The 123,440-nt window shown below is 31.6% G+C and overlaps 14 protein-coding genes across 23 annotated transcripts; 9 read left to right on the top strand and 5 right to left on the bottom strand.

The window, feature by feature from the left end:
- Window positions 1-10,662: 10,662 nt before the first annotated feature.
- Window positions 10,663-11,871, top strand: LOC126664698 (putative clathrin assembly protein At4g40080). Its single transcript, XM_050357208.2, has one exon. It carries the CDS (start codon window positions 10,708-10,710, stop codon window positions 11,683-11,685), a length of 978 nt encoding a protein of 325 aa, XP_050213165.1. The 5' UTR covers window positions 10,663-10,707; the 3' UTR covers window positions 11,686-11,871.
- Window positions 11,872-19,410: 7,539 nt separating this feature from the next.
- LOC126675252 (protein DETOXIFICATION 27-like) lies at window positions 19,411-26,243 on the bottom strand. Its single transcript, XM_056104277.1, has 8 exons — window positions 25,770-26,243; window positions 25,093-25,631; window positions 24,918-25,004; window positions 24,724-24,780; window positions 21,230-21,468; window positions 20,264-20,382; window positions 19,652-19,741; window positions 19,411-19,532 (listed from the first exon to the last, which is right to left on the bottom strand). Exons 1-8 carry the CDS (start codon window positions 26,055-26,057, stop codon window positions 19,497-19,499), a joined length of 1,455 nt encoding a protein of 484 aa, XP_055960252.1. The 5' UTR covers window positions 26,058-26,243; the 3' UTR covers window positions 19,411-19,496.
- A 14,724-nt stretch (window positions 26,244-40,967) lies between these two features.
- LOC126666322 (protein DETOXIFICATION 27-like) lies at window positions 40,968-44,275 on the bottom strand. The gene is made up of 8 exons (XM_050359340.2): window positions 43,826-44,275; window positions 43,193-43,734; window positions 43,018-43,104; window positions 42,848-42,904; window positions 41,862-42,100; window positions 41,655-41,773; window positions 41,455-41,541; window positions 40,968-41,359 (listed from the first exon to the last, which is right to left on the bottom strand). The coding sequence occupies exons 1-8, from the start codon at window positions 44,108-44,110 to the stop codon at window positions 41,327-41,329; spliced, it is 1,449 nt and encodes a 482-aa protein (XP_050215297.1). The 5' UTR covers window positions 44,111-44,275; the 3' UTR covers window positions 40,968-41,326.
- A 3,647-nt stretch (window positions 44,276-47,922) lies between these two features.
- LOC126680789 (extensin-like) lies at window positions 47,923-48,909 on the top strand. The gene has a single exon (XM_056104892.1). It carries the CDS (start codon window positions 47,923-47,925, stop codon window positions 48,907-48,909), a length of 987 nt encoding a protein of 328 aa, XP_055960867.1.
- Window positions 48,910-58,660: 9,751 nt separating this feature from the next.
- LOC126675006 (purine permease 3-like) lies at window positions 58,661-61,266 on the top strand. Of its 2 annotated transcripts, XM_050369676.2 has the most exons (3): window positions 58,661-58,930; window positions 59,314-60,782; window positions 60,846-61,266. In XM_050369676.2, exons 2-3 carry the CDS (start codon window positions 60,042-60,044, stop codon window positions 61,197-61,199), a joined length of 1,095 nt encoding a protein of 364 aa, XP_050225633.1. In that variant the 5' UTR covers window positions 58,661-58,930; window positions 59,314-60,041; the 3' UTR covers window positions 61,200-61,266. The 2 variants fall into 2 exon arrangements, with proteins under 2 accessions (XP_050225633.1, XP_050225560.1); XM_050369603.2 differs by lacking the exon at window positions 58,661-58,930 and having other exon boundaries at window positions 58,956-60,782.
- A 12,894-nt stretch (window positions 61,267-74,160) lies between these two features.
- On the top strand, window positions 74,161-79,173 carry LOC126664378 (purine permease 3-like). The gene is made up of 2 exons (XM_050356747.2): window positions 74,161-74,968; window positions 78,564-79,173. Exons 1-2 carry the CDS (start codon window positions 74,243-74,245, stop codon window positions 78,915-78,917), a joined length of 1,080 nt encoding a protein of 359 aa, XP_050212704.1. The 5' UTR covers window positions 74,161-74,242; the 3' UTR covers window positions 78,918-79,173.
- LOC126664375 (chaperone protein dnaJ 1, mitochondrial-like) lies at window positions 78,945-86,972 on the bottom strand. 6 transcript variants are annotated; one of them, XM_050356739.1, is made up of 20 exons: window positions 86,843-86,971; window positions 86,640-86,730; window positions 86,441-86,536; window positions 86,261-86,352; window positions 86,017-86,100; window positions 85,801-85,842; window positions 85,459-85,638; window positions 85,327-85,365; window positions 85,148-85,235; window positions 84,524-84,588; window positions 84,332-84,394; window positions 84,183-84,255; window positions 83,432-83,523; window positions 82,514-82,585; window positions 81,939-81,995; window positions 81,354-81,402; window positions 81,212-81,281; window positions 80,416-80,505; window positions 79,471-79,672; window positions 78,945-79,274 (listed from the first exon to the last, which is right to left on the bottom strand). In XM_050356739.1, the coding sequence occupies exons 1-19, from the start codon at window positions 86,870-86,872 to the stop codon at window positions 79,573-79,575; spliced, it is 1,473 nt and encodes a 490-aa protein (XP_050212696.1). In that variant the 5' UTR covers window positions 86,873-86,971; the 3' UTR covers window positions 78,945-79,274; window positions 79,471-79,572. The 6 variants fall into 6 exon arrangements, with proteins under 6 accessions (XP_050212696.1, XP_050212699.1, XP_050212700.1 ...); XM_050356741.2 differs by lacking the exon at window positions 78,945-79,274 and adding an exon at window positions 80,063-80,136 and having other exon boundaries at window positions 79,602-79,672; XM_050356740.2 differs by lacking the exon at window positions 78,945-79,274 and having other exon boundaries at window positions 79,480-79,708.
- Window positions 86,973-87,050: 78 nt separating this feature from the next.
- Window positions 87,051-89,869, top strand: LOC126664374 (pentatricopeptide repeat-containing protein At5g27460). 2 transcript variants are annotated; one of them, XR_007637401.2, is made up of 3 exons: window positions 87,051-87,497; window positions 87,589-89,359; window positions 89,461-89,869. XR_007637401.2 is itself a non-coding variant. In XM_050356737.2 (2 exons), exons 1-2 carry the CDS (start codon window positions 87,165-87,167, stop codon window positions 88,831-88,833), a joined length of 1,578 nt encoding a protein of 525 aa, XP_050212694.1. In that variant the 5' UTR covers window positions 87,051-87,164; the 3' UTR covers window positions 88,834-89,869. The 2 variants fall into 2 exon arrangements, 1 of the variants encoding a protein (XP_050212694.1); XM_050356737.2 differs by having other exon boundaries at window positions 87,589-89,869.
- Window positions 89,870-90,310: 441 nt separating this feature from the next.
- LOC126664377 (phosphoribosylaminoimidazole-succinocarboxamide synthase, chloroplastic) lies at window positions 90,311-93,766 on the bottom strand. The gene is made up of 12 exons (XM_050356746.2): window positions 93,380-93,766; window positions 93,203-93,304; window positions 92,978-93,107; window positions 92,383-92,475; window positions 92,205-92,293; window positions 91,975-92,055; window positions 91,591-91,680; window positions 91,372-91,461; window positions 91,130-91,180; window positions 90,990-91,036; window positions 90,728-90,785; window positions 90,311-90,621 (listed from the first exon to the last, which is right to left on the bottom strand). The coding sequence occupies exons 1-12, from the start codon at window positions 93,701-93,703 to the stop codon at window positions 90,562-90,564; spliced, it is 1,215 nt and encodes a 404-aa protein (XP_050212703.1). The 5' UTR covers window positions 93,704-93,766; the 3' UTR covers window positions 90,311-90,561.
- Window positions 93,767-94,630: 864 nt separating this feature from the next.
- Window positions 94,631-97,815, top strand: LOC126664376 (serine/threonine-protein kinase PEPKR2). The gene is made up of 4 exons (XM_050356745.1): window positions 94,631-94,920; window positions 95,109-95,952; window positions 96,742-97,038; window positions 97,332-97,815. Exons 2-4 carry the CDS (start codon window positions 95,193-95,195, stop codon window positions 97,691-97,693), a joined length of 1,419 nt encoding a protein of 472 aa, XP_050212702.1. The 5' UTR covers window positions 94,631-94,920; window positions 95,109-95,192; the 3' UTR covers window positions 97,694-97,815.
- Window positions 97,816-99,632: 1,817 nt separating this feature from the next.
- LOC126666079 (uncharacterized) lies at window positions 99,633-101,490 on the top strand. The gene is made up of 2 exons (XM_050359039.2): window positions 99,633-100,685; window positions 100,954-101,490. Exons 1-2 carry the CDS (start codon window positions 99,663-99,665, stop codon window positions 101,353-101,355), a joined length of 1,425 nt encoding a protein of 474 aa, XP_050214996.1. The 5' UTR covers window positions 99,633-99,662; the 3' UTR covers window positions 101,356-101,490.
- LOC126666080 (bet1-like protein At4g14600) lies at window positions 101,454-103,576 on the bottom strand. Its single transcript, XM_050359040.2, has 4 exons — window positions 103,396-103,576; window positions 103,174-103,297; window positions 102,612-102,668; window positions 101,454-101,755 (listed from the first exon to the last, which is right to left on the bottom strand). The coding sequence occupies exons 1-4, from the start codon at window positions 103,455-103,457 to the stop codon at window positions 101,594-101,596; spliced, it is 405 nt and encodes a 134-aa protein (XP_050214997.1). The 5' UTR covers window positions 103,458-103,576; the 3' UTR covers window positions 101,454-101,593.
- A 2,762-nt stretch (window positions 103,577-106,338) lies between these two features.
- Window positions 106,339-109,556, top strand: LOC126666385 (uncharacterized). Its single transcript, XM_050359392.2, has 6 exons — window positions 106,339-106,653; window positions 106,735-106,833; window positions 106,929-106,970; window positions 107,090-107,219; window positions 108,822-108,923; window positions 109,325-109,556. The coding sequence occupies exons 1-6, from the start codon at window positions 106,429-106,431 to the stop codon at window positions 109,402-109,404; spliced, it is 678 nt and encodes a 225-aa protein (XP_050215349.1). The 5' UTR covers window positions 106,339-106,428; the 3' UTR covers window positions 109,405-109,556.
- Window positions 109,557-113,834: 4,278 nt separating this feature from the next.
- Window positions 113,835-119,766, top strand: LOC126656535 (pyridoxine/pyridoxamine 5'-phosphate oxidase 1, chloroplastic). 3 transcript variants are annotated; one of them, XM_050351140.2, is made up of 15 exons: window positions 113,835-114,030; window positions 114,115-114,300; window positions 114,390-114,428; window positions 114,584-114,751; window positions 114,879-114,984; window positions 115,316-115,482; window positions 115,638-115,880; window positions 116,025-116,113; window positions 116,725-116,775; window positions 116,880-116,970; window positions 117,649-117,753; window positions 117,845-117,915; window positions 118,113-118,208; window positions 119,092-119,200; window positions 119,322-119,766. In XM_050351140.2, the coding sequence occupies exons 1-14, from the start codon at window positions 113,869-113,871 to the stop codon at window positions 119,156-119,158; spliced, it is 1,641 nt and encodes a 546-aa protein (XP_050207097.1). In that variant the 5' UTR covers window positions 113,835-113,868; the 3' UTR covers window positions 119,159-119,200; window positions 119,322-119,766. The 3 variants fall into 3 exon arrangements, with proteins under 3 accessions (XP_050207097.1, XP_050207085.1, XP_050207092.1); XM_050351135.2 differs by having other exon boundaries at window positions 113,836-114,030; window positions 119,300-119,766; XM_050351128.2 differs by having other exon boundaries at window positions 119,092-119,766.
- The last annotated feature ends 3,674 nt before the right edge of the window (window positions 119,767-123,440 follow it).

Here is a 123,440-nt window from a genome sequence, read left to right as displayed (position 1 = left end):
CCCACCGAGGCGGACCTTGGGACTCGCTAAAAAATGATAAATCAGAAAACCAAATTCAAATTAAGGAAGACTGAATCCTACGAAACTCATCCACTTAAAAAAAATCCATATGAATTCGCTTAAAACAAGTAAGAGATGTCAGAATCACTGTGTATGTTTTAGAGAATAAGAAAGAATTGGAGGAATTGAATCGTTATTGAATTGAAACAACTGATGTGGCTATATAGCCTTACAATAACTGAATATAGAAAATAATGCACACGTCCTAATAACATGGCAACAAACAAATATCTAATCCTACAAAGTAGGGATTATTAATATCTAAAACTGATTAACTAAACAAAAGGTTAAAGACTTGATCAACTAACAGCTAATACTTCAACATCCTCCCTTAAACTGAATATCATTTGATTCAGTTTAAACTTGAACCTGAACATATTCCCAGCATATCTCTAAGCTTCATAAACATATCATGCTTCAAGGGTTTAGTCATTATATCTGCAACCTGATCTTCAGTACGACAGTGTGCCAATTTTATAACTCCATCTTGAGTGAGCTCGCGCAGAAAATGAAACCTCACATCTATATGCTTGCTTCGACCGTGTAGCACATGATTTTTTGAAAGCTCAATTGTTGAGCTATTGTCACAAAAAAATGGCTGTACAATTATCTTGAACATGACTAAGAACTTTCAGAATCCTCCTCAGCCAAATTGCTTGACATGAACATGAGGCTGCTGCAACAAACTCAGCTTCGGTAGTAGATAGAGTGACTATCGGTTGTTTCTTCGCCGACCAAGAAACCGCTCCTGAACTTAATAAGAAAACATAGCCGGAGGTACTTCTTCTGTCATTCAAGTCTCCTGCGTAATCACTGTCCGTATAAGCAACCAGCTTCTCATCTTCTCCTCTTTTATAAAATATTCCATAATCTGACGTCCCTTTCAGATATCGCAGCACTCTCTTGGCAGCCTGGAGATGAAGCTCTGTAGGACGCTCCATGTACCTGCTCAAAAGACTCACAGAAAACGTAATATCGGGTCGAGTAGCTGTCAAATACATTAGACTGCCAATTACTTGCTTGTATCGACTGTTATCCACTCTTACACCATCCTCATCTTTAATCAGCTTGCAACCCGGAACAATTGGATTATGAACTGAATTTGACTTGTCCATATCAAACCTTTCCAACACCTCCAGTGCATATTTTCTTTGACCAATAAATATGCCTTCTTCACCTTGCAATACTTTTATGCCCAGAAAATACCTCATTCTTCCAAGGTCTGTCATGTCAAACTCATGCATCATAGAACTCTTAAATTTCATAAACATATGCTCATCATTACCCGTAAAAATCAAATCATCAACATAGAGACAAACAATTAAAATTTTACCATTTTCTGTTTTGGTAAACAGCGTATGCTCATAAGGGCAGCGATTAAAACCTTCTTTAGTAAAATATGACTCAATTCGACTATACCAGGTTCGCGGCGCTTGCTTTAATCCGTATAATGCCTTCTTTAACTTATAAACTTTCTGTTCAGCGTCTTTTCTCAAATAACCAGGAGGCTGCTCTACAAAGACCTCTTCACTAAGTTCTCCATGAAGAAAAGCAGACTTTACGTCTAGCTGAAATACTGTCCACCTTTTCTGAGCTGCAAGAGAAATTACTAACCGAATCGTTTCCAAACGTGCTACAGGTGCAAAAACTTCAGTGTAATCCACACCATATTTTTGGGTGTAGCCTTTTGCAACCAAACGCGCCTTGTATTTCTCCACCTCGCCATTTTCATTGAGCTTTGTTTTGTACACCCATTTCACTCCAACCTTTTTCACTCCTATCGGCAAATTCGTCAATTCCCACGTGTCATTTTTTTCAATAGCTTCAATCTCTGCATCCATTGCTGTTCTCCACTTTTCATCTTTTAGCGCTTCTTCAAATACCATTGGATCATTGGCTGCAAACATGACTAGATTTGCTATCCCTTCTTCTTCAGACAGACCCTCTCCACTTTCGTAGTCATTCATCCAAATTGGTTGTCTTCTTGGTCTTTGCTCTAAAGATTCAATTGGTGAATCTTCACATGAGCTGGATGAATTTTCTTCAGCTGAGCTATTTGTTTCTCCTTCCTCTATATTGCTAGTTTCATCAACTCCGTCTCCAGTTTCAACATCTCCATTTGATTCACGATCTTCCTCCCAACTCAAATCAGCTAAGACAACTTCCTTGTGCCTTTGATTCCAATTCCAACTGCTATCTTCTTCGAACACAACATCTCTGCTTATCAAAATCTTTTCCGAAATCGGATCGTATAGCCTGTATGCCTTTGATTCATCACTAACTCCAAGAAAAACACACTTCAGACTCTTGTCATCAAGTTTTACTCTTTTGCAATCAGGAATATGAACATAAGATACACACCCGAACACCCTGAAATATGCCACTGATGGCTTGAATCCGCTCCACGCTTCTTCTGGAGTTCTATTCTTTACTGCAAGAGTTGGACTTCGATTTAAAAGATGGACTGTACAATTTACAGCTTCAGGCCAGAATGTTTTGGGAAGCTTCTTACCTGAAAGCATGCTTCGAACCATGTTCATGATTGTTTGATTTTTCCGCTCCGCCACGCCATTTTGTTGAGGAGTGTAAGCAGTTGTCAATTGTCGTCGAATACCATGCTCACTGCAAAAATTAGCGAATTCAAGTGATGTGAACTCACCCCCACGGTCAGTACGAAGACCCTTTATAGCCAAACCAGACTCTTTCTCAACTCGGTTCTTGTATATTTTGAAAAAATTAAAAGCTTCTGATTTCTCAGCCAAAAAATACACCCAAACTTTACGACTAAAGTCATCAATAAAACTGATCATGTACCTTTTCTGGCTGTTTGATACAGGGCTGATCGGCCCGCATATATCGGCATGTATTAACTCAAGAATTTGAGACGCTCTCCATGTGCTTTGCTGAGGGAATGGATCTCTCCGTAGTTTTCCCACCAAGCAATCTCCACATATTTTTGATGAAATTTCAAGTGATGGCAGCCCTCTCACCATTCCCTTTTGTTGGAGAGTTTTCATACCATTGAAGCTTAAATGCCCATATCTATGGTGCCAAAGTCGAGTTGGATCTTCCATGAAAGAGTTGAAACATGTTTCCACCTTCGGTTGTATTACAGCAAACAACTTAAACATTCGATTTGACGACATTGTGATATCCATGATAAGCCCTCTATCAGGATGATAGATTTTGCAAGCTCCTTTTTGGATAAGGATTGCAAGTCCCTTCTCAACTAATTGGCCAATGCTCAATAAGCTGTTTTTGAGTCCTGGAACATAAAAAACACCAGTAATTGTTTGCAAAAAACCATTTACAGCCATTCGCACGTTACCTTTTCCCATCACGTCCATACTCGAGTTATCTCCCAGTTTCACTTTTTCTCTGAAAGTGTTGTCAAAATCAGAAAATAATTCTCGCTTGCCGCACATATGATTGCTGCATCTAGAATATAAGAACCACAACTCTTCTTTCTCAACTTCTTCATCATTCACATATGCCATCAACAACATTTCTTCATTACTTTCTACATAATTTGCCTTTTCGTCATACCCCTTTGTACATTCGTTTGCAAAATGCCCAAGTTTATGGCAGCGGTAACATTCGATGATAGATCTATCAAATGTACGCCTGCCACCACCTCTTCCTCGTCCTCGAAATCCACCCCAACCTCGTCCTCTTCCTGCCGAAGTAATCTTCAATGCTTGCTCCTCTAGAGCATGACCCTTCATACGTTGTTCATGTACTAGAAGACTGTTTTGTAACTCGTCAATAGTGAGAGTATCTAAATCGTTTGACTCCTCAATAGAACACACCACATAATCAAACTTAGATGTCATGGATCTAAGTACCTTCTCAATGACAGCTATATCGTCCACCTTCCCTTTGTTGGCTCGTAACTTGTTAACTACAGCAAGAGTACGAGCAAAATACGCATCCACCGACTCTCCCACCTTCATATTCAGCATCTCAAACTCCTTTTGAAGAGCTTGTCGTTGTGATCGTTGTACTCTAGCTGTCCCTTGATACTTTTGTTTCAAGGAATCCCAAATGCTTTTGGATGTCTCCTTGTTCAAGATGGTTTCCAGAATTTATCTATCTATAGCTTGGAATAGATAATTCTTCGCCTTCATATCCTTCAACTTTGCATCATCAATTGCCTTCTTCTGCCCTTCACTGAGTTGTGCTCCTTCCGCTGCTACTGGAATCCCCTCTTCGATTATGTTCCAATATTCTTTGGATCTCATAAAGTTCTCCATGAGCATACACCAATGATTGTAATGCCCATCAAATTTCGGAATTGCTGGTTGCACAAAACCACTCTCAGTTGCCATCTTTTTGTCACTCAAACAACTAAAGAAGACTGCTGCTTCTTAGTTGCAATCAGGCCCTTATGATAGGCTCTGATTCCACTTGTCAGAATCACTGTGTATGTTTTAGAGAATAAGAAAGAATTGGAGGAATTGAATCGTTATTGAATTGAAACAACTGATGTGGCTATATGGCCTTACAATAACTGAATATAGAAAATAATGCACACGTCTTAATAACATGGCAACAAACAAATATCTAATCCTACAAAGTAGGGATTATTAATATCTAAAACTGATTAACTAAACAAAAGGTTAAAGACTTGATCAACTAACAGTTAATACTTCAACAAGAGACCGGATCCTATAAAATTCGGTAATCAGGTCCGAATGCTTATATTCAAAGATATAGAATCTCAATATAATTCAACTATAATATGTTAGGAATTTAGGAGGACTAAATTGAAACAAACTATTTTTATTTGTACTAAATTGTAATTAGTACACACACTTGCTACTAATTAGCCTACTAATTAGCCTACTAATTAGTCACACTCTTACACACCCACTAATATCTATTTCGCATATAATAACATGCCCATCAACCTATATTTATAGTCAGCATATGTCGGTTATGGCCCAATATTCTAGACATTTCTTACATTCTTATACTTAATTCTAGAATTATGAAAATACTAGGTAATTCTAGAAAATTAGAGAAAGTTGAGGAGTAGTTGGTGACTTCTAACAGTCCCCCTCAACAACTACTCTCGATGTTTTGGAATTCCACGTCCGTCTTGATCGACGTAACTTTTACTCCGAATTTCGATTTTGTTCTGAGCCATCAATTCTTCCGAATTCTCATATTCTTTTTGTGATTTATCTCTAAAATGTTGTTTTTTACGATCTCCACTAGTTTCCATCTTGATACACTTGCTTTTATAGCTTGATGTTGCAGCTTGATCTTTATATTTTTCATTAATTGAATATCCCAAAAATTCTTCTTTAATTTTGACGGACTCACCTTCATCTTTTATCTGCTCCCCCGTACACTGTAATATTTTCTCCTTTTTTTTCTCCTTTTCTTCTTTCAATTTTATTCTTCTTCTTTTGCATAAAAATCTAGTGTAGAAGAATATTCTTCACTTTCATATGATTTTTCGAGATACTCCAACATCTCGAATATTGCTGGTGAATTCTTCAGATTTTCATTATCACATGGCTTTGCAAACATATCGTATTTTATTGATTCCTCAATTGCACATGAAGCTTGAACTTCAAAGTCCCATCCTTCTTCGTTTTCCACCAGTGGCTGTGTAGATGCCACGTTTCCTTCAATTTTCTTGTACCAACAATCGCGAGCATAATGACCTCGTTTGCCACAAACGAAGCATTGATTACTTTTACCTTGACTCTTCTCGCCTTGATCATTGTTGGTTTGTTTTTGTGATTCCCTTTGTTGCCAGCTCCTTCTTTGTTGTTTACGCCAATTTTCTTGCATTGGCGTTCTTCCTCCGTTGTTGGATCTCACCCTTTGTGGATCCTTACCGTTCTTACTACTGAAGAGGGCTCTCTCCTCTTCTTTGATTGAGGTTTTAGACATTTTCTTGTCTAATTTCTCTTGATTTGCCAACACATTTTCTAACTCATTCAAAGTTGGTTCCTTTGACCATCCACGGGTTGCGGTCACAAGAGCATTGAACTCTGGACGTAGCCCGTGAGTGATTATTCTTCGCATTCGTGTCTCCGTAATTTTATTTTCCGGATCCAACTTTGAAATTTCTTGACATAAAAATTTAATTTTAGCAAAGTATTGACTCACCGTTAAATCTTTTTGTGATACGGATAGCAACTCGTTCTCGAGTTGTTGGAGTTTGGCATCGTTCTTCCGTGTGTATACTCCAGCAAGAGTGTCCCACGCCTCTTTCGGCGTTTTGGCGTCCTTGACATGTTGCAGCAAGTCGTCCTCCACTGATATCGATAAAGCATATAATGCTTTACCGGCCCTGACCTTCCACTTTCTAAGGTCATCTTCATTTGTCGGGGGTGTCGTTTCACTCCCTCCGACGATCTCCCAGAGATCTTGACCGAGCAAATAAAATTGCATACGAGTACTCCATGTGCTATAATTATTAGCATTGAGTTTTTTAAGGGTACTCACCGACGTTGAAAAATCCGCCATTTATTTGGTTATTTCTCCAATTAATCAAATCACTTGGTCTCTAACCAATACTCTGCACGGTCCCTGCCTGCGTGCTAGTGGCGTTTCAACATACACGATCCCGGATCGCCTTGCTCGGCTTTTGCTTGAACGGATCCCTGACCGTCCTGCTTTAATACCACTTGTTAGGAATTTAGGAGGACTAAATTGAAACAAACTATTTTTATTTGTACTAAATTATAATTAGTACACACACTTGCTACTAATTAGCCTACTAATTAGTCACACTCTTACACACCCACTAATATCTATTTCGCATATAATAACATGCCCATCAACCTATATTTATAGTCAGCATATGTCGGTTATGGCCCAATATTCTAGACATTTCTTACATTCTTATACTTAATTCTAGAATTATGAAAATACCAGGTAATTCTAGAAAATTAGAGAAAGTTGAGGAGTAGTTGGTGACTTCTAACATAATAAAGAAGATTATAGAAGACCTACATCTTATAAAAGAACAAGAGACTTTTCTATTCGAAATCACATTTATTTTTGTATCATAATATTTAGGACACTCACAAATAAATTCACATGTCAAATAGAAATCATTATTCCATTTGAATTCATATACTAAATATGAAACAAGTCAGTAGCTCAAAACTGAAACTGGTACAATATCGTGAAGTGGCCGTCTTTGTTCAATTTGGCTCAGATCTTGGTACTGTGATTTAGGCATTACTCAATAGAGGTGCAAGACTTACAGAAGTATCGAAACAACCACAATATGTACGACTTTCAATTGAAAAACAATTTTTTGTCATTTATGCAGGAGGATCAATAAGAAAAGGAATGGAACTGGCTTAAAGTCTGAACTCAAATAGCTTAGGTCCTTTACCTTTAGCGTATCCCTCTTATTCATAGCTTGCTTGCTTGAAAGACTGCTGATTTTGCTAAAAAAAAGAATTAGCCTGCCCGAGCTTGCCTTGCATACTGATTTCCGTTGGTTCTTAATTTTGGTAAGGTTTTTCTCTCTTTAGTCGAACATATTTAAACCTCCTATTTGAATTGCACGAAGTATTTTTTTTATAATCACTATAAAAACACTTGATATATGCTTAAATACAACATTATTACAATTACTCTGACTTTTACTATTACAGTGCTCATCGGGCAACCAACGTCCCATTAGCAGTCTAACCTCTGTTTTGCAGGTTAACCTGTCGAGAAGCTCAGATTCATCAACTATTGTTAATATAAATCAGACGATACTTAAAATTAATTAAAAGAGTAATTATAAAGTAAATCATGAATTTTAGAATATTTTCATATAAAATTTTAGTTATAACAATTTAAAATACAAACAATTTTTTTTTATTCAATTCATAATCTGAACAGTTTTCTAATAAAAGAATGCATATATGGACAATATAACACTATATATTTTATTATTCACATAAAGATTAGTATTATTTAGAAAATTTCTGGATATTTTCAATTATAACATTATCAATAGTCCATATTTTGAATTGTCACAATTAAAAATTTATAAAAATTACAAAAGGGAGTTAAAATTGATAGTTTAGTAATCAATGCTAAATAACTGGGTGCATAAGTAATTCTTATCCAGCAGCCGTTTCTGTTTTGTCTTCGAACTTAAGTTCTTTTGTTACTTTTCAAACTTCAGATCGGACATAGGTAACCAATTTTGAACATCTCGAACTCAAACTTTAGCCACAGTCAACTCAATTCGGATTGAGATTTCCTCAAATTTATTTTGAATTTGAGGAGTTTATGTTTACGATTTACACCGTTTATTGTAAAATAAACAATATAGATTAAAAAAGTATAATTTTAATTAAATTAGATGAACGGTGTACATTGTGAATATGAGCTTTCAAGTTTAAATAAACTTAAGAGAATTTCAACCCATTTACTTCACATATAAAAAAATATCTCCCCCCACTCTAAGAAAGATGAGAGGTCTGTTGTCACTTAGAAGCATATATATGCCCACATGGCCGTATCTATCAAGGGGTTTAATGTGAAAAGTATGTCTCTTCACGAGCCTAAACGTCATAACCATAGACTTTTAAATTTTCTTTTGGTTTTTTCAAGTAGACTTTAATTATTTTGTTTTAAATACATCCCTATCACCAAAAACATAGACACCTATAATTCAAGATTGGCATAATTGATTAATATCGAATTTTGAGTCTTTACAATATAGAGTGACTAAATTTGGTTAAATTTATCCTCTAAAAAAATGGTTAAATTTATTAAGTACCATTAATTTTTATAAATAATTTAATTAGTCGAACCTGTTCGGTTAATAAAAAATTTAATTCAATTACGGTCAAGATTTTAAATTTTAGGCAATTGAATTAATTAATCAAACATAATTTATTTTATATATTGTTTTTCACAATTTTATCAGTTTAACCGTATTAACCAACTAATTCAATTTACTCAATTTGATTTTATAATTTTATAATTTTGGTTAATTGTGATGGTTTTTAAACCAAACCGATCATTCATTCATCTTCATACAGTGGCGGAGTCCATTGACTCCATTTTTTTTCTAAAACAATTTGTTTTTATATGTGCGTATAAATGCAATGGAAAAATAAAATAAAACAAAATTATAATTAATCCAAAGTTGAAGCATCTATATGTTCAAAACTAAAATTACAAATTTAACAATAAAAATATGGTTAATCATTCAAAAATATCTAATTTTTCCGAATTTTTGTTAATAGTCTAAATTATTAAAATTATTAATTTTTGTCACTTTCTCAATTTCCAATTTTAATTATAGACATTTTTTGAAATTAGAATGGAAAATTCAAATATTATTTTTTATTTTTTTATATAGTTTCAATTTTCTGTTTTATCATAAAAATACAAAATATGAAGGGATATTTGAATATTTTTACTCCAATTTAAATAAATTATTATAATTGAAATTTAAAATTAAAAAAGGAGCAAAATTAATGATTTTAAAAATGTAATGGACAAAAAAAGTTAAAAAGAAGGCAACTTTCAATGATTAAGATAAAAAAAATATAATAATGAAAAAATATTACTCCCTCCGTTCCAAAACAATAGTCCACTTTCATCTTTTCACACAGTTTAAGAAATACAATTAATGTTCTATAACTTTTCACAAATTTACCTTCATTTTTTCTATCCATTCCCTTATTAAATGTTAGTATTATAGGCTAATAGCAATAAATGATACACTTTAAATAAGAAAAATATGGACAATAAACACTTTAAATTGTGATTTACAAAAAAAGAGAATTACTATTTTGGGACAAAAAAAATAAAGAAAGTGGACTATTATTTTGGGACAGAGGGAGTATCATTTTATATTTCACTTTGAAAACATACAAACTAAAATTCTAATCAATTACATTGAATTTTTTGTAAGTTACTTATATTGTTTATTTAATGATGCCTATTAAATTTTTAAAAATTATATTTATCCAAGTATTTATTTAAAATTTATTTAAAATTTATAATTTAATTTACATATATATTTTTTATTCGGTAAATTAAGTTGAAATATAATAAAAAAAAAACAAGATTCTTCAATAGTTAAATTTAATCAATTTCTTAGTTTTCTAATTATCCGACTCGACACATGATAATTATATAAAAAATAATTTTTGTTAATTTTGTTTAGCTAAAATTTATATATTTTATAATTTAAATTTGTAATATATATATATATATATATATATATATATATATATATATATATATATATATAACACCCTGCTGAAGTCTTGAATCCGGTAGGAGGTTCACACCATCAAATTTATCTATTTAGATAAAAACTTATCACTTTTATAATTATAAGACTATAAGAGATAATACCTAGTGGGCGTGTAATGAATAAGAAAAGAAAGACATGTATAGAGACACATAAGGCAAACAATGAGTTTCCAACAAATTTGCATAACATTTGACAAAATCATTGTCAAAGCAAGAAATGGTAAAATCAAGCGTGGCAAATCCGTGGAAGCAACCATGTTAATTGTATCAAACAACCAAATGAATACTTCTCCGTGTCTAATAAATTAATCAACCCAATTGATCCTCAATAATTATATAAGAAACTTTCAATTTTCTCTCTTATTCATTTATTCTCTTCTTTTCACTACAAATCATCAGATGGGCCAAACAAAGAAACTAAAAATTCTCATATCATTTCTCAAAGACAAAACTTCCATTATCAAAACTGCTCTATCAGCAAAACGACACACAAAAATACACATATCGATCCTCCGTGCCACCACACATGACGCCTCCTCGCCACCATCAGACCACCGCATCGCCGCTGTGCTCTCTAGGAGCCATCTCTCTAGCCATGACGCGGCTTCGACATGCACTTATGCTCTTATGAACAGACTACATAGCACAAAAAATGCTTCTGTTGCCCTAAAATGCCTATTCATCATGCATGTTATTATAACAAAAGGCTCTTTTATTCTCAAAGATCATATATCTATTAATCACCCTTCGTTTATAGGTAAAAATGTTCTTAATCTTTCGAAGTTTCGAGATGGATCAAATTCTGAATTGTCTTCTTGGGTAAAATGGTATGCAACCATTATAGAACAAAACATGAGTGTTTCAAGATTTCTTGGTCATTACTTGATAAACAAGAAAGACAAAGAAATTCAAGATTTACCAGTTTTGAGTAAAGATTTGATATCAGAAATCGATGTACTAGTCGATTTTGTGGAAGTAATAAGTCAAGTTCCTGAATCTTTAGATCTGCAAAGAAACAATTTGATTTATGAGATAGTTAGATTGGTTTCAGATGATTACAGATTGGTTCAACGTGAAATATTCATCCGAATTTTGGAACTCGGGGAAAAAATTACGAGTTTGAGTTACAGTGAGTTGACTCAGTTTCTTGGTAACTTGAAACAAATTGAGAATTGTAGAGAAAGATTGCGTTTGCTGCTTGTTAACAGGAATAGGAACGATTCATTATGGGAATCGTTGAGTGAGATAAAGATTAAGAGTGAAGAAATGATTGTGGAAAAAGGAAAAATTAAGTTGTTGAAAATGGAGAGTACAAAATATTCAAGTCAATTGAATTCTGGTGTGGATGATTGGTGGAATTGGACCAGGTTTTCTTAGGCTGTTCTACAATTTATTTATTTTTGACCTTTTGTAATTTGTTTTCAATTAAATTTTTGTATAGTATATATTTCTAGTAGGTATGAATTATTCTAACTTAAATTTTATGTTATGGTGTAAATTGTGCATATACATGCGAAGTAATGGATTTGAATATTACATAAATAAATAAATGTTTCAATTGAATTGATCAACTTGTATTTTATTTTTTTATTGAAAAATTGCATAAATAAATAAATGTTTCAATTGAATTGAATGAGCACATTGCAGGTTATTAGGTAAAATGGTATCCAATCTTTAAGACTTGTATTAAAACGGTACCCAACTTTTAATTTATATCTTTTTTGTACTATAGCTTTTATTATTTGTTTCATGTCGGTTTTTTTTTTTATAAATCCAGCCATTTTTAATGATGTGGCATCCGGAATAAAAAATTGTCATTGGTGTAAATTGTACATATATATGCGAAGTAATGTATTTGAATATTACATAAATAAATAAATGTTTCAATTGAATTGATCAACTTGTATTATATTTTTTATTGAAAAATTGCATAAATAAATAAATGTTTCAATTGAATTAATCAAGTTGGGGATATTGATATAGGAGCACATTGCTCATCAACTTGGAAGTTTTTATTAACCTATCTCACTTTATCTTAATCAATTTTTAGAAAAATAAGATAAAGCAAAGTTTTGACAAATCATTAGTTTATATTATGAGACACAATTGGATACAATAATTTATTACTCCTTCCGTTCTTTTTTAGTTGTTCATTTAACAAATTTTATTTGTCTATAAATAGTTGTCCATTTAGAAATCCCATGTGATATTAGCTACTTATTTTCCAAGTTTACCCATGCCTAATAAATGACTCTATGTTTTAATTTAATAAGCATTTATTAACTAACAGGGCTATATTAGTATTTTTCTTTATAAATGAGAGGAATTGACGCCCTACACATAGCTTTTTCATTTCTTTGTAAAAGTACTCCCTTATGTTTAACATTGGCAAGCGTGCGCCTTTTTAATGTTCAATTTGCACAAATACGCCATTTTCATGACAACACTAACATAATACTCATTTCACAAGTAATTGTCATTATTATCATATCATATTAGTTTTTGATAATACATGTTAATGTTTATAAATTTAAATTATTAAAAATTTGATTAATTTTTTTAAATTTGAATGCAAATTTATTTATATTAAAATATTTACTATTTATCGCTATATATTTATCTCTAATGAAAAATGTTATCATTTTAATTTATTTTTTTATATTAATCTATTTTTTAAAAATATATAGACATCTGTCATTTATTTTAAACACTTTTCTAATACTATTGAATTTGTTATTTGCCTTTAAACACTTATCTTTTATAATGAATATTTTTCCTTTAATGCTCTTTTTTGTAAATATTTTTTTTATTTTATCTTTTATTATTATTTTATTTATAAAAATCTCCATATTTTATTATTTATCTTTAATATATAAACAAGCGACATCTAAAGTTAGACACTTGTGTTCTATATGTATTTTTATTTGTTAATAATTATTTTTAATCTTTTTTATTTTGATCTCTATTTCTTATTTTTATTTTATAAAGTTATTTTTTTATTATTATTTTATTAACATGATAATTATATAAAAAAATCACTCTTGATAATGTCAAATTAACTAAATTGTTAAATGATCAATATTAATAAATTAAAAAAAATTATTGTTAATGTTTTGACATTTTATTCACACAATTATTTCATCACTTGAAGTTTTAACACTTTTAGTATTTTTTTGGTTATTTTTCATTTGCTCTTTACTAGCTTTTCAATTACTCATACTTTATATTTATTTTTGGTTACTATTTAAAATGTAGAATATTTTATGTAATTTGGATATTATTTTTGGTTATATATGGATAATAACATTGCATTATCTTTATTTTTTAAAAACATATATTTATTTCTCATTTAATGTTTAATTTTCATACTCTTTGATTATTTTTAGTTTTAAGTTGTTGTGTTTGATAATTTTTTCAATGACACTTGAGTTGCTCTTTAGTTGCTTTTTGGTGACTTTTCAGTTGATCTTTGATTACTTTTAAATTGCTCACATAATATTTTACTAAACAATTTAAAATTTAGTGTATGTTATATATAAAAAGTATTTTGTGCATTTTGGATATATTTTCTAGTTTTTCATAGATAATGAAGTTATATTTATTTAGTATTAAAAAGTGCATAATTAATTTCTATTTAATAACTTTTTAAGCAAACTAAAGGAAAAATATATAATATATTACTAAAATAATAATTCATATTGCTTTTTAATTGCTTCTTGGTTGCTTGTCGGTTATTTTTTAGTTGTTCGTCGGTTGTTCATTAATTGCTCATTACTCCCTCCGTTCTTTTTTAACTGTCCATTTATCCAATATTGCACATACCAATATAGTGCTCTTTTATCTTAATTTATAAAGAGAAATATTGATATAGGCCTATTAGTTAATAAATATTTTTTAAATGAAAACATGGAGTCATTTATTAGGGATGGATAAATTTTTAAGATAATAGCTAAAATTACATCGAAATTCTAAATAGACAACTAATTAAAGATAAATATATTTTGCTAAATGGACAACTAAAAAAGAACGGAGGGCGTACATTAAAATTAATATATTCTATCTCATGATATCACTCACTGAAATTATTATAATTTACACATACTATTATATTTTTTATATTTGAATTACAAAAAAAAAATAAAGATAAAATATAATATTATAATTAAATTAGATAAAAATCATTTCAATATTAAATGTTTAATTATTATTTTTCATTTTATAACTTATTTATTGATAAAAAAACAACTGAGCCAACATAACTTATTAAACAATTGAATGATGGAGCACTATATACAAGGGTAGCTGTCAAGTTTTCAAATTATTTAGCAACAAAAATAGATAAAACAATTAGAGCCACTGCTATAGAAAATTATTATCTATAAACAAAATTCAACTTAATAACTGGCGTTAATGAGAAGAACATGAAGAATAGGATTGTGGCTATATACTTCATAGAGTAAACTATAATAGTAATTGATTAAAAAAAACGAGATAAAAAGGGAGATTATTATAATAATAATATTTTGTTAGAATTAGAGGATAAGTAATATCAAATCTAATAAATTAAGATCCACTAGCTGTACTCAGCCTAATATGTGGAAGAGAATTTTTCGTGCATCTGTGATTTTGTTATTAGATAGAAGGTACATTTGCTATCTTTCAATTAAAAAAGGAGTAATTGTGCTAACTTTTTAATAGGAGAGTGTTTTTGAAAAGAACAAGTCCAAATCAAGCATTTATGTACAAAGCCCTATAAATTAAGGGCAGAAGGTACAAAAAAACCATCGAATTTTTTCAGTTGGTACAAATAGCCCATTGTACTAAAAAAAGTACATATAACCACCTGAACTCGATTTTTTGGTACAAATAACCCACTGCCGTTAACAAAATCTTAACTCCGTTAAGTTTATAAATACGAGGTACAAAAAAACCATCATACTTTTTAAAACGGACAAATATAACCCTATAAAACATTAAACCTTATATTTAATTTTTTAGACAATTATATTATTACCTTAATAAAGGTATATATTCATTATAATTTTAGAAAATATCATGTAAATATATATAGTATTTGAAAAATAAAAATATTTTTCATTCACTAATGGCTTATATATGTTGTTAATTTTTACACATTCTTAAAATATCTATTTATATACTAATATATTATAAATGTATAATAATATTAAATTCTAAGAATAATATATATATATTATTTTATATTAGTATTTTAAAAAATATGTAAAATTTATAATTTATATTTAACATTGATTGAAAAATATTTTTATGCACACACGCGCGCGCGCACACATGAAAGTATAAGTACTAAAGTTTAAAAATTATAATATCAGATGTTTATTAAAAAAAAACTAATCATATGTAAATTTTAAAATATATTTATATTTGTACTAAAATATTTCTAAATTTAAATTTAAATATAATTATCATAATATATATTAATATAACTAGTATATGTAAATAATATTATATAATATATTTCTTTATAATTGAGGGAGGAGGAGCGTTTGTGAGAAGAATTGAATCCACGATCTTAACAGTTTTGTTGTCCAATACTTATACCATTTGAGCAACAACTCTTTGGTTATTATATAATATTTTTATTAAAATAGTTGTAGTTTATTATTATTATTATTATTATTATTATTATTATTCTTAGTAATGATAATATTATTATATATTTATAATATTTCAGCATATACATAGATACTTTAAAGAATGTATAAGAATTAATAATTTATATATGTTATTATTGATGGAAGAATAATTTTATGTTTCAAATACTATATATATAATTTACATGGTATTTTCTGAAATTATAATGAATATATACCTTTATTAAGGTAATAATATAATTGTCTAAAAAATAAATATAAAGTTAAATGTTTTATAGGGTTATATTTGTCCGTTTTAAAAAGTATGATGGTTTTTTTGTACCTTGTATTTATAAACTTAACGGAGTTAAGATTTTGTTAACGGCAGTGGGTTATTTGTACCAAAAAATCGAGTTCAGGTGGTTATATGTACTTTTTTTAGTACAATGGGCGATTTGTACCAACTGAAAAAATTCGATGGTTTTTGTACCTTTTGCCTAAATTAAGACAAAAGAAGCACTATATTGGTATGTGCAATATTGGCTAAATGAACAATTAAAAAAGAACGGAGGGAGTATAAAAATATATAATTAGTAATACAACAGTGGCACCCAATTAAAGAAATAAAAAACAAACCCTGCAATTCTGTTGTCAAAAAGCAAAACATTAACACTGATCATATGATCATGTGGGTTGTGGTTTCACCATTTAGTTTAAACGGGCACGAGCTTTATCAGCCTAGAAATTCGCCAACATTAAATGGTATGATATCAAATTGGTCCTTTACACATAAGAAAATTAATACTACAAATGAAAAAAAACTCAGTATATGATATTGATCCAACCTGTTTTTCCCAGTCAGTGTTGATGGTTATGTAGGCTAATATTAGAGTCTGAATAGCAGTTCCACCAAAAATCATTCCACCCTCCCATACACCCTGCGCAACCAGTTCATAATAGCATAGGATTTTGCCCATTACCAAAATGAAAAGGCATGTTATAAATTGATCAACTCATTTCTATAGTTTCTGTACATTTAAATTGTTTAACTTTTTTCATTTATAATTCAAACATTAATTAAAACTGTTAATTTTGGCTTAATTTCGATAAATACATTTCACTGTAGGCAACTATTCAATTTTTTTAAATAAAGACGATATTTTTAAATTTTTTCATTTAAAACCAAACTTTTTAATTTCGTCAATTATAGCTTAATATTTTTTTTTTGATTATTTTTTATGATTGAAAAAATATATTAGTTTTGGTCATAATTGAAGAAAATTAAAAAGATATCTTTTTTTAAAAAAAATATGTCTAACTTGCTACAATTAAGACATCTTTATTAAAATCAAACTATGATTGATATTTTTAAAAGTTTAATTATAAATAAAAAAATGTCAAAAAAAAAGTTGGGTTTTATTGAGTTATTAGGTTATTTATTTATATAAGTATAAATTTACAAAAACTGGATAATTATTTTGTAAGGCAAAATAAATTTATAATTTGTTAATAGTAACTGAATTGGCATAAATAGTGATATATTCCTATTAAAAATAATATTGACAGTCTGATTCATTAATTTTAAAAATCATGATAATTATATCCAAGAAGTAAATAAGAAAAAAGAAGAGTCTGATTAATAAAAACAAAATATAATTTAATATTTTAAGTTATTTTAAATAACAATATAGTGATAATGATATATAATTTTTGGGACTATTCCCCAAAGCATCACGGCAAAGGAAGTTCCTCTTGGTGGTTTGTTGTCCTATTCACAAAGTGGGTCGAAGTGGAACAAGTACCAACCATAACTGAAACAAAGATAGAAGATTTCTTCTAGAGATAAATCGTGTGTCTTTTTGGTTTACCCCGAGTTCTGATAACGGACAATGGAAAGCATTTCGATTACCGAGCTTTCAGTTTTGCACGGATCTTCACATTGATTTACGATTCACGTCGGTCACACATCCCTAGAGTAATAACATGGCAGAAGTAACTAATAGACCGATCCTTAAAGGGTTTAAACCCCGTTTGGATGAGGCAAAAAGGAGATGGGTAGACGAACTGCATAGTGTGTTATGAAATTATTGAACCACTCCACGAATAGGAACAAGAGAAACACCTTTTTCACTTACTTGCGGCTAAGGCGATGGTCACGACCGAGATTGGAATGCCTGCTTTATGAGTGCATTTCTTTGACGAGTAAAAGAATGAGGAAAATCATCGATTGTGCCTCAATTTATTGCAAGAAAGAAGAGAGCGGACTGCTGTTCGTATTCAGGCATACAAGCAGAGAATGACAAAATATCACAACAACCGAGTTTATAAAATAAAATTTAAAATTTTGGCCATAATTGCAAAGAAAGTTTTCAAATTGTACATAACTGTAAAAATTAAAAGATTTGGTCTTAATTGATAAAAACAACGCAAATGTTAGAATTTAAAAAATAGTTAGGCCATTTAAAGTTATAAAAAGTTAATATAATTAAAAAACATATATTATTTAATGTGTGTAACAGACTTGTTTAGATCTCTTTAAACTATTAAAGAGCTATAGTCCAAATATTGTAAGCGTCAGCAGCAATTCTAATAGATTGTAGGTTCTATTCCTCTCATAAGCATATTTTTTCAATTAAAAACAAAACAGTTTAGACTCCTGAGTTATATGTATATGATGGTCGAGCTCAGAAATTTAAGTAACTAGAACTTTTTGAACCGATTTTAAAATTAACTCACAAGTAGACTAATTCTTTTACCGTCCTAATGCATCAAAGCATGTCAAGCTTTTCCAATATGAAATATCTTTACAAACATTTAATGACAAGAACTGTTAGTGTTTTTGTCCTCTAACAATGGAATTCACTGTTATAGGTGAGAGGCCTCCCGATCGTGAGAGGGGTTACGAGAAGCAATTTGAAGAACGGAGAAGGAAGCAGTTATTAATAACTGTACCCGAAGAGCTTGTGCAATCTATAACTTAATATTAAGTAGTATATCGTTATTTTTTATGAATATTTTCCATTTGTGATGTAATGGATGAATATTTTCCAATTTTGAATTTTATGAAATTTTCCGTTTTCTAATTTTGATGAATATTTTATGTTATCCTATTTTAGTGAATGTTTTCCGTTTCTAAATTTAGCGAATAATTTTAATTTATGCTTTTAATTCTTGTTCTTTAAGTATAAACTGTTGCGTATTCTATATGAACCGTTATTTAAAGTTTTAGCCAAACCATTGCATTAGTATATATAAGTGTTGCCTAAAGTACTATATAAATCGTTGCCTTATAAAAATAAATGTTGCCTAAAGTACTATATAAATCGTTGCCTTAAAAAAATAAATGTTGCCTAAAATTCATTAGGAAACTGTTACAATAGATGTTTGAAACCGTTGCTTTTGTTATAAATTGCAACGCTTTTATTTGTATTACAATAGTATAAAAAAACTGTTGCAATAGCTATCAAAACCTATTGCAGCGGCCGCAAATGTAGCCGATTGAAAAGCGTTGCAGTAGACCTAAGACAACAGTTTTTGTACATACAGCAACACTTGTCCGGTGTTGCTGAAAGTGACTTATGTTGTAGTGACGCTAGCACGAGCCTTTTCAGCCTATAAAATTGATCAATTTGGTTATGAAGCCCGTAAAATATAAAAAAATAAAATTAATAAGTAATACATTAAATAAATTATATTAATATTAATATTAATTTTATTCAGTCTAGACTTACCTCCTTTTCCCAATCTGAATTTAAAGTTATGATGCCTAGAATAACAGTCTGAACAAAAGTTCCACCAAATATCATTCCACCCCAGATGCCCTAAAAAGCCAAAAAATTATCCACCAATTATCTTATTTGTGAATTGTGAGACTATGCATGGGGGGTTCATTTCTTACATGTCTATTTGGGACAAAAGTATAAGTTAAGAAACAATAACTCGCATTAAATTCAATTGGAAGTTATTGTTGAAAAGCTAGCTAGCTAGGTATAATATAATAATTCCTAATATACATTTTAAATCCTTGTATTTCAACTTGATTGTTAACTTGATAACTTTTTATTTAAAAGTAGCTTCTAACCTTGTTAAAAATGATAACCTACTCTATCCTTGATAACTAATTTTATTTTGTTGTTGCTCATACTAACATGAACAACACTAAACATGTGATATTAATGGATGGTCTAATTTTAAAAAAAGAATCATCACATTAAAATTTTAAATAATAATATATTTAAATTGAATAAAATATTCATATATATATATATATATATATATATATATTATTCACGTCAATAAAAAATAATAGTAAAACAAAATGTATTATTGTCGATAATGCTTACTTTGACACCAAGCTTAAAGACGGACTCCATCAGATATCCAAGCGGCAGGCCAATAAAATAGTAGCACCCAAGATTGATATATGCAACATATGCTTGCCATCCTGATCCTACTGCCACTCCTGCCGTTATCACCAAAATGGATCTTCATAAAAATTCTTTAGTAATTTTTCAACTATTCATAGGATTATTTGAATATATATATTACCGATGGATACACCATCAGAATAGTAAACAAGACCGCACAGATGGCGTTGATCACTGACTCAGAGACAAGCCCGAAGTCACTGACTCAGAGACAAGTTCGAAGTCACTGACTCAGTACGCAGTGTTATCAGAAGACCAGATAACACTCTTATCCCGTGAAATCAGGGATAAAGACGGATTTTACCTAATCTTAACAAGAAGATGAACTCAAATCAGTAACAAAACTCATACTACAACGCAATGACTATCTATTATATATTAATGGACCTAATTCAGGTAAAGGACACCTTTTATTACTCATATTCACTCTAAACTCTTATCGATTCAGTCTATCTGTGGCATCGGAGGGTGTTCGAGCCAACACCGGCTCGAATCCTTCTAACCTATCTTTTCTGTGTAGTTTTCAATTTTGATAAAACTAAATAGATAATATCTCATATTTTTTTAAAGACGGACTAATTTATCATAAAAATAAATTAAAAAAATTATAAACATATTTTATTTTTACTAATGAAATCTGTCATGATTTTTATTTGTTGCTGGATATAATTAATAAAAATTATAAAATTAATGGACCAAACTACTGAATATTTTATTTGGAACATATTCAATAAAGTATAAAAATTCACTTGTCGTAAGAACTCCGCTAACCCTTAATTATGGATCGATTATACATTATATTTAGGTAAGAATTAAAATTTCCAAATTCTTTTGTTTATTTCTGCAAATAGGCATCCTAAACTTATCTTACTGATCACTCACCTGATAAAACTGGTTGAATACTGTTGAGGAGAATCGTAACTGCTAGAAGGACATAGAGGTTATCTACCTGTTGAAGAACATCGGGACTAGATGTGAATAGTAGTGCAACTTTGTCGCGTAATAAGACGATACTTATGCAAATGAGTAGCCCAATTATAGTTGATTGCACCACTGAGTTTATTGTTGCAAATTTTGCTGCATTCCCATTTCCAGCTCCTAATTCATTGGCCACCCTCACCCTGTAAGTTTTATGACAATTAAGCCCTTCACCATCAGTCTATAACTGTTAAGTTTAACAATTCTAAGAAGTAAGACGTACAATAAAAAATCAAAAATAAATTGTTCTTTTAGAAGTAAAAATAAATTTTAGATTATGAAGAGGGGAAAACTATTTCCCAATTACTTTAAATGCCTAATAAATTAAGGAAAATCTCATTAGTGTGTATGAATACTTGGCAAGTTAATTTAGGAGGAAAATTTGTTTAAATTCAAATTTAATGTGTATTCGACCATCTACCTAACTAATTAGGTATTCTAAAAAAGCAAAAAAATTAATTAGGTATTCAATAAAGATTCATTTTTATCCTTATAATTTGGCACCAAAGATTAACAAGTTCACATATGTAGTGTTTGACAAACAAATCCATAATTTTTCAATTTTGGATGAGTTTACATTCTAATTTGATATTAAGTAAATTGACATAAAAGATTAAAATTAATAACTTAGAGGTGCTTTTGTTTGAAATTATGAATTTGGACTTTTTTATATTTTTATGCTAAATTAGAGGGACGAAATATATTTGAGTTAATTACTATGACACCCCTCACGTTTGAAATAATCTACAGTTTAGTCCCTGTTATTTGAAAATTGAATTATATAGCCCCTCACTTTTGTTTTTGTCAACGATTTAGTCCTTCCGTCCTTTTGGATGTTAGTCAACGAAGTCAATGAAAGTATGTGCCCACTTTTGTTTTTCTCAACGATTTCATCCCTCACTTTTGTTTTTGTCAACGATTTCGTCCCTCAGATTTGATAATTAATTTACCCATAAGTTTTTTGACTTCGTTGACTAACACTAAAAATGTATGGAGGGACTAAAATGACGGAAGCGAAAATGAGGGGCCTCATAGTTTAGTTTTCAAATAAGAGTGACTAAAGTGTGAATTATGTCAAATTTGAGGAGTTTCATATAATTTGCTCAAAATATTTTTGTTGAATTATGCATCAGATTATAGAATGAACTCTTGATCTTGAAGAGGCAATATTGTTTCCCAATTATTTTAAGCTACCTAATAAGTTGAATTCGTAATAATCAGAATATTTGACAAAATAATTAGGAAGAAAACGTCACCAAATTCAAAGAGACTGATGTGCTAGTAGTTATAATCGACACACAGTATGCTATTCTAGTTTAAAATATCTTATAATAGAAATTCTTCCTCGACTTTTTATTTAAGTGAAAACCAATCAAGAAACAGTATTGCTAAATGTCAAGAATAATTCCTCAATTTTTCTTATCATTTTGTTGAGGTGTATCCATTTAAATGTACTTGAGGCGAATTGAGAGGATTTTGGACTTGAAAAGAACCCACTCTCAAATTAAATAGTAGGATACCAATAATTTTAGATTGTATATATATTTATTATTAGGATATATATATTGTATATATATTTAAGTTTGTATATATATTTATTATTAGGATATATATATTGTATATATATTTATTATTAGGATACCAATAATTTTCAATTTTTGTGATAAAAAAAAATAATTTGAGTGTTACGTTTTATTTTGTAGATATAGAAGAGGACATTTAGCCCGGACTGGGAAAAATTTCTGGTAGTGCCACCGATTGTGCCCATGTAGCAATTGAATGTTTTTTTTAAAAGTATTTAAAAGAAAAAGAGTTTCAATTGGGATGCCATAATTTGGATAAAATAAATTTTAGAAAATATCAATTTTGAAAAATTGCATAGATTTTTAATAAATTGACCAAGTTAGTATAAATTTACAATTTTTTAAAAAATTGAATACATTTCTAAAAAGTGAAAAAAGTTTGTTGTTTAGCATATTTAGGCCTAAAAACTAAGCAAAATAAATTTATATATACTATGAAACAAATTTAACATAAATTATTTTTCAACAATAAACTTGACAATTTGATCTGTCAAGTTTACAAATTATCACAATTATACCTAAAAGGCAGACAGAAAGTTTAACTAATGAAAATAAAGTTTAGATTGACACTTAAAATTAAGAATCTTTTTATAATAATATAAATTTTAAAAAATTAGATAGATAGTTTCTTAAAATTTTAAGTTTTTTTCTTTAACTATGAATTTTCATAAAAATAAATTTAAAGGCTAAAAAATATTTTATTTTATTAATTAAATTCATCATCTAATTTATTTATTATTTAATTTTAGTTTTTTTAAAAAGTTGACAAATTTGACGAATCACCTGTCATATATCAATTTAGTTATTTTTACAGATATATAAAATTGTTTTACCTAAAAACTGAACAATAGATATTGTATAGCTCATGAAGCCATTGATTGTTAAAATAATTACCCCATAAAAGTGTTTTAATATGTAAGTCAAATGTATATACATCATTATGCAGATAATACAATAGATTAAACAAACTTTATATATACATAATTGAGATGATTAAAAAAATATTTTCCTCAATTCTAATTTAGATAAAACATTTATTTAGTTTTCATAAGTTGTTATTAATAATATTTTTCACTAATTTTGTAATTTGAATAAAACACTAATTATACCTAATTAGTATTTTTATGAGTTTCAATGTAATTAACCAATTACTATAAACTCATGTCCTTACTAATGACAAAAATAAAACTCGTATTCTAAAATTATTATGAAGTTCATAATATAAGAATTATTTTAATGTTGTCATTTAAACCATAGGCTGTAAAATTTTATCAGATTAATTTTTGTATTTTTGCCTCTTAAGTAGTTTATAATTACTATAAGCTAATATTTTAACATTTTAAGCTTGTTATTGGTACTATTAATAAATTCATCATAATTCACTATGAATGACGTATAGTTGAAATGATTTTTAAGTAAGTTATTTTAAAATAGTTAACATACTATGACTATTGCAGTAATTTTTACTTTATACGAATGAGTTTCATTGTTCTAATAAGTTATCAATTTATATAAATTAAATTTTTAATTTAATCATTAAAATTAATTTAAATTGGAATTAAGTAAAAATTATGCCTACCATAACATTTTTAAGTTAAAAATAATATAACATTTCATAATTAAAAAATTTTAAAAATAATATTAAACTAATTCGCACAATTGCATGGGCATAAAACTATAGTTATTTAAAACTATAAGGGGATTACCAGAAAATAACATTTAGCTGGCCAGTCCCCCGTTTTTCCAAGAAAGAGAGAATGAATAAAACAGTAAGTACAGTAGTAGTTGAAAGATGAGTGAAGAAACTATACGTACCCTGTAGCTGCAAAGAAAGACAGGGGAATCATCATCTCCCATCCATTTATAGACATGCTGCAAAATCATATCACACCAACACGGTCCATGAACAAATAAAATTAGCTAAAATGTATATTAATCATTTTGGATTAATTTTCTATTAGTAAAAAGTGTGTCTAGTTCAAAAGAATTTAACCCTAAGTATATCTTACCAGACTGACAAGGCATCTGTAGCAAGTGTTGCATTTGGCAGAAATCCAGTCATCAACATCAGTATTCTGTAATACCAATTCTCCAAGCTACACCCACAATTAAGCCTAACTTCTTAATTTCATTTATCAATAAAATGACATTAAACTATAATTAAAAAAATTAAAAAAACAGTACCAGAGCATGACACCAGAAGCAGCAGAAAGTTGAACAAATTCCCATAACCCTGAAATGGCTTTTATAGAGAAACCAGTCCAGGTTAAAGGACATCTAAACAAAACATAAACAAACAGCGCCAATACCATAACCCAATACGACATATCCAAAGCAATGGCAGCACCAACCACACCAAAATCCAGACTATAAACAAAAAGCCAGCTCGTGAACACGTTGATCATCAACGCACCCAACGAAACCCAAGCTATCACCTGGTTTTCTAGCTGGCACTGCAGGAATCTTTGCAATGGGAACAAAAATGCGAAGCTGAAATGTAACGGTAGCAGCCAGATGGCGACTAACTCTGACTGTTCAGCTACGTCGTCAGGCTGTCCCATCCATTTCAAGATGGGAGAAGCAAATAGATATAACGGCAGCAGCAAGAAACAGCACATGAATAATACAATCCATGATCTTTGCATGTAAATTCCAAGCATATCGTATCTTTTTGCTCCAAATGCTTGTCCACAAAGCGTTTCTAATGCGCTCGCCATTCCTAGCTATGACACAAGAAATTCCATGTTTCAGCGTTCATTTTCATTTTCATAAAAAAAATTGCGGTTGAATGATTATTAATTTGTAATATGCCAGATTCAACTGACTAGGAAGAAATCCGAATTTAACAAAAAAAGAATTACCAAGAGACCAAAAGTAAAACCGACTATGACAGTGTTAGCCATGGAAATAGAAGCGAGTTGAACATCTCCGAGGTGGCCAGCGAAGGCCTGGGAGACAATGTTCATAGAGTAGGAAGCAATCCTTCCGAAAATAGCCGGGCCAGCGATTTGCCATAGTTTCTTGGTCTCAATCCAGAGTCTTCTTGTAAGGTCCTTGCTGTCTTGATCGTCGTTATAAATTATAAGCTCGTCATCTTCTGCAGTGAACAATGCTTCACCCAGGTCACCATTTCTATGGCTACTCCCCATGAAGAGTCTAAATCTTTTCTGAAATGTTTATTTTTAGTTCGTTTCTTCTGGAGGAGAATGACACGAGGATTAAAAGTCGGGTGCGTTTATAATTAATGGTTCTTGAAATTGAGTACTCTTATTATATGAGTCTTGAATTTTAAGTTAAACTACATTTTATCACTTATTAACAGAAGTTGTTTAAGTCTAAACTAGTAGTATTAAACAATTAATGGTAAAACCGGAATAAATGGAAAAAGTAGCTTATAAAGAAATGTGTGGAAAATGAGGATATATAAAGAAAGTAAAGTTAGTGGCTGCAAAATCTTATAAGGAAATTGTAATCTGTCTCTTCTGTAATTAGTCGTTTCTTTCTTGGCCAAGTAGGTGAGGTCTCAGTTACGAATTAAACGTGAATTCATATTGATTTCTTATCAAACAAAATTCAATATTTTTTATTGTTGGAAGCAATTAATTAAAGATTGTGATTCCCTCAAGTTTAAAATGAACTTGAGGGGGTCATGTTCACGATCTAAACCGTTTATTACAAAATGAACGGTGTAGATCAAAAAAGCACAATTTTAATCAAATTAATCTACACCGTTCATTAATGAACGGTGTAGATCGTGAACATGACCCCCTCAAGTTCAATGAACTTGAGGAAATCCCAATCCATTAATTAATTATAAGTTTATTTTTTAAAAAATATCCACTTTTTGAGCTTTTTTTTATTTATAATTCAAACTTTCAATTTTTTTAATTTTAGTATATATCCCAATGTTCAGTTTAAATTATAACATTTGGTTAAATTAAAGCGGAATAAGGTTGTCCTTCATATTTCGAATTTTTTATGATAAAAGAACAAATTGAAACAATATAAAATAATATAAAATACATATTTGAGCTTTTTTCCACTCTAATTTTAGCAAATAGATACAATTGAAACAAAAAATGAAAAATCTACTGTAATTGAAGATTTTAAAAGATTAAGCGATAAATAAAAAATTTACGAAAAAATCATGTATTTCTTTATGATTACATGTAAAATAACATTTATTTCTTATTTCTTCTACATAACTATGTATTATCTTCTATAATTAAAGGTTTTATTTTATATCGAGTTGAATGGTGGATGTTCAGTTTTCATAAATGGTATTGTTGGCTGTGGGTGAAACCACAATTATGACACAAATAGAAATTCAGCTGTACATTACACGATGGAAAAAAAAATTATACTAATTGGTTTTTGCCGATTTAATATAATAACAATGTAATATTTTAACCTCTCTTTATTTAATCATATAAGAAAAAGGATTACGAATCTAAAAAGATTAAACGTTTGCCGAACATTTTTTTTCCTCTTCAAACTTTTAAAACGCTTGATAATGTTTAAAATCGTATTATATCGTTTTAAAAATATTTCAATATGAAAAGTAAAATAGTTTTTTTATTTAAAGAGTATTTATTGTTTAACTAAAAGAAAGTAAAAAATTTAGGTGAACGACAATACCATTTAACTTAAAGCATATGAACCGCAAATAGTTCGGTCAAAAAATTTTGACCCCCCTCGATAAAAAATTCGAGTTACGTACGCTGGTGCCAATATTAATCGTCACATTATGCATAACACAAGCCCTAAACTCAGATTTCTTCAAATCAATTAAAACATTAATTTTACCCAAACGCTTCTCATTCTTAAACCCGCATGTAATTTCGCTCTCGGTGTAGATTTCAAGAATCAAATTTGTAGGTTTTGTTGAAGATGTGATTTTCTTGGTATTGTCAGATTGAAACTTGCTGCTAAAGAATTTGATACACAATTGTTTTCTTGATTTACTAGTATTGGGATTTTTGCCAGGGTAGTACAATTCTTGAGCTTAATCTTGCAAAAACAAAAATTTACACTTGAAAATGAAGATTTTGAACTGTGGGGAAACTTAATCGCCAAGTTACCTATTAGGATCTGAATAAATGGGCATGGATCCATTTTCGTTACAGTGTAAATTTTTTTAACTTAAATGGCAATATGCCCCCTCAACTTGTAAGCAATGAGCAATTAACACATAAATTAATTTGTGGCAAATCAGTACACGAACTTGGTGATTATGGGCAATTTATCCCATTTTGACAATTTCCCCCCTCAATTTGTAAGTTAATCGTCTCCTAAATTTACAATGAGCTTACCCTTAAATATTTAATGTCGTCACTCGAGTTTGGTTATATGTTCTAAATTCTGTCCACGAAAAGATTATGAGAGCAAAAAATAAATAGTTAAAAAATTATTTAAATATAAATTATTTATTAAAAATGAAATTAAATAAAATCTAATAATATTGAGAATTCAGAATAGATTTAGCCTAAATAGAAATAGTAGCTTATAAGGAAATGTGTGGAAAATGAGGATATTAGTGTTGAAAAATCTTTGAAGGAAATTGCAATCTGTCTCTTCGGAAACGAGTGGTCGTTGCTTCCTTGGACAAGTATGTGAAGTTTATGTCCGTTACGAATAAAACATGAATCAAGGTGCATGTGAGTTGGTAAAACGCTCTCTTTTCTTAAATGTGATCGTGAGTTCGAACCGTACTTATATATGCAGCCGTTTAAAATTTGGAGTTATTTATATATACAGCCGTTTAAAATTTAGAGTTAGAGAGTGTTGTCTCCTATAAGGGACCGATCCGGCTCGAGTGAGGATTAGTCTGAACATATAAGGCATAAAAGTACCATCTCATTATTGGATCCGTTTAGGACAGTTTATGGTATTACCAAAAATAAAATAAAATTATAGTACAGTGTGTCCTTTTTACTATTTTTTTTTGCTCAATACATTTTTTAACTTCTAAATTTTACCATCTTATTCCCTATAACCTATAATTTTTTTCCGTTTTTTATTTAACTTCTTATTCAATCTTGTTTTATTTAACCTCTCAATTTTATTTTATTTTACTGATCTGGCCCTTTTTGTCCAGCGTGACAAAATGCATGTATTCAAACATTTTGAAGCGCGTGAACGATAACTAAAACGCATAATTGAAAGTTTAAACTATACTATTTTGTTTTATTAACTCCCGAACTATTTTTTTTCTATTGTACATTTAAACTTTAAAGTTTTACCCATTTAACCTCCTCAAAAATACAATTATTTAATTTCCAATTATATTATGTCTAGTATGAATGCTTAGAAGCATGTAAAATTAATTTATGTACGATGACATATAATTATATAAATATATTTGTTTTAAATTTAAATTATAAATTGTTAACGATGATAGAAATTAGAAAACAAATGGTAGAAGTAAATTAAAATTATTTAAAATTAGTCAAATATTTACATGATATTAGTTTTTATACATGTAAATATTTTTTACATTTCAACAATAATAAAAGGAGTTTTTCTCTTTCTTTTAACGATATTTATAAAATATATAAATTTACTATTCTTTGATGATTTAAATGAAGGATTAATTGTTTAAAAAAATATAAATTTTAGTGTGTTTTGCAAATTTAATATGAACCTCCAATTTTGGATATTTAAGATACCAATTTTTAATTTTTAGAAATTTCAAACTTTTCAAATTAATTCTGAATATTTCAAGTTTGTGTTGAAATAGCAAAATACCCTAAAGTTCATGATTTTTAAAATAATTAAGCTTTAAATAAATTTTTAAATAATATATAAAATACATCGCTCTTTATTTTAATATAAAAAATATATTTATATCTTTTTTAAAATTAATACATTGTGTGGAGGTTAAATGAATAAAAAAATAATACTTGTTTAGATGTCTAATGGGAAAAAATTCAGTTAAGGGGTCAAACAGAATAAAATTCAAATTTGTTTTGTCCACGTCAATGCGTGTGCATTAGCGCATGGTTTGAGGGGTTGAATAGAACAAAATTGAAAGTTCAGAGGCACAATAAAAAATGAAAAAAGTTTATACGCCACAAGAAAAAAAAGTGATAAAATTTAGGGGTTAAAGAATATATTAAGCCTAATTTCTTTTAAAGCAATGTAATACCCAACTGCAATTGGCTTATTACTATAATTTGACTCCTGAACTTGTACCTTTTTACATGTCTAACCTCCAAACTTAATGGTTAACCTATCAAATCTTTGGACTTGTTAAATAATCCCTTTTAACCTCTAAGTTTGATAATTTTGTAAACATTTAACCCCTCCTCGCCCACCTGGCTTTGTCGCTTGTGTTCGAACAAAAATTGGCGCGCCGGGACAGAAAAGAAAAAATTAGATGGACAAAATAAAATGACTTAATACATCGTTTGACCCCTGAACTTGTACTAATTTACCTATTTGACCTATAACTTTTTGTTCAACCCAACATACCTCTAAAGTTGTTAAATTATCCTTCTTAACCATAAATTTGAATGTTTTAAATTTATTTTTCATTTTTAATATATAATTAATTTAATTATTAATTATTAATAAAATAATTTTATATAAAACAATTATTTTTTCCATGCTTTATATACTATTTTTCAATATATATTGTTTTTTTTTATTTATTTTGTATACATTATCAGTTCTAATAAAATTTTAATGAAAAATAGTTATATCTTATTTAATAATTATTCTCATATAATCTAATATTTATTTTATTTTTTTTGTTAATTTTAATTATTATTTTTATATAATATTTATTTATAGTTTATTAAATATTTATTTTATGATCATCATAGTTTCTTTATGTTTGTTATCTGTTCAATTTTATTTTATTTTTTTATTATATAAAAACTATATTTCCAATATATTATAACAGTTTTGCTGGCCATTTAAGCTGCCTATAACCTGATCATTCAGATCTCATCTCTGCTGTAGTTGCAGAATAACTTAAAATAAATATTAAAATAAAATAAAATAATTATTAAATCAATTATTACTATTTTCATTGGAATTTTATTAGAACTGATAATATATACAAAATAAATGGTATCATTTAAACAAATAGCATATAAAATATGGAAAAACAATATTTTATTTAAATTTTTTTACTATTAATTTATTAATTAAACCAAAATATATTAAAAATAAAATGTAAATTAAAATAAATATAAAACTCTCAAGTTTAGGGGTTAAAAATGATAATTTAACAAGTTTAGAGGTGTGATGGGTTAAACAAAAAATTTAGGAGTTAAATATGTAAATTAGTATAAACTCAGAGATCAAACGATGTATTAAGCGTTATATATTTGATGATTTTTCAAATGAGCTGACATCTCAGTCTAAGATTTTTCGCCACGTCACTGTGTTTGAAACTCAATTTCCGTTTCAGAGGTTAAGAAGAGTTATTTAATAAGTTCAGAAGTCCGATAAATTAAACGTTAAATTTAAAAATTAAATAGATAAAAGAATACAAATTCAGAAATCAAATTATATATTAAAATTAGCCGAACCCCACATGAGTTAGGAGATCGTATGTCTTAACTCACACACAAACTATTCGACTATGACTTGTATTCGGCGAACCATGAATTCGATACCTTCATCTTACTACGTACAAATAGTGCATCAATAAAGTTATTATCCTCACAACGTCCTAGAAACATGAAAAAGCTAAAGTCGATCGTTAGCTATTATCAATATTATCATTTGGTTATCAATAATCATAAATCTAATTTCGTTGGAATCTAATTTAATTTTTTTCCATTCAATTTAATTGTACTAGTTTTTTTTACCTAATACAATACCCATTTACTTTTTATCTTCATTTTCAGCTTTAAACTTTTTTTTTTCTTCAACCACTAAAAAATAGAAAACTTAGAATTCACATTAATTCTGATTTATTTTGAAACAGGAGTTAAATTATAATTCTGAAAAATAATTTTTACTAATTAAAGAATTAGTATAGAAATTAAACTGAAAATTGAGATAATTATATTAATTAGAAAAAAATTTAGATAGAATTTCAATGAAATTAGCAAATTGGGATAGATTTGTGATCTTTGAAAGTTTTGAATAGATTATAAAAAAATAAAAATCTTTGATTTTTTGGCACCATTAATCCTTCTGTTTAGAGTATTTTTCAAAAATATTTCGTTTTTTAAAATAGGCTTAATCACTCAAAAGCCCTCACCTTTAAACTTTTTTTCAATTGCACCCTGACGTTGAAAAACTCTCTCAAAACCCTCCCACCTTTAAATTCCATTCCAATTGCACCCTGATGTAGGAAAATCCCCTCAAAACCCCACACCTTTATAATTTTTTTTCAATTGTACCCTAAATTGAAAATTTTTATGGTTTTGATTTAAAAAGTTATTGGATATAATTTTAGGAAGAATGATTTTTTACATTATTAATAATATTAGTATTTAATTAGAATATAGATTAAAAATAAAAAAAATAAAAAATAAAAAAAATTTCATGTGAAAAGAGGGTCAATTTAATACTTCGGGGTACAATTGAAAAAAAATCTAAAGATGGGAGGGGGGGGGTCTGAAAGGATTTTCCAACGTCAGGGTGTAATTAAAAAAAAAGTTTAAAGGTGGAGGGCTTTTGAGTGATTAAGCCTTTAAAATATTAGCAAAAAATATTATGGATTTGAAAATTTATTTTTTACTCTGAAAATTCATAAAATTACTCGGTGTTTTTAAAAACCATTTTAAAACAAATTGTAGATCTGAAAGCGAAGAAGATTAACTTCATATATGGAATTAAAATAGAATAACAATAACAGAAAGACGAATGAAAAATGATAATGGCGACGATGACAATTTTAACGAAAGGACATAAAGATTTCGACGGAGAGACACAGAAAAACGGCAGAGACATAATGGCAGAACGACAAAGAAGGAACATATCTTGAATTTTTTAGAGAGAAATTTTAAGCTGAAGGAGAAAGAATAACAAAGAGAGAGAATATCAAATGAATTTATGAGAATTTTGATTCTTATGTGTGTATTTGTAGGGATGTCTAAATGGAATAATTACATTTGTACTGTTGTTTTACAATTGGAAATTATAGAAAATGTTTTTGAAAACCAAATTATTGTTTTGATTATTTCCATAAAAGGCCCTCTTCTTCTTCTTTTTATATTTTTTACATGTTAATCTTTAATCATTATTGATGATTTGTTCATATATTTTTTAAAAATCGGTAGAGTCACCCTTTTTCATAATAACTATTTAATATATAGTTGTAGATTGTTCCGGTATCATTTTGTAAAATATCGACATTTTTATGGCAATTTTCAAGAAAATTTTGATGGAGTCATCATTTTCTTCATGAATGAGATTTTAACTTAAAAATGTTTTTAAAACATTTTTAAAAATCGTGTAAACGGTTTGAAACTATTCTTCGGAAATTATTTGAAACCGTTTGAAACTATTTATTCAGAAACTATTTCAAACATATTTATTTAGAAACTGTTTTGTAAGTTAATTTACATGAACCCTAAGATCTTTGAACAAACATGATAATCACAAATAGACTAATATAAAGGAGAGATAGAAGAATACCTCCTTCCATAGCGATTACGAATGCTGAATAATAGAATAAACACTATAATGAAGAGTTTCGGTTTCTCTCCTCTTGCCTATATATCTTTTAGTTATGTGTTTGTTGGTGTGATTTTGTGATGGTCCAAAAGCACTATATATAGGAGAAGAGAGGACCGAAATTCCAATTAGGGTTTCCCCTAAAACTTAATCTCAACCGTCCATCAAGGTAGAGTCATAATAGGAAAGGATCTCCTATTTAATAACCAAATCAATTAGGTATATCTTACTTCCTATAGAAAATAAGATTCCTAATTAGACCATATTACGGGAAAGGAAATAGGCTTGAGGGTCAAGTAAGGACCCTTAAGGTATTTTCTTACAGTCTCCCACTTGGTCTTTAGGAATATTCATTAATATTTTCATTAGAAATCATAAGGCGCGCATAAAAAGATAAACCTGTCTTTAGTCGGTTGTCATAAGTGCCTTGATTAATCTAGTAGTTAATGTGAGTCATGGCGGTTACATCATTTTGCAACATGCTTCCTTCCATGTACCACGTCATTAACAACTATCATAATTAGGCCATTATCAGGAGTTTTCATAATGGTCCCATAATGTCTTAAAAGACGAATTCTGTTATCGTTAGTCCAAAAAATAATATGTGTACACAATGGAAAACAGAATGGAAAAGATGTAGAATTCTATTAAGAGCTCAATAATAAATGTCAAATACAGGCATAATAAATGGTCAGAAAAGTAATAACTAGGAGCTATCTTCAAGGCCCATACTTTCAGTGTGTTTCTGAAAAGGCTTTGGAGGTAGTCCTTTCGTAAATATGTCTGCAACCATATCATTCGTGCCTAAGTGATTAATGACAAACTTTCCTCTTCTAACATCTTGTTTCAGTGATAGATATTTAAGGTCCATGTGTTTGGCTCCCTTAGATATCCGATCATGCTTGGAGAATTGGATTGCAGCATTATTGTCACAGTAAATAGTCAAAGGCTTAGAGATGAAGCTCAAAGCCCCGAACTGAGAGACAAAATTTCGCAACCATGCTCCTTGATTTGCAGCCTCAAAACATGCCACATATTCAGCTTCCATAGTAGATGTATAGAGCAACTCAGATTTCTGGCTTTTCCATGATATTGCACCTCCAGATAAGAGGTACACATAGCCAAGAGTGCAGTGTCTAGAATCTAAACATCCACCAAAATCTGAATCAGAAAATCCAACCATCTGTAGATGTGTTGATTTTCTATATGTGAGCATGTAATTTCTTGTTCCTTTTAAATATCTCAACACTTTCTTTGCAGCTTTCCAATGAGCGAGTCCTGGGTTACTCTGAAATCTGCCTAACATGCCAACTGCATGGCTAATGTCAGGTCTCGTGCAAACTTGTGCATACATCAAACTCCCAACAAGTGAAGCATAAGGATAACTTTCCATTTCTTTACGTTCCAATTCATTCTGCGGACATTGATCAAGATCAAGTTTGTCTCCTTTATGCAATGGAACAACACTAGAAGAACATGTCATCATGCCAAATCTTTCAAGAACTTTATCAATATAGGCTTTCTGAGACAGTCCCAAAATTCCAAGTGATCTATTACGGAATATCTCTATTCCAATCACATAGGATGCCTCGCCCATATCTTTCATTTCAAAGTTCTCAAATAAGTAACGCTTAGTCTCATGTAAAAGACCAAGATCACTACTGGCCAATAAGATGTCATCAACATACAGTACCAAAAATATGAACTTACTCCCACTGATCTTGAGGTATATACATGGATCAACAATGTTTTCCTTAAAACCAAAAACAGTAATGGTTTCGTCAAACTTTAGATACCATTGCCTCGAAGCTTGTTTCAGTCCATATATTGATTTCTTAAGTTTGCAGACCATGTCTTCCTGACCTTCGATAATGAAGCCTTCAGGTTGACGCATGTAGACTTCTTCTTGCAAGTCTCCATTAAGAAAGGCGGTTTTCACATCCATTTGATGTAACTCGAGATCATAATGAGCTACTAATGCCAAGATAATTCTAAGAGAGTCTTTCCTGGACACTGGGGAAAAAGTCTCAGTATAATCAATGCCTTCTTTCTGATTAAAACCTTTGGCTACAAGTCTAGCTTTATGTCGTTCAATATTGCCATTGCAGTCGCATTTGGTCTTGAAGACCCATTTACACCCGACTGGCTTATGTCCTGTAGGCAATTGAACAACATCCCAGACTTCATTTTCAGCCATAGATTTTAATTCATCTTTCATGGCATCAATCCATTTATTAGAATTAACATCTTTAAGGGCTTGTTTGTATGAAATCGGATCTTTAATAATCCCAATATCAGATTCTACTTGGTAAAGCAAGTAATCATCGGAAATAGCTGATCTTCTCTCACGAGTAGATCTTCTTAATGCTGGTTCCTCTGGTGCTTCAGCCATATGATCATTATTGGCAATAATCTCATTATGGAGTTGTGGATCATTGTTTGGGTATTCCTCATTGTCAATTTGTTCGACAATTCGGAGATTTCCAACACCTTTCGGAATTAAGGGTAAAGGGATAGGTACCCTTATTTCCTGAATGATCACATCTTGTACTTTATCACTCCCACTGATTTTGCCATTTTCATAGAATCTAGCATTTCCGGTTTCAACAATTCTTGTACTATGGTTGGGACAATAAAACCTATATCCTTTGGACTTCTCAGGGTAACCAATAAAGTAACCACTGATCGTTCTGAAGTCCAATTTCTTTTCATGTGGGTTATAAATTCGAGCCTCAGCTGGGCATCCCCAAATTTGGAGATGTTTTAAACTAGGTTTCCAGCCTTTCCACAGTTCAAAAGGGGTCTTTGGAACTGCTTTGCTAGGAACCCGATTTAAAATGTAAACAGCTGTTCGTAAAGCATCCATCCACAAAGATATTGGTAAATTGGCATGACTCATCATGGATCTAACCATTCCCATATAAGTACGATTTCGCCTTTCAGCTACACCATTCTGCCATGGAGAACCAGGCGTTGTGTATTGGGCAACAATTCCAAGTTTTTGGAGAAGTTTTGCAAAAGGTCCAGGATGTTGTCCTGTTTCATCATACCTTCCATAAAATTCACCACCTCTATCTGATCTTATGATTTTCACTTTTCTATCTAATTGCCTTTCAACTTCAGTTATGAACACTTGTACAGCGTCCACAGACTGAGATTTTTCATGCAATAAATAGAGATAACAATAACGTGAGAAATCGTCGATAAAAGTAATGAAATACTTCTCACCTCCAAACGTTGGAACGTCGAAGGGTCCACAAATATCTGTATGTATGATTTCAAGAAGCTGTGTACTTCTTGTGGCTCCTTTCTTTGTATGTTTAGTTTGCTTTCCTTTAATGCAATCTACACATGCTTTATGATTGGTAAAATCAAGACTTGGAAGAATTTCATCTTTTACCAATCGCTTTATTCTTTCACTGGAAATGTGTCCCAGCCTTTTATGCCACAAGAAATAAGAGTCGTTTTTAGACGACTTATGTTTTGTTTCACCATTAGTATGCAGGGTGAGATGGGTTTCAGAAATTTGACTAGCAAGATTAAATCTATAAAGTCCATCAATTAGAATTCCAGAACCAATACGGCTAGAATTTAAAAATAAATTAAAACAACCATCTCCATGATTAACTTTAAAACCAGCACTATCAAGTTTACTTACTGAAACTAAATTACGAGAAATAGATGGAACATAAAGAGTTTGAAATAAATCTAACTGAAATCCACTATCCAAAATAAGACGATAAGTGCCAATAGCTTCAACTGGCGCTTTGTCTCGGTTTCCCATAAATAAAAAGTTTTCACTTGGGCTTATGGTTTGGGTCGTAAGAAATCCCTGCATGGAATTTGAAACATGAACATTAGCACCAGAATCAATCCACCAAGCATGAGAGGTAACATAAGAAAAGTTTGATTCAAAAAAGCTTACGAAACCCATGGGGTTACCTTTCTTTTCGAACCATTCCTTTCGTTTTTGGCAATCTTTCTGAAAGTGTCCAGGTTTATTGCAAAAATTGCACCTGCCATCTTTCTTTGCCTTCTTCTCTTTTGATTGATTAGAATCATTCATTTTGGGTGGTGCTCTTTTATGGCTTGAGTTATGCCTTTTCCCAACTTTAGATCCAGCTCCTTGGACAAGATGTGCAACCTTAATACCTTGTTGGTTTAGCCTGCCCTCTTCTTGAACCAATTTATTAGCCAACTCATTCACCGTCCATTTATCCTTAATGGCGTTGTAATGAATTTGGAAAGGTCCATACTGAGAAGGCAAAGAATTTAGGATAAACTGAACGAGAAAAGAATCGTCCACCATCATTCCTAAATTCTTTAGCTTTGCCGCAAGGTTCGTCATCTCAATGACATGATCATGCATTGAGAGTGTGCCATCAAACTTCATGGTTGTAAGATCTGCCATAAGTTTTCCCGCAAGGGATTTGTCTGCAGTCTTAAACCGATCTTCTATTACTTGTAAATAATCCTTAGCATTTACCGGTTTAGGTAGGGAAGTTTTGATGTTGCTAGCAATTGTCATACGTAAAAACATAAGGCTCAATCTGTTAGACTTCTCCCAAGCTTTATGGAGAGCTTTTTGTTCATCATTACTTGTTTCTGTAAGAGGAGCTGGCTCTTCAATTTGAAGAGCCAAATCCAGATCAAGTACTCCCAAGGTGAATTCAACTTTTTCTTTCCATTCTGATAAGTTGATTCCCGTGAGAAGTGGGACAGATGAGACAGATGATGACAAATGCGCAGGAAAAGATGCTGCAATTTGTAGAGATACATTAAATTTTAAGGCATTTAAAACATAAACAACACATAAAATTTGAATATATATGACAAGAAAATATAGTGCTCCTGTGGGACGTCACTATAAATTCTAAAAATAATACCATTAAAAGTCATTATATTCATCATGCATAATTAAGTAATATATTTTTCTTTAATTAGATCCATAAGAAATCTGTGGATTTTCTTAGGCTATATATATTACTTCGTTATTATTAATCAAAATATAATTTTTAATTATCTGTGGACAATTAATTTATATATTGACTAATAGATCATAATAATGGTAAAATAATATTTTATGTAATTCATAATCTTTAATTTGAATTTAATAGTATAGTTAATATATTAAATCTTTAAATATGAATATTAAAAAATTAATAATACTTCATTAAAAGCTAAAATTGTGCCGTGATATCTTTATATTAAATCTTTAAGTATATATTAAATAATAATAATACTTCATCAAAAGCTAAAATTGTGCCGTGATATCTTTAGATTACCAAATTCACAGTAATAATCAATCTTTAAAAATAAATCGTATGATGCAGTGGAAATAAGTTAGCAACTTAATTGGTCGCCAAAAGAAATATTATTTGAATTTAATATCAACAGAGGCATGCAATTCAAATAATAATAATGATTATAATACATCCAACTATGTCAGATAATGGAGAAATTTCATAACAAATAAAACAAAAGTATTTGTAATTCTCAAATACAGTGGGATTTTTAATTACGAAAATAATATAAGAAAACTTAAAGAAGTGACTCCTTTTGCACAATAATTGTTAATTTTATGTTTCTTAAAAGAATCGGCAGATTACAATTAATCCAAGAAACAATATATTCACAATATTATAATCAAATTCATTAATAATAATTTAAGTCTATTTAATTTAATGGACAATCATGTGTTCGTTAACCTAAGCTCCGATACCACATGTAAGTTAATTTACATGAACCCTAAGATCTTTGAACAAACATGATAATCACAAATAGACTAATATAAAGGAGAGATAGAAGAATACCTCCTTCCATAGCGATTACGAATGCTGAATAATAGAATAAACACTATAATGAAGAGTTTCGGTTTCTCTCCTCTTGCCTATATATCTTTTAGTTATGTGTTTGTTGGTGTGATTTTGTGATGGTCCAAAAGCACTATATATAGGAGAAGAGAGGACCGAAATTCCAATTAGGGTTTCCCCTAAAACTTAATCTCAACCGTCCATCAAGGTAGAGTCATAATAGGAAAGGATCTCCTATTTAATAACCAAATCAATTAGGTATATCTTACTTCCTATAGAAAATAAGATTCCTAATTAGACCATATTACGGGAAAGGAAATAGGCTTGAGGGTCAAGTAAGGACCCTTAAGGTATTTTCTTACATGTTTCAAACCGTTTGAAATGTTTGAAACTATTTAAAATCATTTGAATTGATTTAGATATTGTTTTTATAAATTATTAAAAAAATATTGTTTAGAAGTTTTTGAAAACTGTTTTTGAATCTATTATTTATAAATGGTAACATATACTGTTTAAACCGTTTGGAACTATTCTTCAAAAACTACTTGCAATTGTATGAAACCGTTTGAAAATATTTTTTGTAGGAACCGTTTGATACTGTTTCAAACAATTTGAAATGTTTGAAACTATGTGAAATCATTTGAAATTATTTGTTTAGCAACTAATTTAGAAACTTTTTTTATAAACAATTGAAAAATATTATTTAGAAATTGTTGGAAATTTTATTTATAAATGTTAAAATATATTTTGAAAACTATTAAAAAATAATTTTACTTTTATTTTTGAAACTGTTTAAAACTATTTTTAGAAAAAAAAGTTACAAATTATGTTTTATAAATGTTTGAAACCGTTTGAAACGCTTTTATAAACTGTGTTTTATAAACTATTGCAGAAGTGTTTTTTAAAAACTGTTTTAAACCATTTTTTAAATAAACTAGAACCATTTTTTTAAATAAACTAGAACTAGATCTGGAGTAAAAATTTAAAGCACAAAAATAAAAATAAAAAATAAACTTCAAACACCCTAGAGTATGAATTTCAAGTTATGGTTTTGAAGTTAAATTTTACAAATATTATTGTTTTTTTAGGTATTTTTGTAAATCTCCTTTTAAAAATTTCTAACTTTGCTTCCAAATTGGACTTATTTTGAAAAATTCTGAATTAAATTACTAAAACATACTTAATTTAATTTATACAAGTTCATCATACAAATTTAAGTAGTGAAATTACCCTTTATTCGTTCAAATTTAGGAGAATTCTATTTTAAAAAAAAACATATATATTTAATGGACACAATTATATTCTTCACATACACTATCACTATCACTATGCATAAATAATCTTGACCGAAGGGGTGTAATTGAGTCGAGCCGAGCTCGAGCTCGAATGTTTTATATAAGTTTAAGTCTCACTTTAAATTTTCACATTCAAGATCTAATTCGAATGAGATTCAAACTATTCAAATTCGACTATAGTAAGCTCCGGTTTATTAAAGAAAAACATACTAGCATATGTTATGCATTTAAATATATTTTTCTACCTTAAAATATGAAAATCAACCAATTGAAATGATATTTACCTAAAATTTTAAATGAAAAGTCAATATAGTAAAAAACAAATCATTATTTTATGTGTATAAGAGATTCATTTAGACTCACGAGTCTCACGAACTTTTAAATTCAAGTAGCTTGAACTCGAGTTATTTTTGAATCGATCTCGCGTAACTCGTGAATAGTCCTAACTCGTTTAATAAAAGTGAAAAAGAATCTAAATTAACAAGGCAAATCAGGTTCATGAGACAAAGAGGCAAGGACCTAATGCCTACTGTATAATGTTTACTACAGCATGTTATGTATGTGTAATTTCAGCAGTAGAACTGGTTTGCTGCAAGCTCGTTCTTCTGTATCATTGCAAAACATTAATGCAATCTTTCTATTGCATAATCAGCTAGAAGCAGCAGCAGCTTAATTAGTAATGCGAACTCGAGCTTTCTCTGCCTGTAATCAGCAATTTTATCATTCACATTCACTTGCATATGAAAAAAAAAAGTAAAAAAACAAACTGATTTGCAGAGAATTTAACCACGATTTACCTCTTTTTCCCAATCACATTTCATGGTCACCATAGTCAGTATCAATGTTTGGACCAGTGTTCCAATTAGCATCCCAGCCCAAATACCCTGCTTTCAATAATATACACTCATGAATGAGGATTTTGATTTTCACAGTTACTCATTCTCAGTTAATTATGCAAATGCATTTAACAGTTTGTAACGATGTAAGTTCACTTAACTGTAAAACCAAAGTGGAGCAGCCATCCTAAGCAGACTCCAAGAGGCACCCCAACTATGTAGTAGCTGCCGATGTTAACAAACGCAACCAACGCTTGCCAGCCAGATCCGACTGCCACGCCTGAAAAATTAGTAGTTTCATTAAGAAAAAGTCACTAGATTATGGTTCGTTATGCTGAACTCTAAATTATTGTTGTATGTTTATTTACCTGAAAGAACTGGTTGAATGCAACTGATTAGAACGGTGAATGCCAGTAAAACTGCTAGTTCATTAACCATTGCAATGACGGAGGCGCTTGAGGTAAAGATCATAGCGAGTTTTTCGGGGAAAGCTATAATGATTAACCAAAACAGCAACCCAGTCGCTAGGGAGGTTAATATTGACATCATGGTTGCAAATTTGGCACCTCTTGCATTACCTGCACCAAGCTCATTTGCGACACGGACCCTGAAGTTGTAGCACAAGTGAAACAAAAAGGGTAAAAGCATTAAAAAAAATTCATATGCATAATCCATGAGAGGATATATCATATGAATATGAATTAATAATATTGGATTGCTCATCACATCAATCTATCTGTTCAAACATTTCAATGCCTCTTTATACAAAAATCAATTGCCAGTCCTATCATATTTGGCACAGATAATATAATTGGACAAGTCATGAAATTCTATATGAAACCAATTATGTGTTTGAACATAACATAAACATAGATGCCATGACAGAAAAACAAAAGTTTCTCGGTACTTAAGACCAAAATCATCAAATCATATGCAAACAAAAACATTCCAGACATAAAGTGATTCTCATATCTGAGGTATAACAAAGTTCTAGTTATAGATTGATTCACACATTTGCAAGTGTAATCTATGACCAGGCTGATTCGAGATATAAGGGTATTTATTTTTCATACAAAAAACAAAATGTATCTAAAGGAGGTGACTAGACATTTTGATTTAGTAAAAAGTGGGTGAATAAAATTCACCATTTGCAAAGGGCATTAAATTTAAATCACCTCTCCTGCAAACAATTCTACCGTCCACAGTTTCTTTTTAAATTTGCTGAACATTTCTCCTTATGCTCATTTTTAATTACAAAGTAGAATGGATCTATTGACTGTATATTATAGAGTTATACTATGTTGCCTCTTGCATAAAAGGCAAAAATTAGGAAGAGAAACGATTAATAACGTACCCCGTTGCAGCTAAAAGTCCAAGTGGAATCATAGATTCCCAAGCAAATATAGCTATGCTGCCAAACAAAAGTAAAATTCATAAAATCTTTGAAGATCAATAATCAATTAGCCTAACAATAAAAAAGATAAATAATCAATTGAAGTAGAAAGAAACAAGATATTAACCAACCAGATGGAAAGGGCATCAACTGCAACCTCAGTGTTGTGCATGTAGCCAGATACAATAATCAACACTCCATAGTAGAAATTCTCCAATCTTGAACATAACAATGTACAATATTCAATCACCTCCCGCTATTAATTGATCGAAAAATTCAAAGAGTCAACAATGTAATTACACATACAAAAGCATAATCCCAGATGCCACAGAGAGTTTAAAGAAGGGCCAAAGTCCAAGAAAAGCTTGTGTAGATAAAGCAGTCCAAGTAAGAGGACAGCCACCACAAAGACAATACAAGAACAATCCCAAAACAGAAACCCACCAAGAGAAATCAAGAGTAATTGCAGTGCCAATAATCCCAACTCTCAACTTATAAACAAAAATCCAACTCACTAACACATGAATCAGAAGAGCACCACCACATATCAAAGCAATAACCCGAGTCTTTAACTGGCTCTGCAAGAACCTTTGCAATGTGAAGTGAAATGGCAAACTAAAATGAAAAGGAATTAACCAAATCGCCACCAAACCTGTCTGCTCAGCCACCGCTTCAGGTTGCCCGATCAGCTTCAAGATTGGGGTCGCAAACAAGAACATGGGCAGTAATAAAATTGAACATATAAATAAAACAATGCATGAACGTTGCATATATATGCCCAGCATGTGGTACCGCCCAGCTCCAAAAGCTTGCCCACATAGCGTTTCTAATGCGCTCGCCATGCCGAGCTGGGACAATCCAAGGCAACAGAATAATGATCAAAAAATAAAAATAGAAATGCGATGCGATATTTCTCCTATATAGTCAGAAATTTCTTACCAAGAAACCGAAACTTATGGAAATAATGACGGTGGTGGCAATGGAGATTGCGGCGAGATTGAGGTCACCAAGGTGGCCGGCGAATGATTGGGTGATAATAGTCATGGAAAACATAGCAAGACGGCTGAAGATAGAAGGACCGGCAATTTGCCATATCTTGTTTGATTCTAACCATGTTTCTCTCACCAAACTACATAATCTGTTAGTTTGACTATATTGTTGTCTATTTTCTTCTCCTCTGACTAAAAGTAACAGTGGCTGCTGCTTTTCTTCTCTGATTCCCATATCTGGAGTTCGTTGGCTGGCCAGATATTTGAAAAGTTGCCTGTACAGCTCCGAGAAACTATAAAATCATGAAATACAATACTCCCTCCGTTCCGGAAAGGATGACGTTTTAGACGTTTCAAAATAATCCTAATTACATGACGTTTTGTGTATTTGGAGCTCCTTTTACCTAAAATAGCCTTTGTGTCCAATAGTTTTCTATGCCCATTATCTCTGATTACTTTTCTTTTGCTCCATGTAATGATGATCTAACGGTGGTACATCATCTTGGAAATTGTAATTAGAGAAAAGGTCCCACCATAGTTCAATAGTGCGTAATAATATAGTCTTCTTTAAGTACATTCATTTTGGGTAGTTTAGGAATTCTTTCATGTATTAATGGCATCATATGAAGCACGGAAACTTCGACAAAGTTGCGTTTCCCGTTTCGGAAACGTTTCGGAAACCGGAAACTTTTGGACACCCGCACGAAACGTTTCGGGCCGTTTCCGTAAATTGTAAAAATTAATAATTTGTAAAAAAATTAAAATTATTGCCCACAAATAAAAAAATCTAACTAGTTACCCATAAATTTTACATTCGCATTGCCCACAATACATCAAATATACTTATTTGTGTTGAATTATATTATATTTTTTTATATATTTATAAAATTTTAAATATTTAGTATATTAGAATGAATTATTTTGTTAATTATCATAAATATTTAGATAATATTTTTATAAATATATCCTTATATTTTTGTTATTTACACGTTTCCCCCACGTTTCGTGTCCTCCATTTTGAAAAACTTTCGTTTCCCCATGTCCGTTTCGTATCGTTTCCGTTTCCCGTTTCCGTTTCCGTGCTACCTAGATGGCATCCTTAATTTGTGTGCATCTATCTAAAACGACATATATAGTGGAATGGAGGGAGTAATATTTTTGGTTTGACTATTAGATGTACTGAATGGATTCCAACTATAAAACAACAGCTTTAAATCTTTCATATTCAGATCAATCCCTGATCGAGCTGGGTAGTTTTTTTACAAAAGATAAAACTCTGACCCCAAATTTACTTAAGTCAGGACCCACTCACTTTCACCTTGGATATACAATTATAACTCTATGCATTAGGGAATCTTTTGGCCCACATATCATGTGAATATGATCCAATTATTAAAAGTAGTTTACAGAACTATCTCATACATCACAAAAGTTTTATATAGATGCCTTGCCGTTGTCTTTAGCCTTTTTATTTTAAAATACTGCACATATGAATATAGTTTAACCTATAACCTTATTTAAATTAGAAAAATAGTCTTAAAACCATGATAATTAACACTACATTAATCACACAAGACGAGAGCTTTTTAATATATTTTCTATTTAAATTAAAACTATGGTAACTGAACAATTTTATTTTCATCTTTTATAATTAAACTAAAAATTAGTTTTTAACATAATCATTGATTTTGTTTTAGAATTATTTTTAATTTATCTAAGATTTATTTTTCTCTATAAAATGTTTATTCTTATTAGATGTTTAAATTATTTAATAATTAAATTTTTAGTTTATATCATACTTATTTTGTTTTATATAATTTACTTAATATTTACATTTTATTTTTAAATTTAAATAATATTTATTTATTTTGTTTATATAATATTTATTTTTGTTTATATTAAATTTGTTAGTAAATAATAATTTTCATTAGATAATGTTATTTTCTACTTTTTCTTGAAAATATTAGTAAAATTTGTAAAATCAAAGAGAAAAAAAAATGACATCTTTTTACTGCATCAAATAAAAATAAAAATTCTGTTAAATAAAAAATAAAAATAAGAACGATTGAGAAGCGGTTTCAAAGCCCTTTCCATTGTATGTTGTGGGCCGCAAAACCTTTTTCATTGTATGTTGTGGGCAGCAAAGTCCTTTGGTGATAAAATTTTATTTTCATTTTATTTTTATTCTATATAATATTTATTTTTAGTCTATTACATAAATTATTTGTACATTTACTTTCTGTACATTATCATTGCCAGAATATTATAATGATAACTAATTTTGTCTTATACAAATAACCTCATTATTTATAATAAATAATTATTAACATTTGGAAAAAGTCGCTTGATTGTAATTTATTTATAATAACATTATCTATATGATTGTAATTTATTTTGTTAAGGGTCAGTAACACTTGGAAAAAGTCGCTACCAAGTTGCAGTTCGTTGTTGTATCATCACTTGTCTAAAAACCAATTAACATAAATATTCAGAAAATGCTTTACATTTAGGTGGTTGAATATAATTTTAGAAGATTAATTAAAGGGAGATAATGAATTATTTTTTAGCTAGTTGGCAGCTAGTTACACAATTGTGAAAGGAGAAAAAAATATAATTGACTCTTAATTTTTAATTTCAAGATAGATAATGCTGATGTTAAATCGAAGTACAACTTAAATAAATCAAATGATATAATGATCCAGAAAACTAAATTCTAAAATCTAACACTTAGATTTTCTTTAAAACAACGTAATAAAAATCTAAATAGTAATTCTGGCGATGGCACAATTTACAACCTTAAATTTCTAATTTTCAAATTGCTTCATTTAATAAACTTACTTCAATTAGACCGCCAAAAATCTCGAATTATCAAAAAACTGAAAATTGTAGCTCGAATAAATAAAAAATCTTGAACAAACTAAAAGTCCACATAGCACACCGAAACAAATTAAAAACACACAAAACTCAAAATCAAAAAAAATTATTAAAAGATATAACTAAAATACAAAAGATTAAAACACACGGACAAAGAGACACGGTAATTCTACAGCTTAAGGGCGTAAATTACCCCTCTCCATCTTCAAAATTACTTATGTGAAGTTTTTTTTCTATGATTAACTTTCTCTTTTTAAGGTGTTGAGCAGAATTGCATGGGTATCTTTTGTTAATACTATAAAAAAGAAAAAAATAAGAGTCAAATTTAATATTTAATTATTTATATATGCACTAGTTTTATATTATTTGCGATGTATATTTCTAATAATTTTATTATAATAAATATTAAAAGATGAAAACAAATTATTTATATATATATATATATATATATATATATATATATATATATATATATATATATATATATATATATATATATATATATATATAATTTTTATAAATAAATGATTATAAAATTTTAATTTAATTAATTAAATATATAGTTATAAATTTAAAAAATTAAATAAATATATATGTTTAATCCTTTATATATTTATGAATGAAAAATAAATAAGGATCATTAAAGAATTAAATTCATTATGTATTTTCAATAAATAAATAAATTATTAAAAAATCTTAATTCAATGAAATAAATAACTAAAAAAGAATATAAAGAAGTAAATGTATCTATCCATATAAATAATGTGTGTACATTTACAAACGTGTTTGACCGTTTCTTGATATATTACATTGGTGTAGTATTTTACTCATTTCTATATCACATGGTTTAATTTTTAATGTGAGAAGAAAACAACAAATTGCACTTCAATAATCAATATGGAACATAATACATGGAAGTTCAGTAGAAATGTATTCTGGTTTTCTTATAATTATTTTAAAGTCAATAAGTTTTGATTTAATTATGTAAATGCTGAGTAGACAACTCAATATACAAAGCTCAATATATATACGTACTAACAATATGTCATTAAGGAAACAATTATAGTATTAGGGTTTGGTTATCTGACCAGTATAAATTACACCAAATTAATTAGCACATCCAAACTAAAAAGATTAGAGCAGATATTAGATTAAAGCTTTCCTTCTTTTAAAATGGGTTATCCATACTATTCCCCTCCACCACCTTCGCTGCGTCCGCCGCCGCCGCCACCAACTTCAAAGCCTCCGCCGCCAACTTACCCACCTTCTTCCCCAACTAGCCCAGCCCAAGAACCTTCTCCCCAAAATCCAAAACCACCATATACTTCTCCACCAAGCAACACTCCTACTGCAGTTCCACCAACTCCTAGTGGGCTCGCACCGGTGCCATCTCCGAGCAAACCAACTCCGCCTAAACCCTCTCCACCAAGCCATACTCCTAGTACAACTCCACCACCGCAACCAACTCCTAATGGACCAGCACTGGTGCCATCTCCGAGCAAACCAACTCCACCTGAACCCTATCCACCAACCCGTACTCCTAGTCCACCTCCACCGCAGCAACCAGCACCTAGTGGACCAACACCGGTGCCCTCTCCGAGCAAACCAACTCCACCCGAACCCTATCCACCAAGCCATACTCCTAGCCCACCTCCACCACAGCAACCAATTACTCCTAGTGGACAAGCACCGGTGCCCTCTCCGAGCAAACCAACTCCACCTGAACCCTATCCACCAAGCCTTACTCCTAGTCCACCTCCACCACCAAATACTTATCCCGTATCACCACCATATGCTTCACGTCCACTACCACCAACATTTCCCGGTTACTCTCCACCTGGTTATGGTTTAACGCCACCAATATATAACTCAGTGCCGCCTTCATCAAATGTAGTGACACCACCACCACCAGGAAACAACCACACGACTATAATCGTTGTGTGTGCCACACTTGGTGGCGCGTTCTTTCTTGCATTCCTTTTAGTTGGTCTTATTTGTTTGGCAAAAAAGAAAAAAAAGCTACTTCTGATTCCGCCTGCAGTTTGTATAGAAGAACACGAAGAGATTCATGAAGCAATCGCAACAGGACCAAGCAGAGAAGAAACTGTTACGGTGTCAATTGAAGATGATGTACAAATTCATCAAGTTGGAGCTCGTTGACAATAAACAAAGGTCCCAATTGTAATATATCTATACTTTATAGTAAAAGAAAGTCAAATGTTTGTCATATGCATATTATCAACATTCCGTTGTACTTTGACCAAAAATAAATTTACTCTTGTAATATATTTAAATTACATGTACATTTTACTTTGTCGGGTCCATTTTCTTAAATATTCCATTTATAAATACACGTATGGGGTTATAACAATTGCCCTTATTACCCTATGCATCTTTTATAAATTGGTTACCAATGTTTTATTTATTATATTTTGATGATCAAATAATCAAATTTTCTAACAATAAATTCAGCTTTATGTGGCCGACGGGCTGCAGAGTATCAAACTTTAACACATAAGCAATCCGTCGTCCACATAGATAATACATAGCCAAAATTGATTGTTTTTCTATATTGTTGGAAAAATGAAAGTTCAATTATCAAAATAATAATAAATAAAATATTGATAATCATTTTGCAAAAAAGGAAAAATAATTAATTAATTGCAAATATAATTTAGTTAAAAATTAAGACTCACTACTTACATGTTATTATGTAAAACAGTATAATAAGTTAATATAAAATATTAAATTAAATAAAGCTACTCATAGGAATAGAAATATTTATTAAATAATAGTTAATTGGTATTAGACTACTATAAAGAGCTGGGGTAAAGGGCGTTAAATATTCTTTGAATAAAATGTAAGGACTTATCAATATTTTTAATCATTATAAATTGTGTATCACTGATGTGTTGTCAGAAAATTAATTATATAAAATGGCAAGAAAACACGATATCAGCGACAGACTATAATGACGGATTCAAAATCCGTCGCTAAAATTTATTTACCGACGAGTTTAGTGACAGATTGACGGGAGGTTGCGAGGCGTTGGAGCGAATCAGAGCGGAGTTGGAAAGCGAAAAGTGTGATTTCAAACTATATATCTACAAGGTTGCACGAACGTGCATTCCTTTAAATTTCAATGTGCACGAACGTGCAAAATTGCCGAAGTGAATTGAAGTTTTGAGTTGAAAAGAAAAGAATTGGCTAAGTAAAGTGTTGCATGAACGTGCACTTCCATGACTAACAAAGTGCACAGTCGTGCATTTTTGCCGAAAGGAATTCTTTTGAAGTGAGGAGGAGCAGATTTGGCCAAAACCGTTCGTGCACCCCCAAGGCAAAAGCTGATGCATGAATGTGCATCACTAGGAAATACAAGGTTGCACGGTCGTGCAATGAGGTGCACGGTCGTGCAAAATTGCGATTCAAAAAGACTAAAATGTTTGTATTCAGCGTCAGACTCCATGAAACTCAAGAGCACTTCTGGATTTTTATCTTAACTCGACCTAAAATCATGTTTGAAGTTGGGAGCCGTATAAATACTTAGTTTAGACATAGAACAAAGGTTCGCGTAGTTTTGTAATAGACATATCCCTAGATTTAGTGTAACTTTGAGTATTATTGTTCTTCGATTGTTATTTTGTGGATTATTCCATCGTTTTATGTTAGATTAAATTCGAACAAGGTGCGATTAATTATATTTTCATCCTTAGTACTTATTTTGATCTTAATATGAATTTTCTACAATTTTCATGGTTTTATCTATCGTTATAAGTGGCTAAACCCATCGTTGGGGATTATTAATCGAATTTACGTTTGATTAATCGAATTGGATTTGTGGGTTATTGTTTCTGCTATGTTTAATTATTGCTAATGCTTAGTCTAATTTGATCACTTAGCCTATGTTTTGTATTATAGTTTTAGCTCGAGAGAGTAAATTGGAACATATCGATATAATTAAGAACGTAGGAGTTAATTGTGCGAGAGTGAATTAGCGAGTACGTGTTCTTAGGGTTAACTTCATACATATTAATTGATTAGTAATTAGGTTAATCATTGTGCGAGAGAGGGTAATTAGCCTATTATCAGTTCGTTGTATGTTTTTGCCTGCAATTGCTCGAGAGACAATGTTAGGTGCTTTTACTAGTCTGAACCTTATTAGAACAATCCAATCAATAACCTGATTTGAATAAATCGCATAATGAAAGTTAATAATCCCTTTTTTTTCATTATTGTTAAAACCTCATTTTAATTACAACTTTAGTTTACTTTAATAACAATTGTTTAATTCTGTCATTTACTTATTTTGCTTCAATCAAAATTAACTTTTTTGCTATTCAGATTGGGTGTCGTAATTGGGTATTTTTAGTTGCTTTCTTTATGGGTACGATATGCAGACTTCACAGTCTATATTACGAGTTGGCATATGTATGCTTGCGTATTTTTACCAACAACGACGAATTCAAAATTTATCGCTAATTATCGACGGATTTGGAATTCGTCTCTAAATATGCAAATTTAGCGACGGATTCTGAAATCCGTCGCTAAAAATTGATTATTAAAAAAAAATCAGAACCCGTCACCAAAAGTCAATTATTAAAAATAATTATTTAAAAAAGACCTAATACCTTAAAAAACCTCAACCTTAAAACCCAATTTTGATCCTACCCTGACGTTGAAAACTTGTCAATTTTAAATTGACGTCTTTTTCATTTGGAAAAAATTCAAAAACGTTCTTCATGTATAGTATATCTTAATTGTACATGCTTAAAATTTATTTAGATTAGTTTTAATTTGATTATGATTTTTAGTTATTTTTTAAAAATAAAGGACTTATTTGTACTTTTTTGAATGGAAATGAATTTAATATTTTATCTTGGCTTAATTGCGTAATAAAACACAAACTTTAGCGTGTTTTGCAAATTTAACATAAACTTTCAATTTTGGCATATTATAATACACAAACTTTTGATTTTTGGCAATTATAGCACCGATCAATTTTTCGTGAAAAAAATGCTGATGTGTACACCGGAATAACCAATATTCCGGCGTCCACATCAGCATTTTTCTCTATTTTTTTGAAGGAAAATTTGATCGGTGCTAAAATTGTAAAAAATCAAAAGTTTGTGTATTAATTTGCCAAAATTGAAAGTTTATGTTAAATTTGCAAAACACGCTAAAGTTTATGATTTTTTACGCCATTAAGCCTTTTATCTTTAAACATGGTTAATTGAATGATTTCATCATTTAAGTAAACAAATTGACAAAAATTGAAAAATTGGGGTACAATTAAAACGATAAACTGCAAAATAGAGTAAAATTGACAAGTTTTCAACGTCAGAGTAAGATCGAAAAGGAGCTATAAGGTCGGGGTTTTTTTAAAACATTAGGCCTTTAAAAATGATTATTTAAAATGCGGGAGCAAAATACGGAAATAATAATTTGCTCTGTTTATTTATAAGTTAAATATAATATACATAGATATATATCAATAATTTGAGTTGGTTAAAATGGAGTTAAGTGTGTAAGAACTTTAGGGTTATAGAGGTTTGGGTGGGAGAAATGGTAGAATGCGTAACCTATTGGGAAGTTTGCAAAAATTACGGGACAATCGATAACCTATTATCATAATTATTATAATGAGACTTTTCTCACTGCGATTGATTTACTTCTTGTTGAGATGAATTATATGTTCTCTAAAACTAGCACTGAGTTAATTAATCCAATGCATTTGATATCTCGATCCAAAAAACGCATTTGCTAGTTTTGATCATCAAAAGCTAATTTGCCTTGCTAAACTCTATTTTAAAGATTCCTCATACATCGACTTGCACATTTCGAATGATCAGCTTCACATGTTCATTTATAATATGAAAAACAGTTCTCATTTTATTAATTGTCACAATCTTACTAGTCTTGCAATCAAGATGGTTCAAAATAATAGATATTTGGCATTTGCATTAGTTTATCTTTGATTGAGTTGGCTTTAATCCTACATGTGGCTGCATCATCTGTTGAAAGATCTTTCCCACTGATGAAGAAGATCATCAAAACAGATTTACGCATTAAAATAGCCGATGAATTGATAAATGGTAATGTTGGTGTGCTGCATTGAGAAGAAGATATTTGCTTGCCATTGAAGACATTTTGCAACATTTTCAGAATAAAAAAACTGACGGATTCAACTTTCACCTATTGGTCTCTCTAATTTTTAGTGTATTTATTGTTTTTATGCAATGTTTTTTATTGTTATGAAACTCGATATATACAATTTTTATATAATATGATTAGAGAATGTATTTTTTACTGGATGTTTCAGCTCCACTTGGCCAAACGTTCTTGCTCTACCCTTGTTAGAAGCCCTCTCAAACATGCTGGATTTTGTTTAATTGATCTCACGTAATTATAACACCTCGCAAAAGAAGCAAAATTACAGGTAAGAATAGCCCTAATGCTAAAAGGTTCTAGTTCAAATGAGCTGATGGTTAAAGGAGCGGCACTGGAAAAAGCGTAGATGGCTTCAAAAAGGGGACTAACTTTAAAATATAAGAGGATCTAAAATTTAAAAAATCACTAAATTACGAGAAATTCTCAGGTAGATCGAGTCTACCGCATCATCCGTAGACTAAACCAATCATAATATAACACCTCATCAAAATGATGGCAAAATCATAATAAATGTGTAGTAAATGTATTCAGATTTGAATGATGATAATGAGGTGTTATAACGTGATTGGTTTAGTCTACGGATGACGTGATAGATTCGGTCTACCTAAGAATCTCTCCTACATTACATGGGTCAAATACGAGTTTTATCTAATAGTTTATGCTTCAACTTCTTCACCCATCTTATCGGCAAGTACTTTAGCTAAGTCCTTGTTCTGTATTACCTCATATTCTGCCTAGCTTCTGGTTTCATCTTATGATTATCAGATAAAAGTTCAACTGGACTATAAACTAAATGTAGCTGACGTGGCCCAATGTTATTTATAGTAAATAGAATAAATTTTATACACGTGCTTGAATAATATTGTGCTATGTCTGCTTTAGACAGATTGTGAGCATATTTGATAAAATTTGAAAAAATTGAAAGACCAAACTAGTAAATTTTTTAAATGTATATTTAACGATAAAAATATAATTGTATATAGATAAATATATGTTATTAATTAATGTAAGTCTTGAATTTTTTTTAGAAGAAAAACTTTACCATGTCGAATCATTTATGCTGAAATTAGTATAAATTCATATGTCAAGGCAAATAAACCATGTTTATTGATAAATCACAAAATGAATCCGGGTTTCGGGATATATGCACACACCGGTAAACAGAAGTCAGAAGAAACTCCGGTGGGCTCAATGGAAGTTCACTCCGATGCTCAAGTAAGAACTTTAGTGGAAGCAAGAAGAAGAAATATTGTGAAAAAAGAGTAATTACCTTAGCGTTTGCACGTAAGGTTGTTTTTATAGTGGAACACGTGTAAAACTTGTTGCGTTGTCCTCTTCTCCTTCTTTTGGTCCCCATTTCCTGTTATGCTTACGTGACATGTTCTTCCTCATTTGGCGCTGTTGTAATATTAATACTGATAGTTGAATCTTTGATACAATTGTCGTAACCAGTTTATGAACCGGATTGGTATGCGCAGCGAAATTGAAACCATTCAATAGGTATTTAATTATGAATTTGATAACAAATAACAATATAGCAAAATAAATAAATAATACAAAAGATTTACGTGATTCGGCTTTATAGCGTACATCCACGGGCGAAAGAATCGAGTCATCCACTAATCATCAAAATGAGTACAAAATTGATGGAAAATCACCAAATAGAGAACATCTCTAGTAAATATGTGCTTAAAAGAAAAACCACAAAGTATTTTAACTCTCTACAAGAAGTAACCTAAAAGGGTTATGATTAACTTATATTTCTCATATCACACACCCTCTTTTTCCCTTATTCACATCAATGTCTACATTGGAGTACTTTAAAAGGTGAATAAGGCAGGGTATACATAGGGAATAAATTTTCTTTATAGCATTAGGAGTATTAATCCTAATTGGATTATATCTTCCTAATTGCCCAATGATAATAAAAATATCCTTCATCCAAATACTCCATTAATAGAGTCCTAATACAAATTAGAATTAGAATTATAGGCATATTCCAACAGCTGCGGTTTGTTAGGTGCGTCTAGCGCGGGGAATATACTTTTTGTACTTGTCAGAGGATCTTTAATGATCCCAAGAATCAGTTGCACGTAAGTGTAATCCGAGATGCAAATTCCTGATGTGCTAGGTGTCTTATCTCTAATCACTGCTTTGCGAATGATACGAGGTTCGACCTAGTGGCGCTAGTTTACCGAGCTGTGATTTCGACCATCGTAGCTTGGGAAGCTCTCGCTTAACGATCTATTTGTCGGATATCTATCCAAGGTCTGATTTTGTTTTCTCTATCTCAATGACCCTACTAGATACTAGGTCGGTAAATTGCTCGATTTAGTAATATTTACTTTTGATGAGGTTGCTTCGCCCTTTCGAAGTGTTATCACTATGTTATCAATTATCGACAAGAAAACTATCAAATTTACAAGCAAATAAAAAATGAGTATATTTTACAGACTATATAATTGCATTAACATTATGCAATTGCAGATGACAACCATCAAATTCACTGTCATTTGCGTCAGTTGTTGCAATAGATGACAAAACATCTTTAATTTTCAACTATTAGATCTAATTTCTCTCACTTCTGGGAACTGTATAAGAGAACTTAATTTTACAATTAGGATTTGGCCGGTCTTTTTGTGTTTATTGGAGAACTCCTATAGAAGTTTTTTTTTTTACAAACAATCACTGTCGGTATATATTTTCATTATTAAGGAAAAGTTAAAAAAACATGTCATCTAATTTAGAGGTTTGACATTTGAGGAAATTAAAAATTTCATTTTAAAATATGAACTTATATTTTAATTTCTAAGAACTTTATTACTAAATTAATTGGTATTTTTTTTTCTTAATAATTGGAGAGAGAAAGCGTTTGTAGAATAAATTAAACATATGACCTAGCAGTTTGCTGTTCAACGTTTATAACATTTGAGTTATTGCTAGCAACGGTTAAATTAATTGGTATATTAATTTTATCTAATATTATACATGAATTAAAAAATGTGATAGATAGAACTATTGTAAATCATAAAAGTATATCTTTTATTATTAATCTATAAATTTTATAAAATAATTATTTAATAAAATATAAGTAATATTTAATTAGACGTTGGTTTGCTTATTAATAATATTATAGTTACGTTTGAATGTTTCATGTTTTATTCATTCAAATTATATGTGAGTTGAATTAATATCAAAACCATACAAGAATGAAATGCGTATATGTATTTTTGTTGCGAAAATTTATTCAGAACTGGACAATATAAGGCAGTCTTTTTATGGAGAGAATCGAATCCTACAACTCTTAATATTCTCAAAATACTTAGTTAATACTAATTGATTAGAACTACGGAAATTTTTTATCTAAACCTGGTCCATGAAAAATTCATGAATCTGTCCAATGAGGTGTTAGAAAATCTAACATTTTTTTTCTCTCTATTTATTATTTTTTTTTCTCATTTTTCTAACACCTCATTGGATAGGTTCGTGAATTTTTCATGGACCGGGTTTAGGTAAGAACTTCCCACCATAACCACATTGGCGTTCTACAGTTTTATCGCTACTAGATATACCAATTAGAATTCAAACAAGTCCGAATCTAAACTAACTTTTAAATATTTGAAAAAAAACAAACAGACAGTGCATTTATATGTTTTTTTTAAGGAAGTGATTTTCTAACATAATTGGATAGGTGCATGGAAAATTAATGGATCAGGTCTAGATAAGAATTTCTCGTGCGTATGATATGTCTGCATCAAAATTGAAAAAAATAAAATTTTCATGGATATTGAATAATTTAAATACTAATATGTAGCAGTGGCCATGGCCGGTTTGGAACCAGAATCGGTCTGGTTAAAGCCGATTTTAAATGGGTCCAAAATAAAACTAGGTCAAAATCGGTTCGATACCGTGGTCAAGACGTTAAGAGTTGTTATAACATTTTTTATTTACAGAAACTTGATATGAATACATACCCAACTTTAAGTTTGTTTCTCTAACTGGACTACATACCCTCATCCATCACATATCACAAACATCTATTAATCTCTACTTTTTCTCCTTTTCTTTTTTTGATTTATTCTTTTTATATATTAAAATTAAAAAATTAAACATAATTTAACTTACTTTTAAAAAATTATTGTTTTTATTTTTAGCTGATCAATCGGCCTATTCTACTTAAATTAGTTGTAGCCATGGCTATTGTTTGGTTCATTTTATATACTTCCTGAGTAGTTAACTTTCCAGAAAATATACTTTCTGAGAAGATAATTTTTCGGAAAGTTTAGAATAAGTTGCTTGTTTCATATTCTATTTCCCAGCAAGTGTTAAATTATTTTTTTAATATTATAAATCAAATTTAAATTAAAAGACATAAATATCCTTTTATTTGTATTAAGCTTTATTTTAAAGTTAATTTTTTGCGTGGCCATTCAAGAACAAGAGCAATATATTGCCTTGTGAAGCTATCAATAATGACATGAAACTAGTTATATATGGTTACTATATTACAAAAAAAATGTTGTTAGATCTGTAACAAATTTGTCCATAATATGTATATAAACGTCTACTAATAAAATCAAAAGTTAAAGCATGCAGTGATAAGCAACTATGGCAGTCTAAACTAAAAAAAATCAGCTGATTTTTATTATTATAAATATCAAATAAAAATAGCAAATAGTCATATAAAATAAAATAAGATACTCAAATTAATTTTTATTATTTAAACGATATATTTTATAATAAAGTTTGGAATTGTTGGACAAAGGTAAATTAGGAAAAGATATATTAAAACACTTAGAAAGTACTATTTACATGAGTTTTTCTAAGGAAGTGGTTTCCCTAGTCGAAGGAGAGTGTGATAGTTGACTTCCCGTAAAATAAAATAAAAATAGCGAAACAAGTAAAACAAAATTGCTACTTCCGGTAAGTTTTACTTTCCTTACACACTTCCCCCAAACTAAGTAAGGCCTAATATGAATTAAAGAAAAGATCAACGCGGCTCTTAAATTTGTATATTAAAATCAAATAAGTCAATTTTAATTTTTTAGGAAAATTTAAGACTTGTATTTTCGGGATCAAATAAGTCACTTGAGTCAATTAGGTCTCCAAATTTATGTTTCGGATCAAATAAGTTTACATATGAGGTAACAATTTTGGGGTTAAATTAAGAGAGTTTTGTGTATAATTGACCCACAATGAAATAGATTTATTTACACTAAAAATGCAAATTTTGAATCTAATTGACCCAAAAAATTAAAATAAACTTATTTGATCTCAAGAGATCAGTTTGAGGGTCGCGTTAACCCCTTATTCAATATGAATTTAATCAAGAGAAAAAATGACAATAAAAATGTTAAAAGAGAAAATTTATGTAAAGTGACATTAAAAATATATATAATTTTTTTAAATGAAACAAATAAAAATGAGAGATGTTATTTTTTTTTAAAGGGACGAAGGAAGCAGTTGGATTCATGAATAAAATATGAATGCCGGGTTAGGGGTATGCAAAAACCGACCGAAACCGAATTTCCGAACCGAACCGAACCGAATTTCGTTATTCGGTTCGGTTTTTTGGTTTTTCGGTTCGGTTCGGTTTTTAAAAATAAAAATTTCGGATTTTTCGGTTCGGTTCGGTTTGAGTGAAAAACCGACCGAAATAACCGAATTTCCGAACTTTCAAAACAACGTTGATTTTAGTGATTTGATTATACCTGGGCTTTGGAGAAGTGGATCTGACATAATTTCCACTAACCCACTAACCCTAATATCTCATTTCATACTTTCTCATTTTCTATTTACTTCACACTGTCGCCGCCTACCTCTAAACCTAACCATATTCATCAATTTTTCCTTTCCCTCTCTAATTCATATAGCTACTACTAATTATAGTATTCATTTTCTATTTCCCCTTCTTGTTCATTTAGTCATAATTCTTTTCTTTTTAAATTTCTCTTAATTTCGTTAGTTCCTAACATAAATAATAACATCAAAATTTGATTCTAACATCATAAAGGTACGATTTTTATTTAAATTTTTTTATTTGGATTCTTAATAGTAAATCTCTCTCATTTTTATGAATTAAATTCAGATTAATATTCATATATTTTAGACTATTTTTTAAACCCAACCTATGTTATTTATATTTCATATTGCAGTTTTGAATTTTGTCATGTTATCAAGGTTAGCCGTAAATCCCTCTTTTGTTTCACATGAATTATTAGGGTTATTTTATGTTTTTAGAATTTTAATTTTAGGGTTATTTGTTGTTGCTGAAATTTAAATTTTTAGGGTTGATAATTTTAAATGACTAAACTGTGAGTACAAATTGTAAACGACTGAACTATGATAATTTTAGGGTTCTTTTATGTTGAAATTTTTCTGTTCTTGTAATGGCAGTTGTGTTTTTGGAATTGCATTTGTACTTTTGAAGATGCAAATGTGAGTAGTTGTTGAACTTGCTTGCTGTTCTGAAGATGCAGAGTTGAGATTTGATCCTGAAATTTAAATTTCTGAATTTGTATTATGGATTGATAATTTTTTATTTTTAGTGATTTATGTATTTGAAGCCTTCCAGATTTATGAATTATTATTTCTGAATATTTATGTTATTGTTTAGTTTGTTTTGCAAAAAGAAGTAGGTTCTATTAGTTAAAATCGAATCTAATACAGCAATATGCTAAAACCGAATTTTTTTTAACCGAACCGAACCGATATTTTCGGTTCGGTTCGGTTCGGTTTTTCATAAATTTCGGTTCGGTTCGGTTTTTGTATAAAAAAATTCGGTTATATTCGGTTTTGGCATATTTCAAACCGAACCGAACCGAACCGACCGACCGATGCACAGCCCTATGCCGGGTGTAGCAATGTATAAAATTTGAAGGACTCGATTAAACCACAAATCTAATTTGTCTCTAAACCCACATAAATAACCAGTAAGAACATTAGATAATAAATTCATAAACGTAAATTTAAACGAAAGTCATCTATTTTAGCTTATATTATAAATTTGTATCCCGCATTAGAAGTTAGTATATCACTATTTTTATATTGCCACTGATACCTGCAACTGAAAACATTTTTGTTTTCTTTTATCTTCACCAAAAACATTTCTATTTTATAATGTGATGGATGTTGAAGAAGTTTCCGCCGTCATGGAAGCGCCTCCGGTGAGTAACGCCGCCACAAAAAGAGCCTTGCTGATTTTGAACGGCATCCTTTTAGTTATAGGCAGCTGTGGTGCTCCTTTATCAATGCGTCTCTACTTCACTCACGGAGGCAAACGCGTGTGGCTCATTTCCTTTCTTCAAACCAGCTGCTGGCCTCTCATTTCATTTATCCTCTTCGTAATCTATCTTCGTCGCCGTTACATTACTAAAACCGCCGCGGCCGCCGCCGTTATAGGGCCACGTCTGCTGATTGGGGCGAGTGTACTGGGTACCGTTACAGGTCTGGAATGTTTTTGCTTCAGTTATGCAGTGTCGCGTCTCCCTGTTTCGACGAGTGCTTTGATATTTTCTACACAGTTGGTTTTCAATGCTGGTTTCGCTTTTGTTTTGGTTAAACAGAAGTTTACTGCTTTCTCTATAAACGCCGTCGTTTTATTGAGCGTTGGTGCTGGTATGTTGGCGTTGCATTCTAGTAGTGACAGACCTGATGGTGAATCGAATGAAGAGTACATTACTGGGTTTGTTCTGTGTGCTTCGGCTGCCGTTTTAGACGGGCTAATATTTCCGTTGGTGGAGTTAAATTACAAGAATTCGAAGCAAGAAATTAGCTATGCTCTGGTTTTGCAGTATCAGATGGTGCTGTGTATCTTTGCTACTCTCTTTTCTGCTGTTGCCTCATTGGTTAACAATGACTTTCAGGTACTCTTTTCTTTTATCTCCGTAAGTTATCAGACACATCTCATAACTATCGTTAAATTGCAGGCGATTTCAAGAGAAGCAAGGGAATTTGAAGTTGGAGAAACAAAATACTATATGACATTGGTGTGCATTTCAGTTATAACTCTGTGTTACTTCATGGGATTCGTAGGGGTCATTTTTTGTTCATCTTCTTTACTCTCAGGAATCATGATAGCCGTTAGTCTTCCACTAACAGAGATGTTGGCAGTAATTTTTTACCATGAGAAATTTCAAGCTGACAAAGGTGTTGCTCTTGCTCTTTCTCTTTGGGGATTTATTTCTTACTTCTATGGTGAGCACAAACACAGCAATATTGTGCAGAATCCTACTCCGGAAACAGAAATTTCTCATTCTTCTACTCCAATATTAAACGTTTGATTTGATTATTGGTCAATTTTACCATATTTCACATTTTATCGTTTCAATTGTACCCTTAAACATTAAATTTACCTTCTTTTATTTGAAAAAAGTTCAAAAAAATACCACATATTTAGCATGTATTTAAAATAGCATTTAATGTTATAAATAACACAAAAAACTATTCTTCCACAAATTCAAATAATAATTCATTAATTAAACATGTATATGTATTAAATTGAGAAAAAATGAAACTTCATGCATACAATTGAAACGTTTTAAAGTTCGTGATTAAATTGAGAAAATATGTATAGTTTATGAATTTTTTTAACATTACCCCTTATATTAAATTAGTGAATTTTTAACTTTCAAAATAAATTATTTTAAAATTAAAAAAATAACCTTTTTTATCCTTTTTAAAGAGAAGAAAAATTATTAAGATACAAAAGAATGAAAAATAAACTAAATAATTAAAAATATATTAAATTTAAATTTCACTTTTAATTTTAATTTTATATATGAAAGAATAAAATTAATTTTAAAAATAAAACCAACTCTAGAAATAAAAATACTTAATTTATAATGCTTAAACTAAAAAATGATGTCATTTTTTTATTTTTTGAATTTGATTTTAATTTTTTTATAATTATAGATATTTTTATTAAAAAATTATAAATTTAATTATTGTGATCTTTTGTATCCTTTCATTTATCTGACTCCTCCATCTTATAATTTAATCATCTAATCCTCATCTTTGAGTTTTAATAATGTGTTAAATCAGTTCGATTAGTATTTTTTACTACGTCAATATGATATATTTCATTCTCTAAAAATTAAATTAATAAAATTTGAAAATCAAAATATCAAAGAGATTAAATTGATATATAAAAAATCAAATGAATGAAAGAGTATAGTTTTAAAAATTAAATTATTCATTAAGGTAAATATATTGCTATCCGGGTATGGGCATCGATTGAGGATATAGTAGTGGTCCATTGAGATAATTTTGGCCAGCAATAGCGCTGGCATGTTCTTGCTTTAACCATCATTCATCAATCACATGTGACCTGATCCGTTCTTTTCTTAATGGTTTATTTTGTGGACTACTATTTACCGCCCAAAATTACTATTCACCGCCCAATTTTTTTACCAAAATACCCCTATGCCATTTTCAGTTTTTCTTTTTAAATTCAATTCTCTCAATTCAATTAAAAATCCAACGAACATCCGAGCGAATTTACAATAAAAATGTCAAAATCGACTAGAAATAGAAGACCGAACCTCTGATAAATAATCGATTTTTATTTATTTAATTTTTTAAATTTTTTAAATTTCTTTTAATGGTCGTCGCCCTCAGATGATGGTCCATAGGGGCTATCGCCTTGATTTGGTGATGGCCCATAAGAGCCATCGCTAAATCAAGAAAATGGCGCCATAGGGCCATCGCCATCTCAAGTAGATGGCCCAAAGGGCCATCTGCTTGAGATGGCGATGGCTCATAGCCCATAAGGTCCATCGCCAAATTAAGGCGATGACTCATTAAAAAAAATTAAAAAAATTTAAAAATAAAAAAGTTAAAAAACCGATTAATTATTAGAGGTTACCGTCCTCTATTTTTAGGTGATTTTAATATTTTTATTATAAATTTGCTCGGTTATTTGTCGGGTTTTTAGTTAAGTTGAGAGGATTGAGTTTTTTTTTAACTGAAAATGGCTTAAGGATATTTTGATAAAAAGTTGGGCGGTGGGTAGTAATTTTGGGCGGCGAATAATAAAACCATTACACAAATATTTTTTAAATAGGGAACTTCTTATGGTTATTTTGTTTTTTATAAAATAAACTTACTTGATTCGTTCATTATCGTTGGATTAAATTTCATTACATTCGTCTAATGGTAAAACGGATAAAATATGTTAAAAATAAAGTAACCGTAGCTTTTTTTCCCTTTGAACAGTTACTATAAATTATTCATAATTTTTGACAAACAGGCACCAAAAAATAGTGGAGCGTAGATTTTAAATCTTATGATGGAACAAAATCTTTTATTTTTGATGATAGCAAACTCTAAAATTTAGTTTATTTAATTGATAGCTACTCTTATATGTTAAATAAATTTTAATACAATAGACTAATTGCTACTAATTTTTAATTTTTATCATGTATATATTTCTTCTAAAAAAATTATGCATATATTTTACTTTTATTTAAATATACTAATATTATGTTTTCAATGTTTTAAATATAAAAATTAGTAAATTTTTAAATCTGTAATATTTTATCACATATACTACTTTTATTTGGCTTAATACATTTTTTGACCCCTAAATTATACCACTTTATTCCTTGCGGCCTCTAAACTAATTTCGTGTTTCATTAGATCTCTTATTTTTTTTTATTTAACTCCTCATTCGAAACGTGCACATAATGCGCGCTGACGTGTGTAAAAATACTGATATGGCTGTGCTGACATGGCGTTAAATATAACAAAAAATAGCTAAGAGCTCCAATGGAACACGAAATTAGTTTAGAGGTCACAGGAAACAAAACGGTAAAGTTTAGGGGTTAAAAAATATATTAAGCCTAAATATGTTTCTTATATTTAAAATAAAAAATGATGTATTTTATATATTGTTTGAAAAAATCATTTAAGACTTAATTACTTTAAATATCATGAATAGCGTGTTTTGCGATTTTAACACAAATTTGAAAAATTCAGAATTGATTTAAAAAGTTTGAAATTGCAAAAAAAATAAAAGCTAGTATCTTAAAAAATTTAAAATTGGAAATTTATATTAAATTTTTTTAAAAAACTAAAAATAATAATTCTTTAAACAATTAAGCCTTCATTTAATATCATCTAGGGAACGGGTTACCACGGTGAAAGCGAACCTTTTCATTCCAAATTAAAGAATTCGGAATGAATCCAATCTCCCCAAGTAGGATGCGAACATACGACTAGTCAGTTAACAGCTGACCGCTCTATCACTAAGATACTAAGGAACAATAGGAGATTAGATTTCGTAGAGTTCAATTCCCGCTCTCAACCCATGACCAATATGAGCTTGAAGTTTCCTTTATAACTCCTGGAACTTCTTCGTAGTTTCTTTGTTCCATGCCTCATTTCATAGGAATCCTCAAAGTGGCTCTATTTGATTATATTCCATCCATATCCCAATTAATTCCATTCAATTAATATCCTATTTCCTTTGGTGTCATTGGCATAATAGATGTTGTTTCTAGTCTATTTCTATATACTATTTCTATATTCTATTTCTATATATAAGTATAATAATTTTAACAAACGAGCTGTAGATCAAATGGTATAAGCGTTCGACATCAAATTGTCAATTAAAAATAGACAAACTCCTTTTATCATTATGAAAATGTAAATAAATATTTACATGTAAAATGTTATATCATGTAATTACTTGACTAAATTTATATATTTTTTATTGTTCTACTATATTTTTTAAAAATTATATGTCACCGTACATAAAGTAATTTATATGCTTCTAAATATTCATGCTAGACATAAAATGGTTGAAAATTAAATAATAGTATTTTCGAGGAGGTTAGATAGGTAAAAATTAAAAATTTGAATGTGTAGTAGGAAAATAAAATAGTTCATGGGTCAAATAGAATAATAAAGTATAGTTCAGGGGTTAAATAGAACAATTTACGCATTTTAATTATTTTTCACACGCTTCAACGCTGGATAAAAAGGGCAGATCGGCAAAAAAGATGAAGTTGAGGGGTTAAATAGAATAAAAAAAATCAAAAAGTCCAACAGAATACGAAATTAGTTTAGAGATCTCAGAGAATAAAAGTGTACAGTTTAAGGGTCAAATAATATATTAAGCCATTTTTATTTTCAATTGTTAGACGATGTAATAAATGTAGTTTTTTTTTTACAATCAAATAATCTTCTATTAATATCAAGCACTTATAAGTGTAAAAATTTAGAAAAGGTATAACCATTTCTAATGACCTGACATGTAACAAGATGTAAAAACTTTAAATCGCAGATCGCATTACAAAATAAAAATAAAAATTACATAACTGCTCTATCATAATAAAAACCAATTCTTCTTTATCTAACAGAAAACTCACCGAACTCACCAATCCTTCATAAAAAAAGACGAACAAACCTTTCATATAGAAATGACAACAATTTTTTTATAAAGAAAGACAATCGTTGTAATAAATATATATATAAAAAAATTAGTATAACTTATAATCGATGTCATCTGTAGTGTATATATACTGAAATTGATGCGCCTCGTCGATAGAGTTAATAATAAAAATAAAAAAGATGAAAAAGAGTCGGTTATTTATTTTATTCTAAAGTAATGAAAAAATGGTCGCCAACTGTAAAAATAAACTATTGACAGTAGTCGAAGTAAAAAAAACTGTTAGCGGTTAGAATTTTTTATTTCAGAGAGAGAGAGGGGGGGGGGGGGGGATTGGCCAAAAAAAATAAATGTAGGTGTCAATTGAACAATAAGCTGTCGTATTCTAAATTTCCAACAAACATTAAACCTTGCATCGTGTGGTCTTAATTTGGGGAGAGCCGGCAAAATCTTTCTTATGGTCTTATATAAACAGTCGCCATCAATATTGTTGCCCCTTTGTCACTTAGCAAGCACACCATTCAATTATTAAACATCTGTTCTTACGCAATAAAATTGCTTAATGATAAAAAAAGTAACAGTAACAATCTTGATTAATGAATCTCCCATTTGATATATTATCTGTTTCAAAAGGAAAGAAACAATAATGTTAATTAATTACTTGGATATGCGATGATCTCACCCTCATTTGACTACTACTCCACAAGTCCCATCCAATTTGAACTTTTCTTTAGTTTCTATAATTAATTAAACCTCAATTCTGCGGTTTATACGGTTTCTGATTTTGAAGCCTTTCATCGCCACCATCCCTAAATTTTATTTTCGATTCAGAAATTTTCTGAGCTTTGATTTGCAAATCACCAGAGTCCCCACCCGTCAGTGGTTGTAAACTGACGATAGAAACGGTGGTGATTTACTTTTCGAAGCGGGATTTCTAGATTTAGAAATGATGGTAAAGTCAGAAACCGTTGATAATTATAAGCACAATTCTACTATTCTTAAGATTCATGAATAAGAGAATTTATAAATTTTAGCTACTATATTGAACATTCTAAAATATTTTTATTTTAGTTTAAATAAATAAATATAAATATTAAATTTATTTTTCATTTATTTCAACTATTTGTATTTATTTATTAATTATTATTGATAATTACTTTATCCGATGAAAATATTACTAATAAACTTATAATTTTTAAGATGCATTCTTAATTTCAAGAAGTAATATGTATTTTTAAACATACAACTAATAATATTGAGAAAATTTATTTATTTAAATTAAAGATAGAATGGGAAATAAATAACAACTTTAACTATTATTTTTAATCCTTGTGCAAATTAAATTTTTGATAATTTTTTTTTGATAATTTTTTTTATATATTTGTGGAGTACTATTTTTTGTTTCTTTTATCATTTATGAAAGTTTGATTCTTTTTTTCAAATTATCTGTTGTATATAATTTTTTTATTTTCTCTTAGTAATTAGTTCATTTTTTTTTTACGAAAATTATAGATTCTTTTTAGTGTTATTCGATTGTTTGATATTTTAATACAGGAATACCACATTTATAATGTGTGTCTTACACTATTTGACAAGATTACACACACTGTTTCAAATAATTAAAAAAATAGATGATAATTTTATTTTTACACCATTTTAGCATACTTTTTTTATTAACCAATTAATATGTCAGAAGATAATAATTACAAAGAATAATAAAAATTAATTAAAAATATACTGTAAATGTGAATTATCAATTAAGATATAACATCTAAAATATTTAAACTTTATCATATAGAATAAAACAAGGCTTAAGGTCTGAAAAACTACCGACCTTTCAAATTTTTTTCAATAGCACCCTCACCTTGTAATTTTTTCAATAGCACCCTATTTTGTATTTTTGACTTTCAATAGCACCCTAAAGTAAAAAAATTAGATGATTTGATTATTATAAGGATGAAAATTTTCAAAAAAATTAAATTTAAAGGTTAAATCATACTTTTTTCTACTTGAACACTTTTAAACAAATCTTTTAACTTAAAAAAAGTTCAAATAAGTCTTCGATAAATGAGTTTAATTTGATAATTTATGGTGCTATTGAAAGTCAAAAATACAAAATAGGATAAAATTGACTGTTTTACAAGGTCGGGGTGCTATTGAAAGCCAAAAATACGAAATAGGGTGCTATTGAAGAAATTACAAGGTGAGGGTGCAATTGAAAAAAAATTGAAAGGTCGGTAGTTTTTCAGACCTTAAGCCTAAACAACGGTAGTAAAGTTTTCCTAAAGAACTATAATTTTATGAGAAAAATTTCCTAGCTATTTGTTTTTAAAATTTAATTACCGCGGTACCATATTTTTGGATCCCTTTTCATCTTATACCAAAATGATTTTACTTAATTTTTAAATTTCAAAAATATTTTTTTACGTTTAATTAATTTTTTATTGATTGTTTTGTGGTGTTTTTTTATAGTTTTTTATGGTGTATTTATGGTGTTTTCCTATGGTATTTTTACAGTGATTTTAGTGTTTTTTCGGTGTATTTACATTAAAAATAAAAATACTATAAAAATACAAATCAATTTGCTGTGTACGAAATCGATCAGTAGCAAAAACACCACAAAAATACAATAAAAATATAAATCAATTCGTTGTGTACGTAATCAGTAGCATCAAAATAAGAGAACAATTATATGACCAAGAGAACAATTGTATCAACAAGAGAACAAGAGATCTAAGATAATTTATGTATAAAATATCTAAACAATCACAAAAACCCTAACATAATCTAAACAACTACATAAAATCTAAAAGGCGGAAGAACGACGACGATGAAACCACCGGAAGAAAGACGAAGACAAATTAAGAAACCACCAGAAGAAAGATGACGGCGAAGAAACCACCGAAAAAATAACGACGATAAAACCATCGGAAAAAAAAAACGACGACGATGAAACAACCAGAAGAAAGACGACGACGTTTTGCTCGTATATTTGAAAAGCAGTGGCTCTTGTACTTGTAGATCTGAGAGTAAGAGAAAAGGATAGGAAGAGACAGATTTGAGAGGAAGAAAAAAAAAAGGAGAAAAAGAAAGAGATTTGAAAGGAAGGAGAGAAAGGCGGCTCTGTGAAAAAATGAGAAAGAAGCCCTAATTAAAAAAAATATTATTTTTTAAATTATTTTGTCAAACATAGTAGCTCAGAAAATCAGAAAAATATGGCCAAAATTGTTATAATTACTTTTTAAAAGTAGGATAATTTTTTAAGTAATTCCTAATTTTATCTACCCATTAAGACTATTAATCAAACATGACACTCTAATTTAGGACCCCCTATCACTAAGTCCTGTGAACTTTAAAAACTCCAGCAATACTCCCTAAAGTTTACCTAATGGACCAATAAACGTCTTTTGCCTTAAAATGACCAAAATACCCATAAAAAAATAAAACCAACTCAATCTAATCAAACTTAAAATAACACATCCAACCAAATCAAATATAAACTATCTATCCAACCAAATCAACCGAAAACCGTCATCCACCGCCGTCACTTTTTTCCGGCCACCGCCACTCATCTATCACCGGAAAAAAATCCGTCCAAAAATTAAATAAATAATTAAAATAATTTTTTTACATCTTAAATAATTAAATAAATATTTTTTTATTTTTCTTATCGGAAAAGACGAACGGGTCATCTTCTCCGGCGAACAGACCCACGGTGGATGAAGAAACCAACCATTGTGGGTTTGTTATTTGAACAGACTCACGGTAGTGGGTCTGTTATCTCTGTTCATCACCGTGGGTCTGTTCATCCCATCACGGTGGGTCTGTGTCCGTGGAGAACATATCCATCTGGGTCTATGGAGAACAGACTTTAATAAAAAAAATTATTTTTGGTTGGTAATTTTTTTTGATTGGAGAAAGTGGTTTACGGCGAGTGTATGGCGACAGATGTGTGGGTGCTAATTTTAAGTTTGATTAGAGGTTTTTAGGTTAAACTTGGTTGGATAAATGGTTTATGTTGGATTTGTTTGGATGGGTGACTTTAAGTTTGGTTAAATTTTGTTGGTTTGATTTTTTTTTAATTATATTGGAGGTATTTTGGGCATTTTGGGGGGGGGGGGGGGGGAGGGGGATAGGTGCGTTTTTGGGGCAAAAAAAGGTTTATTGGGCCATTAGGTAAATAGGAAATTTAGCGAGCGTTTTTAAAGTTCAAGGAATTTAGTGATATATAGGAGCTAGGAGTGTACATGGTTTGTTTTGACTGGTTTATCATTGATATTTTACTCCTAACTAATTATACTGGTTTGGCAAATTTCCAAACCAAAATTAAACCACACACATTATAAACCAGTAAAATTGATTTGGTTTGATTTGATAATATTTTCTTTGAAACTAGTTCAAACCATCATCAAAAAATTATTTATTTATCATTTAAGATAAAAAAAATCTAAAAATCTAAAAATATTTATTCATCATAAAAATAAATGTTATATTTATGTAATTAATTATAATAATGACTAACAAATAAAAAAAATTATAAATTTTTTATATTATAAATTTTTACAGTTTATTAATATAATATCTTAATATTATAGAAATATAATATTTTATTGATCGATAAAATATACAAATAGCTATTTCATCATATGATATTTAAATATATTATTTCGTCAAGTACAGTTTTAAAAATAGTGTATATATTGGTTTGGTTTTGTTTATGTTGATTTATAATTTTTGAAACTGCAAATCAGACTAATAATTATTTTTTTTTTATTTTTCAAACCAAAAGCAAATCGACAATCTGCTAAACTATAATATTTGATTTTATTTGGTTGAATTAATTTGATTTAACTAGTTTGAATTTTTTCTGTATAGTCCTAATAGGAGACCTAAATTGGTATGTCATGATTGGTTAATAGCTATCCATTAACCATAGTCAACTGATAGAAATAATTTTAACAATCTATTTCTTTTAAATTGTAAGTGCTGACAACTATATGCAAACTATAAATAAAAAATAAAAAATATTTAATTGATAAAAATAAAAGATATTTTATCCTCATAATTTAGTTTTTAAGAGAAAGTACTCTATAACATAAGAATAATTCATTTAATTTTTTTACAAAATTTATCAACTTTTATTTTGTCTAGCTGCCAATGTGAATTGCTATATGTTTCCCTGTTTTTTAAGAAAACGGTTGGTGCCTTTGAAGTGTGTGCGGGCGTGCCAGAGGTTGGACCTCAAATTGAAAATTAAAAATTAATCAAGCGATTGTGACAGATTTTCAAAGGACGTAAAAAATCTAAACGTTCGTAAAGAAAAACTCCTAGAGAAACTTTGAAAACAAGAATAAACTTCTGCAATTAAAATCTAAACTTCAACACTGTAAATGAACTACTGCTGAAATAATGTTTAAAAACAAAAGATTGAAATTGCGAAAGCTGTAAAGCGTTTACAAAGGATTGCATAAAATAAAAGCTTTTGGTGCTGATAATCTCCTGAGAGTATTGAGTTTTTGTTGAATTTGGCTGGGGTTCAAATCGCCGTCTTCTTCTCCCTTTTATAGCGTCTGTGGAAACTGCCGGGTGATAACTGCCTCTTTAACTGCCCACGTCTTCACAACGCTTCCCACTTCTAAAAACTGCTCCTGAAACATCGCTTTACAAAAAGCACGTGACTTCCTGGACCTTGGCCAATTGAGCTTCTGAGCTTCTTCTTCTAACGGGCTTCTGCCCTTTTGATTCTGAAATTTTCTTTTCCTCCAAGATCAGGTCAAGGTCAAAAACAAACCTCTGAGATTAACTTTTCAATGTCAAATCTCTTGGAATTATAAAAATCAAATCTCTTGGAATTAACTTCTCAAATCTCTTGGAATTACCTTCTGACAGTCAAATCTCTTGGAATTAACTTCTGACAGTTAAATCTCTTGAAATTAACTTTTACAGTCGAATCTCTTGGAAATCTCTTGGAAAAGTCAAATCTCTTGGAAATCTCTTGGAAAAGTCAAATCTCTTTGAAAATCTCTTGGATAAGTCAAATCTCTTGAAATTAATTTCTCCAAAGTCAAATCTCTTGAAATTAATTTCTCCACGTAGCTTTTTGTATCTTTTTAATAGAATATGGGCTTTATGGCCTTCGGGCCATATTTTTGATTTTGGCGTAAACAATGCCCCCTATATAATTGGCTTTAAAATAAATCATTTATATATAGTTATTTATCTAAAATTGATTAAACATTCCACCATGATAAGTCTAAATCTAAGCGCTTCACCCCTTTAGCTCCGGCGTCTTCAACAGCTGCTCCAAAACCTGCAAACCGGACGGCAGTTGTTGATCCTGTGTTCTCAAGACGGCGGCGGCAACAGCTTTCCACGCCATCAGGTCCGTGTCATCTCGCCAGCAGATCCATTGGTTTGTCTCCGCCAGCCGCTGCGTCTCCAGCGGCTAGCCCAACCGCTGACCTCTCCTCTCCAGCCGCTTCTCCAGCAGCCTCGCCATTAGGTCTAGCGGCGCCAACAGTCGTTCTCCGCTCCAGCGTCCAGCAGCTACTCCATCCGCTGCTCCTTCGTCCAACGGCTGCTCACCGTCCTATTCACCATCGATTCCACGCCTCCAGCCGCGCGTCTCCAGCCGGTCCTCCGCTCGTCCAGCAGCCGCTTGCCTCCACCAGCTGATCCAGCGGCTGCCTCGTCTCCTTCAACGGATGGCATCAACCCGGTGACTGCAGCGGCTCGCCTGTCTTCTCTAGCTGCGTTTTTAGCGGCCAGCAGCTTCCTCGCCAGGCGGTCACCAGCAAGTTCAGCAACTCCCTCGCTAGCAGCAGCTCACCCATCCGCTGCTCTTCCTCGCCAGCAGGTATGTGTAGTCTCGCCAGCCGCTGCCTCTCTAGCGGCCTCGCCATCAACAGATCCATGCTAGCCTCCGGCGGCTTCCTCAGCAACGCGATCATCTTTGCCAACAGGTCCAGTAGCGCGCTTGCCTTTGCCAGCTGCTGCATCTTCAGTTGCTCGCCTAGCCGCTCACCTGCCCTTTTTGCCAACTCTCCACACTGTATGGTAAATCCTACCACATATTCAAGAGTTGACTGGCCTTCATCTCTTGAGAACCAAGAAAAATCAAGAACTCTATAACCTCTAGGATATGAGTTATCTCTGTCAATTGTTTCAGGGTATGGCTTGTGAAACTCTGGCCTTCCCACTTGTCTTAAGCTGGGGCCATAGAGTTCTTGAACCATTTCTCTCAGAACATCAATATCCACCTGGTTTTGAATCACAGGAGGTTGAAACATAGGCACTGGAGTAGCATTTCCTCTTGGAATTCCACCACAATTATTTTCCATATGGTTAAAACTTGATTCTTCTACCTCCTGAACATGATTGCCAGATGCATGCCCCCCGAGTTCGACTTGTTTTAGACTCTTCTTTTCAGATTCCTCCTTCTGAGCCCAACTCCTCTGCAGTTTTTCCACAGTATCAATCATGATCCTGTATTGTGCCTTGCTTTCTGTGGCCTGCTTCCTGGCTTCTTCTTCGAACCTCTCCTGCCTTATCTCTATTCCTTTGAAATAATCCATCATGTGAGCCATGATGCTTTCAGGAGAATCCTCAACCATTTTCTCCTTTCCTTTTTCTTCTGCAGTAACAGGTCCTACTACAGGAATGACATTTTGTGGCGCCTCTTGATTTTCATTATTCGGAGGCGCAAGTGACTTCTCAAACTGTTCAACCACTGTGTGAACTTTTCCTCCTGGCCCTGCTGTTGCAGGCGCGCTTTCCTCCTCCTGAGAGTCGGATACATCTTTCCCTAAAATACTGCGAGTCCTTGGAGCCATCTTTTGATAGTCCCACTGGGCGTGCCAAATTATTTCCCTGTTTTTTAAGAAAACGGTTGGTGCCTTTGAAGTGTGTGCGGGCGTGCCAGAGGTTGGACCTCAAATTGAAAATAAAAAATTAATCAAGCGATTGTGACAGATTTTCAAAGGACGTAAAAAATCTAAACGTTCGTAAAGAAAAACTCCTAGAGAAACTTTGAAAACAAGAATAAACTTCTGCAATTAAAATCTAAAATTCAACACTGTAAATAAACTACTGCTGAAATAATGTTTAAAAACAAAAGATTAAAATTGCGAAAGCTGTAAAGCGTTTACAAAGGATTGCATAAAATAAAAGCTTTTGGTGCTGATAATCTCCTGAGAGTATTGAGTTTTTGTTGAATTTGGCTGGGGTTCAAATCGTCGTCTTCTTCTCCCTTTTATAGCGTCTGTGGAAACTGCCGGGTGATAACTGCCTCTTTAACTGCTCACGTCTTCACAATGCTTCCGACTTCTAAAAACTGCTCCTGAAACATCGCTTTACAAAAAGCACGTGACTTCCTGGACCTTGGCCAATTGAGCTTCTGAGCTTCTTCTTCTAACGGGCTTCTGCCCTTTTGATTCTGAAATTTTCTTTTCCTCCAAGATCAGGTCAAGGTCAAAAACAAACCTCTGAGATTAACTTTTCAATGTCAAATCTCTTAGAATTATGAAAATCAAATCTCTTGGAATTAACTTCTCAAATCTCTTGGAATTAACTTCTGACAGTCAAATCTCTTGGAATTAACTTCTGACAGTTAAATCTCTTGGAATTAACTTTTACAGTCGAATCTCTTGGAAATCTCTTGAAAAAGTCAAATCTCTTGGAAATCTTTTGAAAAAGTCAAATCTCTTTGAAAATCTCTTGAAAAAGTCAAATCTCTTGAAATTAATTTCTCCACGTAGCTTTTTGTACCTTTTTAATAGAATATGGGCTTTATGGCTTTCGGGCCATATTTTTAATTTTGGCGTAAAAACTATATAAGCAATAGTGCAACCTAGGCCTACACACATGAAATCTTATTACAAAACACAACGCACAAACAAGTCTATGTGATAAGAAGAGTGAGAGTGTTGACTTGCCATGGAGCCGATCACCAAGCAACAACCTCAAGCTAACACCAACAGAGCTTTACTTCTTTTCAATTGTCTCATTTTATCCATCGGAAACTGCGGCGGCCCTCTCATCATGCGCCTCTACTTCATTCACGGCGGCAGCCGTGTATGGCTTTCTAGCTGGCTCGAAACCGGCGGTTGGCCCATTATTTTTATCCCTCTCCTCATAAGTTACTTTCTCCGACGCCGCCGCTCCACCAATCCCACCACCACCAAACTCTTCTTCATAAAACCTCCGCTTTTCTTCGCTTCTACCTTCATCGGTATCCTCACCGGTCTCGACGACTATATTTACGCTTATGGAGCGGCGCGTCTTCCCGTTTCAACCTCTTCTTTGCTCATATCTACACAGTTGGCCGCCACCGCTGGTTTTGCATTTCTTTTGGTTAAACAGAAGTTTACAGCTTTTTCGATAAACGCCGTCGTTCTCTTGACGGTGGGTGCCGGTGTTTTAGCCATGCATACGAGTAGTGATCGACCGGATCATGAATCAAACCGAGAGTATGTGGTAGGGTTTATTATGACTCTATCAGCTGCGGTTTTGTATGGGTTTATTCTGCCATTAGTGGAGTTGATGTACAAAAAAGCGAAGCAAGAAATAAGTTACACACTAGTGTTGGAGATTCAGATGGTTATGTGTTTGTTTGCTACTGTCTTTTGCACCATAGGGATGCTCGTTAACAATGACTTCAAGGTTTGTTTCTTACCCAATTTCTTTACCTTAATAAAAAATTAAGGCAAAATAATTGTATATATATCTTAAATAAAAAAATACTATTCTTTAAAAATATTTATAACAATTTGATCCGTTAATTTTATGATTTATGATAAATATATCCAACTTTCCGTTTAAATTTTAATTTTAGCTTTATAATTTATTTTAATAGTTGATGATTTTGTTCTAAATTTTAGTAATGATTGTTTTTTATAATTAATCTTTTATTTTGAATAAAATTATAATGAAGATAATGTGTCTAGAAATTATAAGTTTAAATTGAAAATTTGAAATATTTATCACAAATTATAATATTGTGTATTAAATTGTCATAATTTTTTAAGGATATAATGGTTGCACTTAGTCAAAAAAATGAACATATAAAATTATATTGCCAAAAGTTAATACTCTGATGAATAAATATGATTGTTTTGTATCCGATGAATAAAACATCAACTTGCTCTACATAAGAATTTTTCTCTTCGTTAGCCCTAAGATGAGCATTCGTCTGGTTCAACTAGTTGAACCGAACTGGATCTATGACATCCTTTAAGCGAATTATTTGAATTATTTTATATTCTTAACCAAACTGATTGAAATTACTAAACCAACAAAAATTAAATTAGTCGAATTAATTAAAAATTATAAAATCGAATAAATCGCATTAGCCGATTAATTTGATTAAACTTATAATAATATAAACGAATCAATTAATTTAGTTTACCGAACTTTTAAAGCTCTTAACCATGAGAATTCATTAATTGGCTCATGTAAATAATCACGCTACGTGTCACGTATTAAATGGATGGTTCATAATTCTACATGGTGGACTTGGTTCACCTAAGAATTTCTCCTTAATCATAATTAAATCAAAAAAATTAACTGAAGAGAATTATTCAAATTAACTGAATTAACCAAAAACTTTTAAACAAAAAAAATCGGTTAAAAAGTTTAACCAAATTGTAGCTTATCTCTTTTAGCCCTAAAGTCCATTTGTTTTTTTTTTTTTGTTTTTTTGAAATCTCCATATGTTTCTTTAGCCGGCGCTGGTTTAGCTAATTACATGAGGACGAGAAAAAAGATCAGATGAGTACGAGGAGATGATAACAAATTTGCTTAGAGGGTCAACAAAATATAGCTGTCTGATTTAGACGAGATTTAAAGCGATAATTGGACAAGAAAAAGGCATATAACAGTACAACAAACCTAAACCAGGTAATGGTCTGACCAGTACTAAGAAATCAACATCATGTTGAAAAGGTAAAGTCGGTTTAAAAGATAAGAATTAAGGTTGTATAACTCTTTAAAGTGGCTTTTACCAATTCCACTGTCTCAAATCAAACAAAATAACAAACAACTATTTATGTGGAGGCTCCACCTATTTCCACTGCTCTTGGAGTAGTTTTTCTTCTTTTTTTAAAAAAAAACTTTATCATTCACCTTTTTAACCTACCTTTTATAACCTTTTTTACGTAACAATATTTTATTTGTCCTATTTTCTTCTAAAAATATATATTTTCAAAAATAAAATTTAATTCATGCACTTCATAATTGTCATGTCAGATGGTATAAAAAGATGTATTAAAAAAATTGAATTACATAGCTTTTTTTTTTCTTACAGGTGATGCTATTTTTAAAACAATAATTGATAGGAAATTGATAAAATTATCCTCTTATAATGAAAAGGAAAAATAAATTCACATTGAAAGGACAATTTTATAAAATAATTTTTTTTCTCTGTTTTTACCAATTGTTGCTCTAAAAACAGTGCCACCTATTAAAAACGAATTAGTTTAATTTTATTATATATATTATTTTTTTAATATAAAAATAAATTACTTGTAAAAACTAAATTGTATCAAATTATTCCATAATTAGTTTTATCATTATTCAATAAAGATAAAGTTTAATTTTATGTATGTGTATTACTTTATTTTAGACAAACAAAATTCAATTTTTTTTAACATCAATTACATAACAAAACTAAGCATAATAATATGCGTTTATTATCTGATAAAATACATAAAAAAATAGTCATGTAAATATTAATGATTTAAAAATTCAATTCTACAATATATTTTTAATAGATTGTTTTATTTTATGATATTCATAAATGAAACAAACTTAGAAATATTGGGAAAATAATTTAAAAATCTAAAAATAGTAACATACAAAATTAGAATTTTAAAACCATAGATGCTAAAATAGTAATCAATTATTTTATTGGAAAGGAAATAAAGGAGAAGCTGTACTCCTCTTAGATTGCCTAAAATTCCAAAAACAGTGACTGTAGGTGGAGCCTTATGTGGAAGATGCAAGAGAACGATTATCTTTCTATAAGATTGAACAGACATTTTTGTCAAAAGTACCTTATACAGTATTTAATGTTCAATCATTAATCAATAAGAAATTTAAAATTAATTCTGATTTTTATTTTGTACACGAAATGCTGTATTAATTTCAAGTATATTATGGGCGTTTGGTTCAGCCTTTTGGTGAAATTTTTAGTTTTTACTTTTTAAAATAATCCACTTAAGAACTTCACCAAACGTATTCTCAAAAAAAAAAAACAACTTCACCAAACGTTTAAGTTGAGCTTTTTGAAAAGTAAAAGCTAAAAATTTCACCAAAAAGCTGAACCAAACGCCTCATACTTGAAATTAATACATCATTTCATATACAAAATAAACATCAGAATTAATTTTATCGATTAATAAAATTATTGAACATTAAATATTGTATAAGATAGTTAATTATTTACTTGGCATGCGTTGGTTTTCGGTTCCATTTTAAAAAAATTATCAATAAATATTTTTAATATTTAATAATTGTATGATCCATCAAAAATTGTAAGATCTAACTACCAAAAAAATCTCAAAACTCCAATAACTATTTCATTTTTTTAATTAATTGATCTGGTATATTTAGTATTTCAATAATTCTTGTAAATATTTGATGTGATTAAAATTTTATTCATAAATTATGATGAGTAGGTAATATAACAAAATTTTATTTTATAAAAAATGAAGTCTGAATAAAGGTCATTATTTTCTTCTTCCCTTGCTACCTTCCTTTATTTTTATTGCTTTCACTACTAAAATAAATTTTTAAATAATTTTTATTTTCATTCTTATCAATAATCCCAATATGTTTTGATAACATTACATTAGTACACTTCTCTTTTATAAAACCACTGTAGTTTATTGTTCACACTACACATTATTCAATCAATTTTAAGTTTCGCATTACAATTTCTTTTTAAATTTTAGAATTTAAACTTTTAAAATAAGATGAGGCCACGTGTTAGATAAATTGATATAACTTATAGAGATTTTTCTTTAGATAAAATGATTCAAATGACACATCAGTTCAATTTGCTGGAAAGATGATTGGAATGTTAACATTTAAATACCTTAAAAAAACATGATAAAAAGTAAATAAAGTTAAAATACAAGACGGTTTTGAGAAAACTAAAAATAGTATTATATACAATTGACACAATTGTGAAAATTCATGATTTTTTTGAGAATTAAGGCAAATATTAATGATTAAATGAACTATTTATCTGTAATAGGTGATTCCAAGAGAAGGAAGAGAATTCCAACTTGGAGAAACAAAGTATTATGTGATAATGGTGGGAAGTGCAATAATTTGGCAGTGTTTTTTCTTGGGAGCTATAGGGGTTATCTTTTGCGCCTCCTCCTTGTTATCAGGCATCATAATTGCTGTTCTCCTTCCGGTGACGGAGATTCTGGCCGTCATTTTCTACCAGGAGAAATTTTCGGCAGAAAAAGGCGTTGCACTTGCGCTTTCTGCTTGGGGTTTTGTTTCTTACTTCTACGGTGAGGTCAAAGAAGGCAAGAAAAATAATCTTGCGTCAGAAACTGAAATGGCTCTATCTCCTAAGCCAACAACAGCAAATGTCTGAAGACATACAGATTTTCTAATACCTCTGTTGGAAAGTTGAAATTTGGACAAAATTAATAGGTATGTAAAATTTATAGTTCCAATCTTTTAATTGTGTGATCAAAGTTATAGTTTATATCTGGACAATTTAAGTCCAAATAAACATTGTTTATGAGCTTGTATGCACCAACCTGTTGCTGAGCAAGGAAATAGGTTTGTAAGCGCCGATGTATATGATTCTGGTATTTATGCTACAAAGAGCTTGACAATCTGCCTTATGGTTGTGGTGTTCCGATTTGGGGAATAGTAATTATTGTACATCCTCCTGAGAAACAATTTGTATGAACTGTCGAATCTCTTTCCGAGTTATTCTGCATGCCTGTCCACGCCAAAATATGAATTTATTTAACTTTCTAACACATTTCATTGCTACAATTATGCATCTAATATCAAATCAATGACCGCAAAAATTATAAACAAAACCTAGGGTCCGTTTATTTAATATGAAACTTAGTTCAACTCTCAAGTTTCAACTAGAATACTTCACCACGAGGAAAAGGAGAGAGAGTTGATACCTTTTGACTGTAACTGTAATAGGTAACGGATGAAATCCAGTATGAATGAAGATATCATTGCACATTGACATAGTTCCACAAAATGACACCTCGAGTCGGCATTCATCCCGTGATTTTGTGAAGAAACAGCAGAATTATGATGACTACAGAAAATTCAACCATAAATGTAGGGCCCATCACATGTTCAATAAGATGCTGCCACCTGTAAGTTCAACCAGTAGATAGCTGCTGATAAAGCCTGTTATCCATTTCAGGATCTTCATTATAGTCAGAAGAAAAAATTACAGGAGGAGACAATGATACATGCAGTCATATTTGGACATGCATCATTTTTAATTTTAAAGTCTCCCATGAAATTTGATAGCCCGTAAATTCTTCAATGAAAAGGTTACAAATATGCTAACTTAATACTAATGTCAAATGATTGTCAAAAAAAAAAAAAATACTACTGTCAAATAACCAATTTACCCAAAAGCTCAAGCAATAGTTTTATTATCCTAACAGTAACAACTACAAAGCATTTACAAGTGTTTACATTAATATAGAGCATTTAAAGATGCAAACCAACAATTAATTTATTGGTTTAACGTACCAGATCTCATACAGACTTCGAGTAACTTGGTACTTTTTCAAAATGGCATAGCACTCAGCGTATGTACAACCTATCTAAGCAATTTAAAGATATCTTTAGATGGTTTTAAAAAAATGACATTATAACTAATAGTTTTATGGAATTCAAACCTAGGGCTATCCACGTAATCCTAAAAACGGAGCAAACAAGAAGCATCATGCAATAAATATTACTACAATTTAAAGATATCCATGGATGGTTCATTAAAAAAACAACATTATTGCTAAAAGTTTATGGAGTTTAAACCTAGGGAAAAACACAGAACCCTAGAAATGAGCAAACAAGAAGCATCAGGCAATAAACAAAACACTAACCAGTTCCCTTCACTGGAGGTACCATTTTCATTGTTTATCTCCTCCTGGGCAAATTCTTCTAAAATGGCACGCTGGCGTTGATTTAATGCGCTAAAATAAGAATAAAACATAATACCAATGAAATCAGAACATAAGCCAACACATCACGATGCATATTCAAGTTATCATACTTGTAAAATAAATAGGAAAAGAATCATGAAAGTATCAGAAGCTGCAAGAACCTGACTTTCAGAGATGACTGTTGACACATATATGGGAATATTATCAATTATGTTAGAGGGCTCAAAAGATATTCACTCGTTGGGGGAAGAAAACACTACAAATTCTAACCAGTTTTCACCAGGAAAACAAAAGAAAGATATCTACCCTCTTAGCAAGCTCAATGAAATGGCAGAATGAATTTTTTGGTTGACATTGTTGGTTATGAGTTTGATATGGTTCCTGTAGTTTATGTTACGAAGTTTAGAGTGCTCTATGAATTCTTTCCACCTCTGAATTAGATACCCTAGATTCCAAATTACAACAGCAATTTATTTATGATGCTGCCCCATGAGCTAAGCTCAACTTTCTATGTTACTCTTGTTAAGCACTACTTCGTATCAGAATTACTGTCGTGGCTAAGTACTTTGTATAAATCATAGAGCATATTTCATATTTTAGAACAGTTGAAATTGGAAACTAACTTTAGCATAACTGTAGCATTTGGATATCAAAATACAACTCATTTTTTCATATGAAAGAGACAAGAAGTTAACAAATTCCCCTAGAGAACAAAGAAGTGAAAAAAAGAGCTTACGTGGGGAAATTAATGCGAAATCGCACAAATTGGTCACCATGGTCTACAAGAAAACCAGGCTTTGGTATCCCTACAGAAACTTAGAAATGTAAGTCAATATTCGAGATATACTAAAGTAGATTCGAAGGTCTAGAGAGAAAACCTTTGCCTCTTAGTACTAAAAGTTGTCCAGGCTGAACCCCCTTCGGTATCTAAAAGGGCATTTATAATAATACATAATATCAATTTTGCGTCAAAAGAACAACAAAGAAATGCTGGAATTGTAGAAACAACTAGAGCACAGGTTGAAATTATAGGGAAGGGATCAATTAAGGGGTTAACATATTTGATGCGGCAACCATATTTTTAACATTTCAAGTTCGTCGTCAATTAGTATTACCCAGTCTACATCCTTGCCTTTTCAGATTTTGCCACAAATGCAGGCAAATCATTTTAAATTTTCACCAGATGCCTATAAGCAAAAGCAATACCTTTGGCATTATTCACAAAAAAGCTCAAAGTCTTCATTTTGCCGATCTAAATTTGATCCACAAACAATCAAAAATAATTTTAAAGCCATACATATTAATCCCCCTAACCTCTCATAAGGCATCCCCTGTAATACTAACAGCCACCTTTACAAAATTATAGTTGGAGCAGACACCTTCAGGAACACACAGGCTAAATATTTCCCTTCAATTATTGTTGAGTGAAAAAAATAAAGCATATGCAGGAGAATAGTTATCACCTTTACTTGGAACATTCCGGTCAAAGTTGGAACATCAACCTTACCACCAAGGATGGCCTGTAAGAGAGAAAGGAAAGACCTCTACTTATTTACAAATATAGTTAAAATCTGAACAGAAAATTTGTCGACTACGTCAAGGAATTCGGTATTTGTTCTTATTAGTAATAAGAATGTTCTTAAAGGCAAAAGATTAGCAATGTCAATTGGTTAAGAGGCATTGAGTAGGCAAGCAACCATCATACAATTTTTCTAGTCCCCCTACTTCATCCACATTATTAAATACTAGTCATTGATCATCAAAACCAATTAAGTTTAGACAGGATAAAAATATAACATTTACAGATTATTTTAGATTTCAAATTCATATGCCTCATATTAATGCCTTGCAGTCACGTACGCACTATCACAAAAAGAAGAAATTCAGATAGATAGATTTGCTAAACCAGTGAAGCAAAAGGGATTTGCATAAACAGGGATGATGCACTTTCATGCTCACTGGACACAAGTAAAATTTAATTGCAGCTGGATATACCTTATCAATTGAATTCACTTTGACATATAATTTCTATTCGCACCTGCGTAAAACTAATATTTGCATCTACATAGACATCTGCCCCATCCCTAGAAAAGACTGGATCATCAGCAACCTGCAGTATTAAAAAATGAAAAATACAAAAGAGTTCAATTTAAGTTTGAGAACGGAAAACAACAAAAACATAACTAATACTGTAACTCTTTCAGTGGCATCCTAAGAGTTCATAACACAAAAGAATTGGTCAATGGAGACTATATAAAAGTTCCATATGCCTTAAAAATTAAAGAGCAATACAAGGGAAATCAGGATGGATACATACAGCTGTATTTTGCAATAAAATGCAGATTTTAATATAAAAACACAGTTTCACCACCATTTCCTAGTCGGCCAAACCAAACCCATCTTAAGGCCCTGTACATAAATTCATTATTTATCTGGTCCTCTTTTCAAACTACTGTCTTTATATATTCCGGGTAATTATTTTGAATTTATAGGTCGTTTTTTTGACGGAGAAGGAGCGTACATTATACTCACCGTGAAACGCGCATGAAACCAAATTTAAATGTCCACCTAACTCGACAAGTTGGAAAAATGGGCTACATCATCAACGTTGGAGAGGGACAGATAAATAAAAATTTGAAAGTGCTTAACGGCAACTAAGCGACATGCTCACTACTTTCGTCCATAAAGGACCCATTAGATAAAAAAAAGAATAGCATAGGGACCTATTGAATTATAACTTTGAAAAAGAACCAAATAAACACAAATTTGAAAGTACATGGGCTTTTTTATGGTTTAAACCTTTCTATTCAAGAGTTCACAGGCAAACAAAACTTTCTCAAGTCGGATAGCTCATGACAGACATACAGATAAACCGAAAGAAGGAAACTCAAGATCTGTAAAACTTTACTAAACCTCCTTTTATCGAAAAGAGAAAATACGATATGATGCCAAGTACCTTAAGATTGATGAATAAGTTTCCAGGTTGACGTCCTCGTCCACCAAAGTTGCCACCTCCTGGCACACGGATTGTATCTCCAGAAGCGACACCTGACCCATTAATTAAAAAAAAATAAGAAATGAATAAATTTAAATGAGGCTCAATAACAGCAGCATGAACAGTACATTTTTATCATAAAAGATAAAGATAACTAACATGCAAAAAATAAAAATAAAAAGTAGGAACCATCCACGTCTCCTTTTAGGCTCACTATACAGCACTTTGCGGGTGAATTATACTTTCAATTGGACTGCATGTTGAAATGTGTCCTCCATTTAAATATCTAGGTCGCTCAACAGATAGGGACTAATTATTAGTTCCGATATAGAAACCAAAGTGTATCCTAGTAAGGATATTATGTTTGATAAAAAAAAAAGAAGTTTTATAGTTTATTTAAAAACAGAGCATTTTCTGTAGGATCTAAATAAGGAAAAGGACTTCCCGTAATTAATTATAAGGGGAATCCCGAGGATAACCTTCCAAAATAATTCTCAAAATTCCAGGCAGTTGTTTCATTATGCCTCACTGTGGATGCGTTCTCCACAAAATTCTATTTGGCCAGCTATTACGATAAGAAGTCTACAATTTTCATGAGTAAGTCCATGAAGTTATTCAAATGACTTCCTTTACATTGGAAAAGTGCTAAAATTTGAACCCAAAATTTGGTCCAGCGCACCTCTGTTTCATCACAAAAACTATGAAAACCAACCTGCAGGTACAGCAACTTGGACTTCTTTAACACCATCAACCACTCCTGACCCTCTACATGACATGCAGCATTCCTGTACCAAATGTTTCCAACCATGAATAGTAGTTCGATGGAAGAATTAAACTTGTTTTCCAGAGTTCACATCTAACCTCAATGATTCGGCCAGACCCTTTACAGGTGCTACATGCTGACGTAAATGGAGGAATTGTGACCTGTTCAATGATTTAGTATGTTACCATAAAGAACAAAAGAAGAAAGAAGAAACTATTCTTTAAAACAAAGTGAACCTTCCATGATGATTATATCACTAATTCTCATGTATAGAATTTCAAGAAACTTACTTTTCCTATGCCTCTGCAAGTTGAGCATACTCTTGTTTTGGCACCACTAGGAAAACCACGGCCATCTGCATTAAGTGATATGACAGGAACTTGAGAAAAATAATAAATTATTAAAGAATCTATCTAAAGAGAACTAAGAACAAAGCATTGTTCTACTTAAATGTGGTTGTTTCCGTTTCTTCATATTTTGTTAGTCTACCAAGAAAACCTTATTTAATGATCTTTTCGGAAAAAATACCAATCCTAGTCTTTCAGATTACACGTTGATCTAATATTAATCACATGTTCAGAATTCACAACCATCTACAATTACCTAATGTTAGATTCTAAATTACTAAGAGTCAATCGTTTTCTATAGCTATAACTGATTGAAAATTTCGTACACAAATTGGAAAAGAAATACATGGGTATCATAAAAGAATTATTCAGTGCAAGAGTGTTTTCAATAAATGCAATATATGCTAACCAAACAACATAGTCCCACTTATAACATTCAAGTCTAGACAAAAAATAAACAGCATAGTGCAGAAAACAGACATGGATTCATTGACATCAACTGCACTTTTGGTAAGAGAACTTTTGAAAAGCAATACTATTACCATAAAACCCTAGAGATTTACTCACCACACGAATAACACGGAATAAATGAATTGACAGACAAGTGCTTAGTACACCCTCTTGTAGCTTCAATAAAAGAGAGCACCAGCTCCACCTATATATCAATGCTTAATACAAGTATTTCAGTTCATAACAATAGGTGCCTGTATGTTATAAGCATTGGGATGAAAAGAAAACCAAGTCACCTGTATGTCAGATGCGCCCTGATCGGCATCTTCAAAGATCTGCAAAGAAAGAAATGATTTGTAGTTTTAGGATCCAACGTGTCAGAAAAATAAAATGACAAGATGACGGATATAACATGTCACGTATATTACCTCTGAGAAAATTTTGTGGAATGAATCAGAGAAATTAGTTTGGTAGGAATATGAAAACCCCCTTCCACTACCAGCACCATGTCTAAACCTTGCAGCATTTTCAGAACCACGTCCAAACCAATCGGCATAGTCTGCAGAATCTGCACCATGTCCTTCTTTCTCTGAGCTTCTGGCATGCCTCTTCATAAGGACATAAAGAGAAAATAAATTAGTTTAAAATCATTTTTCACAAACAGGTTCATCTAGAGACAGTTTTTGCAATATGTAACATGGAAAAAAAACAATACAAAAGCACTGGAAACTATACATAGAGCAAAAGGCAAAAACAAAGAGAGTTCTCACCACCATGTCATATTGTGTCCTCTTCTCAGAATCTTTCAGCGTCTAAATTACAGGGGAAAACAATGAACATCAGTATCATATATAACTAAGAATAAGAATTCGGGCATATATCGTACTGAGAGAAAAAAAAATAGAAGAAAAAACACTAAAGAATTGCATAAAAGCACCAAATAAGTAAGAAGAGCATGTTCTATGTAGAAATGAATTGACATCGACCTCATAGGCTTCCCGTATCTCTTGAAATTTCCTTTTTGCAGAAGGATTATTCTTATTTGTGTCTGGGTGGTATTTCTTAGCAAGCTGCATCATATATACAAAAAGAGGCAGCATAATCAGAGAATAAGCGTCGTGTCTGTTTTCAACAGAAGATCATAAATTCATAATACAACTAAAAACTGCAAACAAAATAAATTTTCTTGTCAAAGCAATTAATAGAATGTTCAAAAAGAGAAGAACCCACAGAGTGAAAAGCCTTTTTAATATCATCCTGGCTAGCATTTTCAGAAACTCCAAGTATTTCATAGTAACTCGGTTCCTTTGCATTACAACTTCCTACAAATTCATTTAAAAAATAATTAAACAACAAAATATCAGTTGCAGTCAGTCAATATAAATCCTAAAATTGGTATCATAGAAAAACCTGTGGCATGAATATATCTGCACTTTAACAACTGCATTTTGGCTGTCTCTAAACCATTAATTTGACCAATAGCAACACTTCTACAACTGTGTAAAACTTAAAAGCCAAAAAAAAAACTTAATTATTAATTAGAAATGAGTAATGAAAAACATTAGGTTATTATTTGTTAGGATAAAGTTTTTAGCAAAGAGCTTGTTACATTTATCACGATTAAGGTCTGGCTGAAATGTAGATATTTCCCGGCGCCAATCTCTCCCGTTGATCGCCGATGATAGAAACTGCCGCCGGCACTGCGCAGGACATATGGCCAAATTGAATTATTAGTATCGAAATTAAAATTTAGTTAAGACTGTGATACTTAAAGCTTTAACTCAAAAAAAAAATCCAGTTGTAATGACTTACTAGAGTAGCTAGCCATTCGTATTTTTTCATTCGAAGATCAAACTGATGAAAGTAATACTCGTTATGTAAGAATTTTAAAGAAAATCAAGTGAAAAGAAAAAGAGAGAGATAAAGAGACAGGTCGTGCTAGGCAAGAAAAGATTTTTCCCCGCACATTCTCTGTTGCACATTTCTACAAACACTTTGCGTGCAAAAAGACGAAGGTGTTTAATTATGTCGTTTGAACTTGAAGCGGCTAAACAGTGTCGTTTGACTCGAAGTTGTTAAAAAATGGACACGCGCCAAAAATATACCATAAAAAGCAGCGCTTGCTTTTGCTTCTATGGCGATGGCGGTTCGCTCAGTTTTTAGTTTGAGAAGTGAAGTAAGCAATCAAAAATGGGTTTCTCAAATCAGTAGAAATTTCTCAATGTTCTTCAAGTCCTCACGCTCTTCGCCAGTCCGTAGCCTCACTGAATCTTCCATGAAAAGCACAAATAATAATAATAATAATTCCAATCTTAAAAATCAAATTTTGAGAGTCAAACTCCCGGGATTAACCCCAATCTCTATACTTCAAAATTGGATCGATAAGGGCAACAAGGTCAAAGTTTCACAGCTCAGATACATCTCTCAATTGCTCTTCAAATCTAAGCGTTACAACCACGCCCTCGAGGTTCCTCCGTTTAATCCCTTTCCTTTCATTTATTATCATTATAGTTAGTATTTGTTATTCTGCTCTATAATAGTGTTATTATTATGTATAGATATTTAAATGGATGGAAACACAGAAGGGTTTTCGCATGTCGGTATCCGATTACGCAATGAAATTAGAATTAATTATGAATGTGCAAGGCTTAAATGAGGCTGAAGAGTATTTTAATAATTTACGGCATGATCCCGCAACACGAAAAGCTGCCTCCTTAGCTCTACTTCGTGGTTATGTTAAAGATAGAGACATTGTTAAAGCTGAGGCTCTTATGAAGAACTTGAATGAGCTAGGATTGGTTGTGAATTGCCATCCGTTTAATGAGATTATGAAGCTTTATATAGCTACTTCGCAGTATGAGAAAGTGTTGCTTGTGATCGAACAAATGAAGCGGAATAAAATTCCGTTAGATGTTCTTTCGTATAATCTTTGGATGAGTTCGTTTGGTGAGATGCGAGAGGTTGGTAAAGTGGAGTTGGTTTATAAGGAAATGGCTAATGATGAAAATGTTCAAGTTGGATGGAGTACTTTGTCTACTTTGGCTAATGTTTATTTGAAAGAAGGTTTAGTTGATAAAGCTCTTGTAGCGCTTAATTTTGCGGAGAAGAAGCTGTCTACTAGTAATAGGCTCGGTTATATATTCCTTATTACGCAGTATTCGTCCTTGAAGAATAATGTTGGAGTTCGGCGGGTTTGGGAAGCCAGTAAAGGAGTTGGTGGGAGAATAAGCTGTGCCGACTATATATGTGTGTTGTCGTGCTTGGTAAAGATAGGTGAGGTTGCAGAAGCCGAGAAAGTGTTTAAAGAATGGGAGTCTAATTGTAGGAAGTATGATATTAGAGTTTCCAATGTTCTTCTCGGTGCATATGTTAGGAAGGGACTGATACACAAAGCCCAGTCACTTCATGAACATACGCTGGAGAGGGGTGGCTGCCCAAATTATAAAACATGGGAGATTCTGATGGAGGGGTATGTCAAGAGTCAAATGATGGACAAAGCCATCACTGCCATGAAGCAGGCATTGGCCATGTTGAAACAGTGTCATTGGAGACCATCACATGGTATTCTTATGGCTATTGCAGAGCACTTGGAGAGGAACAGGAATTTTGAAGATGCAAATCACTTTATTCGGGTTATTCATCACTATGGTCTTGCAAATTTGCCACTGTACAAACTAATGCTTAGGATGCACCTCCATGCTCAGAGAGAAATTGCAAACATTGTTAAGATGATGGAGAAGGATAAGATTGAGATGGATGATGAGACGTCTGCCCTTATTCAAGGCTTTTACTCATCCTGTTAATTAGTTAGATATACTTGCCATCGTAGCAGATTCCAGCAGAGACTAGCGGACGGCAATGTTTATGTTTCAATCATGATTATCAGCTAATTATTCCTCGTACAAATGATCTCTAGAGGCAAAAGCAGTGTTCTGGACATTAAGCAAAGGAAGATCTTTCACCCACAATATCAAATGCAGTTTGAGCAATGTGCCAGCAATGTCCTGAATGCTGCTTTTGCCTCTGAAGGAATCACCTCCCCTGGAGACCATCTTCTAGATTCTTCATGTAAGTTTATGTCTAGAAGGAGGGGGAGAAAGGTAACAAATAACGATGGCCAAATCCAACATGTTAAGTTGAGATCATGATCCATGGCAACAATTAGCAACCCATGCCAGCTTAACAACTGAAAAATTAATCTGGATATCTACACTGTTAATGTTAAGTGTACTAACAAAGCCATCAGTACAGAGTCAGAGCGTCAAGTATGATGGCAAAGATGCCAGTACATGTATTTTCGTAACAACTGCAGAATCCTAAACAGATATGGTAACTTTTTTGAATTAACAACTATATGTGATGTATTAGTAGCTTCATACATTGCACATGATTTATTTCCATATCATGTTTTGTGTATTGAAAACCACAAGGGAAGTGTAGATATAACTGCTGACCAGGGCTTCAAGTTGAATGCAGCAGTCAATATCTTGTGAAAACCCCTGTTGTGCTCTAGCAGTTTTTCTGATGGAGGCACACAATCTTTTACAGTGGGAAGTTCCAGGCAAACCAAGTGTTGAGCGCAGGCATAGTCTCTGCATCAATCAGCTGCACAGCAACTACTCGAGCCCATTTTCTAATCCATCCTGCAGCAATGTCCCCATAGTTTACTTTTGTACCTCCACAGAATTCCTTTCCATATAAACAGGACTGTATCTTCATGTAAAAGGATATGATTTTTTTGTAAACAGGATTGTATCTTCATGTAAAAGGATAAGAATTTTTTGTAAACAGGATTGTATTGCAGAAGCAAAGAGTCTTGTTTGAAGATTCTCTTCAATATACTCGTACTAAATTCCTTTCAGTTTCAATGGCCCTCTCTCAGGGGAAAGGCACTCACCCAGTACCCAAACAAACTTACACCTCCTCCCATTCTCAGTTTCCACCTGGTAATATATATATATATATATATATATATATATATATATATATATATATATATATTACAGATTGATAATACCAAATGTCAAGACACCATTTTCAACTCCAACCAGTATAAATTTCAAGACAGGGACAGCCAAATCTTTCCAGCTTATTCTTCTCTCCTATACCCACACTATGATATCATCAGAGCAACGAATTCACAAAAACTTTATCCATTATCTTCCAAGAATTTTGCACGAGATCTTTTTCTTATTTCCCCTAAAAAAACAAAATGTTCCGAATGGAAGACCATATGAAGAACAAATATGATCATATGTTCTCATGAGATTCAATAGGGTATTTCAGAGAGCAAACATGAGATGAATTCAATTAATTGGAACAAATCATTCTTTAATAAAAACATGAACAGTCAGACAAAGGATCATTATTTGTTACATGTGGAGTTGAACAGGGATTCCTCATAATCTTGTCTATTCAAAGAAACCTGCTAACCAACTGTTACCACATTTCAAGACGCAATTCCTTGAAGGTCATCACGCCTGCAGTTCTTCCTCTAATCTCAATCAGGGAAGCTCGAGATTGGAATTTTATCATTTTAGGGAAGATAATGCTAGTTCGACATTCCTTGAGATTCTATCGTGTATCGGTTCCTGCATGAAGATAATACAGTCTGTCATAATGCAATTTTACTAGCACAAATGAACAAATTATGTGCATAATCCTATAACAAATCAACATATTCTCAGTCACATTTACCTCTGTAGATGGCAACTCAAATTTTGATTTAGTTATAGTCTCATACAAAAATATATATCTGTAAGAAGAAGAAAAAATTAGTGTCACAAATTAAGAGAATATGATTGACTAATATTTAAAAAAGGTAAGAAATTATTGTTAACAAAAAATTTGCTTGTAGACGTCCGTCGGACAGAGCATCGTCAAGCCACTAAACATCCATTAATCATTTAAATGTGTTTATTGAATAAACTAAATATAGGTAGTGGTGTAAACAACTAACCTCCATGCTAGCTCACAAACAAGCTCATCAGGAGCCTCAGGAAGGATCTGAAATTTGCATCAGCGATTAAGACATAAAACGCAAGACGGCATTCACAAAAATCTCAAACATATCTAACTAAATTTCTTAGGTAGACTTGCCTCATCTTCATATGGGTTACAGTGATCCTTGAACCACAACCTCAAGAACTCCTGCAAAATGTCAACATTTATGTTACAATTGCAAATTTGACATACATCACCATTGATCAACAGTACCAACAGTTTAAGCCACCCAAATTTGTTTTAGACATAATCTCACACGAAGAAGCAGATAGTGGCACATAATTGCACTAGCAAATGTACAAATAATACGAAAAGCAAACTTAAAGTAGATAACATACCTTATCGACATTTTCAGGTTCAAGACCCTTCTGAAACCGTTCCTCATAAGAATGGGCAATCCAGTATCTACTCGAGTCAGGTGTATGCACCTATCATCGCAATACAAGATACTAAACTCATTTTGACCTAGTTGCAGGGTACATGCATAAGTTTATGCCTCCATATGCGTGTAAAGAGAGAGTGAGATCAAGGAATATGATATAAAAATTGTTTCAAACCTCGTCAATGAGAAGAACTGAACCATCAGTGCTCTTTCCAAATTCATATTTTGTGTCTACTAATATCAAGCCATGCTCTAGAGCTACTCGCTGCAAGTCAAAAGAAATGAGAATTATATTGCCCATTTTTTCTAAAAAAAAATCAACCAATGAATATTTTCCACAACATAGAACCCGAAAATTCTCCTTGAAACATATCTTAGTTGCTTTGAATTTGAATTAAAAAAATATCTGGTCAAAGAGACTAAAAATTAACTCTAACTGAACTTGAAAACTTGAGATCCATCTTATCAATCAGACTGCCATATTCTATAAATAGAATTTCTTTAATGATTTGACCAAGCGTCTACTTCTATCATCTTCAGTGGAGATGTTAGAACTCACCTGCCCATACTCAAATAAGCTCAGAGCTTTCATACTCGCCTCTTCATAATCAGCTTTAGTCATTAGCCCACGCTCAATTATCTGCAAGGCAAATAAACTAAATGAGAAAACTAAGACACCAGCTGATAAGACCAAAACAACAATATTCTATAAAGAATTAGAAGGCCTAAGTAAGAAATCCAGTCTATATTGCTAAAATTAGAAGTTCAAATTTGAATATATGATCTAACCTCCCTTGGAGTCACGGGGACATCATGATCTGCAGCTTTGGTTGTTGGAGTAAGTATATTTACTGCTAGCTTTTGATTTTTAACCAAGCCTACAATAGAGTAATAAATCAGTCCACTAGCATTTTATAGTCAGGATTTCAGAAGGGAAAGAAATGGATACAGGAAATGAGAATCACACCATCTGGAAGGGAATTGCCACAGTAATTTCGGACACCATTTTTGTAGACAGTCCACAATGATGTATCAGTACTTCCAGTGACGTAGCCTCTGACTGCATATTAGAAACGCAAACTGATGAATGGATGTTGGGAACCCTCAACTCAAACATTTAAAACTATCACAATTTTATGGATCTGCTGTCTGTAATGAGAAGATTGATATAACTACATCTTGTTTGACCTTCACATTCCCATGTGAAATACAAAAGCACCACAAAGAAGACTTTAGAGAAAACTTATGCAACCAGATAATTTTGGATTTCATCTACCTCCTAGACTTAATTGTATAATGTGAAGTCCAAGCCTTCGCATAATTTTCAAATTACACCCAAAGTTAAAAAAAAAAAAGGATGACAGGACGTTCTTAAGCAAGAACTCTATTGTATCTCCATATTATTAACTTTATTTACACTTATAAAGTACAGCTTAAACATAAGAAGTTTTCCATAAAGACAAGTTTTCAGGTCATTTACCAAGTTATTCTGAACAAGGTAGAACTTAAGAGAGAGATGCTATATTAATTCGTGAAAGTGAAAGAAACATACAACTTCTTACCCACAAATTCAACAGGAAAAACCGAACATTTCTTTGCAATGGTAACATTTTTATCAGGAGCCGAAACGACAGAGTTCTGAGTAATATGCTGGGTTTGGTTGAACCACCACAGACTAGTCTCATTTAGAACCTGAAAGCAAAACCCTTATTTATAGGCCTTTAAGCATGAATTAAAGAACATTGACATATTAGAATCCCATTTAATCAGTAGAGGACAGCAAATACCTGGCCTTTGAAGGGAATAGAAGCAAGAATTCTATCAAATGCACTCTGCCTATCAGTTGTAACCAAAACAACATAATCCCCACCATCATAAATATCTCTCACCTACAATACCAAATCAAACATCTTTAATCAATTTATCATCCAAAACATGTTCTACACAAGAAAAACAAACACTACCTTGCCTCTGGTTTTTGATTTGAGACCAGAAACGGTCAAATGAAGATTGGTCTCCGATAAACAATTCGATAAAGACCCTTTAATAGCACCAAACACCTCATCTTTACGGCTGCTATTAGTTAAGGCGTCAAGTGACAATTTTTCTTTGTGGGTTTGTTGATTCTGCGTCGCCATTACATTAATCCTTGGGTATTTCTTCGGTTTAGATATAGGTTTTGGTTCCAAAAAAGAAATTGAAGAGAATTTCGAATTGGGTAATGAATAAGTAGAAGTTTTGGTTAGGGTTTTTGGAGGGTTTAAGATTGTAGTACGACACTGAGACATCTTCACCACTTTGTCTACAGCCCTGTCTGGTTCTCAATTTGATTGCTCTTTTAACTTAAAAACCCAAAACATAGGGTCATTTATCCTAATTTGAACTTGTTTGAGCAACTAATCCCAAAACTCTTCATTTTTAGGTTAATTTACCCCATAATTTATATTTTTATTATTAAAAATATATTTACGATAATTTTATCGCAACAATTAATGAACTTTCTAATTATTTTTTTCGCATCTCTCATCTTTAATTTGTATTTTACGCGTTTTAAAAATACAATTATGGGATTATTTGATCTAAAAATAAAAAAATTCGGAGTTAGTTGCTCAAACAAGTTAAAATTGAATTAAATGGTCCCATATTACAAGTTCATGGGGCGCATTGACCTTTTGTTCTTTTAATTTTTCATTAGGAACTTATATATGTGGTATTTTGGTCTTTGGGTTAGACCCGGAATGAAAGATGTTACCAAATTCCAATAAATATCCATTTTCTCCCTTCAAGTTAAAACAAAGAATCGAATAAGATCAAACACGTGGCTTTGAGCAAAAACACACTTAGATCAGGCATTTTGAACAAAACGCTTTTAAAATATGTGTATTGACTCGTTTGATTTTGACTCATTTGATCTCTTTAACTCCAAATAGACCAATAGTTTGTTACTAGCTCAGCTCAATTTGTCTAATAATTTTTACCACATCAATAAAAGGAGGTAATATGAGTCAAATTAACCAATTTATGGGTATTTTAGTTAAAATCATAAATTTATTATTATTTGATATTTTATGTCAAATTGAGGGGGCAAAATGACCTTTTATTTACCAAATTCGTATAAAATTATGATAATTGCCAGTTAATGTAAAGCGGACAACTCACGAGTATGTTTTTTGATTTTTCTTTTTCAGATGACATAAATAGAAAACAAAAAAAATATTTAAAAATACAAAAAACGCAATCTAAAAAGTCTAAAACCCAGACCTGAAGGTCACCTCTTTGGCCCCTCCATCTTGCTATTTCAATATCTACAGATTTGATCTTTATGGTTGGCTACTACTTTCATCTTACAATTTTAATTTTACCCAATTTCCTTTTCTAGGGTTTCAAATTCTGATCCCATTCTTTTCCCTAATTCACTCCACATTCTTCTCCTTCTCTCTCTCACCAAGGACCCACGTTTCCTTTCCTTTTTCTAAATTTCCCAATCGCAATTTGGCTCCAAAAGGTTTATTATTTGCCTTAATTTTACGTGTCTTGTTATTAATCCTTGTGATTTTTTAGTTCGTGAATAATTCAATTTGATTTTTCATTTTGAATCTTTGATAGGATTAGTTTTAGGGTTTTTCTTGAATCATATAGCACTAAAGAGTTGCTTTCTTTTTCTCTTGTGTTTTATATGCTTTCTGATTGCAGGAGCTGAACTATTTTTTTTAAGACTATGACCAGAATTGATTCAATGTATTGTTAAATCAACTATTTCGAGTATTATTTGGTGTGATGCGGAAGAAGAGGAAAGGAAGTGAAACCGAGGATGTAGAAAATAATCAATTCACACCACCAAGACATGACATTAGATCCCCTAATCTTAGGTCTCATTATTCCTTAGAAGATTACAATAGGCTGAAAAAGAGATGTAAAGAGGACGAAGATGGATGTAACGAACCCGTTAATTCCTTTAAGAGTAGGCTTGCTGGCATTGCCACTGCTCCGCCTTGTGGTGCATCATCTTCCCTGGTGCCACCCGGTAGAGGTCTTAAGAGAAAGATAGGGTGCATAGATGCTGCTACTCAGACAGGTAGAAAAAATAAGTTTGAGGATGACTATGTTAAAGGTGCCACTATTGGGCGCGGTAAATTTGGTTCGGTTTGGTCGTGTAGCTCTAAGACGACTGGAGTTGAATTTGCTTGTAAAACTTTGCGCAAGGGAGAGGAGACGGTTCATAAGGAGGTTGAGATAATGCAGCACTTATCTGGCCATCCTGGGGTTGTGACATTACATGCTGTGTATGAGGAACCTGAGTGCTTTCATCTTGTGATGGAGCTATGCTCCGGAGGACGTCTGATTGACGAGATGATAAAAGAGGTTCAGTACTCGGAACAGCGGGCTGCTAACATATTTAAAGATGTGATGTCAGTTGTCAAGTATTGTCACGATATGGGCGTTGTTCACAGAGATTTGAAGCCTGAGAATATACTACTTATTGATTCAGGGAAGATTAAGCTTGCAGATTTTGGCTTGGCTATGAGAATTTCAAATGGTAAGTCTTCTATAACTGCTTTGAAATTGAATACTGCACTGCCCCTTACTGACATTGCATTAGCAACTAACCTTTGTACTGTTTAAGCACCACCAAAGATTAGATAAGTTGATAGGACATGGTATCTCAAAGACCAATGATGCCATCTTTGGTGTGATCTATCCTCAATAAATTTGTATGTTAAGGTTATCTGAGATAGTATTCAACAATTTTGCCTTCGTATGGAGTTTAATCTTACAAGTGTCTTGTTATTTAGCAGCATTTTGTCTAGCTCCAAATATGTATTTTGCTCTAATTGGTTGAAATAAGAATGTGGTGATGCTAAAAGGTTCTTTCCCTCTTCTTTTTAGCTTCTAGTTTCAGATGTACGATGATGTGCAAAATTTTGAAGTCATTGCCTGATTTCCAATACCATCAAATTGGTTATTATGAGAGATCTCATTTTATGTAGTAATCTTCCGAATGTGAAAAAGATGCAAAGTTGATGAACTATAGAAACTTATCCTTAAATATGTCCAGACATGAGTATCTTCCATTACCTTTCCTGTCAGAAAGTTATTGGGGGTTGAATGTTTTTTCTTTCTTCAATGATTTGGTCTTCGTAAACTTTTGAACATATTTTTTTTATTTATCAGTTCTTTTTCCTTTTGAAACTGATATTTCTCAATATTAAATCCGTAAAAAGATGTTGAAATATATGTCTAGAAACTTCAATTTAATGTTATATTCTGTAATCTTTAGAAACAGATTGTGTGTATTCTCAAAGGTTTATGAATTATTGAAATGCAGGTCAAAGTCTATCTGGTTTAGCTGGAAGTCCAGCATATGTTGCCCCAGAAGTTCTGTCAGAAAATTATTCTGAGAAGGTTGATATATGGAGTGCCGGTGTGCTCCTACATGCACTCCTGGTCGGTACTCTGCCTTTTCAAGGGGACTCCTTAGAATCGGTTTTTGAGGCAATCAAGAATGTAAAGCTTGATTTCCACACAGGAATTTGGGAGTCCGTATCTAAGCCTGCACGCGATCTAGTCTCAAGAATGCTGACAAGGGATGTTACAGCCAGGATAACAGCTGATGAAGTGCTAAGTAAGTTCAACTTTTGCCAATTTAAAAATTTACTTAAGAGCCTGCATATGACAATGGTCGTTTTTTCCTCCCTATCTTTTTCTTAGTTGCCTCGCATATCTTTGATTCAAAGATGATAGCCCGACTGTTTTTCGCATATCATATTCTACGTGTTTGCCAAAACTTAAAAACCATTTATAGTCATTGCTTAATCACCGGCATTATGTATTTGGACTCAATAGTGACTTCTTGATGAATTTGTTTTCTAAATGGATTGTTTTGTAAGCTAGGATACTGATTCGATTTTGATTCAGGGCACCCGTGGATTTTGTTCTACACAGAACGGACATTGAAGACACTTTCCGTTAAGTCAAAACTGAAGAATCAAGTTGGATCAGTACCCGTCCAGTCTGCCAGTGCGCCTACACCAGAGATGACTGTGAACAAATTAGAAAGTGGATCTCTTGCTGAGGATCCAAATAATAATTCATTATCTGACAGTTTGAGCAGCAAGTCAGAGGAGCAAGATGAATGCGGCTTTGTGGATGCACTGGCCGTAGCAATTTCTAACGTGAAGATTTCAGAGCCGAAGAGGAGCAGATTGTGTGGACCTAACCCAATAGAGCAGCAGCACTCATCTAACCTGACCGCTAACAATCTCTGTAGAGCATTCTGATGAACTGACACTACTAAGTACTAACAATAATATATCTTGTTAGACTGTAATCTGAGAATTTGAAGTAACATGCCTGATGTACAGCATTTGTAAATAGACTGTTCAAATTATGATTTTTTATACCTTCTCTTTTTCCATCACTGCATTTGTTTATTTGTTGAATTAGTTTTAGAGATGTGTGAGAATTATTGGAAACTCTGGCCTCGCATGGAGCAAATGGTGTACAAGCTGACACGTAGTGTATGACGGTGGAATTGAAAGTCGTAGACGCCAGTTCTCTTATCAGCTCTCTTACTAAGCATTAGTAATTATTTTCTGGAGTTTTCAAGGTGTTTACTCCGTTAATGCCGGATCTACAAGCTACGGGGGAATAAAATAATGTTCTTTTCAAAAAAATCTAGATAGCTGAATTCAACATGTTAATCCTAATCTCTCGCCCTCCTGACCCAGAAATTCCGCTTGCAGTACCCAGTGTTTTGATAACCGAATCAGTGTCCGAGCCAGTAGTATCGTATTAAAAAATCATAATAAAAAGAAGAAATTAAATCTCGCTTGTATGGTTCATGATCCAACCTCCGGTTCAACTGGTTCCATCACGAATTAAAATCGCCAGCTCAGTTTGGTTTTTCCGTTGCAATTCGGTTGGACTGAATTTCCGATTCTTCAGGTTAGTTTGGACTGGACAACTTTTCGATTCCCAGTTTCAGCTGGTTGAATCGGTCAATATAGTCTGATTCTTTAATCACTGGCAGTACTTGATGAAACTGTGGGAGCAAATGGTCAATTTAATTTAATAAAAATCAAACTAATTGAATTTTTTTTACCAAACCAACTAAATTTTTATTTTTAGTTAAAACTGATTTAACCGAATTAATCAAAATATAATAAAAATATAAAATTGAACCAAGTGAACCAATGGGTTAGTTTTATTTTATAAATCTGATGAAAATATTAAAAAAAGTAATTATAAGTAAAAGAACATAAATATTCAATTAGTTTAATTAACTCAGCAAATTTTTAAAAAATTAACAATAACCAAACTACATTCTTTTATGAGCAAATTACTCTAATACCCCTCACGTTTGTCATAATTCACACTTTACTACCCCTTATTTAAAAATCAAACGATTTGATACCTCAGTTTTGATTTTGTGAACTATAAAGCCCTTTTGTTAAATATAGGTAACGAGTCGTTAATGGTATGAAACATGAGGTACCAAATCGTTTGCAAATCGTTTGAAAATGAGATACCAAATCGTTAATATAATTAAAAGTGAGGTATCAAATCGTTTACATAATTGAAACTGAGGTATCAAATCGTTTGAAAGTAAATATCAAATTATTAACAAAACTAACAGAAGGGTTTTACAGTTTAAAAAATCAAAATTGAGGCACCAAATCTTTTTATTTTAAAAAAAGAGGTATCAAACTATGAGTTATGACAAGTAATGAGGGGTCTTAGAGTAATTTACTCTTCTTTTATTGATGAAACCAAATTAGCCAAAAAAAATTAATCAAACTTAACCAAAATAAAATGGCTAAACCAGTTAATTTGGTTTAGCCGACCTTCAATTATAACTATGTCATCATTTACTGCTAGAATTATTTATATTGATTTTTTTGAGAAATTCTTAGATGAACCTAATTAGCCACGTAGGATTATGAACCATCTATTAAAAAGCATAACGCGTGGCGTAATTAAATGTCATAATCAATCAATAAATAGCATTTAATTCTATTTAAAAGATCACTAATTAATATTATATTTATTGATTGGCTATAATATTTAATTACGCCATGTGTTGTGTTTTTAATGGATAATTCATAATCCTACATGGCGAATTAGGTTCACACAAGTATTTCTCGATTTTCAGGCAATAACTCATAACCAAGTCCATCTCGAGATCAACTAATACTATAAATTAACAACTAAGCTGATACCACTTCACTATCAAGCCTAGCAAAATACATGGATATTGAAAGAAGCGACAAAGCGTTTACCACAAGAAACAGTTCATATCATTATATTTCGATCAAATTCATTATATCCATTCTTCTACTGCTGTTAATCCTCATACTTGTTCAATCTCAATCCCCCCCTTTCTTCAACAAATGGAGATCAGGATTAGCACTTAATGCTACTAACCATCCTCCTGTTACCGATAAAACTGACGTACAGAGACTCATTTCAAATCTTCAAGATTCGGTCACCTTTCTGCCACTTAAGGATCTGAGATTCGCCAAGACAGCTATGGAAGGCAACACCTGGTTTATGAGCTCATTAAACGACACTCGCAACGAAAACGAAGCTGAATATCTCTATTTCCCTTCAGAAATGTCTAAAGGAAGACTACTATGCATAAAAGGAAATAATACAAGAGACGGAACCAAGAATTCATATGCCTTGGCGTGGCCGGAAGCTCTTCCACAATCTGCAAAGTTCATTAATGGCTTAACATTTGTGTCGGATACATATTATGATTATACAAACTTATGGCACGGATTATGTGCAATGGCTCCGTTTGTCGGTTGGTCGATAAAGAATGAGTGCTTAAAGCCGAAAATATGGGTACTGTTCCATTGGGGAGAGCTTCGGTCTAAAATGGGAGTATGGTTAGAGAATCTGATGAGAACTAACTTCGGAGATGTTAAAGTTGACGGACTTGAAGAAGGAGATCAGCCTTACTGCTTCGAAAAGGCGGTGGTCATGAGGCATAATGAAGGAGGTATGTCAAAAGAAAAGAAGCTTCAGGTTCTTGATCTGTTGAGATGTACAGCCAGGAGGTTTTGTGGAATTGACCCTGTAGGTAAAGGGAAAGAAGTTAATGAAAGAGGCGAGCCGATTATAAGGCTAACATTGCTTATGAGAAGAGGTTCCAGATCATTTAAAAATGCAACGGCAGTGATGGATATATTTTCCGGTGAGTGTGCAAAGGTGGAGGGCTGCATATTGAGGGTGGCTCAGTCGGAGGATCTTAGTTTCTGTGACCAGGTTTGGTATATTTGCTATTTTTGACTACCATTGCTTCTCTCATTTACTTCATCTAGTAACATTACTCGGCTTTTTTATTCATGCAAATAGGATATTTCCACATTCTTTCATTACCACCTAAGTTTCCCCCGATTGGGGTATTTGATCGGATACCCACCCGAAAACCGTAGTCATCCCTGGTACAGCCCAACAATCTACCTCTAGCACAAACAATCAGACTAAAATTGATGAAAATAAGGAGTTTACTTGTGTTCTGGTTTCTATTCAGGTTAGAGTATTGACCTATACGGACATCGTTGCATCCCCACATGGTGCTCAGTTGACAAACATGCTGTTCATGGACAGAAACAGCAGTGTGATGGAATTCTTCCCTAAAGGATGGTTAGAGCTTGCAGGAGTAGGTCAATATGCGCATCACTGGATGGCAGACCAATCTGGAATGATCCACCAAGGTACGTGGTGGGAACCATTGGGAGAAAAAGAATGTCCATCTCCTCAACATGATCTGGACTGCTTCAATTTCTACAAAGATGGGAAAATTGGTCATAATCAAACCCATTTCGCAGCATGGGCGCAACATGTTCTCATCCAAGTAAGAGCGCAAAAGCTGGAAGACATCGAGAATTCCATTAACAAGCCACAGCCACACCAAGCAGTCTGTGGGTGCTAGTCATATTTGTCCATTTCTTCACTTCACGAAGCTTATAACACAATGTTGTATTAGTGAAAGTTAGCTGTATGGGATAATAGTGCCTAGTCTATACATCATAACACAAGATCAATCACAGTGATCACCTTTTTGATACATGATTTATAAATTTAGTCTACAGCATATGGATCCTACGAGATAGCTTCCAGTCTATACATGACAATGGGTTCCATAATTATTTATCTTGGTTTCCACCTGATTATCTTCTTGAAACTTTGGACCATAGGTAGACCAAGAAGAAGCAAAATAATGCAAAAAGAACCACATGTACAATATGATTTCCACCATTCTTGATGATGCTCCTATTCAACTTCCTTATGTTGTTCTTCACACCAGCTTGAGCTTTGAGTACGGTCATTTGCTGCAAGTCACATAATCAAACTTTTTGTTAGTCTCAAATTTAACAAAGTGCTACTGACAGATAGTGAACATGTTCAATCCAAAAGTAATATCCTAAAAGCATAAATCACAATTGTGAGCATGATCAAACCAAAAGTAATATCCTGAAAGCATAAATCATGGCGGAACAAAAAAACAGGGAATTTTTTTTAAGTTCTTCTTTACGACAAAATTTACATTACTGCTGAGTTAAAATTCTGAAGTTCAAGCAAAGTGCTCAAATTCCACAGGCAGTCATGTACATACTCATAGAAGCTCAGAGCAATGCGATTTCACCATGCATCACTCATGCAAAAACAATTCCAATTTCAGTAAATAAACACGCAAAAGTGAAAAAGGTATTATGACTGTTATTTCCTATGTTCTTTTCCATATTACTGTTGTTTGTCCGTCTGCTAATCTCAAACATTCACCAGATAAACTTATTGATATAAATGTAAATTACATCTCCTCCCTTTTGCTCAATCTATTTTTCCAGATCATAAAAACTCACTTATTAAGCACTTGATAAGAAAATGATTCATGACTGACAATACACGATAAAGAAAGTTCCAAACATAACTGCAAGTATAGACTGAATCAATTGATGAAACAACTACTCCTATTCCCTCTTTCTACAGGGTAATACTTGACCACCCTTGGAAGCCTATCTAAAATTGCTTGTGACTGCAATTTATTTTTCAGCTAAGCAGTGTTCGAATTCAACTCAACAGTAAAAACAATAAAGCCAACCACAAAAAGAACACTCGAGTTTACAAAATAAAACACATAAATCAGCAAAACACAATGATAAATACAGGTCAAAATAAAAAAAATACCAGTTGATCCAAAAAATCCTTCTGGAACTTTGCTTCTGAACTTATCTCTTCAGCCACCTGCAACATATATACTCAAATACATAAAGCTAAACAAACATACGAAACTTAAAACAAAAACTTTAAACTTTTTCAGGTCAACCATATTAATATCACTAGACAAGCAAATATTAAACTCAAAATGGAAGCAAGAAAAAGCTGAGTAAAATATATAGATAAAAATATAACAAACAATAGTTCGCAAATAACAGAACTCGGTAATCAGGAAAACTTTTAGGACCTATAAATCATGCACATGAATTAAAATCGTGCAAACTTGAGTATATCTTGGCATGATTTTATCTGTTCCAGAATGCCGCAAGATAAAAGAAATTGAGTTCTAGGACTACATAAAGAAGCTGACTAACTACATAGATTTCAAAATGAATTAGATTAATTTTCAATCCAATTAAATGTTCTTGTATTAAGATTTAAAAAATAACTGATTTATCAAGTTACTTCTACTGTTAGTAAAAAATCTCAAATGAAAAATCGAATAATTTTAAAGGAAAAAAAGAAAACTCACATTTCTCAAAAGCTTAACTTGGCTATGGAGACCGGAGATCTCATCATCGAAATCGCCGTGCATCGGATCAATCCTTAATTGTATTTCATCGGAGCTAGCTACCGGTCTCGTGCTCAATCCTTCTCTGCAAAATTATAATTATATAAATCTTAATAATAATTTTGCAATTACAAATATAAAAAGAATCGAAACACATTGATCTTAAACCCTAGAAACTGTTACCTTGATCTATAAGGAGCGGCGCCACCGTAGAAGGAACCACCTCGGCTCGAACTTGCGGCCATGGAAATAGAAAGAATTTTAAGCGCGTAATTCGAAATTGATAAACAGAAAAATTGAAGGAATTTTTTTCTTTAAAATTTACACAGTAAGAATTTCTCCTTCTAATGGTGCTAGAAATTTTTTTCAAATAATTGAGTTTTAGTACAGAAGGCATACAGTCATTGGTTGGCACACGCAATTTCTATGGAAAAAGGGTAATTCATACCCCTAATGTTTGGGATCAGATCAAGTGAGCCCTCAACGTCCGTAAAGGTTCGCTTATGCTTCCAACGTTTGAAAAAAAAGAACAATCAGGCCTCTCAATTTAATATTGTCTCATTGTTTCCGAGACTTTATTAGTGTGATCCTACGTGGCGAAAATAAACATCATTTATACTCTTAAGGTTTGGTCAGGATCAAATGAGCCAATAATGTTTGAAAAGTTTTACTTATACCCTCAATGTCTGAAAAAAATGAGCAGTCATGCCCCCAGTTTAACACTGTCATTGCTTCCTAGACTCCGTTAGTTTGATCCTGCGTGGCAAATTTTTAACATCAAATTTTTGTTCTACAGCGACGGTCTTTCTCTCAGCAACAATAGTTCGTCGTTACAGAGTCATTTCATTATAAGATCGAGCTAAATCAATATACCGTCTTTCTCCAACAATCGAACGGGAAATTCTCTTTATTAATCGATATCTTGTTTGATGAAACTTCAGCGCCAGAGAAAGAGAAAAGAAGTGTTTTGTGAAGTGGGAAGGCGGCGGTGCATGAGATGGAACGAGAAATAGAAAAGGGTACAATCGTTATCCTTTTAGTTTTTGGAGGAATGTGATTATCAAATTGGAACACGTGAAGAAGATGAATAAGGTGACTTTTTATTATTTATATTTCATTATTAATTACGTTTAATCCTCTAATGATAGCGGATTATTACCGATTAATTGTTATACACTGGTTGCATATGGTTCGATTAAATGGAAAACGATAATAATTAGCCATATAGGATCACATTAACGAAGTCTGAAAAGCAATGAGACATTGTTAAACTAGAGGCATGGCTATTCATTTTTTTCAAACGTTGGGGCATAAGTGAATCTTTTCAAATTTTGAGAGCTCATTTGATTTTTGACACAAACCTTAGGGACATAAATAATCTTTTTCCCTTCGCCACGTAGGATCACACTAACAGAGAGGAGGTTTGGTTAAACTTTTCGGTGGACTTTTTAACTTTTACTTTTTAAAAAATTCCAATAAAGTGTTTCGCGAGATTTTTTTAAAAGTTTTTTGGAGCTTTTTGAACCTTTAACAATTGTTGTTGGAAAATCTCCATTTTGGACCTTTTTGCCAATAGTTGATAGTTGTTTCAATATATTTAATTATTTAGATAAAATTATCTCTATTAGAATATATTATTTTTATAATTAATAAAACTATTTAAATTATTTTATTTTATTTAGAATAACTAAAATTTGATAATTTTTAAAATATATCAAAAAAAAAATATAATTAAATTTAAATTAAATGTTGTTTCTTATTAAAAAAATAATTATTAATATTTTTATTAAATATTATATAATATAATATATCTATAATTTAATAAATAAAAATAAAAATCATGCTTTTTATGGACATTTTATATATAAAAAGCAACAACTAATCAAATCTCACCAAACACGTATGGTCTATCAACGATAGAATTACATCCTATTTCGTATTTTTACGTTTCAATAGCACCCTAAATTTAAAAAAATAGATAATTTTATTATTATAAGGATTAAATTTAAAAAACAAAAAAATATAAAGGTCGTTTTATACCTTTTTATACTTGGCTAAATTCAAAAAGGTTTTTAACTTTAAATACATTCAAACAAACCCTCTTCTCCATTAATTTTAAAAAAATATCCCTCAATCTTTTTTCTGGCAACTTTTCCAACATGCTGTCTTCTTCTATCACCGCCGCTTTCTGTCATTGTTTTCCATGGAAGACCAGCAGACGTGATAGTCTTCCATGGACTGGTTTTCCATGGAAGACGAGTATCTCGTCTTCGAAAGAGGGTGGTGACGGAGAGCGGCGGCGGGCTCGTGGAGGTGGTGTCGGAGATGATTAATTTATATTTTTTTATTTTGTGAAGAAGATGGTTTGTATTTATGATTTAAAACATCATATGATATTTAGAATTTTTGAAAAATATGAAGGATTTGTTTTGAACTTTATTCAAATAAAAAGAGTTCAATTTGATGTTTTAGGTGCTATTGAAACGTAAATATATAAAATAGGGTGCAATTGATGAAATTATAAGGTCATGGTGCTATTGAAAAAATAAATAAAGATCGGTAGTTTTTGATGGTATTAGCCTTTTTAAGAAAGCACTTTCAATGACGAAAATATGAAAAAGTATTCTATTGATCAAATAGGAAAATTAAGGATTCTTTCCCTTTATGACTAATAGACCCAAATTGCCAGGTTTTAAACTGTAGGAGTGGAAATAACTCTTCCGGCAAACCTGAGGTGCTCATCGTTGTCTTCTTTCCTAGAAATAAAAGGGAATGTGATTATTACCTTTTGGGGGCTAATCTTTCTTTTCTTACAACTCATGACTACTACAAATGGGTCAAACCGAACGCGTGGTCAAATAGTCTTCACTCAAATACAACGCAGCCTAACATATAATTCAACACTCGCACCAATTAACATGCGGAGAAATAAAACCCAACGCCCGTTTCTAACCGTCAATCACGCTGACTCTCTAGAACCTTTAATCATCTTCAGATCAGATTCCCCACTCCATTCATCACTCTACAACATTTACACACGGTCGTTGGAAAGTTCATAATATATTTGGCAAGTCATTGAGGACCCACCAACCAAAAACAGCCTATAAATATACTCCATATATTTAGCTCCTAAGCAACCGGAAGACCAATAGCAAACCAGATTAAGAGTTTCATCTCATTCCATTTCCATTTCGATTTCGTTTCATTTTTCAAGAAATGGTGAAGGAAACAGAGAATCAGTTAAAGAAACCCAGGTTTTTATGTCTCCATGGATTCAGAACAAGCGGTGAAATTCTCAAGAAACAGATTCATAAATGGCCTGAATCTCTTCTTCAGAAGCTTGATTTAGTGTTTCTTGACGGATCCTACCCGGCTAGTGGAAAATCTGACGTTGAAGGCATTTTTGATCCTCCTTATTACGAGTGGTTCCAGTTCAACAAGGTTTGTGTTTATGCTATATCGTTGTGATTTGAAAAAATAAGTAAATGTTAAAACTGTGGGGGATTTTGTTTATTGTAACAGGAATTTACAGAGTATACGAATTTTGAAGAGTGTCTTGCTTACATAGAAGATTTCATGATTAAAAATGGACCGTTTGATGGTCTCCTGGGTTTCTCTCAGGTCAGTTCTTAGCTGCTTGAGCAATGCTGATTCTGTTTTCTACTTTTAAAAGAAAATTATTGACTAATTTCATGGCACGTGTTTGATTCTTCCAGGGAGCTATCCTATCGGGGGGATTGCCGGGTCTGCAAACCAGTGTATGTTTATTATGCTATGCTAATCTTAATTTTGATTCATTAACTAATCTAGATACAGATGATTAAAAGGTTATGAATTTGAATTTGGAATTTGAATGTTTTTTGAAATTCAATTACAGGGTGTGGCCCTAACCAAGGTACCTAAAATAAAGAATTTAATAATAATTGGAGGGGCTAAGTTTAAAGCACCATCTGTGGCTGAGAAGGCATATAGTTCTCCTATTCAATGTTCATCCCTTCATTTTTTGGGTATGTACAGTATCTCCTACATTTGCATTTACTATGACTTTTATAATGCATTTATTACTAGACCTATAATTGTGCTATGTTTGTACATTTTGCCAATTTTAATAATGTTTTCGGAAAAACCAAACTTTTGATAACCCAACTTTGAGAAATTCTTAGGTAGACTCAGTCCACCACGTCATCCGCGGACTAAACCTATCATATTATGACACGTCATTAAAATAATGGCACTATCGTAATATTGCTATTTAAAAGTGTAAATAAATAATAAACAAAATTACAATAGTGCCACTATTTTAATGACGTGTCATAATGTAATAGGTTAGTTCACGGATGACGTGGTAGACTTAGTCTACCTAAGAATCTCTCACCCAACTTATTACTTAAATTAATATATTAAGCACTTAATTGTTTTAAGTTGGTTTGATAACTTAAAAAAGTTCAACTTAACTTATTCAGTTAAGTCAAAAACCACTTAAAATAATAAGTCAAAAATTTTAATTTATTTTTTTAATAAAAGCATTAAGTTATTAAATATTAGTTTTCTCATTGAATAAACTCTATATCCTTATTATTTGCATTTATTACTCACGAATAAAAATATTTTATCTCACATTTTGTTTTAATATTACAAAGATCAACACTTAAAATTGCAAATTACTATATTTTCACTATAGATATGTTAATTTTAATCTTTACTTTTTTATATAGTTTATGTGTCATTTATTTAATATTTCCGCTCTTAAACATTATTTGAACTTTCGTTTGTAACACACAACATCAAATATCAAATTTAAACGGTTTTAAAGAGTTTTAAAATTTTATTTTAAGGATTATTTTCAAATTAAAAGGGGGCATCATTATAATCTTTAAGGATTAATTATCAACATATCCGATTAAAATGTATAATTTTTATTTATGATATATGTAATATTTATAATGTTTTTTTAAATATTATTTATTTATATTTTAAAAATTTAAATAACATATAATTTATATTTAATAATTTTATTTTAAAAATAGTTAATCTTTAAAGGTTAAAATGTAATAATAATTTTAATAATATTCAGTAATTGCAGACTTGCAGTTATCAAACAGACTTATTTAGTTCAGCACTTAAAAATTTCAGCAATTATTATTTTCAGCACTTAATTTTCAGCACTTAATTTTCAGTTTTATCAAACGCCACCTAAATTTATGAAAAAAAAATTACAATATCCTGACCGAACTAGAATATTTAGCTAATTTCTTTGGCTTCGTTATGTTTGTATAAAAGTTGAGCTGAATTTTTGTTTACTTTTAAACTCAAACTGGTGGAACTAAATTTTTTCTTTTTGTTAGGTTCTATTTTTAGTGTTGTTTGTATTAGAACTGAGCTGAATTCTTTTCCTTTTATAATTATAACAAACCAAAAAATTGAAATTTGTATATAATGTTAAACCAAGTGTATCGGGTTCATTTTCTCTCACAAACACTCCCGCTTTCCAATTATTAAAAAAACATTATCGGTTCAGATCAGTTATTTAGTTTATATTATTTTTTACAGTACACATTGGTCAAGACATGGCATATTCACCAAAAGATTTTATTATATTGTTGTTGCAGGAGAGACGGACTTCTTGAAGCCATTTGGATTGGAGCTCTTGGAATCATACATAGACCCTGTTGTGATTCATCACCCAAAGGGCCATACTATACCGAGACTTGGTAAGGATATATCTTGTTTCAATTCCGTTATGGGCCGGGCTTGGTTGAGCTGGCTAAACTCGATCAAAATCCGTCTCGGCTTAGTTTGGCTTCAAGTCTAATGTTCAAGTTCGCCTTGCATATTAAATTTATACGAGTTTGGATAGGATTTTTTCAGATTTATATTAAATTTTATACATAAAAAATCAAATCTTTTAAAAACTGACCTATTATGGACTTGAGCCAGACTTGATATAAAATTAAGTCTTCAAGCCCGGCTTAAGGCGAATTGGTCTAAGTGAGCCGGACGGATACCTATATTCATGATCAGGTCTACTTTACAGGTGTATCACATGGTGTATTTCCTGGAATTATGCTTCTTAATTAACATATTTATTTGTTTTTGCCATTTATTGGTTCAGATGAAAAAGGCCAGGAGACCATGCTCAGCTTCATTGAAAGGATTGAAGGTGCCCAGAAAGTAAATACTGAAAGTGTTTAGATTAGCCTCATGATAGACATAAGAAATATTTGTAGTGTCATCATCTTACTGATACAAAATCAGTCATAATATTTATCTAATTGGAGAAAATTGTAGCTACTTGTAATCCCATCTATCATTTGATCTTTAAATCAATACTTAATTTCTACTTATACTTTGTAGTACTTTAATTTATCCTTTTTCCCTACGTTATCTATAAACTAATTTTGATGTTTTGAATGGCCAAGGTCATGAACATAATTGAAGTTTTTTTTTTGGACTGACTGAATCATATTCATTTTAACAATATGATGTAAAGTTGATAGTTTAAAAGTTTAGCCAAAAATTCGATAAACCATGATATTAGGTCCGATCCATAAAAAATATATGAACTGACACATCAAATGTTAATCATAAAAAAAAACATTTGCTTGGTCGATAATGCATCTTTCATGGACTAATAGCTAGATAAAAAAACTCAGATCAAATAAGAAAAACGGTCATGACCATGTATAGACATCAGATAGCAAATTATGATTTTTAATTTTTTTCTTCACTTCTCGCTCCTACAACAATTGTTATCTATTTTTGTTACTAATTTTACCCAGAAAGTTTACTTTAAAAATAATAATTACTCAGTAAGTTGATATGCAGAAAATAAATAATCATTTTATTTGATTTACTTAACAATATTCCAGAAAATTATATTATATTTATATTAAATAAAATTTAAATATAATAATATTATCAAAAACTAACTAAAATAATTAACCTTAAAGACGGAATTTTATTTTACATCCATTTAACTAGAAAAGTAGTACTTATCTATATTATTTTGGAAAAAACTATTTTTATAATTAAAAGAAAGTCGGATCTTTAGCTTTCCGGAAAGTAAAATGCAAAAATTAAACAAACAAAAAATAAATATTATTTTTTAGAAAGTTATAATCTCTTACATATTGTTTCGGAGAATATATATATGAATTTTTAAAATAAAATAAAAAAATAAGAGGGTTAAGAACTTTTTTATATTTGGAAAAAATAAAACAAAATACGATTTTCAGAAAAATGTAGTTGAAAATAGAATTTATGAGAGATTTTTAGGTATACTCAGTCTACCACGTCATCTGTGTGCCTATCCCGTAATGACACGTTATTAAAATAGTGGCATTGTCGTAATTTTGTTTACAACTTTTTTACACTTTAAAGTAAGATAGTGTCATTATTTTAATGACGTGTCATAATGTGATAGACTTATTTCATGAACGACGTGGTATACTGAGTTTATTTAAGAATCTCTCTAGAATTTAGTCTCCCAATTTTTTCTTAATACCCCTTAGTTATGAAAGTTGAAAAATGATATTCAACCTTTTAAGATGCATATCTCTTATTTTATTTTATTTTATGATGAGGCAATCCAGACTGAATCCAACCATCTTTTAGCAGCGGACTCCAACTTCCTGAATAAACTCTCTAAGAGGTTAGTCTTGGTATCTCACAATCCAGACTTTTCAATTAATACGCACCTTTACCAACTCATCAACAAATGCTTTTCAAACTTGTGACTTTTTTTGTCCCAAATTTGTTGTCTATACTTAAAATCGAATGAGTTAACCTGTGGTGAATACTCTTATTTAAAATTTTCTTTTTAAACAAAGGTTGAAATTTTTCAGTTTTTATCAATTTATACTGCTCTTGCTTTCGTGTAACATACTACTAATTTTGTCAACTTTTACTACTCTTACTTTTCGTGTAATATGCTAATAGTCTTTTTCAGTTTTTGTCAACTTTTAAAATAGAGATTGAAATTTTCTTTCTAAACATGATGCTATAATCTCAATATCCTAATTACAAGATAATGATGAGTTTAACACGCTCTAAATCCGGCCCGCGCGCGGTCAAGTAGATTGGCCGCAATCTGAGCGGTGCCACACACCCTAACACCGCTGAGGTGATAAAACAAAACAAGAGATGAGACTTATAAAGAAAAAATTGGATCTATTATCAAAGGCAAATGCTTTAAAAATCGCTTATTTCAAGGCGCCTTGATCTTCTAACCTTTTGCATGCTTTTCTTAGTCCTATTTTCTCTTCCTCAATTGAACACTCAAGCCTTCTTGTTGGAGGACAACCTTATATACCAAATCTTATCAACGGGCTTCTTTTAATATTTCTTTCCAACCTTCAATCCAAATAACTTTTTAATATACTTATTTGCAACCAAGCGAAAACATACAACATAAGCTATATACATTTATATCTATACTATATATAAAAGCACGGATCGGGGAGGGGGGACAGACAAATTTACTAAATAATCCTTTTCAGTTTATTACTAAATAAAGATTTTATAGTCATTAACTAATTAGTTATTTAATTAATCACTATTGTAATTAAAGTCCTAATTAGAATATGTAGCTAAATTATCTCCAATTTAATTTTTAGTATGGAAAAAATAACTAAATTATCTCCAAATTAGTAGCAATACCTATCTTTTAGTTCGATTTAACTACAAAATTAAAATATTGTATTTGGTCAATATATTATTATTTAAATTTCTATCTTATTATTTTTAAAGATATTATTAATAAAATTAAGTTAATTATTTAATTATGGTTACTATAAAACCAATAGAAAAGTAAATTCAGTATGGAAAAAAATTTAATAACCGAATATATTATATTTACTTTTACAATTTTTTTTAACTAATTTAATATTAATTATAAATAAAAATTGATATAATTATAATAAATTTACTAATATGTACGTTGACGAGTTACGTTACGAGCCACGTGTATAGCACGTAATGCGAAACTAGTTTGTTAAAAGATTTGGATATTTTTACAAAAAAGTGAAGATAATTTTTGCAAAAAAATATATAAATTTTGATCTAAATACTTGATTTTTGCGACAATCCTATATATGATGTAATATGTTAAAAGATTTTCTCATTTTTCATCATGCTTCATTTCTGTCATATGATTCATTTCACAAAAGCAAACTAAACCAGTCCAACTTCTAACAGAGATTACTACAAAATAATAATAGGCCATCCGCCAGTAAAAGCGTACCGGTCCGCAAATGATTTCGGGCTTTACTGCATTGTCCCAAATATTTAAAGAGGAAATTAGACCATACACTGTTGAACCCCAAAATAATCTCAGTTTTACTGTTCAGCATCTCCGGCTTGAGAAATACGGTCGAAGTTCAGCGTGTTTGAAGTTTACACTTTTTCCTTTTTGATTTTACGGTGGATTTAACAATGGCTATGGATTTTTCTTCTTTCTTCTGATCTTCATCTTCTTCGCGCAGCAGTCTTTCCCTTTAATTTTGCGACTACAACGGCGATGAGTTGCCGATTCATAGGTTGCCGGCGATGGCGGCGGTGATGGGTTGTCGATTTAAATGTCTAAATCTACAACAACAGCTCAATCTTATGAAAATGGAACAATCGTCGATTGATGGGTTGTTAATCGATGGTTGTGGCGGCTGAGGGTTTCCCAGATTTTGTGGATTTGTTGGAATTGATGGGTTGCGGTGGTTTGCTGACAAACGGTGGATCTGATGAATTCAGTGCTGGATTTTTGATTAAAATGGGTAGTTGATAATTTTGGGAGTAAGTGGGCATGCAGTGTACTAACGGTGTATTAGTAGTTTACTAAAAGTTTTATAAATTTATTTTAGCGAAGTAATGAAAAAATAGAACCAGAGATAAAATCTCTTCTCCTCTGTTTAGTTTTTGATTAAAATATCGATATACTAGGCAATTTGACTCTTTTAAATTCATTGTTAAATTAAGGGCATGGTTTATTATGAGTACTCTGTTCTGTGGGTTTAAATTAAGGGCATGGTTTTTTTATAAATAAATAAACTGATAGTAAATTGATAGTAAAACGATAGTAAACTGTTAGTAAACGGTTAATAAATATAACTATACTTTATATTTAATAAATTAGCTATAATGTTTAGTAAAACTAATAAACTGTTAGTAAACGGATGGTAAATTAACTTATTTTTTAGTAAACTGATAGTAAATGATTAATGAATTAACCATACGGTTAAAAAGTAAATTAATAGTAAATTTGATTTTTAAGTAAACTTTTAGTAAACAGTTAGTAAATTGATAGTAAACTTTCTGTTAGTAAACCGATAGGAGATTTACCGTATTTTTATAAATAAAAACCGTTAGTAAACTGTTAGTAAACCGTTAGTAAATTTATTGTTTGTAAACCGGTGGTAAACTGTTAGTAACCCGATAGTAAACTTACTGGGTTTTTAAAATAAGAAACCGTATTTTTCAACTCAAAAAGTGTAATTTCGCAACTTTTAAAAGTCAAACCGTAAAAATCAACCCAAACTGGTCAAACCGTATTTTTGAGAATATTTATACACAGTATGGGTATTTTTGAAAAACTCTCATATTTAAAAATAAAATAAAAAAACAGAAATGTGCTAGAAAAAAAAACAAAAAAAAATCTTGTTGAGGATGATATTGATGCGCAAGGCGCGAGCTATGTCATCACTGTCATGTTTATTTCTCGCCCAATCACTCCCACTTGCTCTCACCAGTCCTCGTAACACCACCACTCGTGCTCCCATTTTCGAATCTTCTCGCAATCTCTCCGCCTCTTTCACTCGAAACACTCCGGTAAGCATATTACATCTCTCCGTTTCAGAAACTACACTGCCGCTTGTTTAATTAAATAACAGTCTTCTTTTTCTGACTTTGTAGGGTAATACTTGTCCAATTTCGCGTTCTGGATTTTCTGGTTCTCAATTTCGTTCAAAATCATCAGCAAGTGGCGTTATGCTAACCAGTCAAAACTCAGAGTCTATAACTTACCTCACGCAGCGTGATGCTGCTGAGATTGACGAGATTCTCATGGGACCACTCGGTTTTAGCGTCGATCAGCTAATGGTTGGCTTTGTTATCTTGATAATAGTTTCGATTATTTTATATCCTTGTTACTCTCTTTTTTAATGTATGTAAAACGATGACTTCTGCAGGAATTAGCTGGTTTAAGCGTCGCTGCTTCCGTAGCAGAGGTATTGTTTTTTTTATTAGATTTTGTATTTTAAATTATCATTTGTAACTAATGAATGAAAAAAAGTGGAGTTCAATTCATGCTTTTATTGGCTGTTGGATTGGGAATTTTGATTTAGGTCTATTATTATTTTTGAAATTGTTTTACATTTTGCAGGTTTACGAACCAAGCGAGTATAATCGAGTACTTTCTATCTGTGGTCCAGGGAACAATGGCGGGGATGGCTTAGTAGCAGCTCGTCATTTGCATCATTTTGGATACAAATCGTTTGTTTGTTATCCTAAGCGTACTTCCAAACCTCTTTATACTGGTTTGGTTACTCAGGTACATATGTTAATGGACTATGGGAAGTCGGTCCTAAGCTTCTTTTAAATATATTTGCAAAGTTCTGATAATGCTATTAATTTGATCGGACTTTTTGCTGATTATGTGGAACTGTTGTTTTTAATAGCTGGAATCACTGTCGATCCCTTTCTTGGCAGTGGAAGATCTACCTTTGGACCTGTCAAACGATTTTGACATTGTATTAGATGCTATGTTTGGATTTTCATTCCATGGTAATCCTTCCTTTCCTTATTTTCCATTCAATCCATTTTTCACATCTCTTCATAAGTTACAAGATTACTCTTCAATTTCCATTGTTGTTCATTATCCAAAGTGTATATAGACTAAAGCCTATAGGAAATGCTTAAGGAATCTCTTGCTGTTTTAATGTTTATTGTCAAGTTGTTCTATAATGGGTTCTTAGACTCTTGTAATATTAATTTGACTTGTGAAATATTACAGCAAAGCTGCCTACTTAAGCAGGCTGTATAATGTTCTTGAGTAACACATGTAATTTATCTAAATGTAAATATTATTTAGTCATGACATTTTCTAACATCTCAGGTGCCCCAAGACCACCTTTTGATGATCTAATTCAAAAGTTGGTTCACGTGCATAAGCTTAATCAAACTCGTGAAAAGTCCTCAGCTATTATCTCTGTAGATATTCCATCTGGCTGGCATGTTGAAGAAGGCGATATCGGTGGTGATGGAATTAGACCTGATATGCTGGTATGCTTTTGGTGGAGCTTAGTTATTCTTTTTCTGAATTGTTAACCTGAAAAAGCTTCGGTTTAGTTCTCAAAATGTTCTTACAATTTTAATCTTTTTGTCCTTCCTTTTAATGCTGCAAACTATCTTGTTATTGCAACTTTAGTATTTTGTAGGTTTCTTTGACTGCCCCAAAGCTGTGTGCAAAGAAATTTTCTGGCACACACCACTTTCTTGGTGGTAGGTTTGTCCCACCACCTATTGTTGAAAAATTTAAGCTGCATCTTCCTCCATATCCCGGCACTTCTATGTGTGTTCGAATTGGAAAGCCTCCACAAATTGATATATCAGCTCTTAGGGAGAATTATATTTCTCCTGAATTTCGTGAGGAGGAGGTGGAGGCTAACCCCATCGATCAGGTTTGTATTATTGCTACTGGCAGTTTTGTATTTTTGATTTTCTTGATGCTTCCTGGTCAACAGCACCACTCTTAATTTTTCATTCTTCACTTGGTCCAAAATCAAGCTACTGTACTGGGGAAGTAAGACTTTGCTCTCTTGCAGTTTCGTAAATGGTTTGATGATGCTGTGGCTGCTGGGTTGAAGGAGCCGAATGCTATGGCCTTGTCAACTGTGGGAAAGAATGGAAAACCGTAAATTCCTCTTCACTTGCTGTTGATTTGTTGGCATTCAATAATTAGTTACATCACATCCTTCCAAATGTTTGGAGGGACACATCGGCATGAATGACTGAAATTTGGAAAGAGGAATGTCCGTTTTTATTATTATATTGGCCTATTAAATGTTTCCCAGTAAAAAGTTGCTACAAAGTGTGAATTTGTGAATGGCGCTTCAGCGCAAGCATTGTTTTAACATCACAACTTTGACTGTGAAGTCATCTCTTCTGCATCATTATTAAAAGTAAATGCGTCATCTGAAGCTTTTATGTTTTCGCATTCTAGATTTGTTTCTTCTAAAATTATAGTTGCACTCTGTAGTAGTTAATTACTGTAAAAGTGAATGTTTTACTTCTTACTAGCTTTTTTATGCTTTATTGATGTTTATGAATGAGAGAGAGACAATTTTCGATATGACATCGGCTGTATTGTTCAAATTATTTGTCATTTCTCAGTCATTTTGATCAATTACCTAGGGGGAATTTCGGAATCGGAATGCTTACTTATACTTTTGATTGTTTGTTTAAGTGTCACATTTGCTTCTTTTGACCTAATAATTTATATCGTCACGTATTTTTATGTTACAGCTCATCAAGGATGGTACTGTTGAAAGGAGTCGATAAGGATGGATTTGTCTGGTTAGTGTTATTCTTCCATTACTATTGGACAGCAATGAGACTAATGTTGGTTTTTTGGAACTATTTTTGGTTTTCAAAATTGATGCCAGTTTTGCATTTATCAGGTACACCAATTATGAGAGCACAAAGGCACGAGAATTATCTGAAAATCCTCAAGCATCGCTTCTTTTCTACTGGGATGGCCTTAATCGGCAGGTATTGCATTTTCATGTTTTTGGGACTGATTAGAGATTCTCTATCCCTTTACTGTAAGCAAGTTAACATCATATGTGGGAAAGGGGTAAATAACTTGTGATTCTGCGGTGGCCAGAAAGGAGCCCGCCTAAAAACATCGGTTAGATTCTTTTTGAGGATCACGGTACAGGATATCAAATGATTGAGCCCCAGAAGTCTTAACTAGTCGATTGTTTATTCTTGTGAAAAGTTGGCATGGGTGGGTGCCACTGCTGGGACCGTGGGGAGGAAGCGCTTATGCACCAAACATGTTCATAGGACAATTCAGGAATCTAAAGCTCATTCCCCAGACAGCCCAGCTGTCACAAGCGACTCATATAATGACCCAAATGCTGCGGAAATGATAAAAGGTTACATTCAAGCCTGGAAAAGAGTAAAAAGGGCTGCTAACTGTTGTATAGTCATGGAAGTGTGATAGAATATTATATGAATGATTTTCTTTTTTCCATTTTCGTCCAACAGTTGGTACATTGTCTGAAGGGAAATTCTATAGTAACTTTGTATTCTCTGTCTATTTTGCCATTAAATGGAAGTGATTATTGTTATTCATTCAATGATGATAAGTGATAAGTGGATGTAAAAAAATAAAGTAATTATTGAAGGCACCTTGTCTGAAATGTTGTAAAATTATACTTTTAGGTAAGAGTGGAAGGATCTGTCCAGAAAGTTTCAGATGAGGAATCTGAAAGTTACTTCCATAGCCGTCCTCGAGGAAGTCAGATTGGAGCAATAGTTAGCAAGCAGGTTGCTTTTACTTCCATTATATTACATTGCAACTAAAAATAAAATTACCTGCTTATGTAGTCCTCACGTTTCATTTCATTGCTTCCTTCAGAGCACTGTAGTTCCTGGAAGGCATGTCCTACACCAGCTATACAAAGAACTAGAGGCAAAGTTCTCCAATATGTAAGCTGTACTTCCCATCTTTCATAAAAGGAATAACTTCTTCTAGTTAGTGTATTATTTTTCAGCAAGCTCTTGTCTGAGCTGTCATGAATTACTTATCAAGAAATGATTGCTTGTGATTTGTTACTTATTGCTTTCTTGGGAGAAAGCTATAGTAAAATCTTACTTCTCTCTCGTGTCCTTTCTTCTGAGTGCAGGAGTTTGATCCCAAAACCTAAACACTGGGGAGGATACAGGCTTACACCGAAAAGTTTTGAATTTTGGCAAGGACAAAAGTCTCGCTTGCATGACAGGTATTCATTTATTTCTCCTACTTATTGTATATTTTCCTGTAATAATTTGATGAAACAACTATCAACTAATTTTGTAACCAACGGCAAAATACATGTTGTAGCCTCCGGAATCTTGATTTACTATACTGTGGGTTCATTAGCTTTAGTACTATATTACAAATTAGAGGTGATTTGGGTCAACCCAAGTGGAACGGATGAGTTCTGTAATATCCTGGTATCTTCTTCTTCATGGATAGTGTGCATGTCATCCATGATAACTTATTTGTTTATAACAAGATTACTGTCTTTGTATGCTTATTTGTTGGTTTCAGTAGTGATACAACAAATGTGGTTGAACGTAAATTGTTGGGTGCATTTGTTGGGTTAAGTTCCACACATTAACTATCCAAGTTGTTTGCAGTAGATGTGAATTTGCTCCAACGGAGCCAGGAATTCAACATAAGAAGGGCAAAATTGCAATATGTAATATATGCAGTAGGCAATCTTACGAATTGGGGGTGGTGGGGGGTGTTAAATTGTAAAATATTAAAAAAATTGGCGCTAATTTTAACAGTTTTGAAAATTTGGAGGGGGTTATGACACTCCCATGCCTCCCCCTTCCCTCCGTCATTGGCTCCAATATCTATTAAAATCATAATTCATCTTACATATCGTTTGTTTCTTTAATTTATTTATGTTTCGAATTTGATCCATAATCTTGTTGAAACAATGGGAAACTCATTTTACCTGCAATTGTGGACAACTCACACGAAAAAAAAAAATCTTAAGCTGCAATACTTTTTTTTTGAAATTGAGACAGGAATAGATATTTACATCCTCGAAGAGTTGTTTCCTCTGAAAATTAGTCATTCTCATTGCCAACATTTTCATGTTCTCTTTGCAGGTTGCAGTACATTCCTGAGGAGATCAATGGAAAACAAGTTTGGAAAATTGTGCGGCTGGCTCCATGACTAGTATTTTCAGCTTCTTCATTGTGAAGTTCATCACTGATGGTATCTCGTTGCCTGCGGCTATAGTTTTGTATTTTGTTTGTTTCATAGTAAGATGCATGTCTAATCTATGGTGCTTTTTCTCTCTCTATATCTTCGAAGTCTTTATTCACTATGTTGGCAGCATTCCTGGAGTTTTTTTTCCATACAAGTAACCAATTGCAACTTTCTGAAGAAGCACACTATTGAATAAGATTGAGAACCTGAAATATATTGGATAAGTCTTAATGAAAGGCTGCACCGAGGGTTGAATCTGCAACTGCAGGTCAATTGGACGACCAGTTATGAGTGATAGCTGGTGCAATGTCAGTGAAAGAATGTAAGATGTCCAAAATACGGGATGGCGCAGCATAGGCTGTTGCTGATGCTCTTAATTATTGTTAGTAAGTCACCAGTTGTAATGATCTTACAAGTGATTGAATAACATGGCTCGCACCACATCACAGGTTCTACTACTGGCACGAAAACTATGTTTCAACTTTCTCATTTTTATTGTGGACAAATATTTCCTTAACATTGCCACATTTAGCATTTTTACTAATGAAGTTCGATGCACAAGATTTACATCACTTATTGTTAAAAAAAGATCTACCCTACTTTGAGCTTCACTTCTGATTATCTAAAGCTTCAATGTCATGCTATATCTTTCTTTTATTTGGCATGAATGTTGGAGATTTTACAGTGTTGCATGAAAAATCTTGTTCAATAAAGTATCTCTAAATACGTACAAGTTTGTTTCTCTGTTAAGGTTACTCCATTCTGTGTCTTGCCAGCAGTTAATAAAAGGTCGAAAAGCCCAAATGCGAGGCAAATTTGCATCTCAAAGTGGTAAGCCTCTTGTTGCTAGATCTTTTACACTTCACTTAATTAAAAGTATGATTCTCATGATTATTTGCCTAAAGTTGTTGTATGTGTTTGTTCATACATGATGATTTTCCTTCTTTATACGGTAGAATGGTAGAAGAAAAAAATTTAGGAGTCCTTTTGCATTTTTTTCAAGTGAGTATAGGCATGTCCTAATGTTTGGAGGTCTTATGAATAATAAATATTATATAGGTTTGATTGGGGGAGGTTAATGTTGATTCAAACCAAACTGGGCTCCACCATGAGAAAAAAATGAGAAGTTTCTTTTCAAGGTTCTTTTGACCAAAGCTAAAGCTGAATTCTGTGACACTACTTTTCTTTTCTGAAAGGCCAATTTATTTTGATGCTAAGGTGACCACCCCACTACTTTGATATCGAAGGGGCGGATGAAACATCAAACGTCTCAGGGTCTTTGAACCTTTATCCTTCTTATTTTTTAGTTGTTGTTGCCATAATGCTTTACACTAAGATCCAAGAACTACAGAGCGGGGAAATCTTTTGATGTTCTATGTGATAAATGATTAGCAGATACTCTCTCTCTTTTTATCTAAAGCTTAGAGCCTGTGTCGTAATACCCCCAAGTGGATACAACTGTTCTATCCAATTCGTGAGTTGTAACCATTGGAATAGGTTAAGGAATCCTCATATAGGCCATTCGAGTCCAAGAGAACATGTTCATCAAAGCAGACCCCATGAACAGCCATTAATGGCGGTTGACAATTAGCGAGTGACCATTTATATGTGGCCACGTCCAGGGCTTTTTGATAAAAAAGTGCTTTGTTCGCTAAGGATGCATTGTCTTTAGGCATATGATTATACCCCTAAAAACATCACTCTCAAGGGAATTCCTTGGGGCATAAAGTTGGAAATTAAATTTTAAATTTCTCCATATTGTGTACCCTGTTAGAAACAATGTTGATGATTCTAGGGATAATTGTGGCCAATGCTTTTAAGGATGAATCTCAAAAAGTTATTAGAACAAGCAAATACCTATAACTTTTTTTTTTGAAGATACCTATAACTTCTTGTTTCTATTTGTCACCATTTTCTTTTTGCTTTCTGAGACAACAGAAGTTTAAGCTTCTGTCATCCATAATTGCTGAACTACTTGATCACCAGGTTTTAATAAATTCTTCTTGTTGCAAATCTTGAAAATAACTTACAAAAAAGAAAAATTAGCATATCATGTTTTTAGGTTTGGAATTTAAGAATTACACTAGGAACGATGTGCTGTATTATTTGTATCATTAATTAACGTATGGTTCAAGTCTGGTGTTTATAGGAGTAGTTAGTAAATAAGAAGGCGTTTAAGACCAAAATAATTGATCGAATTAAACTAATTTAATGAAATTAAATCAATCAAATAGGATTTCTGTTTGATACCAGTATTTGCAAAAAGTTCTGATTAGTAACAGAAATCAACCGAATAATAAATAAATATTAACATATGTAATATGTTTTAAGAATAGATAAAAAAAATTATTTGGCATAATGATAAAATTTCTTCAATCTTATTCAAAATTTCATGATTTTAATTTGTGAATGTATATTTACTAATTCGTCATATATAATAATTTTTTAGCATTTCGAGGTGAATTGAACTAAAAGAATATTAATTTTATTGACATTTTATAATCTATCTGTACTAATCTAGGACACAACTTGAGAAAAGGTTGGTTTAATCAACAAAAAAATCCCGACCTTTTAACTCCTTTTCACTTGCACCCTGACGTTGCAATATTATCTATATCACCCTAATTCGCACCTTTCGTTTCCAATTACACCCTAAAAACTGAATTAACCCTTTTTCACTAGAAAAAAAGCCAATTTGATCCTTCATTTTTTGTATAAAATGTCAATTTGATTCTTCACTTTTAGTATATTAAATATTTTTTAGAAAATAAATTAAACATGAAGGATCAAATTGACATTTTTTCTAGTGAAAAAAGGTTAATTTAGTTTTTTAGGGTGTAATTGGAAACGAAAGGTGCGAATTAGGGTGATATAGACAAAATTGCAACGTCAGGGTGCAAGTGAAAAGGGGCTAAAAGGTCGGGGGTTTTTTTGGTGATTAAGCCGAAAAGGTTTAGTAACTTTGAATATTTTACAACTGTTTCAAATTGAGTTAATATAATTGTCTCAGAGTTTCAAAAGAAAAAATAAATTGGTCGATTAAGGGTAAGGGTGGTTTGGGTGAGGGCAATTAAGGGTAAGATGGGGGTTTAGCGGCCGAACCGTCGTTCATCCATGTTCAAATCCCTCACCTTAACATCAATCATCAATCTAGAGGCAAGTGAGTTTAAGTATTTCTTATGTGATGCATGAATATCTAGAAATTACTAAGAAATGGCTTCTTAAAATTTAAGTTCACGCCTTTCTGAAATTGACGAGAGAAATATAAAGAAAATTAGAAGATTAAAAAGAGCAGTAGTGAGGTTGTGGTATCATGTTGAAGCAAAATAGAATGGTGTGCCCTAGCAAAGAGAAAAAAAAGGGTGAAAGACTGAGGACCCGCACACATGTCTTAGATTATGCAAAGACTCTTCTTCTTTAGTCTTCAGGTCTCCTCTCCTAGGTCATGCATTTGATGGTAGATGGATACTCTATTTATATTATGTGTCCTCATTCAATGCCAATGCGATCTTCATTTATGGCCTGCTTCAATAAGCTTTGGAGTCCCCCACATATTTGACGACAATGATTACAATTTTCATTAATAATAGTATGTTAATTTTGATTATTTGGTTACTTTCGCCAATATATTAATTGGTCCCATCAAATTTTGATTTGCGTAAAGATTAAAAAATGCCTCTTCCGTCTCAAAAATAGTAAGTCATTCGAACAAATACAATATTTTAAAAAATATTTTTTTCCGTTTGTTTATTTGTCCATTCAGCCAAATATGTTTGTCTCTAATTACTTGTTTTTTTAGAATTTTAATATACTTTTAACGAGACATCAACACGGTCAAAAACGACGTCATTTTTATAAAAAATAAAGCATAAAATGCATATCATGCTGTATAATGAATAGTTTAGAAAGCTAGTGCTGATGGATGAGACAAATTGTAGTTTGTGCTATATGGTGGCATTAATCTTTTTTTTATTGGTGCACTTTGTGTTGGAATATGAAGTCATTAATTCATTTGAGGATAACTATCCATATTTATCAAGATAAACTTAGATGATTTACCGAATATAAAAGGTTACTTAAATTTAAAACGTTAAAAATAATAATATGAGGTAGCCCATCAATTCGAGACGAAGGTAGTGCTTCTTAAATTAGTTATTTTTTTAATTTTTCATTATATCTTTAATTTAAGCTTTTATATATTTTCAACACTATTAGTTATATATTTTGAAAACACTAATTAATAATT

Source organism: Mercurialis annua, linkage group LG1-X, assembly GCF_937616625.2.
Source record: "Mercurialis annua linkage group LG1-X, ddMerAnnu1.2, whole genome shotgun sequence".
Taxonomy (NCBI): domain Eukaryota; kingdom Viridiplantae; phylum Streptophyta; class Magnoliopsida; order Malpighiales; family Euphorbiaceae; genus Mercurialis; species Mercurialis annua.
The sequence above is the reverse complement of the archived record's forward strand: the minus strand, read 5'-3'. Positions and strand labels throughout refer to the sequence as shown.

What these genes read in the sequence shown, in the direction of transcription:
- LOC126664698 (XM_050357208.2), top strand. Translation starts at nt 10,708, where the DNA reads ATGGGCCAAACAAAGAAACTAAAAATTCTCATATCATTTCTCAAAGAC.
- LOC126675252 (XM_056104277.1), bottom strand. Translation starts at nt 26,057, where the DNA reads ATGGGGAGTAGCCATAGAAATGGTGACCTGGGTGAAGCATTGTTCACT. An exon ending in TCTTTAAGCTTGGTGTCAAA is followed by an intron (nt 19,742 to 20,263) that starts GTAAGCATTATC and finishes TTGGCTTTTTAG; the next exon opens with GGCATCTGGGGTGGAATGAT. An exon ending in ATTCAGATTGGGAAAAGGAG is followed by an intron (nt 19,533 to 19,651) that starts GTAAGTCTAGAC and finishes TCAATTTTATAG; the next exon opens with GCTGAAAAGGCTCGTGCTAG.
- LOC126666322 (XM_050359340.2), bottom strand. Translation starts at nt 44,110, where the DNA reads ATGGGAATCAGAGAAGAAAAGCAGCAGCCACTGTTACTTTTAGTCAGA. An exon ending in GTTGATGCCCTTTCCATCTG is followed by an intron (nt 42,905 to 43,017) that starts GTTGGTTAATAT and finishes TTTGTTTGGCAG; the next exon opens with CATAGCTATATTTGCTTGGG. An exon ending in AATGTGATTGGGAAAAAGAG is followed by an intron (nt 41,360 to 41,454) that starts GTAAATCGTGGT and finishes TGCTGATTACAG; the next exon opens with GCAGAGAAAGCTCGAGTTCG.
- LOC126680789 (XM_056104892.1), top strand. Translation starts at nt 47,923, where the DNA reads ATGGGTTATCCATACTATTCCCCTCCACCACCTTCGCTGCGTCCGCCG.
- LOC126675006 (XM_050369676.2), top strand. Translation starts at nt 60,042, where the DNA reads ATGGATGTTGAAGAAGTTTCCGCCGTCATGGAAGCGCCTCCGGTGAGT. An exon ending in TGGTTAACAATGACTTTCAG is followed by an intron (nt 60,783 to 60,845) that starts GTACTCTTTTCT and finishes GTTAAATTGCAG; the next exon opens with GCGATTTCAAGAGAAGCAAG.
- LOC126664378 (XM_050356747.2), top strand. Translation starts at nt 74,243, where the DNA reads ATGGAGCCGATCACCAAGCAACAACCTCAAGCTAACACCAACAGAGCT. An exon ending in TCGTTAACAATGACTTCAAG is followed by an intron (nt 74,969 to 78,563) that starts GTTTGTTTCTTA and finishes TATCTGTAATAG; the next exon opens with GTGATTCCAAGAGAAGGAAG.
- LOC126664375 (XM_050356739.1), bottom strand. Translation starts at nt 86,872, where the DNA reads ATGAAAAAATACGAATGGCTAGCTACTCTA. An exon ending in CAGATATATTCATGCCACAG is followed by an intron (nt 86,353 to 86,440) that starts GTTTTTCTATGA and finishes ATGAATTTGTAG; the next exon opens with GAAGTTGTAATGCAAAGGAA. An exon ending in AGGGCGCATCTGACATACAG is followed by an intron (nt 85,236 to 85,326) that starts GTGACTTGGTTT and finishes ATTGATATATAG; the next exon opens with GTGGAGCTGGTGCTCTCTTT.
- LOC126664374 (XM_050356737.2), top strand. Translation starts at nt 87,165, where the DNA reads ATGGCGATGGCGGTTCGCTCAGTTTTTAGTTTGAGAAGTGAAGTAAGC. An exon ending in GTTACAACCACGCCCTCGAG is followed by an intron (nt 87,498 to 87,588) that starts GTTCCTCCGTTT and finishes TATTATGTATAG; the next exon opens with ATATTTAAATGGATGGAAAC.
- LOC126664377 (XM_050356746.2), bottom strand. Translation starts at nt 93,703, where the DNA reads ATGTCTCAGTGTCGTACTACAATCTTAAACCCTCCAAAAACCCTAACC. An exon ending in CTATTCCCTTCAAAGGCCAG is followed by an intron (nt 93,108 to 93,202) that starts GTATTTGCTGTC and finishes TTTTGCTTTCAG; the next exon opens with GTTCTAAATGAGACTAGTCT. An exon ending in TTTTCCTGTTGAATTTGTGG is followed by an intron (nt 92,476 to 92,977) that starts GTAAGAAGTTGT and finishes TCTAATATGCAG; the next exon opens with TCAGAGGCTACGTCACTGGA.
- LOC126664376 (XM_050356745.1), top strand. Translation starts at nt 95,193, where the DNA reads ATGCGGAAGAAGAGGAAAGGAAGTGAAACCGAGGATGTAGAAAATAAT. An exon ending in GGCTATGAGAATTTCAAATG is followed by an intron (nt 95,953 to 96,741) that starts GTAAGTCTTCTA and finishes ATTGAAATGCAG; the next exon opens with GTCAAAGTCTATCTGGTTTA. An exon ending in AACAGCTGATGAAGTGCTAA is followed by an intron (nt 97,039 to 97,331) that starts GTAAGTTCAACT and finishes ATTTTGATTCAG; the next exon opens with GGCACCCGTGGATTTTGTTC.
- LOC126666079 (XM_050359039.2), top strand. Translation starts at nt 99,663, where the DNA reads ATGGATATTGAAAGAAGCGACAAAGCGTTTACCACAAGAAACAGTTCA. An exon ending in ATCTTAGTTTCTGTGACCAG is followed by an intron (nt 100,686 to 100,953) that starts GTTTGGTATATT and finishes GTTTCTATTCAG; the next exon opens with GTTAGAGTATTGACCTATAC.
- LOC126666080 (XM_050359040.2), bottom strand. Translation starts at nt 103,457, where the DNA reads ATGGCCGCAAGTTCGAGCCGAGGTGGTTCCTTCTACGGTGGCGCCGCT. An exon ending in GCCGCTCCTTATAGATCAAG is followed by an intron (nt 103,298 to 103,395) that starts GTAACAGTTTCT and finishes ATAATTTTGCAG; the next exon opens with AGAAGGATTGAGCACGAGAC. An exon ending in AGGATTTTTTGGATCAACTG is followed by an intron (nt 101,756 to 102,611) that starts GTATTTTTTTTA and finishes TGTGACTTGCAG; the next exon opens with CAAATGACCGTACTCAAAGC.
- LOC126666385 (XM_050359392.2), top strand. Translation starts at nt 106,429, where the DNA reads ATGGTGAAGGAAACAGAGAATCAGTTAAAGAAACCCAGGTTTTTATGT. An exon ending in GTCTCCTGGGTTTCTCTCAG is followed by an intron (nt 106,834 to 106,928) that starts GTCAGTTCTTAG and finishes TGATTCTTCCAG; the next exon opens with GGAGCTATCCTATCGGGGGG. An exon ending in TGCCGGGTCTGCAAACCAGT is followed by an intron (nt 106,971 to 107,089) that starts GTATGTTTATTA and finishes ATTCAATTACAG; the next exon opens with GGTGTGGCCCTAACCAAGGT.
- LOC126656535 (XM_050351140.2), top strand. Translation starts at nt 113,869, where the DNA reads ATGATATTGATGCGCAAGGCGCGAGCTATGTCATCACTGTCATGTTTA. An exon ending in TCGCTGCTTCCGTAGCAGAG is followed by an intron (nt 114,429 to 114,583) that starts GTATTGTTTTTT and finishes TACATTTTGCAG; the next exon opens with GTTTACGAACCAAGCGAGTA. An exon ending in GAATTAGACCTGATATGCTG is followed by an intron (nt 115,483 to 115,637) that starts GTATGCTTTTGG and finishes AGTATTTTGTAG; the next exon opens with GTTTCTTTGACTGCCCCAAA.